Raw genomic sequence first — 144,179 nt, 5'->3', positions numbered from 1 at the left:
TTCAGTCTTGGGCGAAAACACGGTAACATTGTCCAGCCACGGTCAGCATGTCGACAATTGGAAACCGGGCAAAGAGAATTTATCAGACGTTCAAAGATTGGAAAACGCTGCAAAACCCTAACGGAATTGTTTTAAAACTGGTAGAGGTCGTCTGGTGGGGATAATGGGCCGTGTCCATTTTATCCGCAGCTATCTCTTAGTGGCCAGATATGAGGTCAACAGATGAAAAATATTTTCAATCGTATAAAGAGTCGTGGGTTAATCAATCTTTGGAACAAGGTATACGTCTTTTTTGTGAGATTGTTCAGATGCCTGCAATAAACACAGGATCACCATTTCCCATCTTCCGTCTTGTCCAGCACGACTGTGGAAGTCTAGAGGCAGCATGAAGGCTTAACAATATCTTTAAACGCATCATGTCTTCGTCCGGTTGAATGACGTCTCGTTCAATCCGACACATACGATATGGATGCCTGCGGGTTGTGCTGGCATCAGCTGTGTTTATTTAATGTGTCGCCAGGCGAGTAAGGCCAAAAGCTCAATTTTTAGAGTCCACGATTACGTTTTACGTTGCGAAATGTTCGTAAAGCACATCGGCTTGATCTTCCTAAAGATCTGGGAAATTATAACGTCGAACTTGGTGGATGGCGGGGATGAAGCAGTCGATAGAGCCGTATATGGGACTCATTCATCCGAAAAACTGGAACTTGCGAAACTGGAACTGTAATGGTGATTATTTGTGTCAGAATTCACGTGTCAAAATATAAGTTCGCACATGATAGGGAGACTTGGTTCTGCCAGATATTAACAATACCGTGGGAAGGGTCGTGTTGCGAGTACGCATAACGTCAACGGACACAGCAACAAAATCTCCATCTGTTAAGGGCATATCTGAAAACACAAGATCGTATGTAGCACTTTGAGGCGACGGGGGTATGTGCTCGTTAGATCGTAATCTCGGTGAAGGGGCGCTAATGTAGGAAAAAAGCGGTATCTCGACGTCGTCCACACTCCATAAAGACGGGCCGAGCGAAGCGACAACCGGCCAGAGTGGTAGATCGGGGTCCTTCCCCCGGCTTCCGCAGGATGAACGACCTAGCAGACGGGACGTGAGTGGCCGGGCAGTCAGCAGGGACAACTACGCAAGCAGTCAACACCTGCGAAACCTGAGCCCCAGTATCCCTGGCCGCCAGAATCACAGACGCAAGTCAAGATCCCTGTCTCGAAAGGGAAGACAGCCAAACGGAGGCAACCCACCAAACCACGTGAGCTGGGCAACCACGGTCTCTCGTGGGAAAGCCTTCCAACAGCGCAGCACCCCTACGAAAGGCGTTCCTTGTTGTGAACATTCAGATCAACAGTCCTAGATTGCAAAAATTAAGCAGATGTTAGAGCTCGCCATCTCGGAAAATACAGCCCTCAAAGCGGAACTAGCTCTACTCAAGAGAACCAGTGCGGACTCAACGACATCCTCTTTCCCACGAAACCTAGGCCAGGCCGCTAATAATTCAGGACAACTCAACCAGGTCGTTACGCCAGCTAAGCACTCGCCTGAAATTATTTCAGAACACAGCTCTGCAGACGCAACGGACGACTCCCTACCCGGCTCTTTAATCTAAACGCAAGGCCAAACAATCGACCCCCAGTAGTTCTAGCCAGCCCGCACCATCGGGCCCTAAAACATACGTCGACGAGGACATGATCGGCCAATTTGGAGAAGACCTCAGTAAGGCCATAGCCGATACGCTCAGCGCAAAATTCAAGGCCATGCTGGCGGAACTGGCCGAAAATATCGGCTCCCATATTTCCCCCTAAAAGCTAGGGTTACAGCCTTGGAAAGCGGCAATACGTGGGTGGGTAGGGATGGAGGAACGGGCCCAATAAAATCAACTAAACCGTACTCCCGCCCATCCTCAGCGGAAAGCTCCAAAAATCCTCACAAACATGTCTAGTTGCTTACAAAAGAAATCGCGGAAGCAAAGTACGCTTGCCATCTGGCAATGCAACTGTCGAACATTTAGGAGGTAACTCGCTCACCTTGAAAAATTTATTAGGACCAAGGATTCGAACGAAATGCCTGACGTCGTTTGTCTTCAAGGGACTGTTCTTTTGCAAAGGTCAGCAATTAGAAATCTTTCGCAGAATTAGAAGAAGACGCCGCTGGTGTTAAATCAAAGCAAAAACCCACGGTTGCCATTCTCGTGAGGCGAAACATTACGGCCATTCGTCACGATGCCGGGATGAACGCATCGTCTGCGCCTTACTTTGTTGTTGAATTAATTCCTGACAGCAAACACAGAACACCGAGCATATTTATACTGAACGTATACAACTCTCCTCGGAACGCCCACAAAGTCGGTAAACTATTTCGTAAAACCCTTGAACTGGCCAGGGGAAACACCCTAATAGTCGTCGGTAACTTCAGCGCTCACCCCACCGAGTGGGGCTATAAACAGGACACAATTAGGGGCTAAATCTCTGGCGCGATGCACAAAGGGAGGGCCTCACCTTGATCACTGACCCGACACAGCCCACCCGCATGGGAAACAGCGTGAGTGGCGATACTACTCCCGACCTCGCCTTCACGAAAAACACGCGCAAGGCTGCCACTTAGCTCAACAGTCTAGGAAACCTCGGCAGGGACCACTGCATCGTCGTTTTTGGAGTCGAATCCAGCGTCACTAAATACCCATACGGTAAAAAACTCCACCTTATCGATTGGGACGCCTTCCGCTAAATACTGGCCGCCGAACGTACCTGATCTCATGTTGCGAGCAAACCTTCCATCGAAGAGATATCTGACATTCGGGAATGGACAGAACGACTCTGCAGGGATGCTAAGCAGGCGTCTAAAGAAATACCAGCAGATGCAGACCTTTATCAAGCCGATGCAAAGTTCCTTAACATGTGGGAGGCCAAGCACAGTTTGCACCAGAGACTTCGGAAACGAAAGCTAAATCGGAAGCTCAGGCGGGGCCTCGCTACTCTCCATCGCGACTTCAAAGGTTACACAAATCAACCAACACGTCAAAATTGGCACAGCACGTGTGATCGAATGGAACACGAAATTGGACTGTCAAAGACATGAAATATTCTACGCTGAGTCATCGACCCCGACCATAGTAAAACCACATAGACAAACAACCTCAACATACTTGTACACAACTTTAAGGGTTCTGACACCGAGGTAATCAAGACAATTAAGGATAGATACTTCGGAGACACCGCGCGTGATGTCCTCCCTCACTACACGGGACAGGAAAATGACCTCCTTGATCGAGCCATCACGGTAAACTAAGTCCGAGGGGTGATCTTAACCCTACGAACTCGCTTGTCGCCGGGTACTGATCCATCACGAATAAAATGCTCCGAAATCTGGACGATGAATCAGTTGAAGCCCTCATCCCTATATGAACGTGTGCTGGCAGCGGGGCCGACATGTGGAAAACGGCAAAGGTGATTATCATCCCCAAACCAGAAAAGAAGCTACAGCTCGAAAATCTCAGACCAATTTTGTTCACGTCTTGTGTAGGGAACTTAATGGAGCACGTCATACTCAACAGGCTCAACAGCTTCATGGAGGACAATGCTCTCTTTCCGCACACGATGATTGGCTTTCGACCAAAACTCTCTGCGCAAGATGTGATGCTTCGTCTCAAATACGACGTCATCGACGGAGTGCACTGTTCTCCACTTGACACTAGAGCTATTTTGAGTCTTGACCTAACAAAGGCCTTTGACAACGTCAAACACTCGGCTATCCTCACGAACCTGAGCAAACTCGGCGTCGGGAAATGGGTACGTCTGCGACTACATCAGCAACTTCCTTTCAGACCGCACAGCTACCCTGGCTGTGGGGGGAATAGAATCGGATTGAATAAAGCTAGAGAACAGGGGAACGCCACAGGGCTCTGTTTTCTCCCCTTTTCTTTTCAACGTCGCCATGATTTGTCTTCCCCAAATTTTTGATCGTCTGAAAGCCTTCAACATAGCCTTTACGCAGACGATGTTGCCCTCTGGGTCCCCAGAGGCAGTGGCGGCCACATGCAGGACACGCTACAACAGGCAATCGAAGCAGCCGAAGATCACATTGGCCCTCGTGGTCTCAACTGTTGTCCGCAGAAATCGGAGCTTTTGCTATATCGACCAGCCAGTCGAGGGCAGCGCGCACATAAGACCTCTCCGGAGGTGCAACTCTTCGCTGGTGGCGGCACACAACGCATCCCCATAGTGACAAGCATACGGAGCCTTAGCCTTCGCATACAGGCAAACGGGCACAATTCCGAAACCGTCCTGGCTCTGAAAAAGAAGGTCTATCAAATCACCCGACTGATCTCCCGTATTTAAAACCGCCATCACGGCATGAAGGAACAGAATTTCGTTAGATTAGTTCCAACTTCTGTTCTAAGCAGGATAACGTATGTGACTCCGTTCTTAGACATTAAAATGAAGAACACAAAATTGATGCTCTTATTAGGCGAGCTTACAAGCAAGCTATCGGGATACCACTTACCGCATAGACCGAACCCTTCGAGGCACTTGGGCTACACAATACGCTAAGCGAACTTTCGATGCTGAACGCTTAGCACAAAGAGAACGACTAACCAACAGCGGGACTGTAAGTAACATACTCTACTCTCTTGGCATCACCTATCCGAGTACTGCCCCAACCAAATTCCCACTACCACCAGCCATAAGAGAAGGCATACAAATTCCGCCTATTCCAAAAAACATGCATCCCGTGCACAATCTGGAGCGAAGACACGCGGGGGCCAAAGCGTTGCACAAACAGTATGAAAAATAAGAGAACGTGGCGTACGCGGACGCAGCCCATTACTTAGGCCGCGACGCCATGGAATTCGTGGTAGTCGATCGGCAGAGAAATTCAATGCCTTCCGGCTCAATTCGTACGAACGAACCGGAAGCGGGAGAAGAGGCGGCCATAGCACTGGCAATGACGGCCTCCTCAAACATCAAATATGTAATCAGTGATTCCAAATCTGCCATTAAAAATTTTTCAACAAGGGGAATCTCCCCAGAAGCGTCTGCAATCCTTAAATCTGGCTTTCGTCGCTATGCGCGGACCGGCGAAACCTACCTAATATGGGCACCTGCACACTCGGGCCTGGCCGTGAACGAGTACGCGCACGATGCTGCTCGAGGGTTCACCGACTGAGCTGACATCGACCCTAGCACCACATTCGCCGATTCGATCCGATAGTCGGGCAGGGATCGGTTAGTGTCCTTCAGGGACGTAACAAATCACTACCGTCTGGAACGGGGCCGTTTCCAACCAGTCCTCCATCACTGAATGAGAGGCAATCCGTCGTATGACGACTAGTTGAGACGAATTCGTATAAAAACCCGGTTATTTATAGCTACTGCTATCCAGGGAAACATTCCGACAAATGCAACAAATGTAAAGAAAGGGCAGATCTAGCACATATGCTATGGGCCTTCCCGCAGGCGGCTACACCCGCGCGCAGAATCACTCAGGCGTAGCAATGGGAGGTCGTGTTGCTAAGTTCCGACCCAGCAGACCAAGTCTGGCCCGTCCAGCTGGCCGAGGACGCTGCTAGAGCCCAAAGGCTCTTCGCCAACGCCTAGGATAACCAGCCTCTCTCAATAAAGTTGTTTGTCCTCTCCTCTCTCTCTCAAGGCGAATAAGACCTGTTATGTGGTCGACTACTGCGAACTGTCCTAAATAGCAAATCAGGTCCAAGAATGATGTCATGAGGTCATTGGTCAAGAACGACGAACAGAAGACAAACGCGGTGGTTGGTGATGCCAACTCGAGCAGTGCACATACGAGTGACAAACAAAATTTCTCTATCAGTGAAGTGAACGTAGAAATGAAGAGGATTGAGGACCTTGTGAAGACCAAAGCGAACCTCCGCACTCGTCCTTCACGTGTGGGCTCCACTATAAATGAGGCAACCAACAGCACGTTGTCTACTTCAGCTGCGAGAAAATTGTGAACACACGAAATTGTCAACACCGAAACTGGGTTTTAGGGTACATCGGTTATTTTTCAACAACATAAGTGACGGTGAGTGTGCGCCGAAGGTTGATGGGATTACGGTGAGCGGCACAGTGGACGTTTGAGGGAGTTATAAGCTCTCCCTTGGGGCATTAGTAGGAATGTGGTCCTCGATTCAGGCCCAAATTGGCAGTAGAAGGGCCAGGGAGCACCGGCAGGGCGACATTCGTTCCAGAAGGCACGTCGGCAAAGCCATTGGTTCTGTCAGTAGCGTCCGATGGACCCAAGGCTCCTGCACGCACTACAAATGGAGTTGTCGTATTGGGGTCTCCAGTCACCAGGATTTTGAAACAAGGCTCTGCACCTTGAGGTATGTTTGAAAGGTCTAAAAGCAGTGGAAGTCGGGAGGACTCAAGAGGACTCAAGACAACTAGGAAAATCGGGATGACTCAAGAGGACTCAAGAACTGTGAACATAAACGTGGAGGTCTATGTTCACAATTTCATGTGGAATGGGAGTTTTAATGAGACAAACGGTGAGAATGGTGTTCTCGACAGAGTCAGGAGTACTGTCGGCCGGGGCGGTCGCTTACATTTCTCTACCAAGAATTCTGCAGATTATATTTAATAGCGTCGTGTTGAGAAGTGGCAATTCACAAGTCGAAGTTGCCGAGGTGTTTAGCAGCCGTTGAAACCTGCGTGATGCGGCAGTTGTTTGTTTGCTCGAAACACCAGCATTACTTCAAAATGGCCTTTGCAGCCGTATAGTCTTTAGATATGAGGAACTGAGAAGCGTCGTCAGCTATTTCTTCAAGCACATATCCAACCTTGGCCTGCTCAAGAATCTGGTCATGGACCTTATGACAGATGGCCAGAACGTCTTGAATGTCGGGGTTTGGGCATGCCGATAATGGTCGACTCGTTCACCAAATAATACTGAAAGCTTTCCTTTACATGCATCCCAACTAGCCAATTCGTCTTCGTTCGTTTCGAACAACGCAAAAGTCTTACCTTTAAATGTAACGTTTGCACCGCCACCAAGCAGCACAGTAGCAGCCGTACACGAAAAACGAGGGAGAAACGGAGGGTACGGAAGGGGAGACGACGGCAGATGGGATCAGATAGTGGATAGGCACCTCACAGGCAGTCTTCAGCCTACATCCTCCATCTGCCATGTTATGTAACTTTAAAGGATGTCTGGAGTCTAACTGATAAGGTTAGTTGCAGATACGCGTACCTGTTGAACTTTTATTTAGTGCACAATGCATAATTACTAAATAGTGTTGTTTCCAATAGATTCTCTCCTATAGCACATTTTCGGCTGCAGCACTTCATGGCTATTAAGTATTTCGTGTCCAGCTTCCCTGTACCGTATTAAAACACCATTGTTTTGAATGATTGATTCACCAGGACGCCCTAAATTATGAATCCATTCAAAACGTTTAGTTGCTGTATCTTTTGAGGGCATCGGATAATCGCGGATGTCAGCTATACGGCAAGATGACAGAGTGCTGCCGGGGAAGGTGGTGCCGAGACATATCTCTTTCGTCAGATTTACTTTTTAAATGGTTTAATTGGTTTGGGTAGTGTAAAATTACTGATTTTTATTCTGAAATAAATATTTCGATTAAGAAAAATTGTGATTGTCTAGGCGGTTTTTTTATTGTAAGGGTGAATTAACGGGAAAATAAAGGAAATAAAGCTGGATCGGCTGAGGTGGACGCTTTGCTAGACATTTTTGGAGGGCATGATAACTGTGTGTGGTTTGTGAGCTGTATTCGAGGCACGCAGAACCTCTTCAAGTGTAGTGGACAGAAAAACACGTCTGAGGTCACTCAAGAGAACACTTGGTGTTCTATGGAGCGAAATGATGTTATGGAGGATGAAGTCAGCCATTTCTGCGGCTGTACGGGGCCGAATTGGCGCTGTTTTTGCGTATCTGGTGAAGTTATCGAAGCCGTAACAATCTAACGGCATCCGTACTGCGCCGAAGGTAAAGGCCCGTACAAATCAATTCATGTGACCTCGAAGGGGACCGATGGACAAGGAACAGGCTGAAGTAATCCGGCAAAAGTAGTTTAATGTTTTCGGTGGTAAGAGGCGCATGAATGAACGCATGTGGCTATGCTTTTAGAAAGAACAGGCCAGACGTAGCGACTACGTATACACTCGTATGTTTAGCGTAGCCTATCCCGTAGCTTAGCTGCATCGAGATAGACTTCGAATTTAGTACGTCGAAGTGGACGGGCTACAACCGGTACCCACCTGTTGCCGTAAGGGTGGTAGTTTCAGGTGTAAAGAGTGCCTCGTAAAAGTAAGAATTTCTGGAATTGATGACGAGCACGGCTGTTCGCAGGTGGAACACTGCCGTCGAGGCAGTCAACGTTGCAGCGACGGCATATCATTCTGTTTATCAAAGCTAGCGTAAGCGACAGCCGCGAAAATGAGTGTTCAGTATGCATTCAAAATGAGCGTGTGTGTTCAGAGGCTTCCGGTGAAGCGAACGAAGATAGCGGACAGTGAAACAGGGTGTATGCGCCCACGTGCTTCCTCCCAGATTTATAATTAACAGAGCCATCATACTGCCTCACACGGAGAATCAAGCGGCAAAGGCGCCCGGACTAGTTTGTTATAGAGGATAACAAGCAGAGAGCATGGTGATCTGTCCCACGGTAAAGTGATGGCCATGTAGATAAGGACAAATTTTTGTACAGCCCAAATGAGAGCAAGACAATCCTGTTTAGGGAGTGCATAATTTTTCACGGTAGGTGTCAATGACCATCTTGCCTAGGCGACGACCCTCTCCCAAAACCGACCTTCACTTTGAAGAACACCGCCGATGCCATGGACACTTGCGGCAGTACGGAGGATGGTTGGCTTCGTTTGGCATAAGCGGAATGGCACAGGCCCAAACGTGAGAGCTGCGCATAGTACTCATCAAACCAAACGTAACGCGCACAAGACTGTAGCAGCTCGTTAAGAGGGTACGCAAAGGTGGAAAAATAATACGAGGCTAGCCCGAGCAGGCTCTGCAGGTCCTTTTTTTAGAGCGGACGAGGAAAGCCAACTACAGCAGGACTTTTTTCAGGGTCGGGTCGTATGCCGTCTTTGCTAACAACGTCGCCCAGTACTTTGTTAATTTTTCCCAGTCTTACGTTTCTCCCTGCGGCCGCCAGGTAAAACGTGTTCGGAGGTCCGGGTTAGCAATTGGTATTTCCGGACTCCTGGAGCCAGAGCCCTCGTAAAGCATGTAGCAGAACACAAAGGGACCAGGGACTCGGTAAGGACACATATCAACATCTCCCGCGGTGGTTGAGGAGCGGCGCTAGTTGACCGGCCTCAGAGCCGTTCTAAATATAAACCCCGCTGTAAAGTCGAGAGGGGAGCCGTCTCGGAATAGCACAATGGTAATGCACTGCACGGCGTATGCGGAGATGTTCGTTCGACTCCCGCTTCCGGAAAAAAACGGCGGCTTTTTCTCGACCGATATTTTCGCTTATTTATCACTGTATCAAAGAACCATGACAAACTCACGTCATTCGGCCCTATCAAATATTTTCGAAAAAAGCCGAATAGCACTGGCAATAATGACTGCAACCTGGATATGTGTTGTTCACCGAGTCCCTAGTCCCATATATTTCTGTTCTGCTACATGCATTACGAGGGCTCTGTCTCCAGCAGTCCAAAAATGCCAATTGCTGCACCTGACCTCCGTTCACGTCTTACGTGGCGGCCGCGTTGGAAAACACGTTCTACGTCTCCCGCGGTGGTCGAGGGGCGGCGCTAGTTGACAGGCCTCAGTGCAGTTCTAAATATAAACCCCTGCGGTAAAGTCGAGATGGGGGCATTCGCGGAATAGCACAATGGTTAATTCACCGCGCGCGTTATGTGGAGATGTGGATTCGACTCCCGCTTCCGGAAAAAAACTGCAGTTTTTTTTCTCGACTTATATTTTCGTTTATTTATCACTGTATCAAACAAACATGACAAACACACGTCATTCGGCAGTATTAAATATTTTCGAAAAAATCCGAATAGCGCTGGCAATAATGACTGCAACCTTGATATGTGTCCTTACCAAATCCCTCGTCCCGTATCTTTCTGTTCTGCTAAATGCATTACGAGGGTTTTGGCTCCAGCAGTCCGAAAATGCGAATTGCTAACCCCGACCTCCGACCACGTTTTGCGTGGCGGCCGCTGCGAAAAACACGTTCTACGTCTCCCGAGGTCGTCGATGGGCAGCGCTAGTTGACCGGCCTCAGAGCAGTTCTAAATATAAACCCCCGCGGTAAAGTCGAGAGGGGAGCCGTCACTGCATAGCACAATGGTTAGTTTACCGCACGCGTTATGCGGAGATGTGGGTTCGACTCCCGCTTCCGCAAAAAACGGCGGTTTTTTTCTCGACTTATATTTTCGCTTATTTATCACTGTACAAAGAAACATGACAAACACACGTCATTAGCAACGATTAAATATTTTTTCAAAAAAGCCGAAGAGCACTGGCAATAACGACTGCAACCTTAATATGCGTCCTTACCGAGTCCCTCGTCCCGTATCTTTCTGTTCTGCTATACTGCTATATATATATATATATATATATATATATATATATATATATATATATATATATATATATATATATATATATATATATATATATATATATATAAATATATATATATATATTGTACTGGAGATAGTTGTCCCCGACACGACGACATACCTTGCGCTTAGTGTGCGCCAATCTCCACTATGCAACCGACGGGGTATGTGGCGGAGGAAGGACTGCTATGGGCCGCATGATGATGGCAGGCGCAAGGCGCTGGGCGAGAGAAGAAGAGGAAAGGTCAGCATCGCGAGTGGCTCGCTCTAAGAGAACGCACCGAGACATCGTTCTTTTTAATATTCTTCTCAGATCAGTTCCCATAATGGATGGCATATCAACTTACGTTTATGCCGATGATATTGCTTTTTACTCATCGGGCAGAGACATTCATGACTTGTGCCAAAGACTACAAAACTATCTGGCCACCCTAGATAATTGGCTTAACAGGCTGCATTTGTCACTTAATGTGGGACAATGTGCGGTCTTAGTATTTCCGGTTACCATCCCAATTTCATTATGCCTATTGTACCGACAGCAATCCATCCGTCAAGTTAAATATCTCGGTATAATCTTAATTAAATATCTCGGTATAATCTATGATGACAAGCTTACATGGCGTCCTCATATTAAACATATTGCTACTAAAGGAGAAAGAGCTGCAGGCGTGCTCCGCAGGCTATGTAGCCACAAATTCGGGTTGCGTAGAGATACACTGTTAATGATATATCGCAGTTATGTCCGCCCGGTATTAGAGTTTGGCTGCGTCCTATTTTCTGGTTGTGCGGCGTACAAATTCAATCCCCTATTTATCGTAGAGAGATTGGCTTTGCGACTATGCTTGGGACTGCCAAAATATGTCGCTAACCCTATTTTACACCTTGAGGCACGGTTTCCTCCACTGAAGTTTAGATTCCAATTATTGACCGTACTAACCTTTGTCAAATTGTTTGAACCCCCACTGCATGACGCCCAGTTCATTTTCCGTCTGAGGCCTGATCTTTTTCAAGGCATTCAGTGGACGCGGTTCCAGAGACCCCAGATGGATCTAGTACAGTCATGGCTCCAGCCACTTCACGCAGACCTTTTCCGGCTCCCCTCTACTTGTATTAGTGTGTCATCTGTTGAAATAATCTTTGATAATATCTTCCCCCCGAATGCCAAGATGTTGCCAGCCCGAATTCTAAATGGATTGCTGGAGGATCATTTGTCAACCCTTCATTCCCATATCGTCATTGCTACCGATACCTCACAAGTTGATGAAAAAGCTGGAGTCGGGATATTCTCCCAGTACCTCGATTGGTCCTTTTCGATCAGGTTACCTGATTTCACACCTATTTTCCAGGCGGAATTATTGGCAATAATTTTGGCTCTTCGAAAACTTCAGCATAAATTTTCCCATGTGGTTATACTTTCTGACTCCCTCTCTGTGTGTTCCGCATTAACATCCGAAAAAGATTCTCCAATTATCCGCACATTCCGATCATTTGTTCCGCATCAGCTTTGTGAGGTTCGGCTAGTGTGGGTTCCAGGACATGCAGGAATCTCATACAATGAAGTGGCTGATCAATTAGCCAGCATGTCTCTTGGTGGCCCTGTGGTCGTGCAATGTCCAAATGACAGTTTTCTATTGGGGGCGAGATTTAAACGTCTACAGCTACTACAGGCTTATAAGCAAGACGCCCTTCTATCTTCTAGAGATTATAGCCACCTTCGTCATGCATGGAAGCCAATGTTTTGTGAAACAAGGATATGCGAGGTAGCAATCACTAAACTTCGGTGCAAAATTCCCCCACTACATTTTTATCTTTATAAATCTCGTCTGGCTCCATCTCCGCAATGTCCTTTCTGCGACGAACTGGAATATTTAGAACATTTCCTATTTAATTGCCGCAGCTTCTCCCCAATGCGACGCACGCATCTGGAGTCAACCTTTAGACGCCTTAACCTTCCGCTATCTAGTTCCGACGTCCTGTCACTAGGCGCTTCCGCCCTAGGAGTCTGCCACAGGGATGTTGTGTCTGCCCTCCATTCTTATGTTGTGGCGACAGCCAGGTTTTCCTGCTAGCCAGCTAAACATTCACACATACGTCATTTTTCTTCCTGAATCTACTTTCATATTATACATATTTAAAAAATTCTGTTGGGTATTTCCTTTTCTAAATTTTGGGATCTAAAATAATATAGGTCACATCCTCATTAGGCACAAAACTTCTTGGCCAATCCCCCGCGTGGGTATGTGCCATGGTGGGAGGCAACCAACCAACCAACCGACATCGGTCTGCGCTGCCTTGCCCGTCTCTGGTCTCTGCCTCTTTCCAAGCGTCTTGCTGGTCCCCAGCTATAATCCCCCTTGTAGTGTGGTGGAGGTGCAGTCCCCCTACGCCTTTCAAGCCTGCAACTACGGAGCAAGCGCATAATACAACCACTATCCCAAGACAGGTCACGACATGGCGCCTCCGCAACATGAGTTCATCATGTGCTCCGGATTCCTTCCTCACCGCGACCCTGCCAAGTTCTCCGGCACCGACGACCGCGACGCAGAAGACTGGCTCTCGTACTTCGAAAGAGTGAGTGCCCACAACCGCTGGGATGACCCCATGAAGCGTGCTAACGTCGGCTTTAGCCTTACTCAAATAGCCGAGCGGTGGTTCCTAAACAACGATTCCTAAGTAACGGAGTAGCAATGGGTTGGCGGCAGCCTCGTCTGCGAATTCCTTTTCGTTTTTTGGACGTCGCATAAAGGTACACAGTGCCACCTGCCTCAGTACCTGCCATGGACCTTCCATTTTCGATAGGCGAGCTGAATGCGGCAATATCAAACGTCAAGAAACGCTCTTCTCCAGGTTGCGACGGCATAACATATGAGGCGATTTCCCACCTCGCTCATCACTCCCGCTTACGCCTTCTGGAGTATTATAACTCGACGTGGCTGCGGAGTACTGTGCCTGCGGAATGGAAAAGAGCCAAAATTACAGCCATTCTAAAACCTGGAAAGCAACCAACACGGTGCGACTCATTCCGTCCCATAGCTCTACTTAGCTGCATTGGCAAAATCATGGAAAAAATGATCTTTAAGCGAATGACTTGGTTCCTGGAGAACAGGAATCTTTATCCACCGGAAATGAATGGGCTTCGAGAAAACCGGTCTGCTTTCGACAACATTCTTGCTCTCGTGGCGTCCCTAGAAGAAGGATTACACCACGGAGATATACCAACAGTGGTTTATCTAGACATTAAGTCTGCATTTGATTCGGTCTTCCATACAGCCATTCTAGAGTCCCTTGCTGCTCTTGGACTTGGTGGGAGGCTGTATGCATGGATTTCCAGCTACTTGGAAGGACGAGAGCTTTTTATGAGCACACCGGATGGTCCTACGTCATATTATAGTATAAAGAAAGGAGTACCTCAAGCAGCCGTTTTGAGTCCTCTGTTATTTACATTACCCTAATCGACCTAAAGCGTGTGCTTCCTCCTCGCGTAAAGGTCACAATTTACGCCGACGACATCTCTATTTGGAGTGCAGCAAGGTCACGTCTAAATACACAACAGAGGCCCCAGAAAGCTCTAAAAAACATCTCTGAATACCTTGCTCCGAAGGGCCTCCGCCTCTCACTTGAGAAGAGTGTTGCCATGGCATTCACCCGCAAGCTGATGACTCAGTACCCATTAATCCTAGGGGGCCGTTGCCTGCCTTATGTGCGCATTCAAAGATATCTCGGGATAACCATGGATGGAAACCTCTCCTGGGTCCCTGAGGTTCGGGGGCTACGCACTCGCATTTCCGCGGCGGCGCAAGTCATTGGATACCTTGCCGGAAGTCAATGGGGCAGTGACTGTTGATCGATGGTGCTTCTCTCCAAGGCTTATGTTGATGGCTTGCTGCGTTATAGCCTGCCTGTTTTGCAGCGGCTGCCGACCACAAGCAAAAAGCAGCTTGATGGGGCAAGACATAATTGTATGCGCACCTGCCTTGGCCTTCCTGGGGGATCTTCCTGCGCTGGTACCGTTGCGGAGGCTGGCTGCCTGCCCTTAGATGTTCTTCGGCTACAAGATACATTCCGAATATACCTGCGGCATCGATTGCACACATCAACCAATCTTTTGACCCGTGTTGTACAACGCAACGAAAGCTCCAGCTTTGCACAGATGATAAACTCTATTAACATATCTGTGCCATCCCAAGCGCGACCAACCATGCCGTCCAATTTCCCCCCCTGGACTCTGTCACCGGTGTGCATAAAACTCAACATACCTGGTGTCACCTCAAAGCAAACACTCCCTCAATTCTGCCTCCTTCAACTCGTGCTCGCCCACATCAGTGGCTGTTATCCGCATACGGCCCACATTTTTATGGACGGTTCATCTACACCTCAGAGTAGTGCATCGGGCGTCTACGTTTCGTCTACCGGCCAAGCGCTGTCCTACCGCCTTGAACGTGCAACGTCATCCACGTCGGCCGAGCTTCATGCAATTAAGCAAGCCCTCCGCTACATTCTTCGTCAGCCATCAGCAGAATGGGCTATATTCGCGGATTCTAAGACAGCGCTGCAAACCCTACGGCATGCCAGTTGCTTCAGCCTCCACGACCACGTACCCCGCGACATCATCTACCTGCACCATCTAGCCTACGTTGCTGGGCATCGTGTGACCTTGCAATGGATACCCGCACATTGTGGCGTTCTCGGCAACGAGAAAGCAGATGAGGCGGCTCGCAGAGGGCTACAACTGCGCAATGTAAGGAAAATTTTCTTTACAAAGCACGAGGCTGCAGCGCTAGCGAAGCAGCTTGCCTTAGAGGAACGAAACCGTCTCTGGTCTTTTCCCGAAACTCACCACCCTTTTCTGTATGACATAGACTCTGACCTGAGAATGAGGCTCCCAGAGCGAATCCCACGTCGACTTGAGACGCTCTACCATCGGCTGCGCCTCAACGCAGCACTTACGAACTTATACCGACATCGCCTCGGTGAAACCACAAACCCCTACTGTTATAACTGTGGTTTGCCAGAAACTGCTGAACACGTTTTATTATAGTGTCCGGCGTACAACCAGGAAAGGAACGACCTCGCCAAGAAGATCGAGTGCCTCAACAATGGACTTTTATCATTGAAAGCTCTTCTTGGACCACGGTCATCTCCATCATCCCAGCGAAAAGTGTTAGATGCACTGTTTGGTTATTTACACGACATCGGCGTCGCAGAGACACTGTAGAACTCCACATCGTCATCCTATGAGAACACCTGGACTTTTACGTGACCCACGGAACATTCATGTAGCCTTCTTTTTTACCTCTTCTTTTTTCCCCTCTCTTTCGCCCTACTTTCTATAGGGCCTTTACCTCCTCCACCGCATCCCCGCAGAGTAGCATGTAGGCGAATACATGCCTGCAGACCTCTCTGCTTTCTTCTAATAAAGAGCTTTCTCTCTCTCTCTCTCTCTCTAAACAACGATGCCGACATGACAACTTGGTCTGCCTTCAAAACGAGGTTCTTGGAAGTGTTCGGTCGCCCCGCGGTCCGCAAGCTTAAGGCTGAACAGAGCTTACGTGGGCGCACACAGCTTGCCGACGAAACGTACACGAGCTACATTGAGGACGTTGTCGACCTCTGTAGGCGCGTAAATCCTGCTATGCCCGAGTCCGAGAAGATCAAGCACGTCTTAAAAGGCATAGAGGACGGCGTGTTCCAGATGTTGCTCAGCAAGGACCAACAGTCGGTTGGAGACGTCATGAAATGGTGTCTTAGCTACGACGAGCTCAGGAAGCAGCGCATTTCTACCCGCCAGTGCTCCCCGAATGACGAACCGCATCGGGCCTCACTTTCAGCGCTTGCAATCTCATCTGATCTTGCGCCGCTTCTTCCTCACATTGAGCAATTCGTGCGCGAGGAGGTTGCGCGTCAACTCAACCTTCAGCCGTTGTCATCCACGCCTTCATGCCCGTTGCCTACGTCGGTGCGCCGCGTAATTCACGACCGAGTCGCCGAGGCGCTGCCGTCAGACCGCCAGCCTACGTCCTCGACTCCGCACCTGGTCCCGCCTGTTACTGCCCTCCTCGACTCGCCCATGGCCGCGCCCCCAGCCGTACCCGTGGTCGCGCCTTTCTTTTCACCGACGGCAGCACCGATTCCTTCCGCTGTGGCCGCGCCCTTCGCCTCACCCGTGGCAGGGCCTTACACTTATGCTGGGGTTTGTGCCCAACCGCCGCCAGCCACATTTCAGCCGTTGCAGTACACCACGAGCCAGCGGGTGCACCCATATCCTCGAGCGGCGGCTCAGGGCCCCAACCCGTGGCGCACGTCCGATAATCGGCCCATTTGTTTTGCGTGTAACGTTCCCGGACATGTCGCACGTTTCTGCCGGCGCCGACCTCCTCCTACGAGTGCCGTTCTTCGGGGGTCCGCATTTGCGCCTCAGTTGCACTCCGCTTCCGTTCCTTCCGGATCAACGCCAAACTCATATTCCCCAGATGGCTTCCCCTTTTCTGGACGCCGTTCCCCTTCACCACGCCGCCGTTCTATTTCTCCGATGCGCCCCCGTGGCAACCCTGCAGCCGAGGGAAACTAGCAGCCGCAGTTCCTGAGGCACGAGCTGCGCAACCGTCGAACGTTCTAAGTCCTCATATTTCGCCTTCAAATGTGATTGATGTGATTGTGGATGGTACCCCTGCACTCGCGCTTATTGACACTGGAGCCGCCGTATCTGTGATTCAAGAGACTTTTTGCAGCAAAATTCGTAAAGTGATGACGCCGCTTTCGGGATTTACTCTTCGCACTGCCAACGCACAGCCCATTCAACCGCTAGCCATGTGCACCGCTAGCATTACCATTCAAGCCATCCCTCACATAGTTGAACTGGTCGTCCTTCGTGCATGTTCTCACGACGTTATCCTCGGGTGGGATTTTTTGTCGCATAACCACGCTATCATCGATTGCTTCCGCGCAGAAGTTGAACTGCTTTCGGCCAGTACTAGTACCGCGGAGACTAGCAGCGTGAAATTGGTTGCTGCTGAAGACGCCACCATTCCCCCATTCTCTTCTGTCATTGTACCTGTGCTGTCACCCGATGCCCCAGACGCCACCGTTGTCTTCACGCCCTCCCGTCTATTTTCGTCGCGCACCGGTCTTCTCCTGCCGTTCGCTGTCCTGGAAATGAGATGTGGTTCGAGCATGATGTCGATTAATAACCCGTCACCTTGCCCGTCCCGATTGCTTCGTGGCGAATGTCTTGGATGCGTCGAAGTCGTTCCGCCACATTTTGTCGTCGACATCCTGAACGAGTCCGCTCCGGCCCATCTCGACGCCCTGAGCCCCGACGTCCCTTTTAATCCGGCAGCTTTTCTACCCTCCATCGACGCCTACCTCACCCAGGAGCAAAAAGACCAGCTCCTGGCTCTTCTACAACGATTCCGTACATCATTCGACTCCTAGCAAACATCCCTGGGGCGCACGTCAACTGTCTCTCATCCGATTGACACCGGCAACCATGCACCACTGCGCCAGCGACCGTACCGTGTATCACCCAAGGAACGCCGCGTTATCGAGGAGCATGTAGCCGATATGCTGAACCGGGACGTTATTCGCCCCTCCACGAGTCCCTGGGCCTCTCCAGTCGTGCTAGTCACCAAGAAGGATGGGTCTATTAGGTTTTGCGTCGACTATCGCCGCCTAAATAAGATTACACGAAAGGACGTCTATCCACTACCTCGAATAGATGACGCGCTAGACTGCTTGCAAGGTGCCGAGTTCTTTTCTTCATTAGATTTGCGCTCGGGTTACTGGCAAGTACCTATGGCTGAGGCTGACAGAAAACGCCGTTTGTGACAGCGGATGGGCTCTATGAATTCAACGTCATGCCCTTTGGTCTGTGTAATGCGCCAGCGACATTCGAGCGAATGATGGACAATGTTCTGCGTGGGTTGAAGTGGCGTATCTGTTTATGCTATTTGGACGACATTGTCGTGTTTTCACCGGACTTTACGACCCACCTCCAGAGGCTTGACCAAGTCCTTACGTGCCTTACTTCGGTTGCCCTGCAAATGAACCTCAGGAAATGCCGTTTTGCTGCCCGCAGACTTACTATGTTAGGTCATGTGGTATCTAAAGACGGCATCCTACCAGACCCAGCCAAGCTGCGTGCGGTCCGCGAGTTCCCTAAACCGAGAACAATGAAGGAGCTTCGAAGCTTTATTGGGCTTTGCTCCTACTTTCGCGGTTTGTCCGGAACTTCGCGTCTATCATCGCACCGTTGACGCAGCTGATCGGTAACGCCAAAGAAGTTTTAAACTGGTCAACGGCTTCCGATAGAGCGTTCGAGACCTTACGAAGGCTTCTGACGTCGCCGCCGATATTGCGCCATTTTGACCCTACCGCGCCCACTGAACTTCACACGGACGCCAGTGGTACCGGTCTCGGCGCTGTCCTGGCTCAACGCAAGGCTGGTTTTGACGAGTATGTCGTGGCGTACGCAAGTCGCGCTCTGACAAAAGCGGAGTACAACTACTCCGTCACAGAAAAAGAGTGCCTTGCAATCGTTTGGGCGATTGGTAAATTCCGTCCCTACCTCTATGGCCGCCCATTCGAAGTAGTCACGGACCACCATGCTTTACGCTGGTTGGCATCATTGAAGGACCCTTCCGGACGTCTAGCCCGCTGGTCCCTTTGGCTCCAGGAGTACGACATTCGTGTTGTTTACCGCTCAGGAAGAAGACACACCGACGCAGACGCCCTTTCTCGTTCGCCATTGCCACCGGAAGCCACGACGTCAGCGCTGGTGTCGAATAGCGACGTGTCGTCGCTAGAAATTGACGACATGGCTACCGAGCAGCGCAAAGACCCTTGGATAGCCTCACTATTAGACTTCCTTGGAAACCCCACAAAGTCTTCCGCATCCCGCACAATACGGCGCCAAGCAGCGCATTTCGCCATTCGAGAGGAGCTCCTATACCGGCGCAACTATTCCGCAGAAGGCCGCAAATGGTTGCTGGTGATACCGTGTCACCTGCGCTCACAAATATGCGCATTGTTTCATGCCGACGCCCAGTGTGGCCATGCTGGAACACTCAAGACATATCAGCGCCTACGCCTACGATACTACTGGCGAGGCATGTACACGTTCCTCGCGAAGCACATTCGTTCCTGCACTGACTGCCAGCGTCGCAAGACCCCTTCACGGCAACCCACTGGAAAGCTGCGGCCGCTATCATGGCCGGAACGGCCTTTCGATCGGGTTGGGATTAACCTCTACGGACCCCTTCCGAGCACTAAATCAGGCAACCGTTGGATCATTGTCGCGGTGGATCACCTGACTCGATACGCCGAAACAGCCGCCCTGGCCACCGCAACGGCACGCGACGTCGCCATTTTTCTACTCCGGCGTTTCGTCTTACCACACAGTGCTCCCCGAGAGCTGCTTAGTGACCGCGGCCGGGTATTTCTCTCCGACGTCGTGGAGGCGCTGCTATAGCAATGTCAAATTGTCCACAGAACCACGACTTCATACCACCCACAGACAAATGGCCTAACTGAAAGGTTCAACCGCACCCTTGGAGATATGCTTTCCATGTACATATCGTCCGACCACTCAAATTGGGACATGGTGCTACCGTTCGTCACGTACGCATATAACACCGCCACGCAAGCGACCACAAGCTTTTCACCGTTTTTTCTTCTGTATGGACGTGAGCCATCTTGCTTGATCGACACTATTTTGCCCTATCGCCCCGACGCCTCTGAATGTGCCCCAGTTTCCGAGATGGCGAGGTATGCTGAGGAATGTCGACAGCTCGCTCGCAAGTTCACATCAGAAGACAAAGGACGCCAGAAGTCTCGACATGACAGCTCCGCCGCTGCACCAACGTTTGAACCTGGATCCCTTGCATGGCTTCGTGTGCAATGCCCCACTCCTGGTCTTTCGGCGAAATTCCTTGCTAAATACCACGGCCCATATGGATTCTCAAACAAACATCGCCCGTTAACTACCTCATCGAGCCCGTGACTCCCACCTCAGACCTTCGCCGTCGAGGTCGTGAAATAGTGCACATCGAACGTTTAAAGCCCTACTACGATCCCCTCGTCGTTTCGTCCCCTTAAGTCGCCAGGATGGCTCCTCTTTTCGCGGGGGGTGATTGTACTGGAGATAGTTGTCCCCGACACGACGACATACCTTGCGCTTAGTGTGCGCCAATCTACACTGTGCAACCGACGGGGTATGTGGCGGAGGAAGGACTGCTATGTGCCGCATGATGATGGCAGGCGCAAGGCGCTGGGCGAGAGAAGAAGAGGAAAGGTCAGCATCGCGAGTGGCTCGCTCTAAGAGAACGCACCGAGACATGGGTCTGCGCTGCCTTGCCCGTCTCTGGTCTCTGCCTCTTTCCAAGCCTCTTGCTGGTCCCCAGCTATAATCCCCCTTATAATGTATATATATATATATATATATATATATATATATATATATATATATATATAGACTGAAAAGATAAAAACTCACACAGAGCGCGAAAAAAATCAGGTTAGTAGAGACAGAGACAAACGAGAGAGACTTAGAAAATAAAAATAAGTTTACTGACGTTTCAGGGAGAGGACTCCCTTTCTATATATATATATCTATATATATATATATATATATATATAAATCTAAAAAAAAGATAAAACTTACAAAGCGTGCAGAAATAGTATGAGTCGGATAGACAGCACGAACAATAACAAAGAAGGTTTACTTACGTAGCGGCAACGGGACTTGCCTACATCAGAGTACAGTTACATGATTTGTAACTGTAAAATCATGTAACTGTGTTATGATGAAGGCACCGCACGTGTTATGCGGAGATGTGGGTTCGACTCCCGCTTCCGGAAAAAACGGCGTTTTTTTTCTCGAGTTATATTTTCGCTTATTTATCCCTGTACCAAAGAAACATGACAAACACTCGTTATTAGCAACTATTAAATATTTTTCAAAAAAGCCGAACAGCACTGGCAATAACGACTGCAACTTTGATATGTGTCCTTACCGAGTCCCTCGTCCCGTATCTTTCTGTTCTGCTATATATATATATATAAATTTATATATATATATATATATATATATATATATATATATATATATATATATATATATATATATATATATATATATATATATATATATATATATAAATCTAAAAAAAGATAAAACTCACAAAGCGTGCAGAAATAGTATAAGAGTCGGATAGACAGCAAGAACAATCACAAAGAAGGTTTACTTACGTAGCGGCAACGAGACTTGCCTTCATCAGAGTACAGTTACATGATTTGTAACTGTACAATCATGTAACTGTGTTATGATGCAGGCAATTCCTGTTGCCCCTACGTGAGTAAACCTCCTCTGTTATTGTTCTTGCTTTGTATCCGACTCTTTACTTATACCATATATATATTTATTTATTTATTTAAAATAACTTAGAGGTACTAAGAGAGCATTGAGAAAGGTAGGTTACAGGTAAAAGAGTGCAACATTAACAAGTATTGTACAAGGCACGCAAAAAGACAGTTAAAAAATGAGCCAAGAAAGCAGCCGCAAATGCTTTTCTGGACGAACGTAAATTACAAGAGTAAGAAGAGCTATATCTTGCGTTAATAGAGAGCAACATCGCTCAAATTCAACCCTATACCGGCAATAGCGAACCGACACTTCAAAGGCAATAATTTGTGACACAAAATTTACATAAAACAATGAATAACAGTTTAGAAACATATTACGAGAAAAAGTGAGCTTGAAGACGGTTACGCAATGCGTCGTGCTTAGATTAAGCGGCAATGGTATCAGGAAGACCCTTCCAAGGCCTGATGGCCATGGGAAGAGCGGATAAGTTAAATGCGTCTATTTTTTCCGTACTGCCGAGAAAAACTATGTTGATAATTTACACTACCTGAAATGTTAGTAGGAACTTTAAGATGTGTTTGTGCTGAATTGTAAACATATTTATGAAAAAGGCAGAAAAGAGAAATGTTGCGTCGAAGATACAGTGGGTGAAGTGAAAGATTTAGTTTAATCTGGTACACTTGAGGGGTTCTTCTAATTGCTTGAGATAAACTTTGCAGCTCTATTCTGGATTCATTCTATCTTGTTAATCAAATATTGATGGTATGGAGCCCAGATGGGTGACGCAAATTCGATCTGTGGTCGAACGTATGTTGTGTAAGCCAGTTTGCGAAGGTCAGATGGAGCATATGACGCGAATTTCGACGCAAGAAACCTAACGACCTGGAAGCCTTGTCGCAGATGATGTCTATATTGTTAATCTAGGAAAGTCCTTCTGCGAGCATAACGCCTAAGTATTTGCAGGATGATACGTGATTAAGTTGGGTGCTAATAATGTGATAGTCAAAAATAGATTTATCACGCTTACTGGTAAAGGAGACAACATTGTACTTTGATACGTTTAGTGACATTAACCATGTGTCGCACCAATTAGAAATTATGTTCAGGTCATGTTGAAGGTAGAGGTGACCATTAGTACTACAAATTGAATGGTAGATAATGCAGTCATCGGCAAAATTTCGCATGGGAGAAGATATATTATCGGGCAACTCATTTATGTATAGTAAAAAGAGTAAGGGGCCAAGAACGCTTCATTGTGGAACACCGGAGGTTACATAACATGTGGGAGAAATTAAATTATTAACTGCTGTAAACTGTTGCTGAAGTGAAAGAAAGTTTCAAGCCATTAAAGAGTGAGTGAATCTAATCGAAGAGCAGAGAGTTTAGAAATTAGGCGGCAATGGGGTACACGGTCAAACGCTTTCAAAAAATCTAGAAATATACAGTCATTTGGCTGGTTGTCGTCCATATTAGTATGCAACTCAGTCGTAAATCCAAATAACTGCGTCTCGCACGGTAGGCCTTTCATGAGTCCATGTTGATTAGAGAAAAAAACGGTTTGACACGAGATGACTGTAAACGTGTGAAGCGAAAATGTGCTCAAGAATTTTACAGCAAATGCAAATGAGTGATATGAGCGGTAGTTCTCTGGGCAATGTTTATTTCTGTTTTGAATGTGGGTATGACCTTAGCCAATTTCCATTCATCTGGAAGCAATCCAAATGATAATGATTGTCTAAAAATGTGATAAAGAATCTTACTGGCAACAGAGATGGCGCTTTTTAGCATTTTAGAATTAATGTTATCCAAGTTGTGACCCCAGATTCCAACCATGAGGCAGAGATAATTAGAAGGATCAGAATGGGGTGGGGTGCATATGGCAAACATTATCAGATAATGAATAGCAGCCTACCATTGTCGTTGAAGAAGAAAGTGTATGACAGCTGCATGTTACCGGTACTCACCTACGGGGCAGAAACTTGGAGGCTCACTAAGAGGGTTCAACTTAAATTGAGAACGACTCAGCGGGCAATGGAGCGGAAAATGATAGGTGTAACATTAAGGGACAAGAAGAGAGCGGAGTGGGTCAGGGAGCAAACTGGTGTTAAAGACATATTAGTAGAAATTAAGAAGAAGAAATGGACTTGGGCAGGGCATGTAATGCGAAGGCAAGATAACCGCTGGTCATTAAGGGTAACAGAGTGGATCCCTAGAGAAGGCAGGCGCTGCAGGGGGTGGCAGAAAGTTAGATGGGCAGATGAGATCAAGAAGTTTGCGGGGATAAATTGGTCACAGTTGGCAAAGGACCGAGGTAATTGGAGAATAATGGGAGAGGCCTTTGCCCTGCAGTGGGCGTAGACAGGCTGGTGATGATGATGATGTTATCCACGCCACATGTAGATATTTTTAAATTAATAATAAGGCAGGCGAAACCTTCCTCAGTAATTTCAATAGGTTTCACGTACGGCCAGGCATATTCAGGAAAGAGAGGCAAGTTAGAATAATCTTCCTGAATGAATACCGATGAGAAGAATTAATTAAAAGCTGAAGGCCATTCGCTTTCCGGTTATAGCTTCTGATCGGAGTCATGCAAAGATATTGTGTTATTATGGTCAGGCGATACCACTCACCAAAACTTTTTGCAGCAGTCGCAGCAAAAAGTGAATGCATCTCTGATCATGCTATTCTTCATATTGGAGGCTTGTGATTCTTTCTCTCACATTTAAACGAATTGAATTGCTTCGTGGTGCCGCTGCCGTGCTGCCCATAGCTGTTTAAAATTAGCACCACGAACAATGACGCCAACTGCTTTTATTGACATCAACGACTACCTGCGAGTGATGACTGTCTCGTTTGTAGTGAATTCAAAAACAGAGCGCGACTTGGACAGCGAGAGTAAAGAAGGACGACGGGACAAGCGCGTGTCCCTTCGTCCTTCTTTACTGTCGTTGTCCAAGTCGCGCTCTACTTTTCAGTCATAATGCACCACCTTGCCCAACAGCTTTGCTTATTGTATTGAATGCTGTTGTTGTTTTCACTCTAGGAGAGAACACACAATTCACGAGGCGACGCTGTGTGGAAGCAGTATCGCTGCCCGTTTCGCGGGGAAGTGTAACGCAAAAATGTACAGGCGGCTAGCGTTATCCTCGCAGCAGAACTTGAGCAGACCGTAAAAAGCTTGAAAGAAACAGTTACTGCTCGGAAGAAGAGAGTTCTGTTTAATATCTGGCGAGTACGACTAGGTTCTTGCGCACAGGAACAAGCACGCGGCAGGTTCCGTGGTTGAGTGTGGTGAACCACGATCACCAAGCGCACAGACATATTGGTGACTCCTTGCGAAAACTTCGTTTGTTTCTAAACACAAGCCAACTATTTTATTTATTTTTTTATACCACGGACGATACGGCTCGTTGCGAAAGGAGTACTTATGTAATTTCCGTCGAAGAGCACCAAGGGTGATAATCTCGTACAGCCGAACCCTCGCCTCTCCAGCAATCTAATATGGCGTTCCAGTCGCACAAAGAAGCCTTTTACTATTTGCGGCCTACAGGTTACCGTTTAGAGGTTCTGCATTGAGGTGTACGACAGTACGCTCGCTTACACCGGCAAGTTGGCGGCTAACCGAACGAAATTCGGAAACGACGGAGAGTCCTGGTAGTGTTATTCTCACTTGGGCGTAGACATTCCGGATCATTTGCATGGTTTCTTTTGACAGATTTGGTCCTCAAGCTTCGGGAAGAATCTATGCGGCGAATGAAGCGGCGGGCTACTGGTGAAATAAATGGCGAGATAAGCTGGCGTCGACGAGGACGCCATAGTTGTGTCTGGAAAGAGCCTATGCGACGCCAGTGGCGAGCGCCCGAACCAAATTAACACGATAATCTAATAAACATTGCTCTCTTTTTCAGATATTCTAAGTAATAATTTGGTGGCATAATCACCTCGAGTAGGAAAAATAAAAAAAATATACAGGGTGATCAAAATTAGGTCGACACGTTTTTTTTTAAATTAAGAGCTTAGATTTACGTGAAGACCAGCTGTACAGTGAGGTTATGCACCCAGGGGGACACATAATTAGGTTGTAATTATTGATGTCGGTAACAGAATTACTAAAATTTAATAATTGCTCTTTTAGCGGCTCCAGTAAGCAGGCATGTTTGCATTGAAAAGTTGGACGCAATTGTGTTACTACGAAGCTTCATTTCGCAGTATTCTTCTAGAGCATCCGTTCTCCGAGTTATAGAGCTGCTAAGTTTATTTGCCGTTCGCATGATTACGCATGATAGACAGCGAAGGATAGAGCAAAGATTCTCCCTTTTGTGACGTGCCTGCAGTATACTGTGTTTAGTTTGACAACGGGGTTGAGGCATGGGCACAAGCGATAACTGGCACCCTTTCTGTCTTGGATAGCGTTATCGCAATCTGCAGTACTCGCAACCGCTATCCAAACACAGAATAAATGTGTGGAGCTTTCGCCGGTCTTCGCTGTCGAGCATGCCTAATCATGCGAACCGCAATTAAACTTCGCAGCTCTCTATCTCGGAGTACGGACGCGCTAGAAGAATTCTGCCAACTTAAACTGCGTAAAGAAACGATCGCGTCCAACTGTTGTATGCAAACATGCCTCCTTTTGCAGCCACTAAATTGTGAATAATTAATTTTAGTTAATTAAGCCACTGACATCAATATTTACCACCTAGTTATGTGTCCCCCTGGGCGCATAACCTCACTGTAGAGCTGGTCTTCATGTAAATGTAAGCGAATAATTTTGAAACAGCTTTCTACGTAATTTTGATCACACTGTATATTTTTAGCCTCGGTTATACAGAGCACATTATTTTCGTCGAGCTACTTCAAGCGGTCTGGCAAACATTACGCCCACCTCCCCTCGCGAGAACCCTGGTGGGATGCAACGCATCTCATGGGGGGTTCCATTGGCGTTTTCCGTCGTATTGATTACGCTTATAGCAGGGATTCTCACGCGAAGGGGAGGTGGGCGGACGACCGTCGACTGAGACCCCTGGAGCGCGGCATGCCGCTTTATATTCACAGCGCCCGAAGGAGAGGAGAGCCCGGAGAGAGAGAGTACTGCACATGCGCAGCGCCGCCTACCGGCGCCTAGCAACGGAGTGAGAGCGCGCTGCGCCAACCCGCAGCTGTTTGGGAGAAAGTGTTCGCTATCGGAGAGAGGAGAGGAGGAGAGGCACAGCTGTGCGGACAACGCCGGACAGACGCAGGAAGGACAGAGGGGCGAGCATGAGATGCGTTGCATCTAAAACAGCATGGTTCGGCTCTTTAGCCTTGATTGCATTGCCAGGGAATGTTGTCCCCTAGTATAGTGTGGATTCGGACGCATAGGCGAGGGTAGGCAGGAGGAGATCAAGTCCGGTGTCACGTCAGGCACTTCAGCTACAGCTACTGGCGGGAGGACGAAATGTTGTGCTAACAGTACACTTCAGAGTCTCGCGCAAGGAACATGAAGGAGGCCAGCCTGTGCCGTTACGGTTCCATTCTAACCACCTACACGACCTCGGAAGTGGCTTGCGTCGCGAGTAGTGCAGCCTACGGTCTGGTGCAGTGTGGCGGACTGTGCTTCCCTATTCAATTAAAATTTCTTTCCGGGTAATTAAAACTTGCCCAATTCCACCATTCGCAATGCCTCTGAATGACAAACCAGAGCCCTTCCTACTCCTAAAATTTACAGGCAGTTGAATTCCGTGCATCTTGATGTTGTTTCGAGTTGCTCAAGAACGGAACATGACGTTATCGTTATAAAATGCGCCAATTCAAGAAAAATTGTTTTTTTGAGCGCGGCTCTACTTACGTAGGGTAGAATAGCCTGTACGAAACCCAAGCCTTCTTTCAACTACACGGGTAAGACATTATTACGCTATTTCCTTTGGGACTTCATAGGACACTTTATTTGCATTTCGCAGGCACCAGCACAGGCGACTACTGCAGGCTGTTCAGGAGGCTGGCCTCACGTTCGTGAACGTCTCTCGGCCCTACCCACTGCGTGTACCACCTAGGGTTGTCATCTTCGACAGGCCGTTCCGTGACTACGTGCTCATTTATGCTGCGGACTGCAGCGTCTCCTTGCTAGATTTGGCGGCGGAGGTCATCGGGCGCCACTTTGCCGCCTTGAAACATTCAAACCCGTAGCAGGAACAGTAAAAGCGTTTAATCGCGCATCGGCCCCGCAATGCGAAGCTTGACAACCTGATATTCACAATGGGGTGAACAAAGGTGGGAGCCCTTATGTAAGCGATTTGAGATGTAATGGCGTATATGCCTTTAATAAACACCAAAGCAGATAAAGCAGAGAATGTTATAACGTTTTGACAGCGTTAACAGTAAATGAAAATACCCCAGATGGGGAGTTCACTTGGGGGAACGTTCCGGTAAATACTCCAGCAGTACAATATTCACTCCCTAACGCGGAGTGTTTGAAGCAGTAAGCGCCTAAACACGCAGTCCACCAAGTGCCGGTGTAAATACGGTGTAATTACATACTATGCTTCGATGCACGGCGGAGTTAAGCACCTAACCTTCAAAAAAACTCCAGCTGAGGAGATTAGTGTCGGCAAACCGCCGTCTATCAGCGAAGTCAAGGAGCGAGGGTCACGCGATGTCGCGGCGTAAAAGAGAGTGCACAATAAAGTTGTCCGCTGCTCCCGGTGGACGTGCAGAGAGGCAGCGAGTGTCGATATAAAAAACATGGCCTTTCGCGATCATTTTCCGAATACTGATGACCTTGCCGTTTAAACGCAATACAAGAAAGAAATGTATCAGAAAGGTCAACCTTGATTGTTCCCGAAGCATTGTGTGGTGCACGTGAACGGTGATGGAATGTGGTGGTGTGTGCGTGCGGGAGCCAAAGAAGGGCACTTCTATTACCGATCGGATCAACAACAAGCGTAGGACGCGTTCACGCATAAAAGTGTTGCGCTGTGTAAGCAACCAAACCACTCAGATGTTGTAGATCCCATTTGATACTTTCTAGAAAACTCTGCCTCGTCATGGTGCTGTGGTGACTTCTGCGCCTGATTATGCTGCGCGGAGTAGCGTTGCAAGCCGACGCAGGGCCGCGACGCCGGATGCTGAAAAACCACTTTCATGCGGCGAACTTATCAGGAGTGACAAATAAATGCAATGGGCGATCGTAGAAACACAAATGTATGCGCACCTTTGCTAGCTATATTTCTTGGCATTTGTATACGCCTCGAGCTTCGCGATCGCTGCGACGCCTGCCGCCGCTTCTTCGCGGCGTGTACGGGATTAGCGCTGCGTGGCTGATAGGTGGTCATGCAGCGTTTTGGTTCTCTTTCGCTTCCCTTTGCCTTTCCGCGCACTAAACAACTTGTTATGGTGACGTCTGTAAGTAAATTGCACGTTTGGTGCACTTTAAAAAAAAGAGCTGCGTCTTGTTAGAGCGCTGGAACGCCAACAAGAGCTATCCGGGGAGGCGGTTCTGCTCTGCACGTTTCTTGGCCGCTCTTGCGGGCGTCGGCGACGGCAGCAGCATATCACCACTGTCCCCTTCAAACACGTCATGCACAAATGATTTCTGTTATCGCCTCGTTTAGACCTGATATTGGCACTGTAAGAGGTTGGTTCGTTTTGCAGCGCAGACAACAAACGCGGCTTTGCTTCAAATATGTACGTCGTACAAAAACGTGTTTCGGGGATGTGATAACTGAATAGCTGACAATAACTTGTGTCTTTTATGGGAATATAAGCCAAGCGAAAATGTTAAGTACACTCAAAGAATGTGCCTTGTTAAATATGTCCCCACTCACGCGTTATAGCAAGAATCAAGGTATAAGTTAAAGAAACCAAGGAAAAATGAATCGTCTGCAAGACAGAAATAAATAAAATAGTTACACAGGAATGAAAAAACGTAGTGAAACTTCGGAAATGCAAAGGACGTTTGTTTAAGCAAGGTAGTATTCACCAGATCAACTAGATGCGAAATGCGCTGATATATCGCAAACATGGGGGGGAGGGTGCCGGGGGGCGAGAGGGACGCTCAACTATTGTTGTTTACAAATGCAGAGCATAATAACGAATGAACCTTTTAGTAATCACACACACAAGCTGCGTGTTCACTTTCGGTTTGTTTTTCGCCTTCAACGAACGGCTGATCACTGGCTGGACGCATTTTTTGAGGAATACAGTGTAGGCAGTTCACAAGCGATACAAGGTGTCGTCGGAAGAGTTGATTGATTGATTGTAGGGTTTAACACGCCGACGCAAGGGAGGCGATGAGGCGTGCCGTAGTGGAGCGCTCCGGATGAATTTTGACCACAAGGGGATCTTTAACGTGCGCCGAAATCTCGTACACATGGGCTCGTTGGAAGAGTGTGGTACCTTATAAGGCCCTCTGATTTCGGTTTGTGCTACATTATGCAGTCTCCCTGTGTCATATGACGATGTTTTTAGAAGAGTTTAGTCGTGGACGCGGATTAGACGTGGACGCCGCATTGGCTGATATCTGATATGTGATATTGGCAAGCGTAACTTGCGTGCTGTCAGGTATGAGTGATCCGATAGAATATCTAAGCGCACAAAGCCTATTTACATCATAGTGTATGGACGCGACATGACCATCGGCGGAAACACAGCTGACGGAGACACGCCACTAAATTTCAGGGCAGCGGAATTGCAATCAGCTGTTTGCATACGCCGGGTTCGGGACGCCGGCGTGTGACACACACCCGGCGCTCATACAGACCGATTGCACCACACTAAGATCGCGTCAGAAACGTTTATACTCTCGTAAACACACCACGCTTGCTAACAGAGTACCTACTCCACATTATTCTGTATTTCGAACGCGTGCGAACGGTAATTCGCAGTCTTGAACGAGCCCAAAAATCAACGGCGACCGGGGGGAGCGGGCCGGGCACTCCTGCGGCTGCTTTCGAAACGGGCCGCTAGGGGGATTTCAGTGGCGCCCCTACAGGCCGCGTTCGAGGCGCATAGCGTCCGAAAGATGCACCCCGCTGTCCATTACGCTGCTGCGTACTTTTAAAAAGTCATACACTCCTCCGCCCCCATTTAGCTAAGATGATGGTTGCCCGCGAAGCTTTCTTCTGATGGGTTCGTAGATTGACCATTCCCACACTGCGCGTACGGGCTGCTCTGCAGGGGCGCACAACGTTTCTAGAATACGCACAGCAACCTTCGGGTGTGCACTCTGTAGGCCTTGAGTTTAAGATGTACGGCAGGAATCGGTTAGTGCTGCTTGGTGTTCAGGGAGCAATTGTTTGCATAGGCACCGGTTCGAAGTGGTAAACTCCAAAAAGTGATGTTAGGGCTAATGCCCTAAACCTCAAAATGGGAAGCCAGGACTAATGTGTTATGGCTAACAGCCTCACGGCACGCAGAGCAACGCCATTGCAATCCTACATCCACCTGTGGGTAACGCTGATAGGCCAAATATGACGTTAGGCCTATTTCTATGTCACGCATGCGTCGCGTCCTGCCTGTGCTTCACGTCAACCTTTAGCGCAGGTAGCTTAACGGAGCTGTCCCCAAACTTCGCAGGGAAGAGCTTAATTTCGCAACACCTAACCCACAATCAAACTCATCGTCCGAGCAAGTTGCCTTTCCTACAGGGCGTATTCGCGTTACAGACGCCATCAGTGAGAACACAAAACCTTTAAAAATTCGTGGACCTTACAAACACTACAGTTGGCGGCCCCACTGCGTCATCCGAGACCTGGCTATTCTATCTTATATCGATTTATAAACTTGCCGCCGAAAGTTTTCCATGACGGACAGAGCATGATTTGTTTGTCAGAGCCGGCTATCACATCTCACTAAGTTCGCGAAGCCGTTACCGCTGGCGCGCTACCACCAGCGGTAATGGCTTCGCTAACTCGGCGTACATAGAGCGAACGGTTTTGTACTTCCCAACTCAGGCGCGAACGCATGTGAACTGGCGAGGGGAACTGCACGCGAGAGATCACCCCACGAGAGCTTGGTAGAGCACCCTAGAAAGTTGAGCTCTGTCGGCGAGTTTGATGACATCATAGCTAGGCCTGGCTTAGCTCCCCCTTTGTGGCTGGGCCTCTCGCGTGGAATAAGTTTTTTCCTCATAATTATTGTGGAAACGCCAACAAACAAAGCTTTACATTAAGCATTCCTGCTGTTAAAATAACCCACGGCAGAGATTGCGTTTCCCTTGTAGCCCCCGCCGTCACGCGGGAGAGTGAAAAAAAACTCCCCCCACCTCCCCGAAGGGGATCGTGCGGAAATGCGAATGCATTGGGTGCACCGATGAGTGCACTGCGGCAAGCAGTAACCGAGAGAGGCGTGTGCTCCACTGCATTTATATACATTTTCCGAGCGCAGCGAGCGGATAAAGGATACGCGGAGAGGAGAGAGAGACCCGCGGAACACGCCCGCCCCACGCGCGAGCTCTCTCTCCCGCCGAGCTCCGCGATGCGAGCGCTCTCACACGCCCGAGCGCACTCCTCCTCTCCACTCACTCTCCGCTACTCCGCCCAAGCTCCGCGATGCCAGCGCCCTCACACGCCCGAGCGCGCTCCTCCTCTCCCCTTGCCCTCCGCTACTCCCGCCCGAGCTACCACCTGCTCCGGTTGCTAGGCGCGCCACAGCTGTTGCTAGGGGCGAGGAGGAGCGCGGAGAGATAACACCTGCGGGCGCACGCCGACGGAGCACGACAACCCCCCCGCCGCACCGAGATGACGACGACGACGACGAAGGCAGAACTACGAGGCGCGCGCTCACGTGCGCTCGCGCTGGAGGAATGCAGGCGCACGCCGACGGAACACGACAACCCCGGACCAAGAAATGTATTCACATTTTAAAAAGTAAATCCATAGTTAGCTGTCGTGCGTGGCAGCACGCCAAACAGTTTTCACCTGAGCTCACACGTGCGCTGTAGTTGATTGGCGTTGGTCAGTTTAGTTCTTTTTAAACACTATTTGAGGTTCCAGCTGTGCATATGTGCAGTAGCGCCTCCGCCAAAAAAATGCATAAGAAGGTGACGTTCACCCTCTGAGTTTGCCTGATGAGCTGATAGTTGGATGCAACCTGCCACTCCGAACTTCACTTGAACAAGTTCACGATAGTTCTTGTAAGAAGGTACCATAGCAGCACTTTCGGCTACTTGTAGCACTGGACAGTGTGACATTCTGGAAGGTGGACCAGGATTGCGAAGAGTTCTTTCATAAGAGATGCCGCTGCCGATGCTGGGAAGAGGCTGTCTTGGGGACTAGTTGCAACCGGACGCTGCCTGACGATTTTCCATTCCATCGTGCGTATGAAATTGGCGACGTCGGTTACTTGGTGTGATATTTCCTTGTGCCCGCATTTCCCTGTGTTTGTCTTGAATGCTATTGGGAATAACATTCTTAATGGGTGGCAGTGTCGCGATATTCTGGTCCCTCTATGGCTGTCTTTTTTTTTCGTTCGCCATATTGCGGCCTGCGGGGTGATGCTGGTGGAGTAGGATAGTCTTCGCCGCCATTGCTGCCTCCGGATTAGTGCGCCATGTGTTTCTGTGAGAGGGGGGCGAGAGTGTCGCGGCCAACAGAATTCTCACTCGGTTGATTCTCGGAAGACGCGCTGTCGGGACGGCTGTGTGCTTTGTGCAGCCGGCGGTTCCCGACTCGAGGAGAGAACAAAGTAAGAAGTGGCGGTGGAAGGCCGTGCGGTTGTGACGAGGCGGCCGGTTCTGAGGGCTGCGGTGTAGGCCCGAGTGCTACGACAGCGGCGACTTTGGGCCCCGAGAATTCCCCTCGAGGAGGAGACTGTGCGCGGCCCAGATGTATCGGGAATGCGTCGCCGATCAGCCGTAATCCACCGCAGACGACCGGTGGGCCAATGCATCTGCCCTGGCGAGACCACCGCCGAAAGCGAGCTAAGGAATCTTCCTTTTACTCACTCTTCTTCAGACTGTCTATAATCGCTCTCTCCGTTATCATCCTCCTTCGCATAAGCTGCCTGGGCTTCATTATGCGTCTTTCTTAGTGTACCGTGTTGTGTGTGCGGTTGTGTGCGTGACAAGTGGATCTTTTGTTAGTGTTGGGGGGAAGCGCCCAAGACCGGCTATTGTCCGCTTAACTCTTACCCTCCTGTTACAGTCACCCACTTTCTAACCCAAGCTTCAGCTACTTTGTACTATCCTCTGTGTCGGTCTGTTTTGTACTTCCTTTGTGCGGGGGAAAGTAAATGTGTTTTGTTTTCAAACGGTTATCCCGTGCTCTGTCTCGTCCCTGACGCCAGCGGCTGGCCAATCTGGTGTGGACTTTTATCGCCGGTTAGGAGGGCTGAACCACATCATGGAAGTCGCACATAGGGGGCAGTTGTTTGTCGCTCCTTCCGTCCGAGGCATCGGCCACTCAACCACCACGCAATTTCGTGACAGTGCTCAATGCCAGGATCATGTATGCGTGTATATTTTAGATTCGAAGCATCTCTAGCTCGGAAGGATGTACCGCGTCCGCGCCCCGTCCGCAGCGCCTCTTATGATGATTGCGGCAGGATGCCCCTAGGTATTGGCCAACCAAAGAATCCATCACGAGATAGATTCGCGTTCAACCACCGTCGCCATCTTCCCGTGAGCGAACCGCTGAAGAAGAAGGAGAAGAAGACAGCTGCGAAGAGGAGGGCGTGTACGTTGCTCTCAGCCGGTGAACCAACGTAAACAACCATTACCTCACCAACGCTGAGGGAGACTACCGGTTCTACCACAGAGACAACATCGACAAGAACATGATGGACGAGTTTCGGCGCCTCTACAACCACCGCCTACTCATCATAACACAACAGCACTCTCGTGCCTTTTCACCGGTGTGGAACCGGACGCGGAATTCCCTCGGGTGCTACTAAACACCAGATCACTCAACATAACGGCAACCCAATGGAACCACACGGAACCCCTATGATGCTTCGCATCCTCATGAGGGTTCCCCACGAGAAGATGGTGTAATGTTTTTATTAATTTTATGATGGCATTTTCTTTCGTTTTGGGCTTCTAAAAATGTGCTAGCTATGTTGTTCCTTTTCTGCATGGTGTAACGAAACATTGTATCTATTTTTTTTCTTTTCATTTGATTTTGTGATGTGTGCTGCTCCCGGCTTCTGTGCAAGCTTCTTTGGAAGGAAGGGCCTGGTCAGGCTGTAGCCTCTTGCCCTCCCCCTTATGTGCGAATGTACTTTCAGCCCCTAAAAACAATAAAAATAAACAAAAATGACCACAGGCAACGAAAGCAAGCCTACGCACTCGCCGGATACAACCGCCGAGATTGGCCAGATGATAGCCTGAGAGACAGAAGAGGGAGAGCTTGGGAACAAACTTATATTCAAAATGCTCTTCCTAATGTTTAGGTGACGGCTGCTCACAGGGCAACCATGACCTCAAAGCCCCCAGGAAAAGTAGCACCTGGTACGAGACCTCGGAGCTGCGCATGGCCTGCTCATAGGCCTGGGGGAATAAGGAAGGGTGGGCAGGGAGCTTTGGGGCACTGGAAGCAAACAAAATACACCATCTTCCCGTAAAGTAACCCTGAGTAGTATGCGAAGCAGCCATGGGGTCGATTCAAGTGCCCATTAGTTTTCAGTTTGTCGTTTCCGTTAGGTTCAGGTACGTAGCGGCCGTTATATTCACAGTTTGGTTTCATTGTAAGTACCACACTTTTCACTTACCGGCACTACGAAATGGGAAATTGCGTTGAGCCCATGGCTGTTTCGCATACTACTCAGGATTCCCCTACCGGAAGACGGTGTAATTTTTTTAGATGCGACGGGGCTATGTCCCTCCCTTGTCGTTGTTGCACCGTCCAAACCCCCACTGTGCATGCTCGGCTTGCTGAACGCCCGGTGGTGTCTTACCCTTTAATGGCTCCTGGAGCGACAGTGTTACCGGTGTCTTCTTGGGCGGGCCCGAAATGAGCCGAGCATGCGCAGTGGGCATGTGGGCGGCGCCACAACAAGGGAGGGACATAGCCCCGACCATGAGATGCTGGAGCGACAGTGTTGCCGGTGTCTTCCTGGGCCGGCACGAGGCGAGCACGCTTCCCCTTAAAGGGTTCCTGGAGCGGCATTGTTGCCAGTGTCTTCCTGGGCCGGTGAATGGAGGGACGATGGACCACGGAGCCGAGAGAAAGAGAAGCTTTGCATCTAAAATGAGAACGCGTGTCCAGCGCACCATAGTTCGGGCAGTGAAGTAAAGCAGACAGCTGGGGTGGAGTGCTCTAGGTACGTGCGGTGGGGGAAGGTATGCGCTTGGATGATGCGCCACTTGCGGACCTCCTCTGCTGATAGGGTATTGGGGGAGAGCCTCACGGTTCAGTCTGCGGTGCAGTGTAATGTCTGTTTTTGTATATAGCGGCCGGGGGGGAGGGAGGGGGTGCTGTGGTTAGGAGCAAAACAAGCAGGAGCATGGGTAAAGCCTTCTCGAGCATGTAAATGTGCTGCTAATTGCCTCCTAAGCCAGTATGAGCCGGAGCCCACGTTAGGTCCACAGGATCCCTGGGATGGTGTTGAAGGATAATTTGGAGAGCTTGAGGAGCGATACCGCCCTTGAGGTAGTGCAGAGGGCGTGTTGGAAGTCGGAAGGGTGCTAGGTTTGAAATGTTGAACTATGATGGGGGCAACGGCGGCTCCTTTGCTAATGTAGGGAAACGGGTGAAGACTGATATGGTTGTGTGGTGGAGAAGATCGGGCCGGTCATGATGGTATAACCGTTCGTGTACTGAAGGACAATATTGATGTACTTGGGCCCCAATTACTTCGCCTGTTTAATTATGCCATAGATAAAGGGGTATACCCTGACAACCTAAAAGTAGCAAGAGTGTCAACAATTTTCAAAAGCGGTGACCGTAATGAACCTGGCAGTTATCGGCCAATAATCGTCTTGCGCGTTATAAACACTGCGTTTGAAAAGCTTATCTCTGTTCGTCTACGAAAATACATAGAACATAATAAAATTATAACGTCAGCCCAACATGGATTTACTACAAATAGGTCCACGTCCTATGCTGTAATGGCATTAACTCAAGAAGTGTACTCCTCTTTACGTAACAGCGAAATAGCGGGTGTGGTTTTTATCGACCTCAAAAAGGCCTTCGATTCCGTAACAGACTCGATTCTCTTGGAATTCTTAGAAAACTACGGGTTTCAGGGACGCACCCTAGAATTTTTTGCCAGTTACTTGTCCAATCGCAAACAGTAAGTATCTGTTGCCGATGTTTCATCATCACAATGAGAAATCTCAACAGGTATCGCTCAGGGCTCGGTCCTCACTCCGGTGCTATTTTCCCTGTACGTTAATGACCTTTCTACGTATTTGACATCATCCAAGGTTATAATGTATATGGATGATACCCCAATTATAGTGAATGGAAAATGAGCTGAACATGTAATAAGTATGATAAATCATGAGTTGTTGCGCTTATAAAGTTGGCTTAACGGGCATAAATTAACTCTAAACAGTTAGAAAACAAATTATATGCTTTTCCCTTCCCTGCATAGGCAATTTGAATCAGACTCCATGAAAATATATTTTAATAGTTTGCTGGAGCATGTTGACTCCATCAAATATCTTGGCGTGACTCTGGACTGCCACATGAACTGGAAAGGGCATACAGAAATGATCTCCTCTTAACTTTCATCGTCCTGTTTCGCCCTTTTAAGAAGTAGGACGTACTTCAGTATCTCAATTCTGAAGGTTATTTACTACTCACTCTTTCATCGTCACTTGAGGTATTATTGCGAATCTTGGGCATTCAATCGTGCGCCTTCAACAACGAGCATTACATTTTCTAACCCTTGAGCTCGCAGCCGTCCGTTATTCTCTGAGCTTCAAATACTTCCATTCTTGCTTGTCCGTGAAATCACGGTCTGTAAAGTTGTCAACAAAATTATTCTCCATTCCCATCCTTTTTCAATAAATTTGTTTGTGTTACCTACAAGGAACACTAGGACTGCAAGGAACGTGAATTTGAACTTGCCTGTAACCCGTAATACCTATGGTCAACGGCTACTAAAATATTACGGAGCAAAAGTTTGGAACACTTTACCTACAGAAATAAAAACAGCTTATAACTTTGAATTCAAACTAAAAAGGTTCTACCTATCCAAAATCGCATGAACCCCGGTTTCTTTTGTTATGTTCAATTTTTTGTTACTATTTGGTTTTCGTGCAGTGTTTTGAGGTCAGTATGTTTTCACTCACCATTTTATTGTTTGCTGCTGTATTGTGTATTTATGTAATGGGCCTAAACTAGCTTCGGCTATTGGCCCAACAGTTTGTGTTATACATTTTGTAAAACTTGTTGGTGAATAAAAAAAAGAGCGACGAGTCATCCTCGTCACTATCAACTGTCTTCAGCTGCCTCACTATGCTTCTTAATTTTAGCTGTAAACAAACGAAGATTGGTTTCAAATGAAAATATTTGGCAACCCCGGGGTGCGGAGATTGAATATCTAAGAAGAAATTGTATAAGAATTGTTTGTGATAGGCCTTTTGGTCGAACAGTGAACAGAAATTTTCGTAGAACCAGCACAAACACAGTTTGAAAAAGCTGCACTTAGTTACAACCTTTAAAAGAAGGAAAGATTCAGATTTTGTATCCGCGTTTCATTCTTCACATCATGTGATTGAGTTTAACTGTCTATATCATGTGACTGAGTGTGACCGCTTGACATCGTCAATAGAATTGCAGGTACACAGTAATTATTTTGAGAACTGTGGAGTAAGAAAATTTTGTTATTCTCAGCACGTACTGTGTATTTGTACAATATTAGGAGGTGTAATGATGTTGATAATTTTTACAAGGATCGATATGAATTTAAGCTGGCGCTTGCGGTGTAATAGTTTCTGATGTATTTGAACTTACGTATTCTGTCTTCTCAATGCATATTTTTTCTTGTTCCTTTTTTTCTGTTGTGGTGCCGCATTTGTTGAGCATATGAGCATATGTAATTTGCTTTAGAAAACCCGCCGCGGTGGCTCAGTGGCTAAGGCGTTGCGCTGCTGAGCACGAGGTCGCGGGTTCGATTCCCGGCCGCGGCGACCGCTTTTCTGATGGAGGCGAAAAGCAAAAACGCCCGTGTGTACGAGATTTCGGCGCACGTTAAAGATCCCCAGGTGGTCGAAATTAATCCGGAGCCCTCCACTACGGCGCGCCTCATCGCCTGCGTTGCGTCGGCGCGTTAAACCCTACAATCATCATCAATTTGCTTTAGAAACCCGCATAGGGCAATAATATGTAACGGATCATGAGTGATTGATTGTGGGGTTTAACGCACCGACGCAACGCAGGCGACGAGGCGCGCCGTAGTGGAGGGCTCCTGATTAATTTTGACCAGCTGGGGATCTTTAACGTGCGCCGAAATCTCGTACACACGGGCGTTTTTGCTTTTCGCCCCCATCAGAAAAGCGACCACCGCGGCCGGGAATCGAAGCGTGACGGATCTATTGTCTTGCATTCTGATTATTGTAAAGACTGTTCATGCGTACCGCTACAGTTTTCATCCACAGCGAAATACCTGGGTCTTCATTTTGACGAGCACATGTCCTGGGTGCTTCACGTTGAATACATTATCAAACGCCTCAGAACCGTGTCCGCCCAGTTATATAAACTAAACTTTAGTTCCGCTCTCAACCTGCACCGGCTGGTTTTTAAGGCCCTAGGGCGGTCTATTCTGCGATATGCAATTTCAGTCTATGGTTCCTGCACACAAACCAGAATACACAGAATTGAAAAGTTATTGGATCGAATATCTAGTAACATATTATATGCTACTGACCTCGAAACATTGAACAAAGGTGTAAAAACGTACGTTGCCGGCGTGGATTCTTTTGTGGATCTGTATAACCAAGTAGTAATTCTGCGAAACTTCTTTTGTACTCGATATAAAAAAGTAGTAAAAAAGGCCAAGGTGCTACGCAAAACAGACCGTTACGAATTACCTAGAATATATACCAACTATGGCAAACGGTGCCGAGAATACTACGTTCCTTTTTTATTTCAATCAGTTGCCCGAGGACATAAAAAGTGTATGCTCAATGAATAAGGCGAAATCTCAAATTAAACATTGGTTAAATTATGTAAAGTAATGGATTGTCGTTGACAGTGTGTTAGCCGGTAGAAGCAGTGTGATCTATTACGAACAGCTCCTTCTGTCCATTCAGTATATTTATTTGTTTCATTAGTTTTTACTGCCTCATTCATTTATATTCTGTAAATCTTATCAACATGTGTGTGAACTTCAAAAATTGGAAATTTTGTGAACTTTCATGAGTGCGAATGTGCATATTGTTATAGTTATGTGTATACGGTGTTTTCGTTTTTGTTTTGTCTTTGGCAAAAGAGTTGCCTCTTCTATTGTTGCCCCTGAGCGAGCATCCTGAGTCTGCCGTGACCCGCCCACAAGCAATTTGCGCTTCTGCGGGCACAAAATGTACAGCGAAATTTATCGTGAAATAAAGTTCTATGTATGTATGTATGTATGAATGTATGAAAATAAAAATGTCTGAATGAAGCAATGCGTGAATGAATAAATGATGAATGGCAACATCAAAGGCTCTTGTGACCAGGTTGCAACAATTAGAGCGCTCGGCAGTCTTTAGCTACTGAGATATCTACCTGAATGCGCTGTTCGAAGATGCGTGCCCAGTAATTACAAAAGAAACTGTCAAAAAACCCGATCAATCTGGCATGCTCGCGGTTATCATAACCGATAGGTCAAGTAGTAGCAAAAGCTGTTGTGCTCCGAAAATCCGGAAATTGTTGCCGGCCTTGAGTTACGCTGACAATATGAATTCCGTGTTTTGTTTTTGCTGCCAGAAATGTTTTTCAGCGTTCGTAAAAAAACGACATATCTGGGAATGCTTGACACAACGGTCTCGGAAACTTGTATGATGAAACAAGATGACACGAAAGGTGGAAGAAAGGTGCCCTGCCATGACGGCGGTACTTACGATAATAATTATCTGCAGCCTGTGGAAGCCCCAAAAGCAAGACCACGTCTGCATTTCCTGGAGATTCTGCCATGGTTACTATACTATCTCAGCCTGTGTAAAATCTGGGCTATACCACGCATATATTCCTAGGAGAAGGCGCGAATGTAACCGTTCACCTTAAGCAGAAAATACCTATAGCACTGAACGCAAATAAAGTATGGCTATTAAAATATATCGAAAAAATCTTATCCAGTAACGTTATATTAAAGGGAAATTTTCTATGCCTCAGTAGTTGCGACGTTGGCCCAAACACACTGAAGAAAACCCAACTTTCTCTTACGATGATGATGATCATGGGAGAAGTGAAAATTGCCCAAAACGCGAAGATTTCTTTGGTCGAAACCCAGTGTCTTCAGTCGAAAGTCCCAAATCTGAACCATTACGCTCAAAATGCGCTTCAGGAAAGCCAACTTACACCATAGGTTTGAACAAGGACACATCATGCGCCGCGCCTAAAGTAATAGATCTCATGGTCGTCATCGAACATGCGTCTCTTGCGTTATGAAGCCGTCACGTTTACAATTCCGCGTTTCCGACACTGGTGAAGGAGTTAGGATTTTTTACATTTACTTTTACTGAGACTGCATGGGAGAAAGCTCCGCATTTTATCCATCTTTCTCTGAAGTAAGGGGCTTTGATTTTTTGATTCCTAGTGAACGAAGATATCGCATTCCTTCCTCCTTCCTCAAAAAAGCTGATGCAGCTGCGCCGTCGTAAGGTTTGCAGCGTCTTCCAGGAGTCCTTGAATACAGATAAATCTGCTGTTTGCTGACGAAAAATGTAGCGGAGGGCTGGTTTAACTTTGACGTCACCTACCTGCACCCTCTAAGGGATTCATCGTAATAGGAAACATTAACACAGGGACAAAGGTAAACAGGAGACGAAACACACGCGAGACCTTCGACTCGTTCTATGCAGCATAAACACGGAGAACGTCTATATGTACCATGGTAAGGGTAAAAATACAGCGAAAACAAACAAAATATTATTGCACACGTCACACCTGCTCCCATCAAAAAGCCACATCACAGTGCCAGCCAAAATCACATGGCGAAAATAAACTTATACGTGTATGCGGGTATCACCGCTTGTGCATGCACAACCTGCGTCCCTCTCCAAGAAACCGATTTCTTTTACGGACAGCGCAGAGAACGGTGAACTGACGCACCTTTCCCCATCTCTGCCTATCATAAAGGCCTCAAACATTTCTCGTTCCATTTGCAAGGAAGATCTGTACAAGATGCGCATCTGCGAGAAATCTGGAGTGCAACCCTTGCACCGGCAGCAATGATCAGCCAGGTGGCCATCCCCTAATCGCGCGTTCACAGCCGCAGATGGGGGCTGTGAAAGTAGCAGGCGTATTGCAAGATCCCTTGTTGGCGGGCAGTCTTTATGGCCATGGAGGGACCAAAAAATTACACCACCTTCCCGTAGGGAAACCCTGAGTAGTATGCAAAGCAGCCGTGGGGTCGATTCAAGTGCCCATTAGTATTCAGTTCGTCGTTTCCGTTAGGTTGAGGTACGTAGCTACAGTTATATTTACAGTTTGGTTTCCTTGATAACTACCACATTTTTTACTTACGAGAACTACGAAATGGGAAATTGCGTTGAACTTATGGCTGTTTCGCATACTACTCAGGATTCCCCTACGGGAAGATGGTGTACGTTTATTAGATGCGACAGTGCTATGTCCCTCCCTTGTCGTTGTTGCGCCGTTCAAACCCCCACTGTGCATGCTCGGCTTGCTGAACGCCCTATGGTGTCTTACCCTTTAAAGGATCCTGGAGCGACAGTGTTACGGGTGTCTTCTTGGGCGGGCCCGAAATGAGCCGAGCATGCGCAGTGGGGGTGTGGACGGCGCCACAACAAGGGAGGGACATAGCCCCGACCATGAGATGCTGGAGCGACACTTTTGCCGGTGTCTTCCTGAGCCGGCACGAGACAAGCACGCTTCCCCTTAAAGGGCTCCTGGAGCGGCATTGTTGCCGGTGTCTCCCTGGGCCGGTGGATGGACGGACGACGGATGATGGAGCCGAGAGCACGAGATGCTTCGCATCAAAAAGGGCCCATAACCGTTGAGGCCTGTTTCCAATTGCGGATGTACTTCATACACTCACTACGCAGCTTCGCTTGAGGCACGTCCCTTGTCCCCCTTTGCCCCAAAACGAAAAAATAAGGCAAGGCCACAATACGATGTAGAAGTCCACAAATACTGCAGGTAAAGGAAATTGTAGCGGTCACTTGCTATTTAAAATGGTAGATTGTTCCACAAAAATATTTAGAAAACAACGCAACGTCCGATGCTGGTGCGCAATGCGGACAATCATGGAAAGCTGTGCGCCCTGATCTACTGATAAAGTAAAACGTGTGAGCATGCTTCTCCAGCAGTCCTTGAAGCTGTAGATCGAAAAAAATGGCATGGCATAAATCTTCGATGCTTTTGGCCAACAGGCCGCATTAGCACGCTTTTGCCCAGGCTCCAAACTGTGGTATACTCGGGGACAACTTTTTGTGGCAATGGAAGGATAGCTATGAGGGGGGAGCGAACCAATGTGCGTTACTCTGCCAATGTAGTTACCAATGAAGTGGTTTTGGTTTCAGTTTCGGCGTGACAGATACGCATTGCTTCAGTTGGTTTCTCCGCATGAGCACCGCGGTATAGTACGCCGAACAACAATCACCGAGAACACCAGCATATTGGCAGCTCCTTCATTTGATTCTAAGCCGAAAAAAACGCTATGGCTTCAGAATTTGAACCGACCTAATAAATTATACCGTGGATGACAGCTTCCAACTCTGAACCGTAAAAAAATCACGCCAATATTGTCAGCGCTGCAGATTCGAGGGTAGGCACTTGTATGTAAACTCTTCATGATCTCAAAACGGGAGCCACAAGGGACATGTGTAGCGTGCTTACATATCACGGGCGCTATACAGATAAAGCATAACGCAGGCACTACGGCTTGAAGTGAAATCGTATTTGCACCGCTTTGACATACGCCGGCCCCAAGGGGTATGGGTGTCGCACTAAGCTAGCTCTCAGCAGCTGAAATAGCGCGAGCGGAAGAGGAAGTCACTACGGTTGGTGGATTCGGAACGAGAAATCCGATGAATGCCATGACCAGCACCCCTTCAATCCGGTATTTCCAAAAAAACGGGTGTTTGTTCTCGCTAAGCAGCTAAGGGAGCTCTGCCTTTGCACTTTGCCCCAAATTTGCCCTTTGTATTTGAATGAGGTGACGGTGTCTTCACGGTCATTGGAAGTGCACATTGAGCATGTGCGTATTGTACTCGAGCGCATGACCCTGCCAGACTCACGGTTCACCCTGGTAAAACTCAACCGGCTACTGATAAGATTGACCTGTTGGGATTTGTGATCGACGAAGGCCATCTTAAGCCTAATCCCGACAAGCTGCAAGCAATTCTTCAGTAGCCACGACCCAGCGATGTGAAAAATTTGCAGTGATTTCTTGGCATGCTTGCATTTTATTGGCAGTTTATTCCACAGTGCGCAAGCATTTCCGGGCCTTTAACTCATCTGTTGCGCAAAGGCAAGGAGTGGGGCTGGCGGAAAGACCAGCAGAGCGCTGTCGTGCCGCTGCTGCAAACGATAGTGGAGAACGCATCCCTGCACATTACCGGATCTTAAAAAACCCTTGCAGACAGACGCCAGTGAGTTTGTATTTGGAGCTGTCTTCCTTCAGAAGTGCGATAATGCTCTTGGTGGCTATTGGTGGCTATTATCTATTTGGTGGCTATTATCCATTGCTTTTGGTGGCTATTATCTATTCTTTAGTTTTGCTAATCTTTCTTTTTTTTTCGGGGTTGTCTGCACAGTATTTTCTGCCGTATGGGTGTAATCTTTTTGGTAATATAAAATTTTTATGTGCGAACGAGCCTTTTCTGATTCATTCTAAGTGCGGCGATACACGATACCGGGCTTACCATAATCCATTCGAACTTTGGGTGTGTCGTGTGGTATGCCTGAGTGGGTGGCGGGAAGAATAACTGGTAACCTTAATGTGTATTTTCTGTTTATGTATGGCGTGCAGGACCTTCACGTAGTAGATGTGGTCTGGTCCAGGCACTGAAAATTTACTAAATATTGAACGTGTCTTCAAATTAGGGTAGCAGCCATGATAATCTAGATATACACGCAAACTTCTTTATTGCAAATCATGACCCTGTTTTAATTTGTTCTCGTTGTGGTTACCCATACGAAATTCGCGTGGAATAGTTTCGACTACAAACACGCATTATATAGGTCTCGCTTTAATAACAGTGGAATAAAATGTCGCCTTCCGTGAATGTGAATGCTTAAAGAGAGTTCGGTGGGCCGCTGAGCATTGTGTGCATTCCATACAAGTTGTTCCTGAAACCAAACGCACAAAAACATTTGTGCTGTCCCTTGATTTAACGTGGTACATTGAATACAGCGGGCTTTTCTGTCGCTACTTTTATTGTGAATTTTAAATATTATGTAACTATTTTTTGTAGCACTAAGTTTTATTTTGCTAACAAAAGCCAGTTCTCGTCACTATTACGAATACACATTTACCACGGATTGAAGCTTATTTCTATGATCATACGAATAATACATCTTTAGTCAGCGCAGAGTACATGTTCTTGCGGATACATTATATTTAGGCTTCCACTTTGAAGGGATCTAACTGTATGAATTGTGGAGCGTATTCTAAACGATCTAATATGGGACTTATAGTAGAGTTTGGGTCATCTGGTTTATCTTAGTAAACGCCTCGGAAAATGGTTAGTTCCTTGCCACACCCCGTATTTCATGTTTCTACAATTTGTCTTTTGTTTAGCTTTTACGTTATGTATCATTACACGTTACCCTAACAGTCCGTCAAGCAAGTTTTAACACCACGTACACGTGCCGTCACAAGTAATTAAAAGATGGTCTTGTAAATGAACTGGAATTTGTTCTTCTGTGAACTGCCTCGCTGCTTTGGGGATCTTTTAAAGAAGCTCTCCTTAGTAGAAAAAGCTTCCTGTTGCAGTTTATGAAAGCACCTGTACGTCCTGCTTCGTCTTTCCGTTGATGACGTTAGACAGCAAACGTTACGTTGCTGTCTAACGTCGTTACGTTGCTGTCAAAGAAGAATAATCTTCTTTGATTTACAGTGTTCTGGATCAAATTAGATGGTTCGAGAAACAATCACGCCGAAAGATAAACGCCTGAAGAGCGAATGCCAGGGTATTCGATTTACCCACACCACTCTGCGCACGTCACTTTTGTGACTGCTAATTCGCCGCCTGTGTATTCTTTGAGCTGATACGGGAGAAAAGGTTAGTTCCAATCAACTTGTTTTTACTTTAGGACAGCTGTGTGGTCTTCCGCTTCGTGACATCTGGTAGGTGCTGAGTACATGCACCTTGAGCTATCGTCAAGCCGACAAGCAAGCCTAACTCGTCAGCCGCCGACAGCAAGGCCTTTAGCGAGAGTTTGAACTGCTTCCGGATAACGTGAATTAAGAAGACGTCGCGAAAACCACAATGATCAATGCAGGCACCATGACGAGCGCTTCCAATCCTGCCCTCGTTCTTCAGCAACCTTCGGAAGATCCCGTAGACTGGTTAAGCAATCGAACGGGTCCGGCTGTTTAACCGATCGGACGACGAGGAGACACTGAGGCAAGTGTTCTTCTACCAGGAGGAGTCAGCACGTATCTGGTTCGAAAACAAGGAGGGCTCCCTAGAGACATAGAACGATTTCAGAACGCAATTTGTAACGACGTTCACCACATTTGTGCGAAAAGAGCGGGCTGAGGTCATGCTGCAAAGGCGGACACGACACCCTTACGAAAGCGTTGTTGTGTTTGCCGAAGATATGAAGAGGCTTTTCAGGCGTGCTCACCCTTGCATGCCGGAAGAAAAGAGATTACGCTTCTTAGTGCGCAGTGTGAAGGCGAAACTGTTTGCTGGACTTGTCCGCAAGTCGCCCAAAACCGCCGCCGAATTCGTGACCGAAGCTAGCACCATTGAGAAAGCCCTCGAAATGCGTGCTAATCAGTTAGACCGCAACTTTGTTGGCACGGCCAATGCGAACTGCGTAGACCGCATGCGGCTTCCCGCAGATAGCCTACGTGAGACTATAAGCGCAATATTGAGTGATGATCTGCGGAAACTGCTCCCAACGCCGCCGCAACTACAAGTCGCTTCCCTTACCGACGTCATAGAGAAGAAGTGCAGCAAGCGCTGGGAACTTCAACGACGCCAGAAGCACCTCGCGAGCCGCAAGCCATGACCTACGTGACTGCTGTCCGTCGCCCTTGCCCACCTGAGCACTATCATCACGAGGCTTCGTATCATCGTCCCCTGTGCCTGCCCGAACACCTGCGGTGAAACCCCCCACCGCAAGGAAGACCAACGTGTGGCGAACGCCAGACAATCTTCCGCTGTGCTACCACTGCCGAGAATCCGACCACATCTACCATCGCTACCCCTAGAAGAGGCTCGGTTTGCGAGGGTTCCTCGCCGACGCACCACGCTCCTGACCCGGCCACCGCCCATCCGAGATCGAAGAATACCTGTCCAACACCTGCGCAGACCAGCCCGTTTCAACCGTTTGCCGTCCCCCTGCCCATACCTGTCGCCCAACAGCCGTAGCAATGCTGAGTTCGCACGTGGAAGGTCCCCCAGCCCACGCAGGGGAAAAGAAAAGCAGCAACTTCTGGAGGTGAAGTGGCACAACGGCGGAAAAGTGAAAACCCTCCAACGACGCCACGACACGCCGAAGACCATGATTCACGACATGCTCTCAGCCCGAAGAACCGATCTAACCCCGACGTTACTCCCGAACGCGACGACATCGACACAGCGCGACGCGTACCTGACATGACCAAGCCTGCAGCTGAGAAGACGACGATAACGACGACGCACAGTGCTCAACCGTCAAGACGCACAAGCCGAGATACGACACCCCGACGCACCCGGAACTCGAGGAAGGTGGCGTCCGGCGTCCAGTTGTCCATCGACGGCTTTGATGTAGTCGCCGTCATAGACATGGGAGCGGACTACTCGGTGATGAGCGGATCATTAGCATCTAAGCAGAAGAAAGTTACGACCAGATGGGGCGGTCCGCACATACGCACAGCAGGAGGCCTCCTGGTAACACCAAGTGGTACGTGCACATCACGCGCCACAATAGACGGCATGACGTACCCTGCTGTGTTTGTTATTTTTCCTAACTTCTCCCGCAACGTAATCTTTGGAATGGACTTTTTGATGGAGAATGGTGCAATCTTCAATCTGCAGACCAAGTCTATAAATTCTACATGATCGCCGATGATCTTGTCACCCTGTTACCCCACGCAAGCCTAATGATCACGGTGTACTATGAAGATGCTGCTCCTGACGTCGACACTATCGTAGAGAGTGACCAAAGGTTGCTTCTCGACCGCGGTGTCTCCGTCGCAAGAGGCATTGCGTTCTTTATGCAACTCCAATCCCATGTTTTGGTCAATAATTTCACCGAGGAGTACCAGCATTTAAACAAGGGTGGTGCAATTGCGTTCTTCGAACAAGCGCAAAAAGCAAGGGAGGTGATCGCAGTCGCCGACTTTCAACGCGCACCCGAAGATTACTTGAAGCTTCCGCATCCCTTCGACGTGAATCCGGCGCAACCGCAAAAAAAAACGAACAAATTATTGGATTTGCTGCGCCGCTACAGCGATTTTTTTTCGTCAAACTCGAAATTAGGTCCGACACCTCTAGCGAAGCACCGAATAATATCCAAAGACGGAGCCCGACCTACCCGACAGTCACCGAACCACGTGTCTTCACACGATTGGGAAGCCATTCGGACACAAGTGGAAGACATGCTCAGCGACGACATTATACAGCCATCGAAAAGCAACTGGGCTGCGCCGGTATACTGGGGAAGAAAAAAAGACGGCACTTTAAGGTTCTGCGTTGACTACCGGCGACTGAACAAAGTCACCGAAAAGGACGTGCACCCCCTGCCACGAATCGACGACGCCCTCGACCATCTCTGCCACGTGAAGTACTTCTCATCGATGGATCTAAACAAAGGCTACTGGCAAATAGAAGCACAAAAGAGAGACCGAGGGAAGACTGCATTCATAACCCGACAGTCTTTACATGTTCAATGGGGTGCTTTTCGGCCTGTGCACGGCACCAGCAACCTTTCAAAGAGCCATGGACACCTTGCTAGGAGGCCTGAAGTGGCACACCTGTCTCGTATACATCTACGACGTTGCGGTATTCGCGGAAAATTTCAACGAACACCTTGCAAGGTTGGATTTTGTACTCGAGGCTATTCGTACGTCTGGGTTAACGCTGAAGCCTTAGAAGTGCCGCTTTGCGTACGAGGAACTCAGGTTTTTAAGCCATGTCGTCAAGGCCACTCGCGTCCTACCTGACCCAGCAAAAACTTCAGCTATAGCGAACTTCCGAGGACGAAATAACAAGAAGGCCGTGGGAAGCTTTTTCGAACAGTGCGCATACTATCGGCACCTCGCGGAAAATTTAGCACGGATTTAAGAGCCACTGACGCGCTTGATGAAAGATAGCACCCCTTTCAGCTGGGAAAACGCCCAAGAAAATGCATTCTGCGAGCTGCAACAACGACTGCAAAACCCGCCCGTGCTAGCTTATTACGACGAAAACGCCTAAACGGAAATGCACATGGACGCCAGTGATGTAGGGTTTGGTGCCGTCCTCGTCCAAAAGCAAAGCGGTTGCGAAAAAGTAATCGCGTTTTCCAGCCGTGGTTTGTCGAAGGAGAAAAACTACAAAGCCTCGGAGAAAGAATCCCTCGCAATTATATTGGCCATTTCAAAATTTCGCCCATACGTGTTTGGTAGACCGTTCAAGGTTGTGACAGACCACCATTCCCTGTGTTGGCTCGCCAAGTTGAATGACCCCTCTGGCGGTCTTGGGCGGGGGAGCTTGCGCCTGCAGGAGTTCGACGTTACAATCGTCTATAAATCAGGCAGGAAACACTCCGACGCCGACTGCCTGTCCCGCGCCCCAGTCGACCCACCACCACAAGACTCTCATGAAGACAGCGCGTTCTTCGGAGTCGTGACGGAGAGCGGCCTTGCCGCCCAGCAGCGTGCCAACCCCAACTTACGCGTCATCATCGACTACCTCGATGGACGCAACGTCGTCGTGCCTAAAGCGTTTAAACGCAACTTACCAGCATTCAGCCTCAAAAACTCCGTCCTCGTGAAGAATGTCAGCCCCGGTACAAGCGCGAACTTTCTTCTTGTCATCCGCGCGGACCTCCGTGACGAAATTTTGGAAGCGTGTCACGACGACCCGTCTTCCGGACATCTCGGCACAGCTTGCACTATTGGAAAAATCAAGGCGATGTACTACTGCCCCGCCTTACCTCTGATGTCACCCACTACATCCGGAGCTGCCGTAGTTTCAGCGACTAAAAACGCCGCCGACGACAGGCGACGGACTTCTGCAGCCAATCGCCGTCCCATCGAGGCCCTTCCAACAGATTGGAAGGGACCTTCTGGGCCCGTTCCGTACGTCACGATCGGAGAACAAGTGTCTTGTCATAGCGACAGACTACACGGCACGCTACGCAGAAACGGCCGCTGTTCCGAGGGGGACTGCACAAGAATTCGCGGATTTCTTCATAAACAAAGTTGTGCTGCGACATGGAGCCCCTGAAGCCCTAATCACGGCCCGCGGAACAGCCGTCACTGCGGAGTTTATGCAAGGAATCTTACCCTACCGCAACACGGATCACCGAAGAACAACCGCCCCCCCCCCCCCCCAAACGAACGTCTGAACAAGACGATCGCGGATATGGTGTCTGTGTACGTCGACGTTGAACATAAGACTTGGGACGAAGTCCTTCCGTATGTCACGTTTGCGTACAACACGGCTATCCAGGAAACTACGCAGATGACACCGTTCGAGCTTCTCTACGGAAGACGGCCGACTACGATGCTTGACGCCATGCTCCCCCCCGTAGAAGACGGCGGCCTTAACGCCGACATCCAAGGATCACTGCAGCGTGCGGAGGAGGCCCGCTAGCTCTCTCAAGTTCGCACAACGGACCAGCAGCCGGTGAATGCCGGACGATACAACCTCCGGCGCCGACACCGCGAGTACCGCCCTGAAGATTGTGTGTGGTATTGGACTACCATCCGACGACGCGGACTGAGTGAGAAGCTTCTGCAACGGTATTTTGGACCCTACCGGATTCTACGACGTGTTGCCCAACTTACGAAGTGATCCCCGATGGAGATTCTAGAATATCACGACGACGCACACTGCCCGAAGTCGTCCACGTGGTTCGCTTAAAACGTTGCTACGCAAGATTACTGATTTTTTTGTTTGCGTGTTCGAACTCTCATTTTATTTTAGCATCGCGTCGATGCACTGCTAGAGAAGGGGGGGGGGGTAATTCCGTGAACCATGCATTGCGTTTGTTCATGTTTTGTTTTTACCATCCGGCTGCGCCGGTCTGTGTTATCTGTGTGCCAAGCGAAGCGCTTGTTCCATTCTTTATTTTTATGCCGCACTTGTTATCTGTTTTATAGCGAGATGGTTTCGAACTTACGTGAACAGTCTAGAATAATCTTCTCTGATCTACAGTGTTCTGGATCTAATTCGATGGTTCCAGAAACACTCGCGCCGAAAGAGAAACGCCGAAAGAGCGGATGCCGCGGTATTCGATTCGTCGACACCAGTCTCCGCTCGTCACTTCGTTCAATTCTGTTTCACGGCCTGCGTATTCTTTGAGTTCTTTGGGGAGCACAAGTTCGCGCCGATAAAATTGTGTTTCCTTCAAGATAGCTGCGTCGTCTTTGGCTTCGTGACAATATGTTTGAAGTCGCCGTATGTCTTGTAAGAGACTTTTTGTGAGACATGTTTCGTAAAAGGCCTGCAGACACACGTGAGACCATTCGTTTATTTTGTATCAGGTGGGTACATGCAAAATGACGAATACGTGGATTTGAATGCTGCGTACAACTTGCGTATTGATGTGTTTCATAATCTGAACTGAATCAAGGATGCCTTCTCGGAGTCAGCTCGATTTCAAGGCCCTGCATAGGCTTTAAAATGATGTCGGTGGTAAGCACAAGCTCGTCCATTGGAATTTTAGAGGTGACTTCGAAGCGGCGTAAAACGTAGGTCATGAAAATCTTGGCTTGTAATATTGAGAACTTTTGACCTGAAAGAATATAAAAAAACAATGAAAAACAGCCCTTTCTTGGTCGACCGGACGCATTGTCACAATGTCTTTCTTGGTCGACCGGACGAATTGTCTTGGTCGACCGGACGCATTGTCACATATAGCTTACAAGAGTAATCGCCGTTTGCTTAAGATCTTCTGCAGTGCAGGCTCCCTCTTTTTTCGTGTCATATAACTTACGATAATTTCGCATAGTAGTCACCGTATTTATGGCCTCCCGATGTTTCATTTAGACCTAGTTTTAATGAAACACTGAGCAGCCTAAATTTTAAGGATTAACACTTTTCTCATATGCAATGAACAATTCCTCAACAAACTGGTAATATTATATACGCGCTATCAGAACTGCACACTCAAGTGCCAGGAAAGCAATTAACATTTCCGTCTCCGGGAGACATTGGCCGAGTAGCGTGGCTCAAATCTGCGGTACGCATTTAGGCCACAGCAGCGCTTCTCAGTAAGACCGGATAATTCAGTCAGCTGTGCTTTTGTTCTTTGTTTAGTATTGGTTCCCAACCAATGCGGTTTTCATATCTGCGTGTTACGGTAGCCAAGTTAACGACACCGCTTACCGAGACAGTTTCTTGGGCCACAAGAGAAGGCGGCAAAAGCGTAGTTGGGGGTACTTTTCGTCTCCAGAAATCTCTCTGGTTTGAAAGCATCAGGGTCTTCGAAGAACCTCGGGTTTCTCTGGAGAAAGTAGATAGCCACGAAGCCCACGGTGCCACGGGGAATGGTGTACTTCCCTACGAAAAATAGAAGATATTTCGTAAGTCTTTAGTGAAGTACCGTTCATTGCATCCTTACCATCAATCCATTCATCAACTTTCTGCGTCTTAAATTGTACTAAATAATGATCTGAATTACACAAAAAACTAGGTTCTTAAACTCCTCCGACTCCCTCCGTGTGAACCACTTTCGCGTCGTCATTTTCTAAATTAGGGCTCGTATGTTCCCTGCGGAATTCAGAAATTCGGGTTGACGGGGCCAAGATTTGCCCGTTGAGGTACAAATACGTTACGCCAGGTATTTTCGAAGCAAAACTTTAGGTGTATCAACTCGAAGCTATTGTGGTATTTAAAAAAAAACAATATGTTACAAGCGTAATCGTTCTTCAACAAAACGTGCATAAGGTTTCTATAAATGTTGAGTAAGGAAACATAGCCACGGTTTTAGAAAAAAAATGAAGGCTGGAGTGTACACAAAGACTGCCTCTTGATTGACTAAAGTGCCCAGAACGAGTACAAGCCGCCTGCACGACAATACTTGTTATTAAGAATAAAATATATTGCGAGTGGGAATGGTTACCGGCACTCAGATAATTTTCAATCTTACATTTTGTAACTACACAAATCTCGTATGATAACATGGCATTGGTGGAGGTTGGCCAAACAATATTGTCCAGGAATCAAAAGGTAGAGTTAACGTATTAGGCACTTTCTGCAGATCATTGGCTTCCTATCTAGCCTCCGCAGGAAAATGTACAAGCTACCTGAATACTCCAAAAGAAGATGTTTATTTTTGAGTGAGTTCCATCTAATGGTTCGCAGTGATAGACAAGCGGAATGACAGCCTGTACACCTGTGAATGCGACAACTGTTACGCCTACTTATTGCCTGCACACTTTAAGAAAAGCCAGGTGAAAAGGTCAACCCTTTTAGGGTGGCCACATCATATGTCTTATCGGAAGGTTAACTTCGGACAACGCCGGTGTAGACACAAGTATTGTAAAACCCCTAGTTACACAATGAAGGCTAAAAGAGAACCAAAGCTTGCCGATGATGAACCAGTGATGATTTATGACTATCAATGTTACTAAAAAGTTCATATCCCCTTTGTCTAACCACGATGATGGTTAGAACGCGAAGCTTTCTTGCATGTGAAAATAAATAGGCGAGGTGGCAAAATCATAGCCGCTGCAATCAATGTAAAAGCATCAGCGATCAGTGCAAGGTGACTGGCAATCGAAGAGCAAGCATCGAAAATCAAAGCGCAAATAGCCTGCGAGTTAGTGCCAAAACTCAGACAAGCGCAAACGAATCCCTCACAAGAACGCTGAGTGCCCAGCCCCCCCAACACATTAGCCTGGATAGATTATCATCGTCCCTTCTCCCGAAGTGCAAAGCAAAAGTTTACTTAAACGTAAACTCTGGCTTTATGCTTTAGCTAACTTCCACTCATCCAAAGCGTGAAGCCAACAGCCGAGCAACGAACCCGATGACAATGCTCAACATCCGAAGGCCATGACAGTGCAATCGCACAGACGTCACCTTCATACCTCAAGGGAACCGTGTTCGACTCTAGCCAGGTTCGATTCGTCAGCATCATCATCCTGCGCCCTCCCATTGTCGAAAATTGGCACTCCTGCAGAGCGTTTCGATTACTGTGCCGCCATAAATGAGACAAAGAAAGCCTCTAAGCAATACTGAATTAAGTCAACATTTTTTTAAGTGCGAATGCACTTTATAAGCGACCCTGAATTCCGTTGACCGCCGTCCGTCCACATAGCAACAGCTGCGGGTGCGCGCGCTCCTCGTCTTCCTTGGCAACGGGGGGAGATGGCACATACCCACGTGGGGGATTGGCCAGGAATCGTGCGTGAGAAGGGCTAATGCACCCGCTTAAAGGAGTACTGACACGAAATTTCATAGCTGAGATCCGCTCTAGCAATCAAGTACAACGACAACACAAATAGGTGTCTGTGAATAAATACATCTTTCTTTCTTTGTAGTTGTGTGTGTGTGTGTGATCTCATTTCGCGAACATTACCGAACCGCGCAAATTCAACTCGTGCATTCGCACTTTCACATTCTTCCCCTCGGGGAAATGCGGGGAAATTTTTTATGTTTCCAACATTCTTCTCGGAGCTTTCTTGCTTGCGTAGTCGTTTTTTGTGTAGGAGATGCATAAAATGCACAGTTTTACAGTTAGTTTGGTGGTTTGTTGATATTCCAATTTCTCAATTTTTTTTCGTTTGAACTTCCTTAGACACATTCAACCTATTCGCTCTATTATACCAAATCAATGTGACTACCTCGGTACTTCTACAGTTTTGTGAATGAGGCGTTACACTGTTATCGATTTTTCAAAGTTTTTATTTGTGTTTCTTAAGTGTGTAGCGGTTTTACAGCAAAGCTTTACACCTCTACCCCCAAGGGTTTTTTCGCAATCGTTGGTGTCAACAGAAAACTCCCGCGAAGAACAAATAAAAGAATTCGCCGGCACCGCCAGGAATCGAACCTGGAACTAATAGAGTAACAAAGCGAAAGCCTGCTGTCGTACCGATTTAGCTACGAGCCCACTCGGAGACGCAGAAGACAGGTGGTGGACTCAGCATGCACATCTATGGGTTTACCGCCTGCATTCTCACTGAATCCCACGTGATAGCGTAACGCGACCTCACGCACCGCTGTGCGCTCCGTCCACGGCACGTCTAGTGGCCCTGTGTGGGCCTTGCGCGTGTGCTATGGGTTACAAAAAGAGGAAGCTCCCACCAACGCATGGCGTCTCTCTTCTAGTAGGCCAATGTGCCAAAGAATATGGCCTCCAGTGTTTACGTCAAAAATCACAGTTCCTCGTCATGCGCCATTACACCAAACAACACATCAAGGAACACATTCAAAGACTCCTTGCTGGCCACCACGAGTGGCGTTTCGTTGCAGCACCTCAAACACAGTATCAATCAAATCATACACATGATTTTTCGAGTTGCCACTAAGAAGCGAGGCCTCAAGGAATCCGATACCTCGCGATTAATTCAAGCTTTTTTTCTCTCAAGAATCACTTACGTCAACCCCCTGTCTTCTTCTCGGCAAAGAGGACATAAAGATGCGTTATATCATGATTAGAAAGGCATTTGAGCTGGCCATTGGTGTTCCCCTGAGTGCTTCCAGGGAGAGGCTGCTTAGGATGGGGCTCCACAACCAGGTGGAAGAGCTGATAGAGGGCTATTTTTCTAACCACAAGCTCCGAATGAGCAGAACTGCGGTGGGTCACCCCATCCTTCACCAGATTGGCTGGGTACCACACAATGTCACTCGGCTTCATGTACTCCCGCACTCTTCGCGACAAGAACTAAAGAAGCTCCCCTTGCTTAGAAATATGAACCATTCACACGATGAGGGTCACCTACAAGCACTGACTGAAGATTTCAACACCACCCTCTGTGGGGATTATGCAGTTATCTACACTGACGCCTCCCAACATCGAGGGCAGCAGTACGCCATCATCATCGCTACCTCCAGAACCATCCTCCTTGTGTGTGCCGCACTCAAGACCCAAGACACGATGGCTGCAGAAGAGGCAGCCATCGTCTTGACTCTCACTCAACCAGGGGTTCCGATGGTATTAACCGATTGGCAACAAGCCTACCGGAATTACCAGTCGGGTTGGGTGTCCCGACGAGCACTGCATGTACTAAAAGCCCACTCCCCATACGGTTCCATTCAGTTCATCTGGACACCCCCTTACGCTTCCATGGAGGGCAACGAACGCCCACCAACAAAACTGCGCTTTTCCCCCCGCGCTATGTAGCTGCACGAGTACATTCAGCCGCTTGTGTCGTTCAGCGACATAACCCAGCATTATAACCGTCTTAGGCAGACCCTACCTTCGCCTTACCATGACCATTCCACAGAATAACAAACTACCCTACGGCTTATAAATCCAGCTCCTTGCCACACTCGAGGCGTCTTTACTTAAAGCGCCCGAATCGCTACGACGCTGAGTGTAAATTTGGTTCAGAAGTAGGAACACTCCGCCAATATTCGGGGTGTGCGACTTTAGCCCTGAGCACCCCCATCTCTTTCCGTCAAATAGCCAATAGGAGAAATGGGAGATGCTGCTGTCCAGCCCCTGTCTGCCTACCCAGCTTCAGTTGGTGGACAGAGCACAGGTGGCGTGGACTGCGTATGGGCTACAGTGAAGAACCCATCCGCTGGGTTACACTCTGGGCCGTTCACAAGTTTGAATAGAAGAACTTCGTCCTTCTTTTTCTCCTCCTTCTTTTTCTTCTTCTTGTCCTCCTCCACCGTCTCGGCCGCCGATGGGTAAAACATGGCCGGCCATGTTCTACCCATGCCTTCTAGCGGAATACTGGATTTGCGGAGCATCCTGCTGGGCCGTCGTCACTGCTGTATGGCCGAAATATCTTCGCCCAGCGGCGCTCCCACTGCTCTTCATCCTTCTCTACGCGGGGCCGAGCACAGAGCTCCACCGAGCGCTCCAGCGTCAACGCCTTCCCAGCGCCGGCATGGAGCACCTTCTGTTCCCGTAAGGGCCCCCGGCAATCTAGCGGAAAGCCTTCCCACATCTGCTCTATTACCTGGACCATGGCCTCCGAGATTCCCCCGCGCGCATTTTGCTCCGGCCGGCTCAAGCTCGGCGTGCCCCAGCCAAATTTTGTAAGCGCACTGGTTCCCCCACGCACCACCAGGCGGCAGTGCGCACCTATGCAACGAATGCACCGTTCAGCCCATTGGGGCGCTCTTTATGCGGCATTTCGGGGCATGCCAACGCTGCAGTTTTTCTGGTCTTGGCACCAGTGAATTTGCGAGTTTATTGGCCGCATTTCTGCTCAGCTCCTGCCGAAGATTCTTACACAGAACGCCTGTAATGGATGTATCCTTCATTGGAGCAGGCGAGAACTAGACACCTTCGAGGCAAAGGCCTCCGCCCTTGCAGGTCGAGTCCCCCGATCTTCATTTATTCAAAAAGGGTCCCCACCACTGCTTCCTCGCGCTCTTCCGCAGAGCGAAAGCCAACATATAACTGTAATATACGTTTTATGCCATGAGGCATACAATCGCATTTAGAAAAAGAGCAGCATATCGTTATGGATGATTCTAGAGGCAAGGTATCCACAACCTTCAAGTACCCCACGTACGGCACCAAATGTGCAGCCCTGCATTTCTAAAGAAATATAAAATGGTGGAGTTAATATAATTGATCGCTACAAACCGTGGATAAAGTCGAACGTAATTTAGAAAAGCGAAACAAGAATACCGCAAGGAGCAAAGTAAGAAAAATGATAGTGATATTAACAAATTCAAAAAAAAAATCCTGTACATATAAATCCTCCAAAAAACAAAAATTACGCCCATCTTCCCGCGAGGGAACCCTGGTGTGATGCGACGCATCGGGGGGTTCAGTTGGTGTTTCCGTTGGGTTGATTCTCTAAATCGCGTGAAACGTGTTGTGAACGCGTATGATGCATTTCCATCACATCAGGGCGTTCCTAAACGCGGGACGATGGGCGTAATTGTTGTGTCACACCACTCGCTGAAGGGACCGTCGCTTCCGTCACGTATTCATCGGAAGAATCAAGTCAAGCACGAAGTAGTCAAGCAAGGTCACGTCAAGTGCGAGAGCGAGCCCTTGAAGGAGAGGAGACCAGTCATTTCCCTACACCCCCCATAGGGGGTGTGTAGACCCCCCCTAGTATTTCTGGACCCCCCCCCCCCCCCCCTTGAATCCCCAAATTTCACTCTTGTCAGTCCTTGTATGGACCTTTTCCTCCCGCACATAAACACACATATAATTTACTTTCTTCATTGATTCGATGCCGTTTTTTGTTTACAACCGTAATCTTTGCAGAAGCGCTTTCAGCATGTGCATTAAAATGGGCAATTCGGCGAGGCGAAGCGCTACGGAAGCTAATCCTGGCGTTTTAATAAATCGGGAGCGTACAATCGGTGTCTGATTTATAAGTGCTGCATAATTCGTGTACTACCTAAACATTGTTTCAAGAACTCATATTTCGTCACTGGCCCTTGTAACAAGTTCGAAAATGTCCTTATACGTTGAAAAATGGCGAGAAATTAAAAAAAAATTGAATACGTACCTTTCATGGTAAAAAATGAATTTCTCTAAATTTGTTTTTTTCTTAGATTGAATAGAAAGCACCGCCTCTTAGGTGTATATATATATATAGGTGTATAGAAAATGAAAAACGTACATCACGGGGATGAGCGTTTGGTTAACAGACGTCTATTATTTAACTAGTGGGATAAAAAAAAAACAGCTTTTAAGTGCGATGCACTTCTTAAGCGACCCTGAACCTGCGTCCACCGGCGATGTCCGCATAGCATACCCACGTGGGGGATTGGCCAGGAATCTCCTCGTCTTCCTTTGCAAGGGGGGGAGATGGGGATTGGCCAGGAAGCTCCTCGTCTTCCTTGGCAACGGGGGGAGATGGGCGCGCGCTGCCTGGCCGCTGACATGGCACATACCCACGTGGGGGATTGGCCAGGATCGGGCCTGAGAAGGGCTAATGCACCCGCTTAAAGGAGTACTGACACGAAATTTCCAAGCTGAGATCCGCTCTAGCAATCAATTGGCGATGTCCGCATTGCATACCCACGTGGGGGATTGGCCAGGAATCTCCTCGTCTTCCTTGGCAACGGAGGGAGATGGGCGCGCGCTGCCTGGCCGCTGACACGGCACATACCCACGTGGGGGATTCGCCAGGAATCGGGCGTGAGAAGGGCTAGTACAGCCGCTTAAAGGAGTACTGACACGAAATTTCAAAGCTGAGATCCGCTCTAGCAATCAAGTACAACGACAATACAAATAGGTGTCTGTTAATAAATGCATCTTTCTTTCTTTGTAGTTGTGTGTGTGTGTGTGATCTCTCTTTTCGCGAACATTACCGAACCGCGCAAATTCAACTCGTGCATTCGCTGTTTCACATTCTTCCCCTCGGGGAAATGCGGGGAATTTTTCTAGTTTATGAACCCCCCCCCCCCTTTCCCAGAGCCATTGAGACACCCCCCCCTTGATTCGATGCCTGGGGAAATACGGAGGAGACAATGGAGGAGAGTCGCGCATGCGCGCACTTGCGCGCCACGGAGCAGTTGTTAATGCAGAGTGACGCAGCGAAGCGCGCCCAAACAAGTGCGCCAGCTGTGGTATGCTAATGAGCCGGAGTGAGAGTGTTGCACAGAGATGTGGGAGAGAAGAACGGAGGAGGGATGCGGACGGACGGCGCGACGACGATGCAGGAGGGACATGCCTCAGAGCAAGACATGCGTCGCATCTAATAAAAATAAAGGAGCAGCGAAAGTAGTGACAAAAAAATTATACCATCTCCCCGAAGAGAACTATGTGGTGATGCAAAGCAGAATTGTTGGCGTCCATTCAGCTCATCGGACGGTGCAGCGTGTCTTAACCGAAGCAGCAACTGAGGAAGCGGCGCGCGGACCGGGTTTATTATGCAGAGCAGATGGAGTGGAGAGGAGGAGATGAGAGAGGAGACGCGCATGCGCACTTATCGCGAAGCTGGCGTGTTGCCGTTATGTTCAGTGATCTGGTGTTTAGTAGCGCCAGAGGGAATCCCAAGCCCGGGTCCCCACCGGTGGCAAAGGCACGCAAGTACTGTTGTGTTACGGTGAGTAGGCGGTGGTGCTCAAGGCGCCGAAACTCGTTCATCATGTTTTTGTCGATGTCGTCTCTGTGGTAGAATCGGTAGTCTCCGTCAGCGTTGGTGAGGTAAAGGTTCTTGGTGCACCGGCTGAGAGCAACGTACACGCCTTCGTCTTCGCAGCTTTGTCTTCTCCTTCTTCTTCAGCGGTTCCCCTACGGGAAGTAGTAGTAGTAGTAGTAGTAGTAGTAACTTTATTTGAGCTGGAGGCGTTTTCAGACGCCAGACGGAGCGGTTCCCAGGTCGCGGGAACCGTATTGGGCCAGCAGCTCCTGACCCCTGGCCGTTAGCGCGAGTAGGGTCGGCAGGGCGGGGCTGGACAGCAAGGTCTCCCATCGCTCGTGGAGTGGGGTAGGGGGGGTGGAGGGATGGTGGGGGGTATAGGGGCCTTGGGTTCAGTGCACTCCGCCAGTATGTGTGCGAGCGTGCCGCTGTTTGTTTTACAGAATGGGCAGCGGTCCCCCTCGTGTTCAGGGTAAAATGTATGCAACAGGACGGGGTGGGCTAGTGACCCCGCCTGGATGCGCCTGAGTATTGTCTGCTGCTCCCTGGTCAGGGTGCGGTGTGGCTCGGGGAGGGTACGCCGATCGTCTTTGTATTCGTTCGTAATTTCTTTATATGTGAGTGCCGGAGTTGGGGTGTCCGTGTCCTGCCCTGCCCGGAGGGTCATTGCTCGGGCGTGGTAGTCAGCGATGACGTTGCCGGCTACCTTTGTATGGGCAGGCACCCATCTGAGCTCTATGGCTCGGCCCGGTGCCCTCTTTTTCGATAGTATTGTGGCTGCCTCTGAGGAGATCACCCCCTTTCTGAAACCGCTGTAGGCTTTCTTTGAGTCAGTGACCACCACCCCGACGCCCGGTTGAACGAGCGCCAGGGCTATATATGGCCACTTCCTCCGCTGTCGTGGGCTCCTTAGTCTTTACCGCCGCGCTGTTGATGAGTCGTTCTGCATCGGTGACCACCACGGCTGCGCGATTGCTTCCTTTCACAGGAGAGGCGTCTACGTAGAGCACTCCATTTTCTTGTTGTAGATGCTGGGACACTGCTTTGGCTCGAGCCTGCCTCCTACCGTCGTCCTTGCCCGGGGCCATGTTCCGGGGTAGGGGCTTTGTCTTTAAGCCTACGGGAAGATGACGACGGTGGTTGAACGTGAAGCTTTCTTGTGATGGATTCTTTGGTTGGCCAATCCCTAGGGGCATCCTGTCAAAATCATCATCAGAAGCGCTGCGGACAGGGCGAGAGCAACGTACACACCCTCGTCTTCGCAGCTGTCTTCTTCTCCTTCTTCGTCTTCAGCGGTTCCCCTACGGGAAGATGACGACGGTGGTTGAACACGAAGCTATCTCGTGATGGATTCTTTGGTTGGCCAGTCCCTAGGGGCATTCTGTCACAATCATCATCAGAGGCGCTGCGGACGGGGCACGGACGCGATACATCCCCCCGAGGAAGAGACGCTATAACATCCTCCTTTAAAGTTTTCAGGTCGTCGTTTCCATTGACGTTCAGCTTCGCGTGCCTTCGTTGTATCAGTAGCTTCTTGACGTAGTTTCAATGAGTCAAGGACATAAGGCGCGTTCGTAGCACTTGCTCCTGTCTCGGTTTTTTAGCGCAGTGGGAAGAGCACCGCGTACCTCCCTTTGCGGCCAGGTAGTCGTGGGATCGAAACCGGGTGCCGCTAACTATTTCTTTTTTTATAGTGTAGGGGGAGAGGTGCGGACAACCGACTGACGCCGGACATAGCACCGACCAAGAGATGCTTTGCATCTAAAACGTGAATAAAAAACTCTCGCGAACAGACTAACCTTGTAACGCCCCGCATTTGCGCAGAAGTGAATAATTGCGCGAATAGCGATAATTGATCAAACTGAATCTTCAAAACAAAAAAATACAAAACCTAGAACGAAATTATAACAGTGAACTTACGGATTCAAAAATATGAGTTCTATACATTTCCCGCGCAAAACGAAGAAAATAATAAAAAGCGATGTCAAAGATTAGCCACGGAAGCAAGAATAAAAAAAATCATGAAAACTGAACAAAGTGTAACTCCCTGCCTTTACGCAAAATATGTATAATTGGCGGAGTTAAAAAGTGTAATTAATCGTTATAATAGTGTGAACGGAGACGACTGGTCGTACGGAATATTTAAAGAGCCAAAAGCAGGAAATAATTAGTTATAAAAGCTAGCTTACAAAATAAAACAAAATCCTCATTCATATGCCTCCTCCAAAAAAGGAAGACAAAAAGAAAAAAACACTGGAAAGAACTACAGAAACACGTACAAAAATATCGTGATAACAACCAACCGTGTAAATCCTTGCCTTTGCATAAAGTGCATATTTTGCGTGATAAGATCTTTAATATATTCAATATAACGTAAATGGAGCTAATTAATTGAATGAACTTGAAAACAGAAGAGACAACAAAAAATTACCAATTTTGAAACTGATCTTACAAAATAAAAAAAAATAGCGAGTTAGAACTTGTAATTGTTGAGTTTATATGGAACCACCAATGTAGCTGCGTCATCTGCCTGCGAAAGTGTACAGGCGAAAATCATTCTCAATTGCAAATAGATACAAATAATAAGTAGCACATTCCACGATAATTATATGCTACGATACATCGTGTAGTTTTTACAGACTATTATTTGCTATTCTTAACTGCCGCGCAAATGCACTATATTAGTTCACAAAGCGCTTAATAAAACCTCGCAAATACTCAATGGCACTGCATCTAAATGGACGGTGGTGTCTGAATGTGTCACCATTGGTTTGTGTCGGACTTGCATGCTTACCATTTTCTAAGCCTGCCTTAAAAAGCCGCGGTAACATGCATACCAATCAGAAACAATCCTAATATTGCATTTTTGCGACAGATGCTTATGCGAGTCGCCACTCCTGTAAATATTGTACGGTGAGGAAGACAGGGGTTTTTTAAGGGCGCAGCGTGTAAATACACATCGACAAATCTAAAAAAATCAAAATATGGAAGCGAAACCGCACTATAGAGCGCCAGAATCAAGTACGCTTCGCTCGTAAGATTCCTGCTTAACCTGTGTACGTGGGCGCCTCATATTATTAAGTTAACCATAACAAATTTGTTGGTTATTGTCTTGTACCTGTAATTTTAAACCTGGTTGCTCGACCCAATTTGACTGCACGGAGCGAAAACGCGCGTTTCCTCGCTTGCGCCAAGCTGCCCCCGACTAGTTGATACATAGGTGGCGAGCGCCGCGGTGCGGTGGAAGACGCGGCCACATTCCCTTTTCAACTTACGCTGTCTCCGGCCGATTGGGACGGCCGGAGCAAAACGCGTGCGGGGTGATCGCGGAGGCCATGCCTGGAGACGAGTGGCCTCACGATGCGGCTGTAGCCCGGACAGCAATGACTGAGTGATGTGCATGGACTGACAGCCCTATCTCTTATTTTTATCCTGTCTTTATGACTTTCTCTATGTCTCTTTCTATCATCTCTCTGCCCTTATACTTCCCTTCCCCCGCACGGGGTTGTATGCAGGTGAGCTCAATGCGGAGCTCAAAATATCCCCAGTTCACTTCCTTTACTTTTCCTTTCACACACACCACAACCGACTTCTTCATCAACTTGGAAAGGACCTTCTTGCGTCTACTCTGCTCACTCATCCGCCTAAAAACTGTACCGGCTCTCTGCTTTTCTGGAGGGGGAAGAGTGGTGTGGCTACCGACAATCGCGGTAGCCCTTGCAACACCGACGACGTGGATGTAGGTACTTACCCTACCGGGCACCGCACAAAGGCAGCGGTAATGTTGGCAAGACCCGTGGGACACTAGCTGAGCGTGACGGGAATTGAGACAATCGCAAGGGATAGGCAGTCTACTTGCCGGGACTCTGACGAACAAACACTAGGAAATGTTCCTCGGGCGACTCGAGGCCGTCCTTGCAGCCACGGTTTGCTGTGAAAACCCCTAACCAGAGTATATGCATTGTAACCGAGAAATTGAAGTCTAAGGTGGCATGAATTCTGTTAGCGATTACCTGCAGACGTCTGACAGTAAACTGTAGGGCTTTAAATTTTAACGCTCCTCATTTCACCTTTCTCATGGATTGCAATGATGTGCGCATTCTTCTAAGATTCCGGAACACTCGGGGTCATTAGTCATTGCGTATACAGGTTTACCAGTTTTCCAGTACAATTTAAGCGGTCTGCCGTTATCGGATCTCGCCAGGTGCTTTGACACTTGCATTTCTTTCAAAGCCTTCTTTACTTCTTTCGTTGCTGGTGGGATGTCTACGTCCTCTGAACTACTTCCTCGTTCGCTATTATCCTGGATGTCGAGGCTACTGTGCAGATCTCTATATAACTCTTCGGTTACAGCTGACATTGCCTTGATGTATTTAAGTGCATCCATGTGATTTCTCCCCATGTTTTGTGAAGACGACTCTTCACTGCTTTCAGGCGGCCTCCGTTCTTTACAGCATCTCAACCACCTCCCTATTATACTTCCGTATGTCCGCTGTCTTACGCTTATTAACTTCAGAAGCTCTGCTAGTTCTATTTTGTCAGCTGGAGTGAAGACTCATGATTTGCCGTTTCCAAATTAAATTGTTCGTCTCCTTGGAAACTTTCCCATTATCCTGTCTTGCAATCGTACCTCCGAATTCTACTGGACACTCGGTGATAATGCGAGTAAGATTGTCGGCCGCTTCCTGTGACGTAAACTGTGCCTCATCGGTTACAGTTGAATATCGGTTCTCCAGGGCGTTCCTGAATTCTTCAACTTCCCGTGTTACTGTGAGCTCAATTATCGGGTTCTCTCGTACTAGCTTGTTACAGTTCCTCTTCAAATCTAGCCTAAGTATTGATTTACGTGCCCACAATTTTATCATTTTACTTTTGAACGCGTAAACGTAGCCCTCCTTATCCAATAGGTGTGCAAACAGACAATCGAAATGCGCGAAATACTTCATGAACGCTACATGAAAAACGTAATCTTGAACATTGGCGTGCTATGTAGATGAATTTTAGGTCTGCGTCTTGTTTTTTGCGTCCTTTTAGTGAAAGACATGTGTAGAAATTGGCACACGCAGCAAATGAACAAATAAAAGGCCGTACCGATTGCAATGTCTGTCGTTAGCTTACGGCTTATAATTGGCACCGGGGGATACAGTCGGAGCGTTTCCTGCGAAAGAGAGAGAAAAGGGTGCAGAATGGTAAGTAAGCACTTTTAAATTAGGAAAGGATGTGTTTTAAGGGCTTGTTGGTACATCATATCGTTCAAAAACAGAACGGAAGATGGGACTAAGGAAGGAACAGACTACACAAGCGCTGACTTTCAACTACAGTAATTCGGCCAGTTGGGTAGCGATTCGCAGATCACGATGAAACCGCTGATATCCCCTTACAGGTGGGGCTTCACCGAAATAGGCAGCATGGAGGCAGTCCATGAAGAAAGTGATTTGGTTCCACGCGTCAGAACGCAAAACATTTGATACCGCCTGAATGCTTCTCCCTCGTCGGCACCCTAGCCCCTTCCAAAGGGCACGGAATGCGGTTGTGCCGTATCTTACGTCCTGAGGCGTGGAACAAACTTAAGTGCTTGGTTTTAAATGAGTGGGGATGTGTTGCGTTTTTCGATTCCAATGAACGGGAAAGAATGACTGCGACAAATGAAAATTCTCCGTAATTGAATTTGCATTGAATGACGGCAACTATGGCGCAACACTATAGGTTGCAATTTCAGGGCTGGCTGTCAGATAATTCACAAGGGCTGCATTTATATATCGCACACCCTTTCGAAGTGCGGCTCCTGAAAAGGATCCTATCTTCTTGCGGAGATATTACAGATAACACGCAAAATGTGCGCGAGGTTAACGTGCACGCATTCCCGCTACATGTTACTCCCGAGGATGGTGAAAAGCAAGGTCAGCGCTATGGCGGTACAGTATGTCACCTTTAGTACAGACTCCATGTACGTGAGTTCCTTCAGCTCGTCGGTCGTAACGGGCTTGTACCAGTCCTCTCCGCAGACCAAGTCGATTTCTTCGTGCACCTTAGCCTGAATTTCTGGATGGAGGCCGAGCAGGTGGAGAGCGTGCGCGATGTTGTTTGCAGTCGGGTCGAATCCCTGCGAATGGCACATGATGAACTTCAAGGCCGTCTTATCATGGGGCATTTTAGACAGGCTCGTCGAAAAAGCTCAGACTGAGCATGAAGCGGAACGGCAAAGTTCCGGGTTCCAGCATTACGGGGATCCCCAATTTACCTGATTCGTAGCGCTCTGCGGCGGAGGCGATAGCGGTAATTTTCTCTGCCGTGCAGTGCCCTGCGCTCTTGCCGTGGAGCAGGCGCTTCACAGGGATGGTCACGGCGCCTCCTCAAACGTAACTGTTTGACCTCAGTGCCGAGAGGCTGGCGCGGCTGCGCGGGTGAATGGACCCTCTCTTTTGTATTGAGCCGGCCACAACAGCGAAAATGAGTACGTTGGTTTAGAGCATTGCACCATCGCGGGCTTACCCGAAATCCACGGCAAGCCCACACCCCGACTTTTGAGTCAGTCTCGACTTTTTTGTGTGAACACAATTGCACACGATTCGCATTTAGTGTTCCGCACGGCAGCTCCCTACTCAGCCGCCCGACCCAGTCTAAAATCACAACAGGAATACCACAAAAACCTAGCAATAATTCCTGTTGTAGGACAAAAAACATTGTTGTGACAACAGAAGTCCTGTTGTTACGACACACATTTCTGTCGTAACGACAAAGTCAATTTGTCAGCGACAAACATTCCTGTAATCACAACACAACTGACATTTCCGCTACTCTTCCCAATGGACAATACCAATCAAATCATGTGCAACTACTGATGGAACATCAGGATCACGACAAGACATAAATTTGGTACGACTGCACTTCAAAATCGGGGCACGAATACGACACGCGACAGAACACCAGAAGCGCGACACGAAAATACGACAAGACAACAGGACGACACGGGAAAATACAACAAACTACAGAAATTATTCTTTGCCGTCTTTTCAATGCAGAGCATTTCAGTAACTCGCGATGTCACCCACATTGACTTCCGCAGTCCGCACCGCACCCCTCCGTACTACATAAAAAAAAATACTATCCGGCGCCCGGTTTGGATCCCTCGACCCTGCGGGCGGAACGCAATGTACATGGTGCTCTACCCACTGCGCCACAAAGCCGACACAGAATGGGACGCTACGAACGCGCCTTATATCGTTGACTCATTCAAATTACTGCTGACAAGCGCTCTCTCGTCAGCAGTTACCACAAGTGCAAAAACATTAACGTAACGCAAACTACTTGACGTTGTGCGCCCCCGGAAATGCTCTGCATGTGATCGTTCCCCTCGCGAGGGGGATGTTTCACTGCGTCTTCTCTCGGTCGCGCGACCTGTGGCGCCATCTGGCGGAGGCGCGGCACAACTCGTAGCACTTTCTTTGAAAAAGCGCCTCGAAAGCGCGGCAAATATGAAATAGGGATGACGCCCTTTCGAGGCAATCCGCCGACGCGGCTGCTTTGTGTACAGACTCGGCGGCGAGCGTCCCGGGATTCTGGTGCCGACCGAACCCCATTTTTTAGCGGGCGTTCATATAACGCCCCCGTTTTCACTACTACCGGCTTCATAGTATCCTACTGTCGACAAGAACACAATGTAAAAGGTAGGTGAAAACTTTGCTTGTGGTCGACAGCCGCTGCAAAACAGGCAGGCTATAAAGCAGCAAGTCTTCAACATAAGCCATGGAGAGAAGCACCATCGATCGACAGTCACTGCCCCATTGACTTCCGGCAAGGTATACCCATTGACTTGCGCCGCCGCGGAAATGCGAGTGCGTAGTCTCCGAACCTCAGGGGCCCAGGAGAGGTTTCCATCCATGGTTATCCTGAGGTATCTTTGAATGTGCACATAAGGCAGGCAACGGCCCCCTAGGATTAATGGGTACTGAGTCATCAGCTTGCGGGTGAATGCCATGGCAACGCTCTTCTCAAGTGAGAGGCGGAGGCCCTTCGGTGCAAGGTATTTTGACTCCAAAAGCACACTTTTAGATGCGATTCTTCCGCTCGGTCCGCGGGGCTAAACAATATACAAGCGGCAGTACGCGGAAATGCCCGGATGGGCCACTATAATAATTACACGAATGGGTAAAACCTTGCTATCGTTAACTTGCCATAATTAGGTAGTTCACCATGAATTTGTACACCATTAGGAAATCCCACCTGCTTTTAAGTCATGGGCTCTTCCCGGAGGCGAGCCATTATGGAAAACGGCTGCAAGCGGTGCTGTACTGGAATTATTCCGAACAAATTGTGCCAAGATGACGTGCGGAAAGGACTGATTACTCATGGGAAATATTGTGTGACAGTTCCAAAGAATAGCCATCTGTCGCACTTTCACATAAACTAGCGGAAGTACATGGTGATGTCGTGGGGGGCCACTATACTATTGATGCTAATGGGTATAATGCGTGTTCAGTTATTTCTCACATGTCATAAGTAGGTAGTTCACCGTGAAGTGCTACACAATTAAGAAGTCCCACCTGCTGTCAATGAATCGGCTCCTACCAGAGACGTGTGGTAATTTAAAAGCCTGGAGCTCGCGTTTTACTGGAACCCTCCCGAAAGAAATTGCACCAAGATGGCGAAGATGTATGGATACGAGTATAAGTATGAATGTGAACCAACTAGCCGAACAACATTCTTTGATGTAACGCTGAAACGACTACTTACCATGATCTTCCGAAAAGAAACCAGGGCAAAACGAAGAGGGACTACAAAAAGCGCTTGTTTGTAGTACCTCCCCTTGTTGTCCCTGTTCTGTTTTCGCGCTGTGAAGCCCGTGAATTACCAACTAGCCGAAACCCTCACGCTTTTAAACTACTCACCAATCTCAGTACGTATTAACGATATTTATCTGCAGCTATAAACCTAAGTGCCCTACTGACTGACTCCCTCAGTGAAGCATCAACGCCCAACCATAGCTGCTAGACTTGAAATTTGACTAGCTAGACTTGAGACTTGAAATTTTTTGGTTATATTGTGAGACCCAGTGACTACACTCCCGGTACTTTGGGTTATGTTACCAGCGCTTCTTCGTAATCACCCACTATCATCAGTGCTAGCCCCGATGGGCTCGGCATCATCACCTTTAAAATATCATCATCACCGCTTGGTCTTTTTTCCTTGGCCCGAGTGTTGCAATAAACGGCCGCGCCAACCGTCGTCTCTCAAGTGGTGGCACGTGCGTCTTGACCCCTCGTCCTCCATCTCTGAGACGTATACTCTGAGAAACGTACCCTCGTTCTCAATCTCTGAGACGTGAGACGTCTGAGACCCCTCGTCCTCTATCCTTGTGAGACGTACAGGTCGTACATTGAAGATGTTTCCTGTGCCGAAAGGCCAACAAAGACATGACGGGGGCTGAACGCGTGCGCCACATCTTGAATGGGATCGGCCAGTTCACCTTTAATGCCCTGGCCCTTCAAAAGCCGACTACCGTTTCGGATGTGAAGACAACGTGCCAACGCCTGGACGACCTTCAGTCGATCCGTCTCCAGCAGGGTACCCTGGCCCGGAACAGCGGCGATGACGTCCTCCGAGCTCTAATACGCGAACTGATTCGGGAAGGACTTGACGGCCGCACCTCTGTGCACGTTTCTTCTACCAGCCCCTACTCGTCGGCTACACGTAATCTGCGAGAGATCATTAGAGAGGAGCCTGCCGCGTCAACTCACGAAAAAATTCCCGCCGATCTTACCCCTCCCCTATTCACGCCATCATATTCCGATGTGGCTGGGAGGCCGCCTCTGTCCATGGCAGGCGTCCCCGCCGCCCAACCAGTTCCTAGCTATGTGGCAGCGGTCAACCCGCTCCCTGCGACGCAGCCTTACTATCCAGCATGGGGACCACAGCGCCCTCAGCCCTCTTTCAACCGGCCGGTGTGTTTCTACTGCGGAATTCGCGTGCACATTTCGCGGCTCTCTAGGAGGCGTTTGATTGATGAGCGACGTGGCTACGACACGTACGAACGTGACCGACCAAACCTTCGTTACGGCTACCGCCAAAGGGTTTACCCATCTCCGCTACGGTGGTCCTCTCCTCCTGCCACTTCCGAATCCCCAACCAATTCTCGTGCATCGCGATGTCGTTCACCATCACCATTTCCACGATCTGTATCTCCGCTTCGCCCTGTCATGCATGACACCACCCACCTCCCAGAAAACTAAGTCATGCAGTTTTGGAGGGGAAACTGCATCTATCGGGACGTTAACAACTCCTCCATAACACCCATGGAACTTGTTGTTAGTATCAGTTGAAGATAACGATATCGGAGCTTTGGTGGACACTGGAGCAAGTATTTCTATTTTTCGAGATGACCTTTGTGAGAGACCACGAAAGGTATGAACCCCATACAGTGGCCATTTATTACGTGGTGCGAACGACACGTCCATCCTGACTGCTGACTTCTGAACGGTACGCGTTTCTATCGATGGGCTGTGTCATCACATTTAGTGTGCGGTGATCTCGGAGTGCCCCTATAAGCTTATTCTTGGTTGGGACTTTCTTTCGTCGACTTCCGCTGTTATTTGTTGCCGCACTCCTGCTATTAGCATCAGAGACACTCATCACTCAGCTGGCCCGGAAACAAGTACGACATGTCTGGTGCTACACACCAATCACGTTGTGCCCGCCCGCCAAGAGCACATTCTTTCAGTTTCCGCAGACAAAATCGTTGACGGCGATGTGCTGGCCATCCCATGCGGCCGCTTCCTTTCACGAGGTCTTGCTGTAGACGCTTGTCTGGTACGATTTTCCCGAAGGCACGCCTTTATCCCTGTACGTAATACGACTTCTGAAGCGGTTCTGCTCCCGCAGGGCTGCTCGATTGCTTCTGTTTCTGCCGACGATGTATCCATCCTTCCGTCTGGTACTCCTTCCCTTGCCAGTGGGCCTTCCACGACCGTTTCCTCTAAGTCGTCTTTTGCGGTCACCATCGGTACGGACCTTACCCCATCGCAGCAATTCTCAGTACTGGAACTTTTACACAAGCATCGTGCCTCGTTCGACACGCATTCAACGTTTCTTTTACGCACCCTGCAGCTACGCCTCGCACCAAAACTGATAGATCAACTATTTTTCACCGCCGCCCGTACCGAGTCTCCCCTTCAGAACGGCAAGTAATTGAGGAGAACGTGAACGACATGCTGAGCGCAACGTTATTCGGCCCTCACCCAGTCCTTGGTCTTCCCCAGTCGCCCTGGTGGAGACAAAAACTCCCACCTACCCTCGCGGGGACCCCTGTGTAGATGCGACGCATAGGGGGTTCACGTTGCAGGGTTGGACAGCGGAGGAACGGCGCTGGAACGATGGAGCGGAGCGGGGCAGGCACCGCGTTTTATAGTGCGCATAACGGTGAGGGGACGCTCCGGCGCCAGTGCGTCTGCCGCGGCTATGACGCAACACAATCCAACACAATCCAATTTAATCCAATTCAATCTAAATCCAATCCAATCCAACCCAAGCCAACCCAAGCCAAGCCAAGCCAATCCATTCGAATCCAATCCAATGCCCCTCGCGAGAGAGGGGCATCGGAGAGGAGAGGGGGTGAGCGGCGGAGAGCGCAGCTCGCGCGGCGAGGAGAATGGGGGAGGGGCGGACGACAACAACGCCGACGACGCTGCATGGACAAGGTGAGTGAATGAGATGCAGTCGCATCTAAAAGATGGTCCCGTGCGTTTTGTGTAGATTATCGGGCCCTCACAAAATTACCCGAAAGGATGTGTATCCTATGCCCCGTATCGACGAAGCCCTTGACTGCCTTCAAGGAGCCGAATACTTTTCCAGCGTTGACTTGTGTTCTGGCTAATGGCAGATTCCGCTGCACGAGTCCGACAAGGCAAAGACAGCGTTTGCTACTCCCGACGGCCTACATGAATTTAATGTCATGCCGTTCGGCTTGTGCAATGCCCCAAGAACTTTTGAGCGGATGATGGACTCAGGGCTCAGAGGACTGAAATGGAAGACTTGTTTCTGCTGTCTTCACGACGTCGTTGTGTTTTCCTCGACATTTTCTGAGCATCTCCAACGCTTGGACGAAGTGCTTACGTGCATCCCCAATGCTGGACTTCAGCTCAACTAAAAAAATGTGGTTTTGCGACCAAAACTATCAAGGTACTCGGCCATGTCGTTAGCTAGGACGGGATAGGACCCGACCCCGACAAAACCGCTGCCGTTGTCGGATTTCCGCGTCCATGCCAACAAAAAGATCTACGTAGTTTTCTCGGGTTGGCCTCGTATTTCCGCCACTTTGTCCGGAACTTTGCCACCATTGCGGGCCCCGTCAACCAGCTCCTACAGTCCGGCACAGCTTACGTTTGGTCGAATGAGTCCTAACAAGCCTTTGAGGCATTGAAAGCCGCCCTAATGTCTAGCCCGGTACTCTGCCACTTTGATGAAAGCAAGCCTGCCATCCTCCACACAGACGCAAGTGGCCACGGAATCGGCGCTGTTCTTCAACGTGATGCTCAGCTCCGGGAGAGGGTCGCTTCCTATGCTAGTCGTTCGTTGACACTGGCCGAGAAGAATTACTTCATTACAGAACAGGAGTGCCTTGCAATCGTTTGGGCTGCTCAAATATTCCGTCCTTACCTCCATGGCCGCCACTTTACAGTGGTCACAGATCACCATGCACTATGCTGGCTATTCTCCATAAAAAACTTGTCTGCGCGCCTTAGTCGTTGGGTTCTCCGCATCCAACAATACGGTTTTTCCGTGACATATAAGTCCGGAAAGAAGCATACGGACGCAGACGCTCTGTCTCGTTGCCCATTGTCTTCTCCGTCGACTGCTCTCCGGGAAGGCTTCGACCATGATGTTTCTTTGGCACCCATCACTTTTCCTAGGGATTCTTAGCACCCCCTGGTGTGTGACAGGTCTGACCGCCGCCGTGGTCAGTTGCTTCGCAGCCGCTCGGGACTGAGTGCCGAGGGTTAATTGGCGTATTGATGGGAGGTTGTGGCCGTTACTACACCAGGGTGGCCCTGGTGAGGGAGTGCATTACCGGCAATGGTCGCCGGGGTCAGGCCGCACCCCAAGCCCCTTTAAGCAGTTCCACCAACACGCGGATTTTTTTAACCCGGTGGGAATTTTCCGGCACCGGGATTCGAACCACGGTCCTTCTGCACGCGAGGCGGGTGTTCTACCTCTACGCCATCGCAGCCGAGGGTGCTAAGAATCCCTGGATCCGGACAGGCCGCCAATGGAATCTGAACCTGGCAACGTTTAACGCGCAAACCTTGTCTGTTGAAGCAAGTCTCGAGGTGTTGTTCGAGGAATTAGAGGGCATAAATGGGATGTAATAGGGCTTAGCGAGGTTAGGAGGGCAGGCGAAGCCTTTAAGGTGCTGAAAAATGGACACGTCCTATGTTACCGCGGTCTAGAGGACAGAAGAGAACTGGGAGTGGGATTTCTTGTCAATAAAAGCATAGCTGGCAACATAGACGAATACTATAGCATTAACGAAAGGGCAGCATATCTTGTAATTAGGCTCAATAAGAGGTACAAGCTTAAGGTGGTGCAGGGCTATGCGCCCACATCCATCCACGACGACCAAGTAGTGGAACGCTTCTATGAAGATGTGGAATCGGCAATTGCTAAAGTAAAAACACAGTATACCGTAGTTATGGGGGACTACAATGCTAAAGTAGGCAAGAATCAGGCTAGAGACAAGACAGTTGGGAACTATGGTCTGGGCTGTAGAAATAGCAGGGGGGACCTACTAGTTGAGTTTGCAGAACGGAATAACCTACACATAATGAATACCTTCTTCTGTAAACGGGAGAGTCGGAAGTGGACCGGGAGGAGCCCTAATGGGGAGCACAAAAATGAAATAGACTTCATATTATGCGATACCCCTGGGGTCGTGCAGGATGTGGAAGTGCTGGGAAGGGTAAGGTGTAGGGACCACCGTAAGGTAAGATCTCGAATTAGGCTAGACTTGAGGAGGGACCGCAACAAGCTAGTACGAAAGAAGCCGATAAATGAGCTAACAGTAAGACATAAAGTAGAAGAATTCAGGATCGCGCTGCAGAACCGATATTCCGTCCTTAACGAGAAAGCCGAGCCTACGACACAGGAAGTTAGCGACAACCTTACGCGCATTATGACGGAGTGCGCAAAAGAAGTCGGGGCCACAAATGGCTGGACAGGATACTGGTAAACTTTCACAGGAGACGAAAGATCTAATCAGGAAGCGCCAAAACATGAGAATCTCTACCGCAGCTGACAGAATAGAATTAGCCGAGCTCTCGAAGTTAATCAATAAGCGCAAGACAACGTACATACGGAAGTATAATATGGAGAAGATCGAATACGCTGTAAAGAACGGAGGTAGCCTGAAAGCAGTGAAGAGACGTCTTGGCGTGGGGAAAAATCAGATGCATGCACTTAAGGATAAGCAAGGCAATGTCTTCACAAATAGGGATAAAATAGTCGCAGTGGCCGAGGAGTTCTTTAGGGATCTATACAGTAGCCGGGACATACAGGATAATGCCGAACCAGACAGTAGTTCAGAGGAGATAGACATCCCACCAGTAACGACCGAAGAAGTAAGGAAGGCTTTGAAAGAAATGAAAGGGTGCAAAGCACCTGGTGAGGATCAGATAACAGCAGACCTCTTGAAGGATGGCGGAGAAATTGTACTTGAAAAACTGGCGAACCTGTATACGCAATGCCTAATGACGGCAATGGTACCGGAATCTTGGAAGAACGCGAACATCATCCTAATACATAAGAAAGGCGACATGAAGGACTTGAAAAATTACAGGCCGATCAGCTTACTGTCAGTCGTCTACAAGGTATTTACCAAGGTAATTGCTATCCGAATCTCTGCAACCTTAGATTTCAGTCAACCTAAGAACAAGCAGGGTTCCGTAAAGGTTATTCAACAATGGACCATGTTCACACGATCAATCAGGGGATAGAGAAGTGCGCTGAGAATACTGAACCCCTATATATAGCCTTCATAGAATATGAGAAAGCATTTGACTCGGTCGAAACCCTAGCAGTCATTCAGGCATTACGGAACCAGGGAGTAGATGAGCATTATGTAAGAATACTAGGGGATATCGGCAATGGGTCTACAGCTACCATCATCCTCCATAGGGAGAGCAGCAAAATACCTATAAGGAAGGGTGTCAGACAAGAAGACACAATCTCTCCTATGTTATTCACAGCATACTCACAAGAAGTATTCAGAACGTTGGATTGGGAACAGGTGGGAGTAAGGGTTAATGGAGAATACCTCAGTAACATCAGATTTGCTGATGACGTTGCCTTGCTAAGTAACTCGAGGGACGAATTGCAAATCATGCTTTCCGCACTGGGCGAACAGAGTAGAACCGTGGGCCTGAAAATTAATATGCAGAAAACTAAAGTAATGATCAATAATCTCGGGACAGCACAGCAGTTTGAGATAGGTGGCAAGGCAGTGGAAGTGGTAAGCGAATATATCTACTTAGGCCAAGTTGTGACCCCAGATCCCAACCATGAGACAGAGATAATTAGAAGGATCAGAATGGGGTGGGGTGCATATGGCAGACATTCTCAGATAATGAATAGCAGCCTACCATTGTCACTGAAGAGGAAAGTGTATGACAGCTGCATCTTACCGGTACCCACCTACGGGGCAGAAACTTGGAGGCTCACTAAGAGGGTTCAACTTAAATTGAGAACGACTCAGCGGGCAATGCAGCTGAAAATGATAGGTGTAACATTAAGGGACAAGAAGAGAGCGGAGTGGGTCAGGGAGCAAACTGGTGTTAAAGACATATTAGTAGAAATTAAGAAGAGGAAATGGACGTGGGCAGGGCATGTAATGCGAAGGCAAGATAACCGCTGGTCATTAAGGGTAACAGAGTGGATCCCTAGATAAGGCGAGCGGTGCAGGGGGCGGCAGAAAGTTAGATGGGCAGATGAGATCATGAAGTCTGCGGGGATAAATTGGTCACAGGTGGCACAGGACCGAGATAATTGGAGAATAATGAGAGAGGTCTTTGCCCTGCAGTGGGCGTAGATAGGCTGGTGATGATAATGATGACTTTTCCTAGCACTGTTGGACACGGTGACTTGCCCTCGCTACAGCGGGCAGATGCATACTGCCGCCCCATCATGGACTACCTCGACGGTCGTGTGCCTCCCCCGACTAGCAGTGCACGTCGTCAACTTGCCAAGTTTCAACTCCTCGATGGTGTCTTTACCGCCAAAGTTACCATCCTAATGGCAACAAAAGGGTCCCTGTAGTACCTGGTCCACTTCGACGTCGTATCCTCGAAGAATATCACGATGCGGCAACCGATGGGCACCTTGGTTTTGCAAAAACATACGAGCAATACGTAGCTGCTACTTTTGGCCTGGCCTCTCTACAGCTGTGGCCAAGTACATCCGCTCGTGCACCTCTTGCCAGCACCGCAAACGTTCGACTACTCCTCCGACTGGACTACTGCGGCCTCTTCCTTGTCCTTCGGCTCCCTTTGAGAGCTTGGGCATCAACTTCTTTGGACCGCTACCTGCGACCCAATGTGGATATCGATGGAAAGTTACCGCTGTAGATCATTTGACTAGATACGCCGAAACTGCGCCCATTCGCTCTGGCACCGCCGCGGAAGTGTCAGACTTCATCCAGCACATTATTTTGAGCCATGGAGCTCCACGCGTTCTTCTGAGCGACCGTGGCAGGGTTTTTCTCTGAACCGTTGTTGAAGAGCTTCTGCGTGCTTTGAACACCGTGCACAAAACACCGTCCAGCTACCATACCCAGACGAACGGTCTTACCAAGCGATTTCATCGAACACTCTCGGACATGCTCTCTAAGTACATTAGTCCTGATCATCGCAACTGGAACGTTATTCCACCCTTGGTAACCTTCGTTTAGAACTCCGCAAAGCAAAAGACTACCGGTTATTCACCATTCTTTCTCGTCTTTGGCTGCTCACCATCGATTACTTTCGAATCGAGTTTTTTCTACGCTCCTGTCTCCTGTGATACACCATCTCATGAGCAGTACGTTTCGCGGCTCGCCCACTGCCGAGACCTCGCACGACGTCGAACAGAAATTCAGCAGCACGAACGGAAAACCCGCTATGACGTGAACCACCGCTCTGTGTGGTTCCGGCCCGGGGATGAAGTAATGCTATGGACACCCGTTCACGTCCACGGACTGTGCGAGAAGTTCCTCCACCGTTTTCTTGGCCAAAACCAAATCTTAGAAGACACTTCTCCTGTCAATTATCGCATCAAGCCGGTAATTCCGCCTACACACCCCCGTCGTCGTGTTACTGAAATCGTTTATGTATCCCGGCTGAAGCCATTCAACTGCCGTACGACATACTGACTCGCGACCACGAGGCCGCTTGAGCTCGCTGAGGGGAAATTATGTGAGACCCAGTGACTACGATTCCAGTAATTTGGGTTATGTTACCAGCACTTCTTCGTAATCACCCACTATCATCAGTGCTAGCCCCGATGGGCTCCGCATCATCATCACCTGTAAATAATCATCATCACCGCTTGGTCTTTTTTCCTTGGCCCGAGTGTTAGCATAAAAGGCCACGCCAATCATCGTCTCTCAATATTCCTGTCATGGCGTAGGGGCTCACTAGGGCAGGTTTTTTCCAATTGAACTGCTAACCGAGTAAACAGGAGAAATGGCCTTTTCGTGAATTTGTGATTATCTCCCGAACCCGCTCACATATTAAAGTGATTTTTGCTGATATCTGTGGCCTTTAGAATATCCTGAACCATCTCCACTAAGGTGAAACCTGGCCAGCGCAATACACGCAGTGTATAACCGTATTGAAAGATTGTAAGTCTTTTTCTTGCCAAGGCGCGCGCTGATTTGGCGCCGGAGAAATGCGGCTGGCATTAGCAATCACTCGATTGCTGAAGCGTTGGCGCCCTGTCTTGCGTTGAACCGGATTTAAGCAATTCAATGAGTGACAGGCTGGCCGTAAGTTGTCTTCGTGTCAAACGCCGCTGCATGCAAAGATGTCTGCTTTACAGGAAAAAAACTGGCGCTTGGCACCAATTTTGAGACCGAATTAAACACATTTTTGTTATTAATGCAATGAAATCCTGATTATTCCTGTATTTTGATTTAGTTTAGGTCATGCTAGTTCGTTTTGAACCGGTTTTATCTATTGCACACGTGTTGTTCGACCATCCTTTGACAAGTTTGTTTACCGTGACAACATGAGACGACGACAGGAGACGCCGACAGCTTGAGCTCCTGAGGTGCTTCACTACTAAAAGTTGTTTGCAGGTTTCGGCCTAACCAACACTATTGGGCGATACTGCATTTCGGAACAAATAGGATGTTGTTGGAGATTCACCAATAAATGTTTCACTGATTGTATTATCCCTGTGGTTTTTGCTAATAAGTGTTATTCATACAAATGTTACTCATACCCATATCGCAGGAGTTTAAAATAGCTCTTCAAAACGAATTTGGGTTTCTAAACGTGCCCAATGAGGTCGGTGTAGATAGGCTAAATTATAATTTAAAAACGACAATCCGAAAATTAGCAGAAGCTTTGAGAGAAGCAGCTGGTAGGCAACAAACTGAAAAACCAACTGAGAAAACAAAGGAAATTATTGCCAAACGAAAGAATGTGAAAGTGTTAAGTAGGGCGGATCGGATTTTTCGTGAACTTATGATTTTCTGTCTTTATTATTCATACATATTTTTTTGTATTTTGTTGCATGCATTCATGTGAAATCGAAGCATGTTACCCCGTACTTGTAGACATTTTTCATCAACTTACCCTGTGCTATTGCTAAGCTGATTGTACAATGACTGTTCGCAATGTATTGGACATTACAATCTATACTAATCCGGTTATGTATGTTAGATGCCATTATTTTGCTTTTAAACTTCGTAGTTTTCTAGTCCTTTTTACTTATTAGATTTTATTTTTGACTGTTTATCTGTCAGCCGCTGATATATTTCAGTGCCGCCTCTCTTTTCCCTCTCAGTGTGCAAGCACAAGGGCTTCGGCTCTTCCTGGACACCGTAATAAAGATTGATTGATTGATTGATTAATTTTTAATTGATTGATTGATGGTTGGATTCTTATTTTACAAATCCACAAAACCAGGTATCAGGATTTCGCCCTGCGATGCCGTTAAGAGGGCGAAAAGAGTTTTTTGAAACGACGCACCCGGCGAGCCAAAGTATCTTAACAGGTGATGGCAGTGCCTAATCAAACTGCTGCTAAAAACGGCTGCAGTCTTTATGAGTATATTGTGACCATGGTGTGGTCGCTGAATACTGCTGAAAATTTTAAGCGTTAGTTCACTAAGGGAGTGAAAAACGTGAAATAATTTTTCAGATCTTAGTTTTTTTTATTCCAGGCCACTTAGAATATTGACCTGGTTTTTCTTGGTGTAGGTAACTAACTCGGGTATCTAAACACTGTTCTACAACATTTTTTCATAACACCCACCCAATAGGCACAACCAGGATTTGAGGAAAAGTGCGTGTTTTACACATACCTGAATAACTATATAGCCAGCCCATTAATATATCCAATCGGTTTTTCATTGGAAATGCTGCCCATACAGTTGTAAACAAAATCATTTCAGGATCTTGTTTTAACACGCGTATAAAAAGTCCTGCGGGATTTTTAAGTTACACCCGTCGGGACGCGGAATTCAGTTTCCCGCGTTTGCATAGCGCTCGCTATCAGTTGTGACTTCCTCCAACGATACGTATCCCGTAGGAGCCCGAGTTATTATCATAAAAATATGTCTGATGAGTACCGTTAATTGCTCCTGAGAGAGATAATACTTACCAGGGGTAAGTACTCGTTTGAGGGCACCAACTTGGTACTATTTGTTTTGGGAGGGTTCCAAAACCACACGAGTTCTAGGCGTTTGCCGTTAGCAAACGCTTCCTGTAGGAGCCAATGCATTGACAGCAGACGGCACTTCCTAATTGTGGCCAACTTCTGCGCGAACTACCTAATTATGAGAACTAAAATAACTGAAAAAGTGCTGTACATATTAGCGTCATTAGTTTAATGGCCCACGCGGGCATCGCCAGGAACATCTACTTTATTAAAAAACTGCTTTATGGTGAGTATCGTTAATACCCACTGAGATAACACTTCCCAGGTGTAAATGGTCACTTTCAGAACATCATCTACGGACAAATCTTTTCGGGAGTGTTCGAACAAAGCCCAAGTTCCAGCCATTTCCCATTACCACACGCCTCCGGCCGAAACCCATGTGTTGCAAGCAGGCGGGACTTTCTAATTGTGTACAATTCACGGTGAACTACCCAATTATTGCAACTAAGAAATAACTGAAGTGTTATATTCATTAGAGTCATTAGTGTACTGGCCCATCAGGGCCTCGCCGGGTGCCACCTCTAGTTTGTTATTACACTATGACTGCAAGCCTGGTGATGTAGAGCGTTTGGGATTTCAACCTATAAAAATTGCCAGTGACGGCATATGCCTTGTTTTAAAAAACATAATTTACTGATGCCTTCGTGAGAGAGTCTCTCCCTGAAAATGTGAAATGCCAGGGTGGAAGTTATTTTCAAAGGAGGAGAAAAAAAGTGCTGGTCCTATTACCGCCCCAATATCCATTATGCTTATTTTTTTCGAAGTGCTTGAAAAGATACTATATAAACGCATTGTGGTGTTTTGTGAAAAACATTCTATTTTTAACTCCAATGACAAGCAGTTTCAGAAACTAGTGTGCCTGGTTGCGGAGCTGCTGGTTTGCTCTCGACGCCGCTGCCATGTTCATGCCCAGCTAGCGCGACGGCCGGTGCTGGTAGTGGGAAGTTGCTGCCTGCGAGCGTAGTTCGCCGGTTGTCGTCGGCACAAAATGCCCTGCTCCTGCGTCCCACAGTGCAGTTACCACTCCAGGAATGGTTGGCGAATGTTTCAGTTCCCAAGGGATCCGAAAAGAAGAATTCTAAGAACTGCAACAATCAAGCGGCACAAGTGGCAACCAACGCACACCTCGTGCGTATGCAGTGTGAGTACGGCAGCGCTTCCTGGGAATAATTTTTTTCCGGGTGTATTGTATTAGCGGGAGTGATGATCGAAGTATATTGCGGATAATCTTTTCTGATAGTAATGATCGGCCCGGCCAGTATATTAGAAATTACGCTAATTAGTAGCAGTAACGTCAAACTGTTAAAAAAGCATCCCCACCGTCTCCGTCGCGCTACCAAAAGCTATGTGCGTGTCTGTGGTATTTGTGATACAGTGTTCTGCGTGTTTGTAAGGGTTTTTCAGCTTTTAGGTGCTCCGAAAAATCAATACGAGTCGTTTCTTTCGAGCTCCCAGACGGGGCAGCTCAACTAGGAGAAATCTGTGCTGAAGGGAGTGCCCGCAGTTTACCAGATAATGTTCTGGCACCCCGTAGTATAACAAATGTCCATTCACGTTTATTGGACGTTACTCGCATCTGCGGAATAGCTTGCAAATCATAACAGTGCGGTTTTAAATGTCGCAGTGACAGTAAAGTTCGTAACAACACATTCGGAAAATAGTTAGGAACTTATGAAGCACAGCAACGTTGGCGTGCGAACACTGATGATATCTCGCGAAGGAAATAAATTTACGACCTTACATGAACCCCCAGGCTCAATTTGAAGAGGACAGCTTCGAGCAAAACAGGGCGGACGGTTGAGAAAAGCTAAAGCCAAATGCCATGCCTACAGTGTTTTCCTTCAGACGTAAGTTATTACTTCCTTTTTCCCGCGTGCTTATGCACAAAATTTAGCATTATTCGCAACTGCATTCTGATGACTTCATTGTGTGGCCATGTACGCATGCAGTGCTTTTTTGTGTTCATAGCAGCGCTTACAATTACAAAAGAGTTTAACCGTAAGTGTGCACTAAAAAAGCAGGTCGCACTTTGTTTTGTTTCTAGATGTTAGAGTTGTGGTGGCAGAACCTTGCCATTTGTTTTTGCGTTTGAATATAACGGACGTAAGCGTATAGCCGGTATTCAATTGCGTGGAATGCATGCAGGCAACCGTGCGAGTGTGCCGCCATATCTGTGGTCAAGGGTCTGTTGCCGAAGCGACGCTGGCCGCCCGGCCCCCTGATCAGGCACCCCTCTTCTCCTCCATGCCTTTATGGCGGCAGGCAGCGGGCTGCGAGTGACCTTGGGTTCCCGTGCAAGGCGTGTGCGAGTGATAAGATAGTCGGTTGTGCCACGATAGCGTTGGTTACGCGAAAAGTCACGATTCCTCTCATGAGTGTGACAACCTTATCTGCAATTCAACCCCAGCCTCCGCGCACACCTACGAGCGAGTGCGAGTCGGTCGTGGCACAAAGGTTGCAACGTGAGCGCAGTGGTGCGTTTGACAGCAGTAACTGCATCATTACCAAACTGTTGCCCTCTGAACTCAAAGTAATACCTTGAATCCAAGTGCTGTTGAGTGCAGCACAGTACGATCTACCTATCGCCAGACGCGTATGAAGTAGCAACCGCAGATCGGCTGATTGCCAGCCGCCGCGCTCTCACGACAGACGTGAGTTGTTTTGCTGGGTGTGAAACATTTAGCGCACGAGAAGCCAGCGCTAAATTGGTGTACGCGTGAACCATTTCTCCTAAGAAATTATTCGGTTTTTGTACTCAACTACGTATTAGAGGGCACCTACCAGACATAAAGTCAATAAATTCGTGGATGCGGTGCGCGTGCACTTGTGTCGACATCCGCGGCGGCAGCCAAATGCAGCGTCGGACTTAAGCTGCCGTTCGCAGCCGCGGTTTCATCCTCCGTGGATTCGAAGTGCTCTAGGGTGGGTAGAGCGCCACCACTTAATGTGAGTGCGAATAATATATCTGTTCACGCCACTACCGATAATCGGGCTGAAACGCAGCAGACGATGTGCGCTGGTAGTTTTTTTCCTTCCAGATGCGGGCGCAAAGCGCATGCGCTCGCACGGTGGCCACCGACATGGCGGTTTTCAGTGTTGCCATGCTCAGAAATCTCCCGCTAAAAGTTTCATTGAATACCGCCTATAGGAGTTGATTTTTTTTGCACGGTGTCGGCTGTGACATTGGATCACGTCTCTCTGTGGGGAGAGAGAGGGGCGGCGTTCTTACGCTGTTTTTGCGTCTGTAAACTAGAAAAAAGGGCGCCGGGCACGAAAAAGTTTGTGAATATGCCCGAAAATGACGTGTCGTCTCTCTGCACAGAACTACAGGCGTTTTAAATGCGCAAGAATGGTAGCATCTGGGTCCTCAGACATGGAAGTGTAAAGGCATTAAGAAAGCCCGTCGCGGCATCCCTAATGCTGTTTAAGGGATGCCGTTTGATGCTCTCCTTTGGTTTTGCAGCTTTGCCTCGTCACAAGAACACACCAAAGGAAAGAACTGGGACCACTCTGGTATCAGCCCTACATGGAGATCAGCACGACGTAACCAGTGATGCCATGCAGCTGCGATCGACGCAATGCCATCGCCGGGCAGCCTTGAGCAGCCTGAAGGACAGAATTGCAGCTTACATGAAGCCAGCTCAATTGCACCGGTAGCGGACGAAACAAATCAGCAAGGCTCAGCAAGTGGAATGAAAGCTCAGGTGTCTGACCTGGAGTCTGCTAATAACTATTGCGCACAAATAAATAAGCAGCTGGCAGACCTGACACGGAAATACTGCGAACTTGAAGAATTGCATACCCAGGCAAACTCAACGATCTAAGGCCTCCGAAAAAAAGGTTTAAGAAGCTCGAAGGTACCACAGAAACCTTTGGAAAGAACATGAAATTTCTGAACGAGGACCAAATACAGGCACTGTCGCGCGACAGCAACAAAGGGAGTAATTGGTCTTCGCAAACTGTGAAGCAAGCGCTTCAAATTAAATTTTCATGCGGGACGTCCGGCTATGAAAACGTAAGAAAACTCGGGTACCCGCTGCCAGCTAACAGGACTCTTGCGCGTCGACTGCAGGGACTCAAGTTTCTGCCTGGGATACTCACAGACGTGGTAGACCTACTGAAAACGAAAGCAGAAGGCATGCAAGACATTGCAAAGGACTGTGTTTTTTTACTAGACGACGGAGATTTCTCAGGGCTATGAGCTCGATCGAACTGAAGATGTTGTTCTTTGGGGAACAACACTGCCTGGAAATCCAGAAGAACCGGCTCGCCATGCCCTCGTGTTCACGGTAGGGGGCCTTAACCAGCGGTGGAAGCAAGTAATAGCTTATCAGTTTACTCGAAGCTACGTAGATGGCCGCATCCTGAAGGACTACGTAATGAATATCGTGCGACTTTGTGCAGATATATCCCTGAGGATACGCGTTGTCACTTCAGATATGGGTTCCTCCAACAGGGCTATGTGGCGCGAGTTTAGATTTTCTAGCCACCCGCCGCGGTGGCTCAGTGGCTAAGGCGTTGCGCTGCTGAGCACGAAGTCGCGGGTTCGATTCCCGGCCGCGGCGGCCGCTTTTCTGATGGAGGCGAAAAGCAAAAACGCCCGTGTGTACGAGATTTCGGCGCACGTTAAAGATCCCCAGGTGGTCAAAATTAATCCGGAGCCCTCCACTACGGCGCGCCTCATCGCCTGTGTTGCGTCGGCGCGTTAAACCCCACAATCAGATCAGATTTTCTAGCCACAGAAACTCTAACACCATATGCTCGATACCTCACCCTTGCTTAGAAGACATGGAACTCTTCTTCACTGCAGACGCTGCGCACGTACTTAAAGGAGCCATGAAGAGAAAATACAACTTCGTTTAATTTGAAAGAACTAGGATTCAGTATCTCGCTCAGCACCATTAGAGCCACAAAAGATGTTTTTTAACGAAAAAAAAGCAAGAAGTATTTAAAAACTTTCAAATTTTGCGCCACAGTGACGTGTTATGAGCAAGAATGACGTCATACGGGCCAACAATAAAACATAATTTTCAGGGCGTTAACTGCACGTTAGCATTCAAATGATGCGGTCAAATGGAACTATAGGCCCCATTACAGACGTTCAGTCATGTGTCGTCGCGACAGGTCAGTTAGGCGGCCGCCAATCGCACAAACAAGGTTCCGTGACGTCATAGAAAAGTTGCGGGAAATTGGCTAGGGGGTCGCGACTGCTTCACACGTTTTCTTTAATATCTCCGTTATTTGTTCGAAGATTGCGATGATATTGGTATCATTGTTATCGGGACTAAGCACTCTTTCTAATTAACCCAACTTGTAGTTTGTCTTCATGGCTCCTTTAAGAACATCCGAGGCTAACTTTTAAATTCTGTCGTTTTCACCATCGGGGATGCAACCAAGTGTCAAGATGGCCTACCCGCAAATAAAGTACAACTTGAGCACGTGCGTGCAGTGGTACGGTTTGACGAGGACCGGGAACTAAAAGTCGCACCTAAGCTATGGGAAATCCACGTGTCGAACGGGCATTTTACAAAGATGAAGGTGGGAGTCGCGGTTCAGTTTTTTAGAGAAACTCCTGCCACGATTTGGTATTGGATAAAGCATAAGAAACTAGACCCGAAGGCTGAAACCACAGCCTGGTTTCTGGAGCTCGTCTTTAAATGGCATACGTTAATGTCATCGCGACACCCGTCAGTTGCCTTGAGTCTTGAACACATGAACAAGTATAACGCAGCCATAGAAATTCTGCGCTTGGCGTCTGAGACCATCCTAGGAACGAACATGGGGAGCACGTCCCAGTGGAAGCCCTCAAAGGCGGGTTTCTTAATAGCCACAGAAGTCATCGTTCGCCTGCAGGATTTCCTTCTAAGAAGCGAAGGTTACAAGTTCTTCCTGACAAGCAGACTGCTCCAGGGCTGTCTGGAAAATCTCTTTTCGGTTATGCGTCTTAGGAAGCCAGTTCCAAGCGCCTATGACATGAAGTGTGCGTTGAAGCTTGTGTCTGTCAGCCAGTTTTTGTTAACACCGTCAACGACTAGTCACGACGTTGATGACTCGCAGTACCTGATCGACATGTTGTCGACAGGTATGCAAGAACAAGGGGCAGCCGAAACTGAAGCCATCGACGACTCGGAGATCACGTTTGTTGAAGGGCGACCATCTGCTGAGTGTGAGATTTTGTTCCACTTCGGTGGGTTTCTCATTAAAGGGATCCTCAAATCTATCGGCCACTGTGAGAACTGCAAGCCAGCATTGCTGGCCTCAAGCCGCAGCGAGCATGCGTACTTGACGACCCTTAATGAATACGTCAGTGACGGGAGCAACCTTCACTAACCAAGCGATGCAGTTATGCTCATGCTCAAAGCATGCGAGGAGCATTTTAATAATATAACCACCTGGTCGCAAAGCGTTTTTACCATGAAATCACCCTTGAAGGCTGTTACCGCATACCTGACCGAGATGTTCCTGTGGGACGTAACAGGACCCTGCCAGGAACACAAAGAAACTGTGGTAAAGCTCCTCCTGTCTAACTACGCAAGGGTGAGGCTGCGTGTGCACCTGCGTCAGGTCGCGGCATAGGGACTCGACGGGCGTGCAAGCAAGACGTGTGCTGGGGTGTCCCTACAGTGATCTTTGAACTAAGGCATATCGCTAGGATTCACGCACTTCCGTTTTACTTGTGTCGCTCTTTTATGCTGCTTTCATTGGTGTGTTTATTATTATTTTGCCGTGCTTGCCGAGTTTTCGCCTTATGTCTGTACAAAGTATTCGCTTTCGTTTATCTACTTGTCTAGGGAGCTGCAAAGTAATATTTTGATTTCATTTGTTAAAGTTATTTCATCGCTTCTTTCTCCAGTTTCTGGTCGTTGGTCTGAGATCTCGGAAAAGTCTGTGGTAATTGACACTTGCTGACAATAAAAACATGCACTGCAATCGAAGCGTTGACCGCAATAACGTCACTATGTAACAAAGCGGTACTTTTTAGTCCAAAAATTATCCCTTCGTCACTCACTGACCTCTTCTTTTTGCCATGCGCATGTTCTTAACTTTTTACGCAACATGAATTTTCAGGGCTGCATATTAACCTGTTTACAAGCAATACAGGTTCACCGCACAACTCCAGCCGAAGAACAGCAATGCTAGTAGGGTAGAAATTTTCTCACTCCTCTATACTAACGCTTGCTTTAAACGCGTCATTTCGGGCTGTGAAAGAAAATCACCGAGAGCCATACAACTGAATTTCTGCAGTTACATATGTAAAAACAAAAAAAACACGCCACGCTGACCAGCGATTGTAACGCGTTTTAAAAGGTTAATTTCAGGTGACAGCGTTCTATAATAGCGTGGGACAGCTAACCTTGAAGTATTGTTATATTGTACGCCACCAAAAATATTACCTACTTCACTGTAAGGCCGCCTAGTGCCCTTTTTGCAGTGTTATCGACCGAACAGAGGCGCATTGCTTCCGACATACCGCTCGACACACGCTTGCCTCACGGAGTGGGCATGAGCAGGGCGGCCGTTGTAGCAGACGACGCGGTTGTCTCCACCCTGAACGGGAGGGGTGGGCGCGCGCATCCAATTCCAGGCACCCAACCAGAAACAACAGCTCGACCAGAACTGCCATGCTTCAACAAAGAGTCCGCCCTCGAATCGCTTGAACGTGAAGAACTCACTCTGTGTGCTTTTGTGGATTATAACGCACTTGATTATGTAAACATTAGGATTTTGCTAATGAAACTTATTCATTATAGATTTTGGGGAACGTTTAACGAATAATTGAATGATACTTAGCTTCTCTCTATCAGAAAGTTGTAATAAAGAAGGTATCTGACAAGAGGCCTACTTTTACCGTTGTATCGCAAGGCTGTATATGGTGCCCTGCATTGCTTATACGTTTTGTCAATGATATTGTTTGTATATACTAAAATACAACTTTTGTCACTTACGATGACGACACAAGCCTACTCTTTACAGCACCTGATGTTTCGCACCTGCAACAACAGGCTACACCATTTGTCAATGATATTGTTCGTATGTACTAAAATACAACATTTGTCACTTACGCTGACGACACAAGCCTATTCTATACAGCACCTGATGTTTCGCACCTGCAACAACAGGCTACAAAGAGCTTAGATTGATTTAATCCCTGTTCGGCTCTAAATTCCAGGAACATAAATGTCGACAAAACCAAAGCGGTACTTTTTAGTCCAAAAATTATTTCCAACTCACTCATGGCCTTACACTCAAGCTTTGTTCCTAAGCTATTAAAATAGTACCTCTAGTAAATATCTTCGGTGTAATTTCTCAGGGGCACTTGTCATGAGATCAGGATGTGGCAGAAAATAAATTGTCAAAAATTGTAGTTATGTTATCAAGTTTAGGTTGTTTGGTTCCACAGCAGAATAAAAGATTGCATTAAAACACTCGCTTTCTTCCGTGCATGAATTTCTGTCCTTTACTAAGTCTGGGGACCAGCAAAATTTTCAAACATAAACGGACGCCATTTAATTCTGAAACGCACTGTTAGAAATACTCTAAATGTATAATTTTATGATCATACTCTGCTCATCCTTGATGCTTTTCGTGTAACCTGTGTAACCCTGTTGTACAAAACTGTTTTACTGCAGCGATACAACAGCGACAACAAGCACAAAATTTCTTTTTCAATAATTATCCGGATGGGAAACTAAATAACGTATTTACAATACAAACACAGGTTTCACTTCGTTTATTCCAAAGGCATGTAGAAATTATGGCCGCAAGGCGTCATATAATATCCTGCCCGATGTGTAAACAACTTGTCTGAAATGTGTCAATTCTATGTTGTCTTTCATGAAGCTGCAAGTTATCTTTTCCCGTTTCTGTGCCGCTTAATGCTGTCGGGGTGACTATTTTGTGCCTTTTTTTTTGTGATGCCCACTGCTCTCATCCTAATATGTTTCTTTCAGCACAGAAAACACAGCCAACAATCTGTAGGGTGCGCCTACCCTAGTCAAGCCTTCTTCCTTGCTTTTTCTTCGCGCTCAAAACTTCAGCGCGATATTGAATAAAATGACTGTGATTACCAAAGAAATACTAAAAAATAACAACCCTTTCCCAGATGGGTGTTCATGGCCCCAGAGACCCGAAAAATTCCGAATTTCAACGCTAACGCCTGTTCACAATATATATGATAAGCGAACAATAAATTACATAGGAACAAAAATATGGAATGGCCTCATATTGTTGTAACATAGCACTAAATTTTTTTTGCGTTAAAAAGCGCATCGGAGAAAATAAACATGTACCTTTCCAATAATGTATAATTCCTCAACTGTAAATAAAGCTTGTATTTAAATGTCTTCTTGGTTACTCCCCTCAATGTGTTTGATTTTGCGGGAACTTAAGTGGTTTCTACCTTTTGGGGTGTTAACATAATACTATGTGAGTCACGTACATTTAGTTTCTGTCCTATAACCTGAGCCGGCATTTGGGTATTTACAAATTGCATGGACCACTACCAGGAGCTTTGCAAGGGTCCCCCATGATTCTGACACAAATGTTTTCTCTGTCCCAATGCGCGAAACAAAATAATTTAACCGAATTAAAAACAATGCCCTTTTGCAATATATCTGTGTTACCCAGTGGTTGGCAAGACACAGCTTTTACCACTTTGTTTCTACCTGTCTAACACCTATCGAAAGTACTTAACGTAAAAATTGCGGTAACTACGTCATTTCTGCGATAACACATTCAACGCCCACACAGTGCACGAGATACGGTGCACGAGGTACAGTGAACGAGATAGCTTACCCCAATAAGCATAGCCATGCACTCGTCGCGGACTTCGGTCTCGGTCAACGTCCCCTCGTCGACCCACATTCGCAAGAGGATTTCGAGAAATACATTACTCGAAATAGGATCTCTTACGCCATTCTTGTAGTCGGCCAGTCTCTTTTTCAGTATCTGCAAATATATTACCCACTGTTAGAAACACGTATGTACAGCTTAAAGGCAATCGTCATTATGCTGAGTATTTTTTAGGAAAGCATTTATTCTGGCTGTAAAACATCAAAAATTTTTACCTGATAGACACAAGTGGAACGTTTGTGGACTTGTCCTCTACAGCATGCAGAGTTACTGAGGCGCACTGCGGTTGTAAGAAGGTTGCATTCTAAAGACATCTTTTACACATGTCGCACCAGTCGTCAGCAAAGAACATCGACCGATTTTTAACGTTGCCCGTCACGACTGCCGATCAGCTCATTTCCGTCATCATCGTGGCGTGCCCAAGCGCCAGCGCAGGGGTAATGCAATGTTCCCCCTTCATTCTCCTGATTCGCGGACCCTCGCACTTCTGGCGACTGGACTTCTTTCGGGGCACGCCGGCCAATGTCTTTCCTGCCGCGACATAGCCGCTGGAATTAGGCCTTTCAGCTGTTGAAGGAAGTAGCGGAAAGCTCTCGGCGCCGGACGCTCAGGCGTTCCCCAGAAGCTAAACCTTACGACTGAACCCCCCATGATCCCAGCCCGTCCTTTACACAACTCGTGCAGTCTACACAGTCGCTTAGGTGATTCATAACGGAGGGGATGATTTTTAGATGCGAAGCATCTCATTGTCGGGGCTGTGTCGCGCCCTCCCTTGTTGTTGTCCGCCGTCAGCACTCTACTGCGCATGCGTGTCTCTCCAGACCCGTAAGCGTTTGGCCTGACGTCAGCGAAGTACACTACAAAATTAAATAGTTAAGCGGCGCCCGGTTTCGATCCCACGACTCTCTGGACGCAACGGGACGTACGTGGCGCTCTTCCCACTGCGCTACAAACCGAGACGGGAGCATGTGCTGCGAACGCACCTTATGTCCTTCACTCATTCAAACTACGTCAAGAAGCTACTGATACAACGAAGGCACGCGAAGCTGAACGTCAATGAAAAAGACGAACTGAAAATTTTAGAGGAGGATGTTGAATTTGCCGTGGGAAAGCTGGGGCGGGAAGCGCCACGCGCATTGCAGCTGAACCAGAGAAGAGGACGAAGACTGCGGGCAGCGGGGTAAGAGCGTGAGCACGCAATAAAAAAGGAAGAGAACTAGGAGGTGTTCGATCAGGTAACGCGGGTGTCGGTCTCTTCGTGGTCTCTACATTTCTCTGTCTGTACATGGGGGTTCACACTGCGTTCCCATTCGTGATCCGATAAATGAAACAACATAACGTCAACACAATGGAACCTACACGGAACCCCCATGATGCTTCGCATCCTCCTCATGATTTCCCACGGGAAGGTGGTGTAATTTTTTATTTCCCTGACAATTCTGCATCATATTTCACCAACTGCTTTTCCCTACAACTGCACAACATGCAATACACCAAACACCACCTATCACCTCGTATGGGAGTGCGCCAAACATCCCAACCCAATTCCATCACCTACATTGGAGCAGTGGGAGCACAGGCTGACCAGCTTCCAGCTCGAGGATCAGGAGTATCTGATCTCCCGGGCGAGGGCTGCTGGGGAGCCTGAAGGCGGCCTGGACTGAGGCCACCACCCACTCTCCTTCCCCCCTCCCCTTTCCCTTAAAAAAAATTCTCCAGCATTTCCCCGAGGGGAAGAATGTGAAAGTGCGAATGCACTAGTTGAATTTGCGCGGTTCGGTAATGTTCGCGAAAGAGAGATCACACACACACACACACAACTACAAAGAAAGAAAGATGCATTTATTCACAGACACCTATTTGTGTTGTCGTTGTACTTGATTGCTAGAGCGGATCTCAGCTTTGAAATTTCGTGTCAGTACTCCTTTAAGCGGGTGCATTAGCCCTTCTCACGCCCGATTCTTGGCCAATCCCCCACGTGGGTATGTGCCATGTCAGCGGCCAGGCAGCGCGCGCCCATCTCCCCCGTTGCCAAGAAAGACGAGGAGATTCCTGGCCAATCCCCACGTGGGTATGTGCCATGTCAGCGGCCAGGCAGCGCGCGCCCATCTCCCCCCGTTGCCAAGGAAGACGAGGAGCGCGCGCCCCCGCAGCTGTTGCTATGCGGACGGCGGCGGACGCTTCAGGCTCGCTTAAGAAGTGCATTCGCACTTAAAATAAATGTTATTCCTCCTCCCTATCATCCATTACCCCGAAGGTTCGCGAATAGCCACCACAAGAACGTAGTGGTTTTGTATGCGTATCGGAGCATCATTCTGTCTACTTCTCCATTGCATGGGATGTGAATGGAATTGTTGAAGGGGCTCTTTTCTGACAGCGCTTTCCCTCACGCCTATTTCAATGGTTTCTGCGTTTTGTCTTAATGAGGAGACATGCAAGGACTACACATCAATGCTTTAAAAGCAAACTGGAAAAAAAAATTTAATTTTTCAATACCTTGTTTCCGTATAGCCTGCCTAAGAGACAACACGGTGCAAAGTATGGGAGATGAACTGCGCGCATGGAGGTCGTAAACCACTGGCAAAAATCAACACTTTTAGAAACATAATTGAGAAGAGCGTGGCCATTACCGCCAGAATGAACTGACGATGCATCTGGCCAGCAACCGGCTAGCCGGCAGGTACAAACCTAGGCGGAACAACCTCGTGCGCGCGACAGCCCTAGGATAAGCGCATGAAGATATCCTCAGCCTGTCTTGATCGCTCAATCACGCAAGTGACTTTCCGCCCTGCCGGAAAGTCTTTTCCGACTCAGGGCGGCTTTCGCGATTCGCCGGATGGTTCAGCCTCGTCTGCTAAAGGCCTCTTCTTAGCCTTTTTGACTGATTAATGAGAAATTTTAGGGGGCTATGAGTCATGTCCCAGTTTTTTTGGTGCTACGTGATGTACGCTGAAAAATAAATTTCTCCAAAGCATACTTTCAGTGCAGTTCGCCTTTCAGACACCGTTTCTTTTAGTTATTCATGGTTAGTCACACCGTGTGCAACGGCGAGATGAACGAAAACCGCACGTACGCTGCCTGCATAGAAAAGAAGCCAAGCACAGTACCTTTTTCCCGAGGCTCATCGCGAACGCACAGCCTACGACGCCTGTGCCCGCTTCATTAAAGTGGCTGCTCATGACGCCATTTTTAGTTTTATTGGAGCCCTTCTAAAGCATCCGTGAGTGAGCGACCTCGTTCAAGCAAGCACACCTAAAGCTGCATGTAGGTACCGCATCGCAGTCACGTAGCGTATTCTATACAAAATCACGTTACTTAAGCTTGCCAATCGATGAGCAAGCTGAATTGCAGGGAAAATAGGCACAACTTAATAGAACGTCCTTGGCGAGAATCTCGGGATAACTCCATCACGTAATAATTAATGCTTCAGGAGAGCTTACAGTGTCAAGGAACGCCTTTGCTTTTTCCACGTTCCTCTTCATTTCCTTGCACTCCCTGGTGAAGGCGTAGATGCTGTCAAACCAGTAGTGGAATTTGGCAGCGCGTTTCGTGACGGCGTCCGACAGTCTGTGACGATAAAAAAAACCTAGGTCAGTCAGAAAGGCTTGTCGACTAACGATTGTTCTGGGATAAACTAAAAATAGCAGTTCGCTTACGCATCGTGAATCTTGAGGTATCCTACTCGCTCAATTTCTTCGTCAAAGTCGACACCCATCGTGGTTTCTGCATAGCATTAAAGTGGAAAATAACAAGAAAGCCCAATTGTGTATCAGACACCGTTCCGGAAAACATTGAGCTAGTGTTGTGATTCCTTCTTATTGTCTAGCCCTACCGTTATCTGGCAAAACTCAGCTGCGTCCGTGCGTGTACCCGGTTACTGTCATCAGCCACAACACAGCTACAAAGAAAAAAAACATTTGCAGATGGATGTTCATTGAAGGACCTTCCAGTCATGGTACTTAAAGGGTGTCCTAAGTAGGGTCCTTAACGTTTCGAATTTACGCACCCAATCACCGCAGTACTATCCGGGAAACGTCCCCTCCAAAAATATTTGAAAAGTGTTAAATATTGGCGAAGATACTATTCACTAAAAAGTGCAAGCTATAAGACCTTGGGATTTCGCTCTTTCCTCACCCTTCAAAGCTCTTTGAATGCTACGTGCTTACCATCTCAGAGCAAGACCCCTCCGGGATACGCGCAGCCCTTGGCTTTGGGCGGCGATACGTCACGCCTTTCTTTGCAGCCAACACGCATCGTCCGCCTACAAGTGGTTGAACGCGGGCACCGCCGGTCGCATTGCTCGTCGCGTCCGTCGGGACAGCCGTAGAGTTTCATACAATTTAAACCAGAGGGGAATCTGGCGCTAGCGTCTATGCGGCGCACATCAAGACCACCTGTGTCGTCATGGGCCACCATTACACCATGCGCTCGCCTTACTTCCATTGTTGGATTTGATCGAAACGCTTAAATGGCCGTAAATTCAAAGGTAGAACCACAGAAAAGGAAACAAAGAGTGCTTTGTTGCCGAAAAAACGTGGTTTTAAAGCTAAGTGAACAGGAAGTCAAGCGGTTTAATATGAGTCTGTCTGTCTTGGCATATGAATGCATAGTGAAGAACGGAAACCTCAAAGAGGGCTCCAGAATGCAAATTACGTTCCAAGCCGAAGCCAGCCGCGGTGATCTTCCCATAACCCACCGCGTCGACTCGGATTCCCTGGCACATTCCTCTCTATTATATTTACTAAGAAACTCTAGGGTGCTAGCGTGTGCACATAAATTTTAGAGTGGGGCAACTGTGCGTTTTGGTTCTGAATTTGGGGCTCTTACAAAAACACGCTCGCTCGCTATAATGTTCGAAGATTTCTAACGAACAACCGCCGGCCCGCTTGTGTTCCTTACGCGCGGCGCTCTTGGTGCGAATAGGTGGCCGATTTCGCGTGGAGAAGGTTTAGGTGCCGCAGCAGTTCTTCTGACGCCGCTTCGCCAAGCAGCGCTGACGACCATGCACAACGCAATTTTTCACCAAACAATCGTCCCCTTTCACGCATGTGGCAGTTGATCTCGCCGACAATTCCGTTCTGGCAGGCGGGAAGTTCAGCTGCCATGGCGTATGTCGGTACGTGCGCACATCGCCCACCGTGCACGAAGATGCTTGCGTCAGTCACGGGAAGAGCATTTCCAGATGCAGAAGACGCCTCATGGTTTTCAGCGCCCGCATCTTATCCATATCTTTCAAACAACGCGCAGCATCTACAAACACAGCTAAGCTCGTGCGACGGATGGTGTAGACCTAAAAGCATCCTACCAAAATACGCTGGGCTGGAAAGTCGCTCAGACCTTGTTTAGACGGTCATCCCAACCACCCAAACCACCGGCGTTCTCCAAGAACCGCAAAGCGACCAAAAGCAGCGCCATATTCTTCATAAGGACTATCAACTGGGCAAGTTGGTAGTGGTTCTTGATGCGAAGAGAACCAAAACGGCGGAATCGAACAAGGTGGGAGGCAAGACAGCGCTGTGCCTACATATCGTTCTCCTGTACGTTGAAATTTCAGTTGCTAGTGAGCGCTCGTCCTGCCTCCCATGTTGTCCAAGTCCACCGTTCTTGCGATATTTGAATTGAGCCGCATAGAACGGCAGTCGCACCTACGAGTGCTCTGACACACCTCCTACTCCCACCTCACGAGAGAGCGGTGAGTGAACCTCAGCATTGTTTCGGGCCTACGAGTTCGAGTTCGTGCTAGCACCACTCACGGTGAGCCCCGCTCACCACTCGCGACTGCCAGTGCACCCGTCACTCCGCGGGTCGTGATCCCCGCTCGCTGGTCACTCGCGTGATAAGAACCGCTCGCAACTCACGAGTGGCGAGTGCACTCGCGCTACTGGCGTGATGTTCGGGACTTACCGCATTGAGCAGGCTCGCACTCGCTGTTGGCTGTTCCTGGCAGGAGCCGCTCGCTTTGGTGGTTGATGATGGCGCTATGTATACCCGTGCAGCCGTCGACAGGCATAACTGGAGTAACGCTTTACCCACTTACCGTCTCCTACTGCTTTGGTGTATGTAATTTAGTCTCAACTGCCGCATTTCTTTCAAGTTTAAGGTGGCGCTTAAGCCCTCCACATTCGCTTAAACAGTCTTCGTTATGAACTTTTCAGATATTCTACGCTAAAGTCAAATGGGATGCTTCAGCTAAGCTTGTGGACGATTGCACGTACAGCCACTAATTAAAGGCGCGATTGCGTTTAGCTTCGGTAGTGGGTCGCGACTGTGCTCCGAATATGAAGCACCGTGAATACGACTTAGATGGACACCTGACGCCATAATGCTTCTACTGTTTCCTTTCATGACTCATGGAGGGACTGCTGCGCGCATTAACGCCGAATGATGTTTCGGGCTCGTAGCGTTCTGTGTGGGAATTGGTGTTGGTAACGTCGTCGCAACCAAGCTATTGCACTTTACTACTGCTGTGCGCTTCCATGGAAGCATTAGGAAGCACCGCGGTAGGGTATAAGGGACGTAGCCAGAGGGGGGGGGGGGGGGGGGGGGGTTGAACGCTCTACGATTTTTTTTTTTCCAAGACAGCGCGGAAGCCAAGACTCAGTGTTCATCGCGGCAATAGTCCTCGCTTCGGAAAACCCCCAACTCTCTTCGAAAAAATGTTCTGACTGCCACCCTGGTCGTAGTTGTGTACATAATTGACTGGCTTGCTACAGCTAACAAATATAGGCGCAAATTGTTAGTGCCCGTACAGTTTTCAAAAGTCGTCGCAGATTTTCACGGATTCGCGTATCAGGATGGCGAAAGGGTTCGGATTGGCGAATTGCGTATTGTGGAAGAAGTAACCCATTTTCGAGGCCTTGGCGTATTAAACGCATACCACTATTTGTCATTACTCGTTTCGGCGGCGCTCTGTTATGATAGTTATCGTTCACGCGGACCTGGCGTCACACGTCTTACTACGACAGTTTCGGTGCTTGTCTTGAGGCGTGAAATTTTGTGCTTTGCCTGTTTGACCCGCCATAAATCTTCATCGCGTGTGTTTTATTGCAGAATTCACCAAAAAATATCGAGTTTTGTTATGTTGCATGTAGGGGGCTTTCATTTATATCTGCCCATGTGCGTAAAGAATTTGCAGGAAACTAACTAGCTCGCTTTCACGAGGACCTGCGCAGTATTTGTCATTATGACACACCGACTGCACCGCTTCGTTTAGTTTCCTGGCTCCCGCTGAAGTTTGCGTATGCATTCGTGCAGATGGACAAGAATCGTACGTTATGTCTGAGTTTTAATACGGCTTATCGAATCGTGGAGTAGGAATCGCTACTCTGGTGTGCAGTTTCATAAATAAAATTTCATATCTTCATATAGGAAAAGGTAAAATGCGTGCTGCTCACACTGATATATTATCATTGACTGTCATTTACCATCAAGGTTGTGAAATTGCATGTCCAATTTATTATTGGGACCCACGCTTTCGCTTTTTCCTTTTGTAGCGTAAGCTACACTGGCCGACTTTCAGCAGTTTCGCGTGGATCTTGAAGGGCTGTGCTCCGGAAGCGCCAGGAGCATTGTATTTGATTGGATTTGGATTGGATTGGATTAAAATAAATTGGAATAAATTTGGGCACTGCGCCGCATCGAGAACGGGTCGCTTACCACTGTTGTATTTACAGGCTGTACTGCTCATGGGCTTCAGCTCGTGGGCTCCCGCTTAATGGCAGCAATGCCGATCAGGACCAGCTTCGCTCCAGTCGACATCGTTCTGCGCACAGCTACGTTTGGACGGAAACAGTTCTCTCGTCTGGCTACGGGGATCGTCAACTGATATCGTCACCGCCGCCGGTTATAAGCGCCCTTCTACAACTTTTTTTCCTTTGGGCACGACGCCGAAATGAGAATGGGTCACTTACCACTGCTGTATTTACAGGTTAGTTACCTTGAGTGTGCTGTTCGTGTGAAGAGCGACAATCGTTTTTTGGTTGCGGTGTCGTGCCCAGCGACATTGTTAGATTCTGTGAGGCGAGCATGCTGCCTTCCGGCACGCCCGTTTCATGCTCTGTTTGAACTATAGCTCATTGTTTGTGGCGATATCGAGACTAACCCTGGGCCTACTCTGGGCGCCACAGTTGGGCAGGCCAGAATACTTAGTGAAATGACAAGTGTTTGGGAAAGGCAAGATGTGGCTGACCAGCAGATTAAGCAATTGACGGAAAGAGTTACTGCCTTGGAAACTGCAAATGCTGCAGTTGATTCCACTGTAGTCGATTCTGTGCCTAATGAGTCGTTGCGCAATATAATTGATAGGCTACAGTCTATAACGATGAGATGTGATAACGCGGAAAACAGGCAACGGCATGACAATCTGACCTTTTTTGGTATAGATGACGAACATAAAGAAGAGTGGGCAACATCCGAGCAAAAAATAATAACTTTCTGTTCTGAAAAACTTAGCATCTCCCTAACAAATGACCACTTTGAACGGGTGCATAGACTGGGAAAGTACAACACGGATAAGCAGCGGCCAATTATTGCTAAAATGAGTTCCTTTAAAGACAAACAAAAAGTTCTTTCTGCCGCGCATAAACTAAAAAGGGTACTGGCTTTTCAATTGGTGATGACTTCTCGCCATCTACACGTTATTGCAGGAAAAAATTAATTGAATACGCCAAACGCTGAAAGAAGCCGATAAATTTGTCAGTTGACAAACTGCGCATTGACACGAGACCTACATGTATGATCACGCAACTGATTAAGTTATATTTCATAAAAAATAGTAAAGAAAGCATGCACACGCAACCGAACCTATACGTTCAGACTACTTGAACAAGTAACCATTCATGCAGTTATGCTTTACTAACATACGCAGCTTTATACCCAAACGTGATCAACTTTGCTTGTTCTTAGAAGATAGTAACACTGACATTTTAGCAATAACAGAGGCTTGTCTTCATTCCGATATACTCGATCACGAGCTTCTCCCCGATAACAGCACCTATAACATATTTAGGCATGACCGCGATAACAAAAAAGGTGGTGGCGTTCTACTAGCTATTAAAAAAACACTCTCATTCTTTTGTGTCAATAAAGAGTCCGCTGTTGAAATTGTATGGACCGCATGCATCACATCAGCAACAAAAATATTGATAGGAGTGTGTTATCGCCCTCCCGACTCGGATAACTTGTTTGTAGAAGAGCTGCGCAAAAGCATTGATTCAGCAATTCAGCAATGCTATCCTGATAATATATACTAGCTCGGCGACTTTAATTTTCCCCTGATGGATTGGTCCCTCCTAACTTCTACCTGCCACGAAGCAATAGAATTTGTAAGTCTAACCCTATATTATAACCTGTTTCAAGTTATCAAGGAACCGACTCAGGGTACAAACATTTTAGACTTAATTATAACTAACGCTCCCGAGACTGTTAGTGCTATTCTGCACATAGATCGTTTCAGTGACCATAAGCTACTTCAAATAACACTTAACCTCCCAACCCACGTATTACATAGTACTGTTAAAAAAATTAAGGACTGCAATAAAGGTAATTACGAAGGTATGAATGACGAACTGGAAGTTTTTTACGATCAGGTTTTTCTTCCATCTTTCCCGTACCTCTCAGTCAACGAAAACTGGGTACTCTTCAGAAACACAATCATTACATTGGTTGATAAACATATTCCCCTAATTTCTATTTCTAACGACAATAAAAACCCCTGGTTTAACAAAACACTTAAGTCCCACATATAAAAGAAGCGGCGGCTCTACAAATTTGCAAAGCGCACTTAGAGCCCTTCAGATTGGGAAAAATACAAGGATTCCTAAAAGAGTACTGCTCCGAAATAAGCACAGCGAAATCTAAATATATTACGCATGACTTGCATCCATGTTAAATACTAATCCGAAAAAATTGTGGCAAGTAATTTCCCCTCACAAAGCTACCAATTCTGTCAGTATACCAGATGTTAACCATATGCCTCTATCAGATGTAGATAGCGCTTCAGTGTAGAACTCATTTTTTTCATCTGTGTTCACATGCGAAGATCATTCCAAAGTGCCCGAAGTTCGCGAGTTTGATTATACATTCATGGAACCTATTGTCGTCAGCGCTAAAGGGATTGCATATCCTATTGGAAAACTTACATTATCAACTTCTTCAGGCATTGATAACATAAATTATAAGGTACTCAAAAAGACGTCATCCTTCTCAAGTAAAATTCTGTAGCATATCTTCACGCAATCTTTATCAACAGGACAACTGCCGGCTGATTGGAAAATTGGTAAAGTACTTCCCTTATTTAAAAGTGGCAATAGATATTTAGAAGAAAATTATCGCCCCTTATCACGAACATGCATTTGATGCAAGATGCTTGTGCATATAGTTCTTTCGCAAATTTATTGTCATTTAGACACCAATAACTTCTTTTTTGAGAATAAGCATAGATTTGGGCGAGGTTTTTATTGCGACACGCAGTTATTCGAATTTACCACTGATCTTCACTTGAATATGGATAATAATTTACAAACTGACGGCATTTTTCTGCACTTTTCTAAAGCATTTGACCGCGTACCTCATTCCCGTCTGATTTCAAAATTAACAGAACTTCGTTCAGATTCGCTAACGTTATCGTGGATCCGTAACTTTTTGTCTTTTCGACAGCATTTCACTCTGGTTAATAACTCTTCCTCTCCAATTTCCGACGTCACCTCCGGAGTGCCTCAGGGTCGCGTCTTGGGGCCACTACTTTTTCTAACCTACATTAATGATCTTCAAACAAATATTTCTTCGTCAATACGACTTTTTGCTGATGATTGCATTCTATACCGTTCTATAACGAGTACCGATGACCACATTGCTCTGCAGAAAGACCTTAATCTCAATAACAACTGGTGTGGTACATAGCAAATGACTTTAAATTTATCTAAATGTAAAGTAATATCCTTTGGTCGAAAAACATTAACTTTTGCATTTGATTACTATATAAATAATCCCAATGTGTCACGGTCATCTTCGCATAAATACCTCGGCGTCCATCTCACCTCTAATCTTACTTGGGCGGCACATGTAACCGGCATATCCGGAAACGCGTCAAGAACACTGGGCTACTTACGTCGAAACCTAAATCTCGAAACAGCATCTAGCTATATGGCGCACAGTTGCTCTCCTGTCTTTGCTTCATAAATATATTCACGCATCCAGGCCACCACCCTTCCCACTAACAGCACCATTGCGCATGTCTAAACGACTACACAATCAGTGAAGCAATACACGCATCTTTGGAAAAACAAAATCATGGAATTTTTCGGCTTCGCCTCGTGCCATAGCACTCTGGAATGACCTACCCGACGTCATTGTCAATTTAACTAATCGAGCAATTTGTGCGAGCAATTAATGATACATGTATCTGAATAGCATTGTATAACCTCCTTCAATTCTGTTTTTGTTCATGGTGTTTTTTTTTGTGACTGTCGAATTCTTGTTGTTGCCTGAAACCCCGCCTGGTCATCTGTGCATTGCTTTGTAATGTATTGGTTTGTATTGCTTTGTCATGTCACAGAAGTTTCATCAACTAGCATTCTTTCCTATGTACCCGCCTTACTCCATGCTCCCTAAGAGACCCTGTAAGCTGTTTTTAAATATATAAATAACTAAATAAATAAATAAATATTCCAATCCAGTTGGAGTACGGGGTGTTAAGAATTGGGTCTGCACATTCGCCGGTGCGCGCATTCCAGAGGAGTGACGTCATAGCCGCGGCAGACGCACTGGCTCCGTCGCGTGCCCAGCTGTGCGCCTCCGTTGCGCAGTAGCCAAGTCGGACGCTGCGCTGCAGCCGCTTCATAGCCGTTTCGCGTGGCTCCTAGAGAGCTGTGCTGCGCATGCGCGAGGACCAGTGACTGGACTGGACTTGACTGGATTGGATTGGATTGAAAATCGTTTTATCAGCAGTAAGCATGATAATCAGCGAATCCTAGAGAACCAGAAACCTAAGAATAACCAGCTGAACCTTAACTCACGCTGTGTATATCCTGGCGTAGCCGAGCTAAGCCACTGCTAATTTTTTCACTCTGTCCGTGCACGGTGCTCAACAAGCTAGTTACGAAAGCGAAATTTTTTGCGCTGTTTTGCTTTCATTTTTCACGTTGTGGTTAGCCCAAAAGCTGTAGTCCTCGCCATTTCGCTACGCCAAACCCCGCTGAAAAATTCCCCGCATTTCCCCGAGGGGAAGAATGTGAAAGTGCGAATGCACGAGTTGAATTTGCGCGGTTCGGTAATGTTCGCGAAAGAGAGATCACACACACACACAACTACAAAGAAAGAAAGATGCATTTATTCACAGACACCTATTTGTGTTGTCGTTGTACTTGATTGCTAGAGCGGATCTCAGCTTTGAAATTTCGTGTCAGTACTCCTTTAAGCAGGTGCATTAGCCCTTCTCCCGCACGATTCCTGGCCAATCCCCCACGTGGGTATGTGCCAAGCACAGACACCTATTTGTGTTGTCGTTGTACTTGATTGCTAGAGCGGTTCTCAGCTTTGAAATTTCGTGTCAGTACTCCTTTAAGCGGGTGCATTAGCCCTTCTCACGCCCGATTCCTGACCAATCCACCACGTGGGTATGTGCCTGTCAGCGGCCAGGCAGCGCGCGCCCATCTCCCCCCGTTGCCAAGGAAGACGAGGAGATTCCTGGCCAATCCCCCATGTGGGTATGCTATGCGGACATCGCCGGTGGACGTAGGTTCAGGGTCGCTTAAGAAGTGCATTCGCACTTAACTGGCCAATCCCCCACGTGGGTATGTTATGCGGACATCGCCGGTGGACGCAGGTTCAGGGTCGCTTAAGAAGTGCATTCGCACTTAACTGGCCAATCCCCCACGTGGGTACGTTATGCGGACATCGCCGGTGGACGCAGGTTCAGGGTCGCTTAAGAAGTGCATTCGCACTTAACTGGCCAATCCCCCACGTGGGTATGTTATGCGGACATCGCCGGTGGACGCAGGTTCAGGGTAGCTTAAGAAGTGCATTCGCACTTAACTGGCCAATCCCCCACGTGGGTATTTTATGCGGACATCGCCGGTGGACGCAGGTTCAGGGTCGCTTAAGAAGTGCATTCGCACTTAACTGGCCAATCCCCCACGTGGGTATGTTATGCGGACATCGCCGGTGGACGCAGGTTCAGGGTCGCTTAAGAAGTGCATTCGCACTTAACTGGCCAATCCCCCACGTGGGTATGTTATGCGGACATCGCCGGTGGACGCAGGTTCAGGGTCGCTTAAGAAGTGCATTCGCACTTAACTGGCCAATCCCCCACGTGGGTATGTTATGCGGACATCGCCGGTGGACGCAGGTTTAGGGTCGCTTAAGAAGTGCATTGCACTTAAAAGGTCTTCTCAGCCTAGTGTTTCACGCATTTTGCGCCCCACCTGCACAGTCACGGACAAATGAAATTTGAGCGCGAAAATATTAAACAGCACACGCAAGATAGAGAAATACTGTTAGTTCAGGCCAAATAATGGCGCGGTATTGGTATATTAAGTGCGAATGCACTTCTTAAGCGAGCCTGAAGCGTCCGCCGCCGTCCGCATAGCAACAGCTGCGGGTGCGCGCGCTCCTCGTCTTCCTTGGCAACGAGGGGAGATGGGCGCGCGCTGCCTGGCCGCTGACATGGCACATACCCACGTGGGGGATTGGCCAGGTATCTCCTCGTCTTCCTTGGCAACGGGGGGAGATGGGCGCGCGCTGCCTGGCCGCTGACATGGCACATACCCACGTCGGGGATTGGCCAGGAATCGGGCGTGAGAAGGGCTAATGCACCCGCTTAAAGGAGTACTGACACGAAATTTCAAAGCTGAGATCCGCTCTAGCAATCAAGTACAACGACAACACAAATAGGTGTCTGTGAATAAATGCATCTTTCTTTCTTTGTAGTTGTGTGTGTGAGTGAGTGAAAAACTTTATTAGACGAGAGGCCATGGGGCCCTGGGGGGGTAAGGATGAGGGGAAAAGGGGAAGGTAACAACTCTCACAATGAACACAGTTGCAGTCTTGGCGTCCTAATCACAAAATGAACACATAATAGTCAGTCAGTGGCACTAAAATGCACAGCTCACACTTAAATGTACAGTTCACACTGTAGACAACGCGGTTCACACTGAAAACAGTGCACGCTGCAGTCAGTTCACATTGTAGGTAGAACGGGGAAGTCTACCAGGCCGTTACACTAATTTGTAGAGTCCGTTTTCAAGGGCGTACTCGGTGATTGCTTCTAGTGTGGTGGGATCGTCGCGGACCCGACTAACATGTTCCTGTTCAGTCACAGGGGCGGGACCTAGAGTTAAAAGCTGGTGGCGATTACGGTCGAATGATGGACAAAGCCAAATTAAGTGATAAAGATTTGGTGTGCCTTCACGACTACAGTGGGGGCATCGGCGCAATTCGGATCCTGCTGGAGCTGTCCATTTATAAATAATGTGGGGGGTGTACGCTGCATTCGCATACACTTTATTGGCGAATACTTCCCCGGGACGCGAGAAGCGCTTGAGAGGGGCAAGGATGCCAACAGGAGTTTCTGCCTGTAAGCGCTTGCAGCTTTCCTTTTTGAGGTGACGAAGCTGGAGTTGCCAGTCTGCCTGGAGAGGGGGGACGGGCGTGGCGGGCACCGTGGGAGGTGATCTCTCTTTCGCGAACATTACCGAACCGCGCAAATTCAACTCGTGCATTGGCACTTTCACATTCTTCCCCTCGGGGAAATGCGGGGAATTTTTTTGGAAAGCCACGATTCAATTTTTTTTTAAACTAAGCCACGAGTCAATTCGACTTGCATGGGAAGAAATCGCGCTCTTTGTGTGTTTAGGTACAAATTTTTGTGTTTGCGTTTCATTTGTCTATGGCAGCACATCGTCGAGCGAATGCCGATGGAGTACAGACTAGCGGAGAGATATTCACCGCTACCGCTGCGGATATACGTCATTCCGCCGTGCACGGTGTGGGGTGGCGAATTGTTCGCTTTCCCGGCAATCGGATAGCATAATTTTTATGAGTGAGTGAGTGAGTGAGTGAGTGAGTAAGTGAGTGAGTGAGTGAGTGAGTGAGTGAGTGAGTGAGTGAGTGAGTGAGTGAGTGAGTGAGTGAGTGAGTGAGTGAGTGAGTGTGTGTGTGTGTGTGTGTGTGTGTGCGTGTGTGTGTGTGCGCGCGCGTGTGCGCGTGTGCGTGTGCGCGTGTGCGTGAGTGCGCGTGTGCGTGAGTGCGCGTGTGCGTGAGTGCGCGTGTGCGTGTGCGTGTGTGCATGTGCGTGTGTGTGTGTGCTAGTGTGAGTGTGTGAGTGTGTGAGTGTGAGTGTGAGTGTGCGTGCGTGTGTGCGTGTGCGCGTGTTCGTGCTTGTGCGTGTGCGTGAGAGCGTGTGCGTGAGAGCGTGTGTGTGTGTGCGTGAGTGAGGGAGTGAGTGAGTGAGTGAGTGAGCTAGTAAAAAGCGAGGGAAAGAGTAAGTGGGTGAAAGTGTGAAAAGGTGAGTGAGTGAGTGAGTGAGTGAGTGAGTGAGTGAGTGAGTGAGTGAGTGAGTGAGTGAGTGAGTGAGTGAGTGAGTGAGTGAGTGAGTGAGTGAGTGAGAAGGTGAGTGAGTGAGTGAGGGAATGAGTGATTGAGTGAGTAAAAAAGCGAGGTACTAGGAAAGTACTCAATGTTCCGGCGTTTGGAATGGAAGAGAGTTTGAAACTGCTCAGTATGGCGAGCTTAGTAGCGGACGTCACTTGTTAGTGCGCTCCACGCGACGAGTTTAGTAGTCCCTGCTTGCTAATTTTATTAGTTGGCTCCTTGTTAGACAGGAGAATATTATTCATAATGATTATACTGTCGCATTTCGCTTTCTTATCAAATTTGTAACCCTTCGCATTACACGCCGTTTTATTTCTTGCGCGAGCGCCCTCTGAAGACACGCGACCGAATCATCATTTTTATTGCTTCACTAAGCGCGAATACGTATTTGCGGTACTCATAAATATTTTTTCCCGCTACGTTGCCGTTTCGAGGGCGTGTTGGTAATTTTACTGGGTGCATCTGTATGCAGCTTACAAACTGGGAACACTGGATTTCGCTGATGAATGCAGTAAAAACAATTTCATTGAGTGTGGCATCATGCGAATTTTTGTAATGTTGCGGGAACCCTGGAAAGCCCCAACGCTGCTGTACTTTTGCGTTTCTAATGATTTTACATAAATTCCAATGTAATTTCTACGTTTTTTGACACGTTCAAGACTGATTTGTGGCTATTATCTCGCTTTTGCAGTGCACGCGGCCAGGCGATAAAATATGTAACGAAATTTCTCTTTCCAATGTTTACCACACCCTTTTATTGAACCTACTATGTGTCGCACAATGACACGAGGAGTTTTTTTTTCGCAATTATCGGGCTGACTGGAAAACTCCGATGTGCGCCTGGGAACGAGAAACGCCTTATTTAAGTTCTGCTTCTAGCGACGAACCCTCCTCGCTTGCGTGGCAGGTGGACGCCATGAACCGTTGACCTGCCAGCTTCCCGTGACTCGAGACCTCGCTGACTTCTGCGGCTGGTCCTATTACACAAAGTGCCCGCCCGTGTGGTTTCAGAGCGCCGTCGTGTAAATATATGCATTTTGCCAGAGATGGAGCGGGAATACGATTACATGTATTCTTTCCAAAAGAGAGCCCTTTTACTGCGAAGCGCTATACCTCTAACCAGCCAAGGAACGTTTCGCGTCCACGTCAGCAGAAAACTCCCAGGTAACTACTACTGGCTACACACATAAACATCGTACTCGACTACTGGCTACTGGCTACACACAGGCTAGACAAACCTTGCCCCAGCTAAGAAGCACTTCATCGCATGAGAAGACATTCGTGCAACCAAGGAAACCTCACGTGAAGCTTTGCCGACACTTGGTTGCGCGAGCTGGCTAAGAGACTTTATAACTGGGCCAGAAGCCTAGGGCTTGTGGTGGTAAAGGGGTCGGGAGGCGACGCCACCACGCTGGCGCCTCTTGACGGCTGCAGAAGCCCAGCGCTTCAATTAGAAACACGCCTATAGTGTAAATGCTACACAAAGCTTCCCCCTCTGCCATCTGTGTGACCGCCCCCTCACTCTTTTCTATCCTTCAAAATGAAAGAAAAAAATGGCACAGCTTGCACTAGAGGTATAAGGCCGGAGAAACACCGAGTCGGAAGGACTAAATCCTGCGAAACCCCACTACGAGAGAGAGAGAGAGAGAGAGAATACATTTATTGAGCGTCTAAATTGGGAGTGGTTCCTTACCTCTCCTCCATCCCCCCACTACGACGTGCAAGGTTGCACGTCGCAGGCACTAGCGACCGCCACAGTAGGGCATCCAGCGCCACCTCTCCCGTAAATCGAGGGTGACCTCTGGCAGGTTCTTGTCGACGTCCTGTTGAATTATTCGACTGTAAGCACCAGCACTCCCGGCATTGGGGAGCGTGCAGACTACCATTAGGCCAGCCGCAACCGGAGTTAGCAAGGAGTGTAAAACCTGTGAGAGCAATGGGGAAAGCTTCTTAGAAGCTGCGGCATCTGAGAGCACAGGTTACTGTTTTCTGCTGTCAAGCATTCGTCACGCGCTTTGCAAACCCAGTCTGTTTAGAATAGCCGAGAATCTACTGAGGGGCCGAGAGATCTCCACTTAGCTGCAGTCTCAGCCGAGCTGCTTTTAAGAGTCGCTTTCGCTGATGCGGGCCCGGTCGCTTCATCCACATCATCCACAGTACCCGCAACCTTGTGCACGATGGACAATTTTACGCACTCTTGCCTGGCTCCATGAAGCAGCTGAACACTTCAAGACGAAAGATGATGTGCCCCTCCGTCTCACGACAGCGATGGTTGAACTCGAAGCTTTCTCGTGATGGATTCCTTCGACGGACAATCCCACACTGCGGGTATGTGGTACACTGGAGGTACACACCACCTTTCTAGAATACCCGCAGCAACTCTTGAGTATACACTCCGTAGTCCTAACGTTTGGGTTGGGGGCCTACGGTGTGAATCGGTACCTGTTGCTTGGCGTACCGTGAGCACTGTTTTGAGTGGATGCCGGTTAGATGTGCTAGACCACAACATGTGACATTATGCCTACCATCCTAAACTTCCAAATGCGACGTTAGGTTTACCGCCTATGCGTAGCAGCCTTCCGGCACGCAGAGCAACGCTATTTTCATCGTTGATGGGGCTGATAGGACTTGAGGTGTTAACCTCACAACATCACGTTAGGCCTATTTTGGTCGCGCTGCCGTACGCCTGCGACACCCTCCTCCCTCTGCTGCTCATCTCCCTCTAGCGGAAGGGGCCTAACGGAGCCGCCTCCAAGGTTCGAAGGAAAGCGTTTTGATTTCTGTACGCTTGACCTCGATCATCGTCAGAGAATGTTCTCTTTTCTGCTGTGCGTTTTCGCGTACGGACCTTATCAGTGAGGGGCTGAAAGCATTGCTTAAAGATTTATGCATCTGCAGTGAAAGCGTCGTTGACAGAGCTGCACCCTATTTTTCGCGAAGCGCTCCTTGAAGACAGATATTTATTTATTTATTCATTATTTTATTTATTTATTTTTAATATTTATTTATTTATTTATTTATTTATTTATTTATTTATTTATTTATTTATTTATTTATTTATTTATTTATTTATTTATTTATTTATTTATTTATTAAAAACATTCAGCAGGCCGGAAGGGCATAGCGTGGTAACGATATCAAATATGAAGTAATGCAAACAGCAAAAGCAGAAAGAATGAAATGAAATATAAAACACTGGTTGTCAGGCACAACCAAACATGGAAAACTAAATATTTACTTGTAATAAAACAAGAGAGTTAAGAAAATTTCCGGATGTGCTGTTCCAATCATTAATTGTGCAGGGGAAAAAGACAATCTAAATAAATTGGTAGCAGCCAACTTTGCGGTTAAGGACAGAGAATGGGAAGGGCGAGTACGGGCAGTAGCAAGGGTTTTCAAGAAGGTACTCCAGCCCAAATCAGATTGTCGGTGAGAAAATAAGTACAACAATTTAAGGGAGAGAAACTTTCTTTTAAACTCCAGTGTTTAACTTGCCTTGCCAGCACCAGCTCGGGAACAGAATTTGTGCGAACAAATAGAAATAAATAAATTCGAATCCCCTCTAACAAGTCAATATTCTTTGTAGTGTAAGGGTGTCAAACAACGGAAACATAATACAGGTCAGGCCTAATTATAGTTGTGTACGAAAGTAATTTAGTATTACCTGGAGCGTCACTAAGCTTTTGCCGAAGTAAGCACAATTGACGAAAGGCACAGGAAAAGACATGAGTAACGTGCGACTTTCAGCTTAGAGGTTTTATTGTAGTTATTCGCAAATATGTATATTCCTGAACTTAGTTTAAGGTATTTTATGACACAGAGTACAAAAAGTTGTGTGGATTCCATCGCGTGCAGATGCGAAGTGACAGGACTTGTTCCAGGGCTCCAGTAGAGGATGTCAATAATTGAGGAGTTTAGAGCTTCATGGTAACTAATAAAGTAATTAATTATAAGTAACGAACTCATGAGCAAAATTTGAATTTAGAAGGGTTGTTTAATGACGGACGTGATCTCAGGAAATCAGTAAATCAGAAAATGTAAGAGGCCAAGAACGCTACCCTGAGGGACTCCGGAGGTGACAGGAAGAGCACTAGAAATAAAATGGTTGTTTCTCACTCTAAGACTTCTCCAAATATATTATTGTTAGACGGGCTTCACGTTACGAGCTAAGAGCAATTTTGGCTTGCAAAACGGCCGTAGTTGCCAATTCAAGCGTAATATTATCAGTGTTTCAGATTGTTCGATATCGACGCATCGGTGTATTCGTCGTCCTGTCTATTGGTCATTGTACGCTATGTCGCACCAACCATTCGTATTAATTCGTTTTGTTCAGCTTATCTTTCTTTCTATAACCGGTATCTAGAAAAAATATTATACCAACGGATCTTATTCAGCCTTCCTTAACACCAGATTTACATATTTAAAGCGGAGCCGTTTAATCTCTCTTCTGACCGTGCGAACCATCCACAAGACATTCCACTCGGCGAGTGTAAGGGAGAAAATATTAAGCCAAGAAGTTTGAAGGAAATTGGGTAGGAGGCAATGAGCCCTCGAGCATGCGTTAGGAGTGCGCGCCTCAACACAAAAACGCTTCCCGTGGTCGGAATCGAACCTGTGTACCTCCCGGTTTGAAACCGGCCTCTATTAGATAGCGCTATCATCATTTTCGGGGCGTTGGCTTCGACCTTTGGCTTAGTTTAAGTGGCGATTGGTTTCGGATATTCGCAATTCCGATTTTCGACTTTGAGCGGGCGGCTTTCATACTTTGATTAAACTCATTTTGCACGGAGAAAGCTTCGTTTTTTTTTAACATCTTTCTCTTAAGCAAGGGCAGCTCTAAGAAAAGCTAAGTTTAAGCTAGTGAAGCCAAACCAGCTCTGCTGCGTCCTCAGTGTTGCCATCTCAATTGCGAAGGCGGCCAATTTTTAACACGAAAGTGTTTTATGCCGTGATCCACCAAGACGTGACTAATGTCATATCCATCACGGAAATGACATCGCCACAAAAACGCGGCTGCTCCAGGATTCGGGCCGGGTTCTCCGTCGCCGCAACGGGATGTGCCAGGCGCTTTACCGAGTCTGCTACGAGCTGAAGCGGTGACAGCCTGTTTTTTTATATTGAAGAAGCGGTGACAACCGTATGAACACGCCACATATCTTTCCTATAACCACCTCTATTTCGATGGTGCTGCCGTCTAAAAGAGGTTAAGCGAAGTAGTGCATCACCATGCTAATGAGTGCCGACAGGTGGCGCCAACTGAGCTCCTCGCAACGCAACCGTCTGCCCTACAGTCCACGGAGCAGGGATGCAGTGGTCGCACATTTGGGAAAGCGACGTGCCAGCAGGTTGTCGCTCGCTAAGCACACCCACAAGGCAGTCCCGCAAATCATGCTCCTTCGATGCAGCGGACCTTGAGTTAACCAAACGATTCGGTGGCAACTTGTTCGGTTTCGTTCGCATGGTTTGCAAGCGCGTGTGGTTTCATTTGGGTCTACGCAAAGCTCCGGCGCGTGCAATCCCGTGTCTAATGTTGACTGTGCCATGCTGGCGAAATATAAATAGCGGTGGGCAAGTTCATAACGATGCAATATAAACATTCAAATGAACCAGTGAAGGCACATCTGACTTTCGTGTGTTACCGATTCCTATGAAAGAGGGATCAACCACATTTTTTTAGTGAGGATTCGCAGTGCTGTTAATTGTATTCATCCTCTTTATCAGTTTACCCGTTCTGCTGTGCATCAATTTTATTTTCCTACAACTACGACTTTTTCGAAATCCCGTACACTGTTGATATTACCGTTCCAATTGTGTAAACGTGCTGAGTTTGTGTGTTCTTTCCGTCTCTGCGTGCTAGATCATTGCAGTTGTCTTATGTAGGGCGTATGCGCGCTCAAGGTGCACACGACAGCATTGTACCTCGCACCGCCTATCGAATCGGATAGTCGTTTGCACCGCACAGAGAGAAGTGTGTCGTTATCTGCCTAAAGTATATATTTTGCTGCTTTAGTCATGTCGGACAGGGACCACGTGAGCACGCGCGTTTGCTCACATTTGCTCATGTTTCTCATCGTCTCATATAACCACAATCTGTGCCAAAGCATCGAAATCATTAGGATACCTACGCCGAAACTTGCGTAACGCACCTACTTACATCCGCAAGAAGAGAGAATAAACTTTAATTAATCCAGAAAATGCTTGAGAGAGGCGCCCTCATTCCAGGATGCCTTGAGCTCGGGCCGCGTCGACAGCCCTTTCGATCAGGCGCAGCTGATCTTCGAGGCCGGAGCTGGCCAAGGCTCTCTCCGAAAGCTCTGTGGAAAGGTGGATGTTAGGGGGGTCTAGGGTGGACTTGTCGCAGCCGCCCACTACGTGTCTGAGAGTCCCGGGCTCTCCACAGAAGCGGCAAAGGGGAGAAACGTGTGTCCGGTCAAAGAGGTGTAGTCTGGTGGAATGCAAATTAGACTGTTTAACTTTCATTCGTACATAATTAGAGCTTGCTTTATCTGTATGGTCATCACATCAAGCTTATTGAGTCAATTCAAATAATAAAATCAATTCAAAATAGAGCTGCGCGCTTAATTTCCCAGAATTTCGACCACCATGCTAGTATTACTCAAATTAAAATAGATATGTCAATTCAGCCGTTAGGATCCCGCCGCTCAATTGCTCTTCCCTGCCTTCTGCACAAAGGCATAAATTCAGCTACTCCATCCCCATTGCCCCTGGAAGCACCTGTACGCAGGTGAGCATGGCTCAATAATCAAATCAGGTTCAAGCAAACACTTGCAACAACACGTTCATTCACCTTATCTGCCTTGGTGCGTGCTATTTCATTATGGAATGATCTTCCAAACGCCATCGCCTGCTTATTGAACGTGATGCATTTCATGAGCTGCTCTCCAGCTATTTTCCGTGGCTCTTATTCACAGGTTTTAATCTTGTTGTAATGTTGCCAAACTTTCTTTCTTCTTTTCGTTGTTTAAAATTCATATTGTAGTCTACTTTAATTGTACTGACACTTCCTCAAAATTGTATAATGATGTTGTCACATATTATTGCTTTATGCCATTTCGCGTTGCTGCTGTTCTACTTTTTGATTCACCGGATACCAAGATGTTCATAATAGAGAGTTTTAGCATAGCGTGCTCCGTCGGCTAACGCTACGGCGGCGGGTAGCGGGGCGCGGCTGGGGAGAGCAAATTCGTCACGGTGGGGTGGATTAGTTCCGCGCGGCCTGCCTTCGCCATGCCCGCTCTTTCCCTCCGCTGAGGGGCAACCTCCTCGCACTCCCCGCGCGCGCATGCGCAGTCCGGTCCCGCTACCCGCTAACCTTAGCGTAGCGTACGGGAGCCGCTATGCTAAAACTCTCTAATACCCTGCGTTACCAAATTTATGATCCTTCGTTGTTGTTTTCCTTCTTTACCCCAATGGAATTCCAATGTACTGCGCTGGATATTTTTGTTTTATTTTTGTTGCCCCCCTCACCGAATGCTGTTCCGAGCCCGTGACGTAATGTGAAATAAATAAATAAATAAATAAATAAATAAATAAATAAATAAATAAATAAGTTTAGTGCGACGCGACTTACCAAGTACCGCACCGAGGGTCGCCGCCCGGACGACAGGCATCACGTCGAAGAACCCACCGGCCATGCTGGCCAATTTTTTCATCAGCCGCTCTCCTCTCTTGTTAAAAATGGGGACGTAGCCATCGAGAATGCGGAAGTGGTAGCCCGGCCTTACGATCTTCCGACGGGATTTCCAGGCCTCGCCGCTTCTGTAAGACAAATGCGACAGCACATGGGCTCAGTAGATAAATTTACGTGGTACTCGCACGCGCATCTCGTTACACACAAATATTACAGTTATCTTTTCTGGTAAGCAGGAATGCTGGTAAAATCGTGTGTGTCGCGACAGTACACTTCACTACAACAGGATAAACAATTTCTGTGTGGTGTGGCGCTTCACGTTAAGCGTGCCGCGGCGAAAGCTTTTTTTATTCGCTAACTAACCCGAATACTTCAGACAAGCTCAAAAGCCATGCTCCCATTCGCACCATATATTAGACCGAAGCCCGCTTTGAGGCTCATAGCTACGCCATAGGTGCTATTCCAACGGTTGTGTGTTTGCAAGAAAAATTCTACTTAGCGTAAGCTCAATTTTGTTGTCGCCAACTTGACATCGTAGTAGCAAAAAGCAAACACTGAAGTGCCGAATACGTAGGCATAAATCTGCCTCATTGAAACTGAGTTTTTATCTTTTGTTTTAAAGGAAGAAATTCATTAGAAATAGGAACAACTTCATCGGCGTCCATAAAGAGTAAACCCCTCAACTCGCTGACAGTAGAAGATGCATAGATATAGATGAATTTTCACCACCGTAGCTACAAGCTTCCCGTTACTTATATCCACATTTTCAAGATGATTACGATTACAGTGCGAAAGCAAGAACATAAATCTGAAAAGCAGCTTTTTTAGGTTGTCCTCTAAATAGAAACCATATTTACAAAGTAACCACACAGACTAAAAGCAAACTAACTTCGGTTGGCCATGTAGTGAGACGAACGGACAACCAGCGGACAATTAGAGTAACAGAGTAGATACAGGAGATGGTTTTAGAAGAAAGGGAAGGCCATTAACCTGTATAGGTAAGAAATAAAGAAATTCGCTGGTAAACTGTCAAGCAGTGCAGGACAGGCGCGGTTGGAGGTCAATAGGAGAGGCCTTAGTACTGCCGTAGATCTGAATACTTTGGTGTTGGCAATGATGATGAGGGGGAGTAGGAGAAGGAGGAGGATATGCAGTTACAAGCAAACTTCTTAGTCTTGTGCAGATTGCCATGTGTTATTGGCCAACTCAGCCTAGCGAAACCATACGCTCCTTTCTGCTTTTCGCGTAGACGGGCTTGCCAAAAATGAAAATTGCGAGGTAATAACAAGCTGCTTCCGAGGTTCTACGCATACGTGTTTACAGAATGAACGCTCGGGGGAGATGGGTATTAATGCGCTGGTGGGCACACACTTATTTATCATGCCAAGCAAACCGATAAAAGTCTTAGGCAAAGTATGTGTGATTGGTTACTCGGTCCGTGCACTGGGCCCATTGCTTTGAGGGGCGTGAATGATGTGAGCTGCGTGAATAAATGGTGATGGGTATTGAAAATATCGTGCAAATGTTAAGGCTGCTCCACTCAATGTGCGATCTGTCAACTGTGGAGCTGTGATTGGCCAGAGGAGCTTTGGCGCCTTTCCTTGACTAGTTTCGGTATCATCCTGGCGTTGATAGCGAAATTAGTCAAGAGGGGGCGCCTGAGCCCCTCGAAACGGTATAAAAAAAGTGGAGTGGGTTTTTTATATTGATTTAATTTTTAACATAAATTGATCATTGTTTTCTTTTGAAAATTACTTGAACCTGATTGCGGCTGGGCAATCGCACCCTCCACGGCAACGGCGCAGTGCAAAGATCAGCTGCCCCACTTTGCTCTTAGAATACGTGTGCCTCTCTGGCGCAGAAGGATTGACATCGGCTTCGTAATTCCAGGGACCCACGTTCGACCGCGTCCAGAGGAAGGGATGATATTTTCAAAGCCCTTGTAGGCAGAATGTTTGCTCGCTTCACTGCAAATCTGGTCGTAAGAGGATAGTCGTCTGCCGCCTCAGGCACGTGAGCCGTTCGCCGCTCTTTGCTACCAGTACCCTCACGCCCTTCCAATCCCTGCATGCCTCACTCCTCTATTCATGAATTGGATGGAGGTTTGTTCAGAGCAATTCGAGTTTCCTACTTTCGCAGTGTTCGCACGCCTGCTCCTGGGACAGCTCGCACCCTTTTTCTTATCTGTTTTTTTCTTAATTTACCTGGAAGAGTTTTGTTATTTTTGTGATTGCTTTCGCATCGCCTTACTGAGCCATTTTGAACGGGTCGTTTTTAGGGACGAAGGCCCTTAGTTTCAGGGCTGTCGGACCGATGTCCCCGGTGATGACCCAGTTATTTGTTCTGCGCCCCCCCCCCAAAAAAAAACTAAAAATGGTGTGCAAGATGGCTAACAAAACAAGAGATGCTAAACAAACAGAATCTGGCATTAAGCATACGAGCACGTTTGTCTCATGCTGCTCCGGGATAGTTTATAGGACACCTATGCCGTGCGGGAAGGCTTACATAGGCGAATCTGGACGCTGCGTTAACTCAGAGAACATAAAAATATGTGCAAGAAAGTTTCAGCACCAGGGCACGTAGCTGCCCACTGCGCCGGACATGGGTGCTCTGCGCAATTTGAATGCACGACGATCCTCTTTAAATCTACTGACACGCTCACACGCCAGATACGGGAATCCCATGCAATTCGAAAAGAATCAGACTGTATCAGTTCGCCATCAATTGCATTGTCGACCGCAGAGATGGAACTACTCGACATTTCGTAGGCAAACGCATGCCCAATGACAAATATTGAATATTTTTTCATCGAGGTTCATTAACCCTTCCGCTCACGTCATCTGAATTTTTCTTTATAAATTGTGTTTGTTGTGAATAATAAATCAGTTGGTAGTGTGCGTTTCACCTGTGTGTGTGAAACGCCTCGTGTGAATTCGTCCTCGTCCAACCTAACGTCAGCAATGTTCCGAGTGTCGACGTCTCCCATCGTCGTCGTCATCATCGCGTGCAGAAACCGTACTATTACGACACCGGGTCACTAATGCGCACTAACAGAAAAGTATATAATGGATAAAACTGGATCAAAATAAACTAACGTGATTTAAAGATTGGTGTAACGCTCTTTATCTGCTACCGCAATCGTCAAGCACAAGCAGAAGCTGTTTGTAGACGGGTTATAATTTGTATGACACTCAGGTACCCACTAGCTCTCGACGCTAGGCCTGATCGGTTCGGTCGAAGCAAGAAAGGACATTCTTCACTGTTGTCGGGCCATCGTTTATGCCCGAAAAGGAGTCGCTGCGCCTTGACATGTGGGTTATAATAAATTCTCTTTACCCCCCCCCCCCCCCCCCTATACATGTGAACTTTGTTTGCATTGATTTCAGAGTAGCTTAATTGTTTCATCACCACAGAGAATTGTTGGGCAAAGTGTAGGCTGCCCGGGGTACTTGGAAACTGATTGTTCTTTGTGTGTGTTTTTCGGGCAGCGCTGTTACCACTAGTCGCTGCGTGCTGATATGTGGTTTCATAATAAATTCTCTTCTCACTATTGTTTCACCACCATAGAGAATTGTTGTGCAAAGTGTAGGCTGCCCGGAGTACTTGGAAACTGATTGCTTTTTGTGTATGTTTTTCGGGCAGCGCTGTTACCACTAGTCGCTGCGTGCTGATAAGTGGTTTTATAATAAATTCTCTTCTCGCGCATCTGCTACCGCAATCGTCAAGCACAAGCAGAAGCTGTTTGTAGACGGGTTATAATTTGTATGACACTCAGGTACCCACCAGCTCTCGACGCTAGGCCTGATCGGTTCGGTCGAAGCAAGAAAGGACATTCTTCACTGGTGTCGGTCCATCGTTTATCCCCGAAAACGAGCCCGCGGGCAGCGCTGTTATCACTAGTCGCTGCGCCCTGATATGTGGACTATAATAAATTCTCTTTACCCCCCGCGGGCATTGCCCTCCGCTCGCGTTCACCCCTGCCACTATCCCAAAGTGAGGAAGATGTGGCATGCAAATTTCTAAAATCCGGTTGAACGCAAGAGAAGGCGCCACCGCCCAGCAAGCGCGCGATTGCTCCTCTCACCAGCGCTTCTCAGGCGCCCAATCGGCGTGCGCAATGTTGCAAGAAAGAGGCGTGCACTGTTAAAATACACTTATATTCTATATGCTGCGCCTTTCGACCGGTTTCGGGTTAGCCGAGATAGCCAGGGATTTTTTTTTTTCGCTTACTATAATAAAAACCAATCCAAGGAGCATCCACAACCAACTTAACGCGGGCACGGTTGGTTCATTACATACATTTGCCTCAAATGTACCTGCAGTTTTTTTTTTCGCTGAATAATGGGGCATCTTCTGTGTTACATTTGATGTTCTCTGTCGGTTTTCTTGTAAACATTGTATAACGTTGCTTTTGCTGGCTTCTTTCGTTCTTTATTTCTTTTCTCTTTTTTTTTCTTTTTTTTCCCATCACCATTGCTGATGATCGCCTTTTGTAGTCATTGTATAACGCTGTTCTTTTTTGGGAATCTTTTTTTCTCTCTCTCTCTCTCTTTCTCTTTTTTACTGCTCTCGTCAACCCTGTGCAATTCCGACCGCAGGGGCAGTAGGCCGTCGTCAGGCAGAGTACATCTGCCTTTTTCCTCTGTAGCCCAGGCTACTCCTGTCTGAATAAAACTTCAACTTCAACATCTATGACCAGTGCTAGCGGTTCCAGGAATTTCGAACAGTTCTGCGTCTTGTTCAGGTATTCTTCTAACCTTTGTGCGGAATACGAAATCGAAGGAGAATTGGCGTCTTTTTGAAGCCTTGTTTCGGTGCGTGACGCCACGTCAGGGCGGTGGCTACATACCTGGACAACGCACGAGCTACTACGACAAGCCGGGCACATGAACTGCGTCGCCCCTTAAATATCAATGCCGGCGAAGTTACAGCAATGAAGCGATGCCGCAGAGTTGGCGCAACGTCAAGAGCCGTTGGCAAAGCGCTACAGTATAAGTTGAGAGAACCGTTACTTTAAATTCCTAGCAATACGTTATGACGACAGAGCAATCGGTTCTCATGATCCTTAGCTAGAGCACCGCCAAGTTTCTAAGATCATTGGACGCACCTCAGTTGGAAATGCATTGTGATTAAAGAAAAAAGTCGGTTGGAACCTAAAGACAATATGCGCCAGCCGATCTTTCGACACCCATTCGATTCCCTCTAAAATGCTGGCATCATCCATTGAAAATAAAGCGAAACACCAACCGGCGTTTATTTTGCCGGGCGTTGCAGACAGCTCTCGGCATTGCTTATAAATAACACATTGAACGTAAACTGAATCGTGGGTTTAACCTGACCTGTCTGCCTGCGCAGGTATTACTTTCCCAAATGTTCGCTTTTTTCCACCAAATACTTAAAAAACCTGGTTTTCTGGCGTCTCGCATGTGATGCACGTGTGAAGATTATCTGGCAACAAATCACGGGCTGGTTGTTACACTTCTATATATTGTGTAAAATTTTTCGTCGGAAAGGCGGTGCATACATGTTTACGCGATACTTTTGGGACGATTTATAATCGAGGGGCTGAAATGTAATAAGACACTATTACTTCAGTGCGAACCTGCTACGGAAAAGTAACTGCTCTCCTGACAATCTATTCTTTTCCGCTTATCCGTGTTATTGCGTATTGTCTAGTAAGAATATCGCCAAACAAAAATAAGGACGCCGTACTCGTGTGGAAGGCATTCTAACTCAAATGAAGCGAAGAAAATTGGCATGGGCGGGTCACTTCATGTGTATGAAAGACAACAGGTGGACCACCATAGAGGGGTGACCTACGAACTTTTGGGGGAAATGGTGGGCTCAGCTAGTACTTGATAGGCGGGACCGGAAATCATTGGGATAGGTCTTCTTCCTGACGTGGACACAACCATGCTGCTGCTGACGATGCTGATTGGGTTGATTCAGTGCTCCGAAGTAACTTTTCCTCAAGATTTTATTCCTGGTAGTGTTCAGCACACCCTGGGAAGGCCCGTCTTGGCAGAATAATGAACAGATGGAAATAATCGGCGCGATAAGTTTTAGTACACGCACACATCGTGAGAAAGAAAGAATTACTCACAGGGTCAACATGCCTCCTCCAACCCAAGGCTCCATCATGGCGTAAAAGAAGGACCGGTCCACGTTCTCCGCGTTGGTGAGCACGCTCTGCGCACACAACAAATATCGGCATTGTTCGTCAGTAGAGGTTGGCATCTCGAAATTCAAAGGTTTCGCGCGATTTTGCTGTCAGTTGAAACTGTGCTCTGTTCTTGACCCACATCGTGGAGAAAGCAAACGCGATGCGGGGTGACGAGTGCGAGCAGTGCACTACTGCGTTTTAGCTACACACGCGCTGTCTGTCCGGTACCTTCTATCGCTTCACTGTCGCCGTAACTGGCTTCAATGCACTGTCGTGTGCAGTGTAAGGGAGGCCAAGGGGTTCCCTGTAATCTTGAAATGTTCGTTGCGGGGATTGAGAAGCAACCAACTATGTCACAAACTTTGTCTTTCACAAAATAATCACTACAGGTAAATACTGTAAGACGCGAAGCTGTTTTAAATTCAGAGCAGTTCTTTAACTCACGATGTCACCCGGCGTTGTAGGCGTGCCTCGGCGTCCGCAACAGCCGTTCCAGGTTCGCCCTCTCCCCCACTCCTCCTCTCCCGCATCACGCTACCCTCCTCGCTCTCAACAACAGGTCCGCACCCCTCCCCCTACACTATATCAAAAAATAATACTTACCGGCGCCTGGTTTCGATCCCACGACCCTGCGGGCGGAACGCAAGGTACAGGGTGCTCTACCCACTGCGCCACAAAGCCGACACAGAATGGAAGGCTACGAACGCGCCTTATATCCTTGACTCATTCAAACTACGTCAAGAAGCTGCTGATACAACGCATTCACTACCTGTGGGCGGAATGCGAGGTACATGGTGCTCTACCCACTGCGCCACAAAGCCGACACAGAATGGAAGGCTACGAACGCGCCTTATATCCTTGACTCATTCAAACTACGTCAAGAAGCTGCTGATACAACGCATTCACTACCACCAACTCCCCAAACACTAAACGTTAACGCAATACACCCACCCCCTATGCGACGCATTTACTCGAGTCCCCCTCGCGGGGAGATGGGCCCTTTTTGGTTGAGGCTTCATTTAGACGATATGTGGAGTGCATAGCCTAAGCGGGAGAAGTGCAAGGGCCAAGCACACATGCAGACATTTAAAGGGATGCTTGAACGAGGCGCTTGCTTGGGCAAACATTTTCCAATCTGTTAAATCTGGTGGCAACGTGTATTCTTATCAACGTTGCCGAGCAAACAGAAACATTAAGCATATTTCATGCAAGCCATCAATTCAAAGGTGATATTTGGATTGTTCTTTTAATCAAAAACACCATACTGCTTGATTCTTACAATACCAAATTTTTACAAAAGCGTTCGCGGCGCCTTCTCGAGGCAGCGTTTTATGTTCAAAAGTAACGAAATATTCCTCTACATGCCGCCAGCAGTGGTACACGGCAGTAATTAATTTACGTGATTGGAATCGATCCGCTGGCGTTGGGGAGTTCTATATATGTTGGCCTTGCTATTAGAAAACGCCAGGGAGCTTTGCTTTTAACGTCAGCGTTCACGAAGTGCGGTCAGTACAGCTGGGCTTGTGTTTTTGCTTCACAAAAACCGCACCCACTATATAAAGTTTCTCTGTGTGCTCTCACATAAACATGAAATTTCGCAATTTTAATGGGGGAAACAGTAACGTGACATCCGTTTTCCCGGTTGTGCAGACTGGGCATTTCCGGTGCGATGCACAAATTTTTCGTAATCGTGTTGATGGGCCCTTCTTTGCACCAAACTGTCGTAAAAGGAACTAAAGCACCCTGATTTCACCATAGGATAGGCAGGGTGACCTATAAGCGATCATTTTATTCAATCAATATATCCCAGAAAATGGAATTGCTGGGGATCTCACCCCTCAATGTAAGCGTAAAAAGCAGCGAGGCTACCCTCTAGGCCACAGAGGCCGAACATAAATCTCGTATCGGCAGTTTAGTGAGGTTGAGGGAGAATGCAATGCTATACTCTAAATGGCGCAAGGCGTAACAGGAGTGCCCGCCTGCGCTGACTCGTAAACAGAATTTCGCATAGTGAGCACAATAACAGGAGAGTTGGGCAACGTACGGCATCATCCCGAAATTTTTTTCTACAAGCACACCTTTACTACAAAATTCTCGTCGAGCGTTTTCGCCTTCTCGGTAAATTTTAACTTCATCTGACCGCAGCTGCGCCTTCTCCTTGAGAATGAATCACGTGACTCGCCGGGCCGGGCTCTGCCCACGGCCGCGTGGGCCGCTCCCGCGTTCCCCGACAGACGCCTTCGCCTCTATCGATCTCCAGAAAATGGAGTACGCTTCTGCTGAATGATTGCTGTGACACCCTTACTGGGCAAAGATGGGAGGCAAAAAATTTGATTTGATTGATTGATTGTAGGGTTTAACGCGCCGACGCAACGCAGGCGATGAGGCGCGCCGTAGTGGAGGGCTCCGGATTAATTTTGACCACCTGGGGATCTTTATCGTGCGCCGAAATCTCGTACACACGGGCGTTTTTGCTTTTCGCCTCCATCAGAAAAGCGGCCGCCGCGGCCGGGAATCGAACCCGCGACCTCGTGCTCAGCAGCGCAACGCCTTAGCCACTGAGCCACCGCGGCGGGTCCAAAAAAAAAAAAAAAAAAATTTCTGAGAGATGGTGTGTCTAAACTTCATCAAATGAAGAAACCATCAACCTCTTTACCGCACCTAAGCGCACACTCAGCTCGTAGCAAGAAATAAAACCTGAATACTTTTATTCAGTGTGTTCATTTCCTTTTGACGTAATATTGCTCATAGAAACATGGTATCAGAAAAAGCACAAAGTTTGGAAACAACTTGGTTACACAATGCATTACCTTAACAGTCGAACTAAAAAGGAGGCGGCTCCTGCTAATGACTACAAACGATTTAAAATGCGACTTAGTTGATAAATTTTGTCGAAATAATGATGACTATGAAATATTAACAGTTATTTGCACACAATACGTTTTCTCTGTTTTATATCATCCACCTTGCGGCAGTATTCCTCAATTGCTTCCTTTTTCGAATAACTTCTGAAGATGGGTAAACAATAATTCCTTCAAACTTTTGTTGGGTGGTGACGTAAACATTAACATGCTAAACGAAGCGTTCAGCATGTTAATCTTAATTTCCTTAACTATCAAAACCACAAAGACAAAAGCACTTATTGTTAGGGCAAAAAATGAGAACTACAGTATGGATGGTGACATTTTTATTGGTATATTGAAAATAGAGATTGCATCTTAGTTCGGGGAAACACCACAATTACGAACATTATATGGCTTCAACGATTACACAAGTAAGCGGTGCGTGCCATTTGAAATGTTGCCCATCACGCACATACCGCACTTTTTTTAATCTCTGGGCGTCCGCGAAATTCACCATTTGTACAACGACACGTTGCTGGGCAATATCAAATGGGAATTAAAAAAATACCAATTTCATTGCTCGGCGATCCAAATTTACTCTGAATTGCTTTAGCTACCCAATATGACATTCTAAAATATACCAGCTTCCTTTCCCGTGAACTAACTGTGGAAAACAGTGGCCCCGATTTTTATTACCATCATAAATCACCAGGTTTTTGTATAACCGAACTTCTTTTGTTGTCAACTTTTTCAGTAATTTATATAAAACGGTTTTATTGGACATTCCGCGATTGTTTTGAGTGTCTCATTAAATTTTTTTTTTAATACAGAGCGTCCGTTTGGTTGTGTGGCTGTGATTATGGGTTTTCCTTGTTACCAGCGATAACCTGATCATCTTGGATGCTGCTGCTAAACGTTTTGTACATTCTTTGTCATGTACCTTGAGTTTCATTTCGTAGCTTACAAAAACATTTCTGCTTTCCCAAAGATGTAGTCTCAAATTAGGGGCGCAGACCCCGTCAAGCCTGTATGAATATCTTTTTGTGCGTGCTCCTGGCATTTGTACCCATGAGTTAAAAATAAGGATGATTGATTGATTGATTGATTGATTGATTGATTGATTGATTGATTGATTGATTGATTGATTGATTGATTGATTGATTGATTGATTGATCCTCAGCTGGTGCCTTCGCGCATGCACTCTCCGCAGCTGGTTCGTGCTTGACCACGTGACTCCCTGCGTGAAGCGAGCTTGGGCAAGAATGCGCGACGGCTGTGCCGTCTTTCCTGATCATTGAACGAGAGCTAGAGGCTTAGAGCCATCGTGGGGAAGCGGCCTCTGACTAACCAGCCAATATCGCTCGCCGAGCCGTTCCGCTCGGAAAACGCCGGAAGCGGGTCTACAACTGTACAAAAGGCAGGCTTTGGAGAGATAGTATAATTATTACAGCTAAATGAAAGGTTAACGGAAACGGTGAGCGTGCAGACTGAGCGGACTCTGCCATAGAACTGTATATTTATATATATATATATATATATATATATATATATATATATATATATATATATATATATATATATATATATATATATATGAATCTAGAGAAAGACAAAACTCACAAAGCGCGCAGAAATAGTATAAGTAAAGAGTCGGATACACAGAAAGAGCAACAAACAAGGTTTACTTACGTAGCGGCAACGGGACTTGCCTTCATCTGAGTAGAGTTACATGATTTTGCTGTCACAAACATTTGGAACACATTTCTTATATAGCTTTCCAGAAAACTGTGAGAAGGAGCGGAAGATGTTTCGGAAAACGGAGAGTATGCATGCAGTCGGGCTACCCGTATGTTACAACAAAAACAACAAAAACAAATGGGGGGAGGGAGCGAGAGACAGAGAAGGGTCATGTTAACAAAGCAGCGTTCAAGGTTGCACCGTGACGGGGCAACCTATGCGGCGTGGGCTGGAAGTTCAGACAATGCGGGAAACGGGACAATCGTGGTTTCAAAAGAAAGGTCAGGTAGTCAGGTACAGTCAGGTATTCAGTGGCTGGGGAGTCTGTTTTTTTATTTTTTATTATTTTTTATTATTAATTACGTGAAAAAAAAAGAAACAAAACTACGCGCCCAGAGTGGCGACCGAACCCACGCCTTTCGATTAGATCTCGAATGCCTTACCAATTCGGCTATCTGTAACGAATAATGTGACGTCACTAACAGTAAAAAATAGTCTAAACTATTTTTCCTAACTAACTATAACTATAGTCTAACTATAGTCTAAAAATTTTTCCCTATGCCTTCTTTGGCGTTGTAGACTGCCGGCATTTTTTTCTGTATTTCCTTACGAGCCCCTGATTTCCAAACTCTATTATCGCCCGAAAGCTTTGCGAGGGCCTCGGTTCTGGCAGCCTTTTATGCCAAGGTAGTATAAGAGGGTTTCCCGCCAGTTACCCGCTTATGACAGGCTGTAGACGTCGCGTTACGCCCCTGGGGTTGAAAAGAAGGTCCCCTTCTCCCCGTGTAGTCTGAGTGGCGGTGGCTACCACCCTCAAGCGTCAGATAAGGTTGTAGTAAATATAAATACCCCAGAAAGTGAAGGAGAACATAGTCGCCCAGATAGCCGAATTGGTAAGGCATTCGAGATCTAATCCAAAGGCGTGGGTTCGGTCCCCACTCTGGGCGCGTGTATTTCTTCCTTTCTTTCTCAGGTAATTATTAATAAAAAGATAATGTAACGTCACTAACGGTAAAAAATATTCTAACCATTCCCCTATGCCTTCTTTGGCGTTGTAGACTGCCTGCATTTCTTTCTGTATTTCCTAACGAGCCCCTCATTTCCAAACACTATATATATATATATATATATATATATATATATATATATATATATATATATATATATATATATTTATATATATATATAAATATATAAATATATATATACATATATATATATCGAATCAGAATATTAAATGAGAGGCTCGTTGAAAATAAGACAGATATAAGAATTGGCAGTCAAGAAGACCTCGGAAAGCAAAGGGGAGGATGTAGTAGCTCAAGATAAAGAATTTGGAAAATAAGAAAGTGGAGAAAAAATGCCCGCCAGGTGGGATCAGAACCCACGACCTCCAGAATACCGGTCTGGTGCGACACTGACATATATATATATATATATATATATATATATATATATATACCCATATTTCAAAGAACTAGAGCGGTGAGAGAGTTGGAATTTTTCATTTGGGGAGAAATGCGCTTGCTTTTTCCGGGAAAGATTTGGAAAAGTGTTTCTTCTCGGTTCTCTCCCGGTTCTCTCCCGGCAGGCGAAAAGCCTCCTTCACTATCTTTGCCCTGCAAAGGTTGCACGGCCTAGATTTCTTGGTGCTTCATCCAATTCGTTCGTGCTTTTTACCTTTCCAAGACGCAATCAAGTTACATGATTTTAATTGGTAAGCTCAGTATAACAATCGAAAGCCGATCGAATATGTTCGCTATATTTTGGAAGAATTTTGATTAGTGGTTCCACCCTGCGCTAGCTTGCGGCCATTGCCGATTCTGGTAGCTCGAGAAAGGCAAGAAATCTTGGATTGCTTGATTTGCCTTCCTAATTCACCTCAACGGTTTCCGGGGTACAAGCCGCCAAGAATGGGTAGGGTCCGTAGAATGCAACAGTGACATCTTGGTCTTCAATAGACTTGAACACGCCCTGCAGGTACTTGAATGACTCTGTGCAAAGAAACAAGGCAAAAAAATCACTCAAAGTTAGGGCTGTACGCTTAAAAACAGCATCGAACGCGAGAAAAAGACTTCAGTGCACACTGTACAAGCTATTGCTGCAGGCCTTCCTCTATGCGTGTGCTCTGTTTCGTTCAGGCGCTGCTGCTGATGACCAAAATATTGCTTTACCGTGTGCAGCCATAAAAATCGCCGGATCATCAGTGGGCAAGGGAAATGTACAGGGCGCTGCTGTCAATTTCGAGGTGTTCTCGACTTCAGGCTTTTCATCTTCAGCAGCACCCGGTACAATACCGAGACCGCAAGGGGACTCTATCAGTGCCACGGCGCAAGCGCTGGGAGCAGAACTTTGGCCTTGCATCTCTTTTCTCTCGCTTAGGTTTTTAAAGTTCCGTGTTTTGTTGCAACAATTGATTTGTAGCTGTTCCGCTGTGTCCGCGCAAGTTCTAGAGCAGCGGTTCTCAACCATGAGTGTGTCGGGGACCCCTTCCAAGCTTGCAAAAGGGATAGGGGACCCTATGATGAACTATGTTGATCCGTGTCATAATTTCCAAGAATTTGCACTCGCAGCTAAAGACCAACATACTTATTAATGCCCGCGTTTATGCTGACTTTTTATGCTGATGTGTGTGGTATCGTCAAACAACTTGCTCTTGCAGCTAATAACCCAAGCACATAAAGCTACCTTTTGTGTGTCTGGCTTCTCCGCAGAGCTGGCGTGTCGTAAAAAAAGACAACGTTAAACCATGGGCCACGCTATACTAGCTACGCCAAAAACTAAACGTCCTGTAGCGAAGCCACCTTTCTGCGTTTCCAGCAAGGTTTAGCAAAAAGGAAAAAAATGAATGGGATAGGGGGAATTTGAAAAGTTTCGGGGAGGGTTTCACGGACCCCTGAAATGCCCCCGCGGACCCCTTGGCGTCCGCGGACCCCCATTTGAGAACCACTGTTCTAGAGTATTGCTCGCGAATGCCTTCCCGTCGGTGGTCTGCTTCTTTACGGGGACATAGAGGAAAGCATTCTTCGAAGACATTTTGGATGGGCAAGAAGGCACTCAATCAAACGTTTTCGATATCAGATATCCCTCTCAGATATCCAAAGGACCAATCATTACTTTTGGGAGTGTGTGACCCCAGAACAGACGACGTTTCCTAGAACACTTGAGGAATAAAAACTTTTCATTCACTCGCCGCTCCCTACGCCTAGTCGCGCGCGGTTGTACAGGCTGCACACGTATATGCGCATGAAGGTATGATATGCGGTCACGTGAGACGCGGGGTGAAGAAAGAGAGGACGATTTTTATCCATCGTTTGAGTCCCCCTAAACCGAACATGACAGGTACAATCCTTCCCCTGTGGGCGATAAAGCATTCCTAACAGGTCCATTTGTGATCATGAGTTGTCCACCGCTTTAAACTGTTGTTTTTGGCGTCAGGTCTATAGAAAGCACCCCAACGTGGAGCCAGTAGAGCGTAAAACCACAAATGGTTGAAGGCTTCCCCACTGACGATCGAAGCATCATGGGAGGAGCGGTTGCGCCGTCAGCAGCAAAGAGAATGATGAAAAGAAGAAAGGAAACGCACTGTACCAGCGATGCGCGGTTTTGCATTTTGCGATTTCTCAGCAAATACTCATCGCTTCAACAAAACTTCTGAAAGCTATTATTACTAATTGCTTTATTTATTGTAGTGTACATTCTCATATCGGTGGATGGTATTTCAGGGCCTTTATTGCCAGTAGCATATTGAATAGGGCGGAGAAAGTAATAAACCTTGTGGTGCTTTTACAACTTAATGTATGCATTATCATGGAAACATGGCTACATTACATTATTCTGGGCTTTTAAATTCCGCCTCCGGTTATCAACTGTTTAGACATGATAGGTGTTCCTGGGAACGTGGTTTGGCAGTTGTAGCCAGACGTGGTATCGATTTAGGCGTCGAGGAAGAATTAACTAATCATGAAAGATTGTTTCTGAAAATATCCCTTGGCGAGCGCGAGTTCCTTTTCTGTGTTGTTTATCGACCTTCTGATGCTGATGGGTTTTTTTAGGTAGAAGTTTTATGAATATTTGCAAAATTTCACCGGCAACAATATGGTCGTGACACGTGAATGTGAACTGCCTGGCATAAATTAACAGCACATGTGGTGCGGAGAATATGTTTAAGCGAATTGTCTAATGAAAACAATGTTTTCACTAAAGCTCAATCTAGATAGAAAATGCAATATCAGATGAAAACTTGTCTTGTTTTGTTGGATTGCGGTAAGGGAGAAGAAAGAAGCATTGAAAACAACTATACACAAGAAATTTCCAGCTCGAACGATGCAGCAAGCACAGACTACCTTCATCTACACCGTGGAATAAGTAAAAGTGACGTAGAAACTTTATCAAGGAAGTTCTGCAAAGTCGTTGACGACTGTCTTAAAGTGTTGTTCCAAAAAATGATGACGGTCATGATCAGTATTTTAATGGCACAAGGCAAGTGTGAGCCAACAGCGCCAAGAGATAGTTACTTACCGTCATTTATTCAAAGCGGTATTTATGCCAAAATCCCTTACCAGGAAGGCATAAAACGAAAGAAAACTTTAGATAGCTGATAGCTGGTGTACAAACCCACCTTGTGGTTATGCGCGATAAGAAACTATGCGTTAAAATTTGACTTCCGAGAGATTTAAATATTTTAAAAGGCACTTAACGGAGAGGACATAAAACGTATATGGATGTAGCAGAATGTGTTGTCTCTGTAGCTGTGGAAGTGTGTTCGTCGCGATGCGTCAGCTGCCTTCCATTGGGTGAGGACACGGACGATGCATAGGTCATGTCTCCACACCTGCAACACAAGAGTCTTGAAGAACCAGTACGCAGGTGTTGGTGTATGAAATGAGTGTGGCCTATCCGGCGCCTTGCTAAGTCTACATCCTTGCGTCGATTGTGATAGCCGGTTGTGTATTGTACCGATGCGGCTTTATTAGGTATATTTATTCTCCGTCTTTTCCCTCCAGTCTTCTTGCCATGTTTTACGACGGTTTTGTCTGACATGTGGTTTCAGTTCGGTGCAGGGTATGTCACTGTATTCGTGAGTGCAGCACCAGCACACATTTGATCTGCGGTCTCATTCCCGGCGATTGTACAGTGTCATCCCACAGTGACAATCCCATAATCACATTGTCGAGGTATATACTGGTATAATTGAGATTTACGACGTGTTTTTGTATGATTTGGTGGGTAATAATGCACGCACCACACTTAGAAAGCTCGTATAAATGACGGCCTTGAGTATACGTTGTTTAACAATACGACCTGCAAAGAGAAAATTCTGTGCGCTTCCGCTGTAAAATTCTGGTACACAAATTTATGATTCTGGTTGTGTGAAAGTTGGGACCGTATGCAGCACAGGACACGATTAGAGTAGTTTTTGGCTGGTCAATGTAAACTTGCTCGAACCAATATTTTTCGCGCCACAAAGCGCTGCATAATTGCCTTCCTTGACCCTCGGTATTCTGCAATCTTTACAACTGAGAGGTCACACAACATAGGGTCGTGCTATCATGTCGTTAAGAGTTCGGCAAAGTTTCTTTTACAGGTGTCTTGTTGAGCCAACAATTTCAGACACCCCCTTTCTTACCCTGTGTAAGACCGCAGCACTGATGAATGGGAAATATGGGAAATGAGCTTTCGAAGATTACCCGAAGTTTCCGATTATGGTTATACATTCGTAGAAACAATTACCTTCAGTGACGAAGGGATTGCTAATTGAATTGGGAAACCTAAGCTATCAACTTCTTCATGCATTAACAGCAGAAATTCTAAGCTGGTGAGAAATAGGTCATCCTCCTGAAGTAAAATCCTATACCATATCCCCACGCAATCTTTATCGACTTCCGGCTGATTGAAAAGTAGGCAATCTAGATCCCTTATTCAAAAGTGGCAACAAAAACTCAGCAGTAAATTATCGCCACATATCTCGAACATGCTTTTGCTGCAAGATGCTTGAGCATGTAATTTCTTTGCACATTTATGGCCGTTTGGAAAGTAACAACTACTTTTTCGAGAATAAACATGGATTAAGAAGAGGCTTTTCATGTGACACCCAGTTATCCGAATTCTCCACTGAAGTTCACTTTATTATGAATAATATTCTGCAAACTGACTGCATTTTTTCTTACTTTTCTGAAAGCATTCGACCGCGTACCTTATTAACATCTGATTTCAAGATAACAGAACTTTTGTTCTATTCGCTAACATTTTACGAACTCTTTCTCTCCAATTTTTGACGTTACCTGTGGTATGCCTCAGTGTACCGTCCTGATTTATTGATTATGAGGTTTTACGGGCCGACACAGCACAGACGATGGCACGCGCCGTAGTGGACGGCTTCAGATTAATTTAGAGCACCTGGGGATCTTTAGCATGCACCGAAATCTCGAAAACATGGGCGTTTTTTCTTTTCACCTCTATAACAAAAGCGGCCACAGCGGCTGGAAATCGAAACCACGTCCTTGTGCTCAGCAGTACAACGCCATAGCCACTGAGCATACCCACCGGTAGGGAAGCGTCCTGGGGCCACTGCTTTTTCTAATCTGCATTAATGATCTCCCAACAAATGTTTCTACTGCAATACGGCTTTTCGCTGAGGATTGCATTATATACCGTACTATACTAGCACTGATGACCACCTTGTTCTTCACGCAGACAATAATCTCATTGACAACTGGCGTGTGGTGCATGGCAAATTATCTTAAAATTATCGGCATGTAACGTAATAGTCTTCAGTCTTCAAACAAGAACTGCTGCATTTGATTACTTCCTTAATAACTGTTACGTATTACGGTCATCTTCGTATAAATAACTCCACTTAGTGCGAGCTAAGCGTTAGAACGGAGACCGTATCAGCTACCTGCAGGGGACGTCACCTTGTGTCCTCTCTAGCAACATTTAGAGATATCTGTCGTCCCCCGAAGAAACGTTTTCCGCAGGCCGGAGCTTGACCAGGGGTCCGACGGCCACCGATTTAGGCTTCTACCCTTCACCTTAAAACTGCTGGTAACGCTTCCGAAGCTCCTCCCTGACCACTGCTCGGATGGTCTCGCGCAATGTATAGGAGCTTACAGTTGCGGCACCGATTGTCTCCGAGATCAGCGCTTTGACAGGGGGGTCGTACTGCCTCGTTCGAATTTCGAGTCTTCTTCAATACGGCAGCCTCAGGCGTGAATTCAGCCACCGTTTAGGGCGGTTGCGGACAAGGCAGGCAAAGAGTTCTTGCTTCACTCCTCGAATTAGAAACCTGAGCGTCTTTTCTTCAGTCATTTCGGGGTCCCCGTGGCGAATTAGTTGCTTCATCTCCTCAACGAAGTTCACGACCCCCTCGTTGGGGTGCCGAGTACTTCTCATCCCAATGTATGGTTCGCGGCATTACCCCCCCCCTCCAACGCGTTGGAGGGGGGGGGGGTGTAAGTACATGGTACCCCAACGCCCCAAACCCAATGTATGGTTCGCGGCATTCCCCCTCCCTCTACGCGTCATGATCGACCACCTGGAAGGACGCAATGTCGCTGTGCCTAGGGCCTTCAAACGAAACTTACCAGCACAGCCTCAAAAACTCCGCCCTCCTGAAGAAAAATTTCAGCCCCTTCTTGTCATCCCCGCAGATCTTCGTGAAGAAATTTTGAAAGCGTGCCACGACGATTCGTCTTCCGGACATCTTGGCACAGCGCGCACAATTGGGAAAATCAAGGCGAGGTACTACTGGCCCCGCCTTACATCCGACGTCACACACTACGTCCGGAGCTCCCGTGACTGCCAGCGACGAAAAACGCCGCCGACGAGACCCGCCGGACTTCTGCAGCCGATCGCCGTCCCGTCGAGGCCTTTCCAGCAGATTGGAATGGATCTTTTGGGCCCGTTCCCTACGTCACGATCGGATCGTCGTAGCGACAGACTACATGACGCGCTACGAAGAGACCGCTGCTCTTCCGAGGGGGACTGCCCAAGAAGTGGCAAAGTTCTTCATAAGTCAAGTTGTGCTGCGACATGGAGCCCCGGAAGTTCTAATCACGGACCACGGAACGGACTTTACGGCCGAGCTGATGCAAGGAATCATGTGCTACAGCAACACGGATCCCCGAAGAACGTCGGCCTACCACCCCCAAACGAACGGACTAACAGAATGTTTGAACAAGACGATTGCGGATATGCTGTCCATGTACGTCGATGTTGAACAAAAGACGTTGGACGAAAGGCTCCCATATGTCACGTTTGCGTACAACACGGCTATCCAAGAAACTACGCAGATGACACCGTTCGAACTTGTCTACGAAAGGCGGCCGACTACGATGCTTGACGCCATGCTGCCGCACGTAGAAGACAACGACCTCAACGCCGACGTCCAAGGATAGCTTCAGCGTGCGGAGGAGGCCCGCCAGCTCGCTCGAGTTCGTACAACGGACCAGCAGCTGGTGGATGCCGGCAGCTACAACCTCCGACGGCGAGACTCCGAGTACCACCCAGGGGATCGTGTGTGGGTTTGGACTCCCATCCGATGACGAGGACTGAGTGAGAAGCTTCTACGACGGTATTTCGGACCCTACCAGATTCTACGACGTGTTGGCCAACTTACCTACGAAGATATCCCCGATGGTGATTACGGCGCATCACGACGACGCACGCGACCTGAAGTCGTGCAAGTGGTTCGCTTAAAACATTTCGACGCACGATGACGGGCTTTTATTTTTTATGTTTTCGGAGTGTCGCTTATGTTAGCATCGGGTCGAATCACTCTTAGGGGGGGGGGGTGGATAATGCCTCGAACAATACATTGGGTTTCTTTATTTATGTGGGTGTGTTCAAAGAAGGACAGCCAAAGTGGTGCGATGACCTTGTTTTGTTTGAGATGGAACTTTAATATTGTGTAGAACATTGTACCTTCACCGTGGAACAGGCATTAGTTTAGTCAGAAACACGATCGTTGATTTAATAAAAAAATATTTAGAACGCGATCGGGTCTGGCTACTTTTCACATTGCTTGTTGTGGCAACTTTTAGGACCCGTAAAACGAAGCGAAATTTTTTCTAAATTTTCCTAATCATTGAAAATAAGTATTTGCAAACTTTCCTGCTGAATTCGTGAAAATTAATTTTGCAAAATGTTTATTTTTTGAGAAAACCTTTCTCAAACTTAGTGGCGAGAGCGATGTCATTCAAATGTGGCACTTCTAAACAATTTTTTTTTTACACATCGCCCTAAAGGCTAAGCTGTCTTGTTTTTTACATGTTTAATAGGGGCTGCTGAACACCTCATACGCTTCTCAATGCTACACAAAGAACATTTATCAAAATACGGCTGCGTGAATTGCGACAAAAAAAGAAAATTTAGAAAAGAAGGTCCACTTTTGACATCATTTAAAAAAAATCATGTTTCTCAATTTTCGCAATATTTACACAGAATGGCACTAAATGCCCCAGTATTCTGCAAACCTAAACATTTGTTGCATTATTTTTGTTCCAACTTGGAAAACTTACGTCACATTCAACACATGTTTTAATGTCCGATCAACAGTTGAGTAGCAGTTCGAAGTGAAAAAAGACAAATAATTGGTACTGTTTTTAAATTTTAGAAATAATAAAGCTCCTGATTTAAAGAAAACTGATCATAGTATTCATATTTACCCATTGTTCAACTTGTTAGTTGCGGTAGGCATTAAAATAATTGCGACGTTTCTGAGCTTGTTTCTCCCACCAGAGTAAGGGTACCATTTTATTTTTTTATCGCCTTGCCCTAGCTTTGTCATAAACCCGTATGTTTGATTTCTGACCCTGCTTAATCGCACATTATTGGTAATTTATCCCTTTTTTAAGCTAGTAACCTCGCTGCTGGCACTGAGAATATTCGACATTCGATCGTCAAATTCATATTTGTATTTCCGTTCCACCTGGTACATGCGAAGCGCTAACTGCAAAACACACTTCGCCTTCCCAACTGTCCATCTTACAGGCTCTCGGGGATAATAAATAGATGTGCTTCTTAGACATTTTGTTTCTAGCTGTTGGAACGTTTTGTTTGTAGCTGTTGGAAAACTTTTATCCCACTACAAAATCTGCCAACCTTTACTTTGGACACTTCAATGTTAAGGGGAACGTGCAGCTTTCTAGTTCCAAAGATCTTCAAAGATCCGACAAACAGTGGTCAGAAGCTTTGCTTGTGCTGTAGGAATTACTTCCCGACGAAGGTAGAGGATACCATTGACCGCAGAGGCAAAAAAGTGTGTTTACGTGCGTTGCGAGGTTGAGAAAGACTGACTCCTTGCGGGAGCACAGTCTTTATTCGGCACATCCATACTTTGGGTTGGTCGAAATCAAGCGACTTCTTGAAGAGCATGCATCAATATGCGCTTTAATAATGTGTATAAATAACGGTGGTGCCACCCAATGTAAGAACAAATATCAGTTCCTCGAGGTGCACAGAAGTGAATGTCGGGTCACTGGGGTGACAAAGTGGCTTTTCTCTGAACCGGACATGACAAAAGTGCGTACGACCCGTGGAGAGCCTAGTAAAGCATCAAGCTTCTGTGCATATTTTGCGTTGACCTTCAAGCGAAGCCACACAAACACGAAACAGTTGGTGGACAGCATCCTGAAAAAGTGAATTTCGTCGTGCTATATCTTCGCGATGTCGATATCGCCACATTTGAGGAGAACAAAAAAGAGAAAATCAAAAATGTTCCGCCGGTACTCGGCATCCCGTATCCTCCAGGAAATGGTGAACTCAAACAAAATAAATTGAAGGTACACAACATCGAACTCGGACTAGGCAGCAACATCGAACTAGGCGGCGACGGTTTTCACCTCTGCGTGCGACTCTTTGAAGGGCCTTGGAACTAGAAAGCTGCACCTTCCCCTTAACCTTGAAGTGTCCAAAGTTGAAATTGGCAGATTTTGTAGTGGGATAAAAGTTTATCGTTCCAACCGCTAAAAACAAAATGTTCAACAAGCATATCTATTTATTATCCCCGGAAGCCTCAAAGACGGACAGTTGGGAAGACGAAGTTGTTTTGGAGTTAGCGCTTCGCATGATACCAGGAAGAACGGAAACACATTTGACTATGAAGATTGCATGTCAAATATTCTCAGTGGCAGCAGTAACATTACGCGCGTAAAAAAGGGGGTAAATTACCAATAATCTGCAATTAGATAGGGTCAGAAATCAAACATATCGGTTTATGACACAGCTAAGGCAAGGCGACAAAGAAATAAAATGGTAGCCTTACTCTGGTGGGAGAGACAAGCTCAGAAACCTCGTAATTATCTTAATGCCTACCGCAACTAACAAGTTGAACAATGGGTGAATATGAATACTATGATCAGTTTTCTTTATATCAGGCGCTTTATTTTTCTTAAATGTAAGAAACAGCCATTATTATGTCTTTTTTCACTGCGAACTGCTACTCAACTGTTGATCGGACATTAAAAAATGTGTTGAATGTTACCTAAGTTTTCCAAGTTAGAACAAAAATAATTCAACAAATGTTTAGCTCTCTAGAATACTAATGAATTGAGTGCCATTATGTGTAAATATGGGAACAATTCAGAAACATGTTTTTTTTAAATGACGTCGGAAGGTGGACCTTTTTCCCGAATTTTCATTTTTATCGCATTTCACGCAGCGTTATTTTGATAAATTTTTTTTGTGGAGCATTGAGAAGCGTATGAGGTGTTCAACAGCCCCTCGTAAACACGTAAAGAAACTAGACAGCTTAGCCTTAAGGGCAATGTGTAAAAAACATTTTGTTTAGAAGTGCTACTTTTGAACGACGTTGCTCTCGCTACAAAGTTTGAGGAAGATTTTCTCAAAAAATATAAATTTTGCAAATTTGATTTTTACGAATTGAGCAGGAAAGTTTGCAAATATTTGTTTAAAAAATTAGGAAAATATGGTAAAAAGTTTCGCTTCGTTTTACGGCTCCCCAAAGTTGCCGCACCAAGCAATGTGGAAAGTAGGCAGGCCCGATCGCGTTCTAAATATTTTTTTATTCAATCAAAGATGGTGTTTCTCACTAAACTAATGCCAGTTCCATGGTAAAGGTCGGCCGCCGCGGCCGCTTTTCTGATGAAGGCGAAAAGCAAAAACGCCGGTGTGTTCGAGATTTCGGCGGACTTTAAAGATCCCCAGGTGGTCAAAATTAATCAGGAGCCCTCCACTACGGCGCGCCTCATCGTCTGCGTTGCGTCGGCGCGTTAAACCCTACCATCAATCAATCAATCCATGGTAAAGGTACATTGTTATACACAATAATTAAGTTTCATCTAAAAAAAAATGGTCATGGCCCCACTTTGGCTGTCCTTATCTGAACCCACCCATGTTTTTGCTTTTATCCCCCGGCTGCGCTTGTCTGTGTTATCTGTGTGCCAAGGGAAGGGCGTGTTCCATTCATTTTTTCTATGCCGCATGTGTTATCTCTTCTGATAGGGAGAGCGTGAACAGCCTAGAATAATCTTCTTTGTTCTGGATGTAAATCGGGAGACGCCGCGGCATTCGACTCTCGACTACGCACGTCACCTTCTTGACTGCTGTCTCGCCGCCCGTGTATTCTTTGAGTTGTTAGGGGAGCACAAGTTCGCTCCAATAAACTTCTTTTCCTTGAAGAAAACTGCGTCGTCTTTGACTTCGTGACAATATAATGGCCGACACTAAAGCGACCATCACTTCAAAATTTGACGTGCTATCATAGCCTCTAACCCCGGAAGTTTGTCCGGCTTAGAAAGACAGCAGTTAGAACTTCACTTCCGTAAGATGGCCTTGTTATGAACACCGGCCGCATGCGTTCTAGATTAACCGGAAATAATAAATGACGTAGGTATAGGGACCCGAAAGCTGGAGTTGAATCGGTGACTTTCGACCTACGTGCGCACAAGAGAAATGCAAAGTAATCGGAGCAGGGCAGCGAAAAGCGTTTGTTACACGCTGTGCGATCATTTTGTGCAAGAAGTCGGTACATTTTGAGCACGTTTGCATGGAGTGCTAGCACGCCTCGTTATTCTGGAATGCTTTACAAAACCTTATACAATGACCTGCCCTTTTCACCAAAAGACATACGATTTCTTTAAATACCAAGAGACAACAGCGTGTCATATGTCCTTATCATTACTCTAGGCTTGCATACCATTTGGAAATCAAGGATGACGGTGCGCCATGCTGACCCCCACGCCCTCACTATGAGCAAACACGTTTGCTCGTTGAAGTGTACATGTTGCAGCGGCCTGACCTGTAGTGGTTACCTGTTCTGGAAGAGCCATGTACGTTTACAGAAATTTTATGTTTTTTCACCAGCCGAAATCCGGTACAGATGTACCGGAGATCTACCCGTCAGATGTGCTGTGTAAGATCAAAAAAGGTAATAAAAAAACAGCAATTTCTACCCGCTCGAAACAGTCTGTATTTGAAGAAGCGTAGATGTGTGAAATTACGGAGAAAAATAAAGGAAGGTTACACACACTAACGCCTAAGACTTGAAAGTAGCGAAGCAGCACCCAACATGCAACATTCGCGACCATCGCGAAGTCCACGATTGCAGCCAATGTGCTTCTTATTCACGGCCGCAACGACCTTTACTCCATAATTGTGGCTGTTAGTGTGAGCTTCTTTTATTTTTTTTTAAGCTTTAATAATTCGACATCACCATGGAGGGGCGTACGCTATAACGTGTCTTTCTGGTTCCGAGCAAATGTTGCCACCCTTACCGCGAACGCTGGAGTTTTTTGCCAAACTTGGCCAATCTGCCTAAGTGGGCATGCTTGGCTTGACAAACGTGCGAAGGGGACACTGGGCGGTCGTGGCAGGCCACGCACATACGAGCGCTAAGTATTTTCTTTTTTTTGATTTCGTGAACTGGCGGGCGGACGCCGCGAGGTCCGCGCACATGTGCGCGTGGTGGGCTGTTTCTTAGTATTTTAAACAGCGGACACTAAATACTATGATTTGCTAAACCGCTCGCTGTTAAAATCATGCATCCCTCTGTCTAATGACGACGATGGTTGAACGCGATCCCTTCTTCGTGCGAAATCGAATTGCGCGCGATCAAAGTCAATGCCGCTGCTGTCAATACTCCGAAGGGCGTGCGGGTCAAAGTTAGAGTTCCGCGAGTCAATCTCCAAGCTCACACGACAAACAGGGACTTCCTCACGAGAAAGCTCCGCGTTCAACCATCGTCACAGTTATAGGGAGGGGTGCATGATTTCTTTGTTCTGTCCCTCGCGTTTATGCAGAGAAGTGCAGCCGAACGCCCCGTATTACGAACATACCCGCTACCGCATCAAGGGCGGCTGCAACTCTCGCAGTTTGTGCCCCCCCCCCCCCCCCCCCATTATTGTAACATTCTGCCACATGTTGCAAGTCCATGGGGTATACCATGGTAACATACCCAACGAGTGTTATCTGATCCTATAACAAGCGTTGTGTTCGATCTTTGCACTTTGATATGTCCCGCAGCGATGTAGTATGTAGACACCACCTCGCTTGGCATTTTCACGCTTTATAAGTTCTAGAGGGAAGTCAGTATAATAACGATATCAAACGATAATTTCTAATTTGGTAATTGATAATGTGCGAACCCAATTTACACCTAAGATGTTACCTGCCCCACGTAGTTGAGGTATACGTACAATATTGGACAACAACGGGATCCTAATGTGCGTCTAGATCTCCACCCGTGGCATTTGCGCTTCCTGTCTGCGCAAGACTACCGCCCCAGCCATAGATCGAATCCGCTGTCTTGTCCTGAAAGGCACAACGCCCGAGCCACTGACCCACCGAGGCGTGTGAAACGAAAAGTTCGAGGTTGGTAATATGGCCGCCCTAGTCCATTAATTTTTGACACAAGAATATAATTTAGGAATAATGGGAAGAAATATTCCCTGCCATTGGATATTTGAAAGCACCAGCCTACCAGCGAAGCAAATGACACAGTCAATGAGCAAACACCGTCACATATAACCAGGCAGCGGTCAAGTAAAAAGTCAATGAAACACGCACAAGTGGCAAAGTTCGTTGTTCCAATTTTTAGATAGTTCCCAATTTTTAAAAACTCCTAGATGGCAGATGAGCTGTGATGAGACTGTAGGAAACGCGTGCCAAACAAAGGTAGCGAGTTAAAGTTTTCTCACAGGGTATTCACCAAAAGCATTGTCCGCCCGTTTTGGTGCGGAAGCGTACTTACTGACTTTAATTCCGAGGCCTGGGTCCATAGCGGCCATCTGCTTGTACATGTCGATGAGCAGTGAGAACGAGTGCTTCGGCTTGAGCTTGGGCACTTCGCGAAGGTACCACCACATGCGCAGCCATTCGTACAACGTCTGGGCCAGTTGAACGAAAATGACCGCGGTGATTGCCGACGCGATGGCGATCACCGTCCAGTAAAAAAAGGCCGCGGTCCGGTCGAACTGCGTGAATGCTGTTGATGCGCTAATCATCTCTGACAACAGTCTTTAGCGCATCCCGGTGCAGTCTGGCGGTGGTGGATGCGCTTCCGATCCTTTTTTGGTGCCGTTGGCCAGAAATCGTTCGCAATGGCACGTGCACACCTCTTTTGGGAGAGCGCGACCGAGGGCTGGTGCGCTCGTATCTTTAATCCGCACGTGCAGCAGAGGTGTAGGAGCAGGGCAGCGCTGGCACGAGGCAGCGAAGCGGAGGGGGGATTCTCGGTAACCTTTTTAGAGGGTGATGAACACTTTCTAGGGCTGGCTGCTTTAGCTGCGCTGTGAGGGCAGCCAAAGGCCGCCGGGTAAGAGGAGAGCGATTGTGTCATACTGCTATAGAGGGTTAGATTTGCATTGATCCCTTTCACGACCTAAAGAAAGACGGATGCTCAACAAAAGGTCGCAAATAGCTTCGGGCTAAGCCGCTGTTTTCGCAGGCGGCTTCCTTATTCCGTTCCTAGTTTACTAAAAGTCGTTACAAACTTAACGCCGGGTGTCTGAATGGGAGCTGAGAACGCACTCTCACCGGTGCCAAACCATTCCCTTTCCTGGCGACCTTCTTACGAGATTTAGACTTCGCACCGTGCAGAATATGTCGTGATGGCCGATGCTTCGCGGAAGCTTCACCGGCCAGGAATGTGTTAAAGAATCCAAGTTTACGTTTCTCGCACTCTATTGGCGGATTAGCATGACTTGACTTCTTATCGATACCAGCCTGCTTTACATGCAAACTCAGGCCCAAGGTCGTTTGAAATTATTGGATCCACTAAAGTGTAGTTTCGTTCATTGGTTTCTCTGCTGTTTTTATTCCAGGCTTGTCGGTGAAGAATGGGTGATAATGCGTAGGGCTTGTTGAGGCAGCCTTATTAACGATCTGATCTGTATATTCTAGCTACCGTGCGGCGAGGAAATGCAATAATATAGGCGACTGTGAACGGAAGCGTGATGCACGGTTCTTGGGGTTTGCAAGTTGAAGCATGGTCTAGCTGTAATAAACAGCCTGATACCTAAAAAAATTTCTTTGTAATACAGATTAAATGCTCCTGAATTTTCAAGGAACAACAGACTACCACCCTTCCCCCAATTAGTGGTACGACGAGGTTTTATTTTTTTTACCTGAAATAGAAAGAAAAGAAATGGAGAAAAGTTTTCTTTAGGGAGAACTGAAAAGCATAAAGCAGGGTTTGAGCTATTTTATAAGCACCTTATAAAGAAAACACCGTCGTCTTAGAGACAACAAGTCACCCTGGAGAATTTCAGGAAGGTACACATATTTGAATGGGAGTTAAAAACGGTGATATTGTTTTGATACCGTATGCAGTGTGATGTCGTTAAGCAGAGAGAAAGATCATTTATATAAATTAACAAACGCAATAGGCCGAACATCGGCCTTTGTGGAACGTCTCTATTTGCTGAGACAGATGGATATTTTGTGGTAGCAATTCAAACTACTTCATGCCTGTCGAGTAGAAAACTGTGTGAAAAACGTGTGGCAGGAGCTGTGATGCCATTGCGCTGAAGATTGGTGCGAAGAATGTCGGCGTCAATGGAGTCGAATTCTTCCGAAAAATCCATGAAAATAGCAGCAACAAAGTCACCACCGTCAACGAAGAAATGTTTGTCGGTTGGGCAAGCAGTTGCAATCTTGCAGATTTGCCTGCGCATAAACCAAATTGGTAAGGCGTATGCAATTTGAATTTTTAGTGCGCAATCACTTTGGTGGCCGCTACTGTGGTTTTGCGGTGGCGATAGCGACGACGACGGCGTTGTCACCAAGGTAGTGAAGACAGAAATAAAACGGCGGAGGAAAGTGTAGCGAAAGTGTGAGGGGAAGGGCAGTATGGTGAGCCCGCACTAGACGCTCGTACGAGCACCTGGCGAAGGTGTGAGGGAGGAGGGAGGCGGCACTCGGTGCTACGGCATCATCTCACTAACTGCATCCCACCCCGCTATTCCTCCATGCGTAGCTCATTCGAACCACGTGACAATTGCGCGGGAGGTTCAAACACGATACCCAACAACACGCTCGTCAGCGGCGGCGACGCACCGCGAGATCCCAGCATACTACCGCTACGAATTGCAAAGCATGCTTTCCGCACTGGACAAACAGAGTAGAACCATGGGCAGGAAATATAATATTCAAAAAACCAAAGTAATTATCAATAACCTCGGGACAACACACCGGTTTAAGATATGTGGCGAGGCAGTGGAAGTGGTAAGCGAATATATCTACTTAGGCCAAGTTGTGATCCCGGATCACAACCATGAAGCAGACATAATTAGAAGGATAAGAATGGGGTGGAGTGCATACGGCAGGAATTCTGAAATAATGAATGGCAGCCTACCATTTTCCCTGAAGAAAAAAGTGCATGGTCTTCTTCTTGACTTTGATGTTGCCTTATCTATATTGTTCTGATCTAAGTTGTACTACCCCCCGCTTCCCCCCCCCCCCCACTGTAATGCCTCAGGCGCTGTGGGTACTGTGTAAATAAATAAATAAATGACAGCTGCATCTTACCGGTACTCACCTACGGGGCAGAAACTTAAAGGCTCAATATGAGGGTTCAACTTAAATTGAGAACGACTCAGCGGGCGATGGAGCGGAAGATGATAGGTGTAACATTAGGGACACGAAGAGAGCGGAGTGGGTAAAGGAACAAACGCTTGTTAAGGACATATTAGTAGAAATTAAGAAGAAGAAATGGACGTGGGCAGGGCATGTGATGCGAAGGCAAGATAACCGTTGGTCATTAAGGGTAACAGAGTGGTTCCCTAGAGAAGGCAAGCGTTGCAGGGGGCGGCAGAAAGTTAGATGGGCAGATGAGATCAAGACGTTTGCAGGGATAAACTGGTCACAGTTGGCACAGGACCGGGGTAATTGGAGAATAATGGGAGAGGCCTTTGCTCTGCAGTGGGCGTAGATGGGCTGGTTATGATGATGATGATGACCACCACCGGAGGCGGGGTACTCTTATAAGCACTTCAATCGAGATCTGAAAGACATCCAAGGGCTCCGATACCTCCTGTATGCAGACAACATTACTTTAATGGGTCACGCAGGGGTCGCTAGGACAGATTCAGGATACACCACAAGAGGCACTACAGGATGCACTTCAAACGGCAGCTGCAAGAATCGGTCTGTTGTGCAGCCCTGAAAAGTCTAACCTCTTGCCAGTACATCACCCAAGATGGCATCCACCCCCGATACATCTAAACATCGGCCAACAACCCCTGCCAACAGCGAAGGAGACAAAAATTTTAGGTTTACACATACACACGAACGGAAAAGGGGGTGCTGCGGTAGCTGACGTAATAAGACAAGAGAACCAGCCCTCCAAGTCAGCAGACGAATTGCCAACAGACATATTGGCCTCAAAGAAACCGATCTACTACAACTTCATGACGCTCTCATCACGTCACGTATCAGGCACGCCATACCGTATTGCACGCTAACCAAGAAACACCACGAGAAGCTTAATGCGCTGCTAAAAAAATTCACCAAGCTCGCCATGGGAGTCCCTATGAGCACCTTAAACACGCAAATCGAGAAAACCGGACTCTACGTAACATGCGAAAGCATCGTAGCAGCACACAAGCACACCCCACCCAACCGCAGACTGCAAACAGACACTCTTTTACCGAAGCGCGAAGTCAGAAAAGCAGCCGCAGTAGCGGAGCCCACGTCACGGAGACACCTCTCAAACGCGCGAGTTCAGCCGCCTAAACTTGGGAAGAAACAAAATGCAAAATAGTTTTCAGCAGTGTAGTTAGACCTCTGGAGGTGACTAGTTTCCCAAATATTGATAAAATTCAAGAACAGGGTTTGTGCATTTCATTTCTAAACGTCGCATTTTTAGCTAAAGCCCAGCGCACAGTATTTTTGCGTGAATTTATATTTTTATAGACAAGCGATAATTTACAGATACGTTTACAAATATGTGACCAATATTACCTGTCACATACAACTTGGTCACTCTCTCAGATGTGGAGTTACGGCTGTTAGAGTGAGCGAAAATCTAGCGCCTTGACCGAGTTAACGACAAAAGCTTGATGTGGGCGAGTTGGTACATTCTGCTAAAAAAATTAATCGGCGCTAAAACAGGGACGAAGAAGAAACATGTAACACACAACACGTTGCCGAACTTCCAACTAGAATTTATTGAAAAAGATGCTGCTTATATACCCAAAACTAAAATACTAAAAGCATTGTGACGAAAAAATGCATCACATTTCTAAAAACGCAACTTCTTTATGTCAGTGATATGGACGGAGTACTAACGCCGTTAGCCCCTGCCTGCCTGATAAAAAGAGCTTCCATAATTTCGCGCTCAAGCTTAACTCTTGCTTTCCGCAAAAACTTTGTCCTATCTAGCAGGGGGCTACACTTGCAACTTTTGCAG

The 144,179-nt window shown here is 47.3% G+C and overlaps 1 protein-coding gene and 1 pseudogene across 2 annotated transcripts; one reads left to right on the top strand and one right to left on the bottom strand.

Annotated features, from left to right (window-relative positions):
- Window positions 1-51,827: 51,827 nt before the first annotated feature.
- Window positions 51,828-139,841, bottom strand: LOC144173553 (cytochrome P450 4V2-like). 2 transcript variants are annotated; one of them, XM_077701931.1, is made up of 11 exons: window positions 139,521-139,841; window positions 126,191-126,303; window positions 119,670-119,755; window positions 113,507-113,694; window positions 93,984-94,050; window positions 93,768-93,894; window positions 90,388-90,423; window positions 66,498-66,671; window positions 65,660-65,726; window positions 52,719-52,892; window positions 51,828-52,125 (listed from the first exon to the last, which is right to left on the bottom strand). In XM_077701931.1, exons 1-11 carry the CDS (start codon window positions 139,771-139,773, stop codon window positions 51,959-51,961), a joined length of 1,452 nt encoding a protein of 483 aa, XP_077558057.1. In that variant the 5' UTR covers window positions 139,774-139,841; the 3' UTR covers window positions 51,828-51,958. The 2 variants fall into 2 exon arrangements, with proteins under 2 accessions (XP_077558057.1, XP_077558056.1); XM_077701930.1 differs by having other exon boundaries at window positions 90,271-90,423; window positions 139,521-139,840.
- Window positions 82,217-86,805, top strand: LOC144173753 (uncharacterized; annotated as a pseudogene).
- Window positions 139,842-144,179: the final 4,338 nt, after the last annotated feature.

The sequence above is a fragment of the Haemaphysalis longicornis genome, unplaced genomic scaffold (genome assembly GCF_048455015.1).
Source record: "Haemaphysalis longicornis isolate Haplotype H1 unplaced genomic scaffold, Haemaphysalis longicornis Haplotype H1 scaffold_3, whole genome shotgun sequence".
Taxonomy (NCBI): Eukaryota; Metazoa; Arthropoda; class Arachnida; order Ixodida; family Ixodidae; genus Haemaphysalis; species Haemaphysalis longicornis.
The sequence above is the reverse complement of the archived record's forward strand: the minus strand, read 5'-3'. Positions and strand labels throughout refer to the sequence as shown.

Excerpts from the sequence above, each read along its gene's own strand:
- LOC144173553 (XM_077701930.1), bottom strand. The coding sequence starts at position 139,773 with ATGATTAGCGCATCAACAGCATTCACGCAGTTCGACCGGACCGCGGCC. Across the intron at positions 94,051-113,506 it reads GACCCTCGGTGCGGTACTTG|AAACCACGATGGGTGTCGAC; the intron begins GTAAGTCGCGTC and ends AATGCTATGCAG. Across the intron at positions 65,727-66,497 it reads ACATGGAGTCTGTACTAAAG|GAAACGCTCCGACTGTATCC; the intron begins GTGACATACTGT and ends TCTCTTTCGCAG.